The sequence below is a fragment of the Eschrichtius robustus genome, chromosome 16, assembly GCF_028021215.1.
Source record: "Eschrichtius robustus isolate mEscRob2 chromosome 16, mEscRob2.pri, whole genome shotgun sequence".
NCBI classification, from domain to species: domain Eukaryota; kingdom Metazoa; phylum Chordata; class Mammalia; order Artiodactyla; family Eschrichtiidae; genus Eschrichtius; species Eschrichtius robustus.
This window is the reverse complement of record NC_090839.1, coordinates 27,076,560-27,188,970: the sequence shown is the minus strand read 5'-3', so window position 1 is coordinate 27,188,970 and position 112,411 is coordinate 27,076,560. Positions and strand designations below refer to the sequence as shown.

The 112,411-nt window shown below is 45.9% G+C and overlaps 2 protein-coding genes across 3 annotated transcripts; both read left to right on the top strand.

Annotated features, from left to right (window-relative positions):
- The first annotated feature begins 8,681 nt into the window (after nucleotides 1-8,681).
- HCK (HCK proto-oncogene, Src family tyrosine kinase) lies at nucleotides 8,682-34,279 on the top strand. 2 transcript variants are annotated; one of them, XM_068565521.1, is made up of 12 exons: nucleotides 8,682-8,803; nucleotides 11,735-11,777; nucleotides 12,140-12,242; nucleotides 13,070-13,168; nucleotides 16,336-16,439; nucleotides 19,650-19,799; nucleotides 20,266-20,418; nucleotides 22,076-22,255; nucleotides 23,109-23,185; nucleotides 27,928-28,081; nucleotides 29,986-30,117; nucleotides 34,077-34,279. In XM_068565521.1, the coding sequence occupies exons 1-12, from the start codon at nucleotides 8,687-8,689 to the stop codon at nucleotides 34,277-34,279; spliced, it is 1,515 nt and encodes a 504-aa protein (XP_068421622.1). In that variant the 5' UTR covers nucleotides 8,682-8,686. The 2 variants fall into 2 exon arrangements, with proteins under 2 accessions (XP_068421622.1, XP_068421623.1); XM_068565522.1 differs by having other exon boundaries at nucleotides 8,687-8,803; nucleotides 12,143-12,242.
- Nucleotides 34,280-44,311: 10,032 nt separating this feature from the next.
- On the top strand, nucleotides 44,312-99,165 carry TM9SF4 (transmembrane 9 superfamily member 4). The gene is made up of 18 exons (XM_068565378.1): nucleotides 44,312-44,543; nucleotides 66,454-66,567; nucleotides 70,890-70,989; nucleotides 75,747-75,915; nucleotides 76,015-76,144; nucleotides 77,367-77,490; nucleotides 78,991-79,109; nucleotides 79,213-79,324; nucleotides 80,669-80,739; nucleotides 84,867-84,999; nucleotides 86,446-86,527; nucleotides 86,623-86,698; nucleotides 89,498-89,581; nucleotides 91,244-91,419; nucleotides 91,915-91,978; nucleotides 93,153-93,272; nucleotides 94,080-94,169; nucleotides 97,199-99,165. The coding sequence occupies exons 1-18, from the start codon at nucleotides 44,529-44,531 to the stop codon at nucleotides 97,346-97,348; spliced, it is 1,929 nt and encodes a 642-aa protein (XP_068421479.1). The 5' UTR covers nucleotides 44,312-44,528; the 3' UTR covers nucleotides 97,349-99,165.
- Nucleotides 99,166-112,411: the final 13,246 nt, after the last annotated feature.

Genomic DNA, 112,411 nt, shown 5'->3' with positions numbered 1-112,411 from the left:
AATAGGTGTGTTAGTTCAGGTCCTTTGAGAAGCAGACTCTCAGAGAGATTAAATGTGCAAGAAATTGATTAGAGGGAATGCCTGTGGGAGAAGCTAGGAGAGGCTAGGAGAGCCATCAGATAGCAGGCACGTCTGACTCCAAATGAAGGAAGGAGGGAGGAAGGAAGAGAGGCAAGGAAGGGAAGGTGGAAGTGTCTTAGACTGCAGGGAAGTTCTAAGGAAGGTTGGCAAGGCTGTCAAAGAGCCCTTAGCCAAAGTCTCCCATCAGAGGTCCCCCTGGCACGGGCCTGCCTCAGTATCCCCGCCACACTCAGTCCCTGGCTGGGAGCAGCCCATGGCAACAGGGATGTTCTTTAAAGCACAGCAGCTGGGGCCATTTGTCAATTCTGCTCTCGGTAGTTGGAGATCTGAGAGGCCCCTCCTCTTGGCTGCTACGTTAGGTGGTGGTTACAGCCATGAAGAATAGAGCTGGGAAGGGGCCAGAAAGTGATGGGAGTTGGGGGCGGAGTTCCTATCTTAGCCAGGGCGATGAGGGAAGACCCCTCTGAGAAAGTGAGATCTGCAAAGAGATCTGCATGAAGAGAAAGAGGCTTTCTGGGTGACGAACATTCCAGAAAGCAGCATGTGCCATGGTCCTGAGGTGGACACATGGTTGGTGAGTTGAAGAGTAGCAAGAGGCTAGTGTGGCTGAAATGGAAAAATCAAGGGAGGGCTGGAGGAGACAGGACTGTGAAGTTGAGGGGACCCCAGGTCATGGAGCCTTGCCAGCCATGGAGGGGAGTTGGGCTTTTACTCCAAGTGAGATGGCAGCCCCAGGAGGTTCTAAGCAGAGGAGCGACATGACTTGACTTATATTTTTTAAAGGCTCTCTTATCTGTAAGAAGCAGAATGGGGATTCAAACCCAGCTCTTTCTGGCTTCAAATCCCATCCTATGTTTTCCAAACTTCCCTGCCCCCTGCCTACCTTAAAGATAGTATTATTCTAAGGAGACTCACAAGTGCCCTTGAGTTCTGGAGTTGACCAGGTGACCCAGAGGTAACATTGAACATGCTAAAAACTTAACTACATGTTTGGAACAAGTGGATGGAACACATGCATCTCAGAGCCAACCCTCTGGCCAAGTGAGGCAAATGACCAAAGGCCCGAGTTCCTCTTCAGTGTGTTGCTCTGTCACTTGCTTTTGTGTAAACCAGGGCATGACACCCGCCCTCTCTGGGGCTGCTGCTCCCATCTGTAAAACAAAGGTCTCTCCAGTCCCTTCCTGTTTGCAAAGTCAAAGTTTTGAGCTCTTGATCAGAAAGAAGCTGAGGGTCAGAAAAGGGACGAGATGGGGAGACAGGGGTGACCCCTAAATGTCCATTATGGATAACAGTCACTTGGAGGTTTGGCTGGTTCATTCAGAAGACAGTCAGGGAACTCGAGAAGAGGGAGCTGTAGGGCTCTGCACTCCTGAAAACTCTTCAGGGACTTGGTCCCTCATAGTGGAAGGCTTTCTCCCCCACCCCCATGGCTGAGCTATTCCGAGAAGGGAAGTTTCCTCTAACTGGACAGTCTTGAGCCCTGGGCCTCTGGCGGTCTGCCTTCCTAAGCTTCCTGTTTGTGTTACTCCTCCCCCCTCCCCTTTCCCCACTGCAGCTTCTGAGGCTGACCCAGTGGAGGATGAGAGGCAGGAGAGCTGAGTTCTTGCTCTACTTGCCACTGACCACCTGGGGATGCTCTTTGCCGTGGGCCTCCGTTTCCCCATCTGACAGATGGGTTCATAATTCTGGTTCTGCTGACTTCAGCCAAGTATGGTCAGGCCTAGAGAGGGTTGAACACAATATATTCATTCCACAAATATATATGGAGGGCCTAATACACGCCAGGCCCTTTCTAGGCATGGCTTCAGTGCCGTCAGCTTCATGGGGTCCATACTTCACACACCCTCACCTACTCTAATGGGTCTAGTACTCTCTTTACTTTCTTCTATCAAAACTTCCTATCAAGGCAGTCTTTCCCGTAAGCCACTAACACTTGAGTATGAATTGCAATCCCTTGTAAGAATTTCCTTTGCACTGGGCAGGACCCTTTGAGGTTTAAGGGAGCAGAAATTCAACTCAGACTGGCTCAAACAGAAGAAGGAGGTTACTGGAAAGTCCACGAGCACATCAACTTCAGGCAGGGCTGGAGAATCTGTATTTCTTCATTTCTTGGCTCTGCTTTGCAACTGCAAGCCTCTTTTCCAGCCAAACCGATGATTCTCACAGGCCAGGATTGAGTCATATGCCCATCTCTGCTTCTATTACTGCAAGTCTGATTGGCCAGACTTGGTCACAGACCCACCCCTACAACCAGAGGTTGAAGTCAGCTTTACCGCAATCCATGGGTTGAGAATGGGGGAGGGGTGGTTCCCAAAGAAAACTGGGGAGCTGTTGTCAGAAGAAGGAGGAGGAGATGCTACACAGGAAAGAACTACAGCTGTTCCCTTCAGAGAACTTATCACCCAACATCTCACTTCATATTTGGGGAAACTGAGGCCCAGAGAGATGCTGGGACTTGCCGGAGGTCACACAGTGAGTCTGTGGCAGAGGTGGGACCAGACTCCAGGGCTCCTCACCCCCAGCCCTCACAAGCCTCTGCTTGAGCCTAAAAGCTTCTAGAAAACCATTTCCCGCCTGCTCCACAGGCTGCACAGGCAGGACCTGGGCTTGGCTCTGAGAGTTCAGGAGGAGTCTCTGAGGCCTCCATAGCCAGCACGGTGACCATGGGAAGCAGCCAGGCCAAGCAAGCCGAACTTTCTCATTTCCCTTCCATGCAGCACCTGCAGAAGCTGAGGGGACGAGGAGCCGGTTTCAGGTCCCAGGAGATCAGCAGTGACCTGAGGAAGTGTCTTAGCCAGGGATCGGCTGTTCTAAGTTAGTCTGGGGCCAGGCAGGCCACTTCTGCTCTCAGAGCCTGGTTTCGAATCAGATTAGACAAGAAACATGTGTTTTCAGAAATTTTAAAAAGCCTTTCACATCTCTGTCCCACAAGCTTGAGAAGCAAGTGCCTTCTATTATACAGGGAAGGAAATGAGGCTCAGAGAGGGGAAGTGACTTACTCAAGGTTACACAGCCAGTCAGTGGCAGAACTGGGATCCAAACCCAAGTATTCAGACCCCAGGTTTGACCTTCATTCCACTACATTGGTTGGTCTCAAATTTTAGTGTGATAAGAATCTCCTAAAGAATTGTTAGAAATGCAGATTACAGGCCTACATCGCCAGAAACTCTAGTTCATTCAATCCAGACTGTGGCCCAGGAATATGCAAGAATCAGTGAGGACTCTTTGGGTACAAGTGGCAGAAATCCAACTGAAACTGGCTTAGGCAAAATTGAGAATTTACTTGCTCATGAATTAGAAAAATTCTGAGGTTGAAAAGTTTTAGGCATAGCTGGATCCAGGTGTTCAAACATGTCTTCAGGAATCACATTGTCTCCATTGCTCAGCTCTGCTGTTCTTTGCGATGGCTTCACTCAAAGGCAGTCCCTCCCTTCATGATGTCAGGATGGCTCCCAAGAGCTCCAGTTTTCTACATCCATATCTACATCTATACCCACATCTATACCTGCATCCACATCCACATCTACATCTACATCTATAGCTACATCCACATCTATACCTACATCTACATCTACGTCAACATCCACACCTATATCTACACCCATGTCCACATCCACATCTACACCTACATCCACATCCACATCTACACCTACATCCACATCCACATCTACATCTACACCCACATCTACACCTACATCCACATCTATACCTACATCTACATCCACATCTACACCTATATCTACACCCCATCCACATCCACAGCTACATCCACATCTACACCTACATCCACATCCATATCTACACCTGCATCCACATCCATATCTACACCTACATCCACATCCACATCTATAGCTACATCCACATCTATAACTACATCTACACCCACATCCGCATCCACATCCACATCTACACCTACATCTATACCTACATCTACATCTATACCTACATCCACATCCACATTCATACCTACATCTACATCTACATCTATACCTACATCCACATCCACATCCACATCTACATCTACATCTACATCCACATCTACATCTACATCCACATCTATACCTACATCTACATTCACATCCACATCAACGCTCATGGAAAGAGAGTGCCTTTTCCCTAATTTTTCCAACAAAACCCCAGGGCAGACTCTGCCTCGGCTAGGATCACATACATACCTATAACTGAACCAAGCACCATTGGTTGTCGGGAGACATGGAGTTCTCTAATGGGCTGAGCCTGTACCATGTTGTCAATCCCTGAAGGCAAGGGTGGGGTTAGCCCCCTGAAACCCCACTGTGTGGGAGAAGCTGGGTGCCCAAGGAATATCCAGGCACTGTTATCAGAAGAGGGATGGATGCTGAGGAAGCAAGAGCAAAAAATGTTCACTATGCCCGGTTCTCAATTAGAATGATCACGTGAATCACCTGAGCCTTGTTAAAACGCACATTCTGATTTGGGAGGTGGGGCCCGAGATTGCATTTCTAACACCTCCGGTACAATGATGCTGCTGGTCTTCGTGCTGGCCACACTCTGAGTAGCCAGGCACTCTGTTACATTTCTAACTCACTTCAAGCAGCTGTGCAGTCCCCACTCTGCAGAGAAGCCCTGGGACATATAAACCTCTTCCCTCGCCCTCTCCCCACCCCCATCCCATGGTTTCCAAACCCACCCAAACATCAGCGTCATCTATTTGGGAACTACTTGTCAACATATAGCAGACTTTGCTGCCAAATCACTGTTCACTGTGTTCTTCAGTGACCTTTATAGGATGATCCGCATAATAAATTCTCTTTTGAATTTAGTGCTCAAAAAATATTTGTTTCTCTCAGTAAATTGCCATGCTTCCTGGGATTTTATGTTAACAATGTACAAATTCCCATTTTTATCTTGGCTGCTAGGAAACTCAGAGATAAATCTAGTACCCAATGGCAGTAGCAGTAGCACCCTAGGCTTCTGGTTCAATAATCTTTCCTTTCTAAATGGTGTAGCATAACCCTTTTTGAACCTTGAAGTGCTCTGTATGTGGTTTAATATTATAAGCTCCCTCAAATCCTTTTTGAAAGTCAGTGCTTCTTTGGAACATTCTTGAGTTTCCCCAAATCTTTATTGAAATCCTTCCCATTCTTCAAAGCCCAACTCATTATCCTGCTGCTCAATTATTATAAACAGGTTGTTATTCCTGTGAACAAACTAACATACACATGTTAGTGGCAGAACCGGATATATATTCATTTTACAAAATGGCTTGATATTATATCAAGCCATTATATCAAACTTGCAGTTTGCTTTCCTCACTCAATAAGTATTTTAGCAGTCTTTGCATGGCTCTGACTGTCCTTGCCAATCCCTAACAGCTTCTTGGGAATGTAGTTCTGTATGTCCAGCCTCCCCATCCCAACTGGAGCAGGAACCAGGTCCTGATGCTTTTACTTTGGCCTGACTACATAAAGCGTGGGCTCTGGGCATGCATTTACTCACTAACCGTGCATTATGCTCCTACCGTGTGCCAGGGAGGCACTGAGCTAAGCGCTGAGGGACACAGACATGAACAAGACCAGCCTCTGCTGTGCTGTAGAGATAGAAACGTTCTGTATCTGCACTGCTGAGTACAGTAGCTTGAGCCACAGACAGCTCTTGAGCACGTGAAACACGGCGAGTCCTAGCTGAGATGTGCTGTACGTGTAAAACACACCCTGGGATGTGAAGACTCAGCATGAAAAAGAAAATATATGTATAAAGTATCTCAATGATAATTTTATATTGATTACATGTTAATAATTTTGACATATTGGGAAAAATAAATACATCTTAAAATTAATTCCCTTGTTTCTTTTTACCTTGAAAAAATATGGCTGTAGAAAATGTTTAATTATATACATGGCTCATGTTACATTGCTAGGTCTAGTGGTCATGAAAATAAGCATTTCTGAGGCCGCTCCAGACCAGGCAGTAGAATGGTTCTCTTGGCTCAGGGGGAAATCACATTTTATGCAAATTTGACTCCTGCCAGTATATCACTTTAAAAAAAAAAAACTTTATTGTGCAAAAATTGAACTAATGGGAATTCCCTATTTTAAAAAGTTAACTTCTAGAGTATTGTGGTATCTCTAAACTTGTAGGCCAAAGGACTTGCAAACAGTGCTTGCTTTATGCTCCAGGGCAGTGCCACATCTGCTAGTGAATGGAAATGGTTATGGTTGACATTTCTGTCGCGCTCATTGTGTGGCAGACACCTTTACACTTCTCAACTCATCTGTGATTGCAGCCACCCCGGGAGGTAGAACCCCACCATCCATGGATCATGCATGTTCATGCCTTGGGAGACCCATCCCTCAAGACCCTGTGGCCATGCTGAATATGTAAACTGATGATGTAAGGCATACCAAATAGGTGCTCAGAGAGGTGGAGGGAGCTGCTCTACCTCACACGGCCATGCTCTTCCCAGAACACCCTTAAGTTAATCAAAATATACGAAACGTAATATAATGTATGTCATACAAAACCACACAATATGCTGTTTTATTTCCCACAACTGTAAACCATATTTATCGCAAGTCAGAGAGGTATTGGTTTTTGTTTTCAATGCATACAAGTCCATTATAAAGCACTGATTAATTGCAGTAATTTTTCAGAATAATGATCTAGCACTCCAGGAGTCTGGATTAGTTCCTTACTTTATTCACAAAAGGCGAATGAAGCAAAAACCGCTTAAGTCTTGATGTGGTAAACTGTTCCCAGTTCCCACCAGGGCAGACAAAAAACATCCTTGTAAATAAAAAGAATCTTTAAAAAAAAAATAACTCTCGTAAACCTAGGAATTTGGGGTTATTTCTTAAGCCACAAACACGTTTATTTTAACAAGATAAGTATAACTGAGTTCTAACTGCTTCAGAAGAAAATTGTGATTGTGTAGAGATGAGGAAAACAATTACTTCCTTATGCGGCTGCTCACAGCCTATCTTCTCAGCAAATACATGTGCACATTTTGAGAAAAGAAAGAAAAAGTTTCTGCCACTTTAACAATTAAGTTTTGACTCTGATCAGGTAAAAGTGTTTTCTTTAAGTGTCTTTAAATTTGATTAATCCACCAGCAAAGTCTGTCAGCTCTACCTCCAAAATGTCCCCCGAATCTGTCCACTTCTTACCCCCTCAATAGCCACCACCCCGGGCCAGGCCACCATCCTCTCAAGCCTGGACCCCTGCAGTGGACGGGGCTCCCTGCCCTGCTCACTAAAGTCCATACTCCACCGAGCAGCCAGTGGGATTATTTAAAGTACACACTGAACCCCGTCATCCTTCTGCTTGAAACTTTCCATGGTTTCCCATCATCCTTAGAGTCAAATCCAAACTCCTCACAAGCTGGGGCGCCCTCGTCACATGCTATCCTCTCCCTCCTGCCTGTGATCTCCAGTCACACTGGCCTCCTTTCAGTGCCTCCTTTCAGTGCCTGATTCTCTTCAAGCACATTCCTTTGCACTTGCTGTTCCCTCTGCCTGGAACACTGTTCCCTAAGCGTGTTACATAACTGGCTCCTTTGTGTCAGTCAGGCCCCAGGTCCAATATCACCTCCTGAGAGAGGCCTTCCCCAACCGCCCTGTGTAAAGAGGCCCCGCATAGTTGTTCCCGATCACATCCTCTTTTATCGTCCTCACACTTTTCACTAACTGAATTTATCTTGTTATTTATTTGTTACCTGTTTATCGTCTGTGTCTCCCATCCATCTCCAGAGTGAGCTCCATAAGGGCATGAACTTGCTTGTCTTAATCATGGTTTAGAAGAGTGCTCAGTAAATGTTTGCTGAGTAAATGAATGGTTGAATGACCAAATAAATCCATGAGAGAAAGAAGGGAAGGAAGAAAAAAAGAAAAAGAGGTGGGGGGGGGAGGGAGGGAAGAAGGAAGGAAGCTGTTAAAAGGCAATTATAAAATGATATGAGGAATATGGTGACCTTGATTGTTTGAGCCACATTATGTGACCTGACCTTTATCATTTAATATAAAATGTTCACATTATATAATGAGAGTATAGTTTTACTTTACCATTTGCTCTGAGCCTGACTCTGTGTTGAGTATTTCCCCACCCACGTGCTTGCTCATCCTCCCAACACCCGGTGAGTAGGTTGCATTATTATCCCCATTTCGCTGATGAGGAACTGAGACTGGGGAGCAGGGGGAGTGGTAAGTGAGCTGCTAGTCGGGGAGGGAGGGGCCAAGCGTCAGCTCAGGCTTTCTGACCCCAGAGCTGGCAGCTCCCACCCCCCCCCCCCACTCTGCTCTGAGGCTCCATCTGTTGAATTTCAATGATCATCACGATTTATTCTCTGAATAAACTCCCCATCGCAGGGGTCCTTGGTAGCATGACTACGACAGCTTGTCAGCTCTGCGTGGGTGCGGGCCAGACGGGGTGTGGGGAAGCCCAGAGATGACAAGGGCAGAGTGAGCTCCACGTGGCCAGGGTGGGGTGAGGGGGGCAGAGAGGGGGAGGGGAGACAGGGAAGGTGACGGGGTGCCAGCCTGGGAACAGAGGGTCTAGAACCCAGCATCAAAGACTCCCCCGTGTGGGGCTCAGAGCAAGTGGGGCTCATCTCCCTTCTCTCTACCACAGGATGGGGTGTGTGAAGTCCAAGTTCCTCCGGGATGGAGGCAAGGTCTCAAAAACGGAGCCCAACACCAGCCCACACAACCCTTTGTATGTGCCGGATCCCACGGCCTCAGGCAAGCGGGTGAGTGGGGGAAGAAAGGGGAGACTGGTGGCAGCCCGGGGGCTGCCCCAAACTGCCCTCACCGCTTCCTGTTTTCCCAAGGGCGAGCAGGGTGAGTCTGGGGTGAAATGGAGCTGACCGGTCGCTGGCAGCTCCCTGACTCCCCAGGATACACCTGCACCAAGCAGCCAGGGCAGGGATGTCACTGCTCCTTGTCCCACTGCCCAGGCCTTGGCCCATCAGCCTGGATGACCAGGTCCCAGGGGGCATGGCCGGCCTCACACCTAGGAAGTACCATAAGCAGTACTGAGAGTAATGAGTGAGCAGGTTAGTGACAACAGCAGTTGAAGTAATGACAGGAATGATGACAGTATCAGCGTCATGGCAATAACTGTAATAACAATGGTAGCAATAACAGTAACAACAATACTAGTGGGAATATAATAGCAATAGCAGTAGGAACAAAAGCAGAAAGAGTAAATGAGAGAAGTGGTAATACTAGCAGAGGTTATTTGCTTACTTCTCTTACACTTCTACAGAGTTGACGATGAACCAAGCCCTACCTTAAGTGCATTGCTGTTATTAACACCTTTAATCCTCACAGTAGTGCTCTTGTAGGTCACAATTTGTATTATACCCATTTTACAGATGAGACACAGAGAGGTTAAATAACTTGCTGAAGACCACCTGGTTGTAAGGGTTCAAACTTGGGCAGTGCAGGTTCCAATGTCCCAGGGGTAGGTGCAAGAGTAACAGAGCCAAATGCTAGTGTCAGGAACAGTAGTCATGGTGGCAATAGTGGGGGTCGTGGGAGCAGTAGTTGCCACAGAAGTAGCCCCACTAGTAATGGTAGTTGTGATAGTCAGAAGAGCCGTAGCAGTAGTAATAGTGTTGATGACAATAATCGTACTAGTAAGGGGACAACAGTACTAAGAGCAGCAATAACAGTTGTAATAATCATTACTGTTCTTTGAAAACCTACTATGTTCCGGGCACTGGAGTGAGGTATTTCTGTTCATTAATCCTCACCAAACACTGAGGCTGGAGTTACGCTACTTTACAGCCAGGCTGACTGAGGCTCAAAGAGGTTAAATGGCTCCCTGGGCTCATACCTCTGGGAAGCAGCAGAGCTGGGTCTCCCTAAACTCAAGGCTGGGTTCTCTCTCCTCTGGGACCCTTTCGTCCATCCCCTTACCTGAGGCTGTCCAGGAAGGACAGCCTCTGCTCGCTGCCTGCAGAGGCAAGGGTGCACTCCTTCCTGGCGCCCCTTAGAAGGTTCTTCCTTGTATTGAAGGGAGGCATATTACCCCATAACCCTTACTCCTGGATCACATACCTGCCCCTTAGTCCTGCCCCAAACACATGGAAATGGGAGAAGAGTGGAATACTCACCTCCCTCCTTCTGACACTTGACATCTATTAATACAGCCTAAGGTTACACGAGATCCTGAGCTGACATCCTAAACCCTAAGTCACTCCCAGGTCTGCTTCTCACCTGGCCTGCATGGCCCTGGGCCCTTTTTGTGGCCAGGGCTCCAGGTTCTCAGGTTCTCTGAGGCCTTCTGGCTTGTCAGGAGTGCGAAGCAGAGGATTTTCTCCCACCAGTTTTTGGCTGTTCTCTCTGAGCATCAGGTTTAAGGGACACTGTTATCAACCATTCATTGTTCCCCTCATGCAGAGCACTGGTTCAGCAGTCAGTTAGTAACTGAGAAAGGGCTCCCAGGTCAAATCAGTTTGCAAAACACTGGGCCAAACACTCCTTCCCTGTAGGACTCAGAGCCTTTATAAATCTTTGTAATGGGCTTCGTGAATCTCCCCAAAAAAGAATATACTTCTTAGTGTTTCCCAAACCTGTTTCTTTAAATTAATGTTTACTTATGTGTGTAACACACAAATTCATTCTCCTTGAAAATAAAAATCACAGATTTCAGTGAAAGCTACAGTCTCTGCTGACCAATGCCCCCCTCCCTAGAAATACCACACCCTACCTCAGAGGTATCAGCTGTTGTCAGTTTGGCGTGGAACCTTGCAAACCTTTTCCCATGAATTTACACTCACATGTGTACAGTATGTGTCCACAGAAAGTGTTTAGGATGTTTGAGTATGTGTTTTATACCAATGTATCATGTGTACCATTCTGAAGAACTAGCTTTGTTTACTCAACAATATATCTTTGAGGTCTCGTTGTGTCAGGAATGAAGCGGCCTCCGTCTTATAAGGGCTGCTTAGAGCACCACAGTGTAGGCACCAATTCCCCTTTGTACAGACACTTAGGATTGTTTCACATACATAGTGGAGCCTTTATTCATGGGCCATGTTGGTAGACCTAGGGTTTCTTCAAACATAGCTTGGAAAACACTGATCTGGACCAAGCCCCTCACTGTATGTCGAGGGGAAGACACAAGTACGTCCCGCAGTACGTCCAAGGCTGAAGGCAGAGACTGCAACCCAAGAGACCTGTATCCTTGTGCTGGCTGTGCCCCTAACGTGCTGTGTTACCTTGGGCACTTCCCAGCCCTCTCTGGGCCTCCTCCCATGACTCACGGGGCTGGGATATCCTTTTTTTTTTTTTTTAATTTATTTATTATTTATTTATTATTTATTTTTGGCTGTGTTGGGTCCTCATTTCTGTGTGAGGGCTTACTCTAGCTGCGGCGAGCGGGAGCCACTCTTCATTGCGGTGCGCGGGCCTCTCACTATCGCGGCCTCTCCTGTTGCAGAGCACAGGCTCCAGACGCGCAGGCTCAGTAGTTGTGGCACACGGGCCCAGTTGCTCCGCGGCATGTGGGATCTTCCCAGACAGGGGCACGAACCTGTGTCCCCTGCATTGGCAGGCAGACTCTCAACCACTGCGCCACCAGGGAAGCCCTGGGATATCCTTTTTGACACAGACCTTCCATGGCTACACACACACTATTGGATTCATCCCCTTCTCCCATTTCTTCCCCACAGTGGCCTGACAGTAGCAACGGCAACCCACCAGGGTCCACAGAGGGTAAGTAGCTGGCAAGCACATGTAGTGGAGTCGTGTTATGTAGCGGATTAGGTTAGGTTCTCAGTCAGAGCTTGAGGCAAAAATCCCAAACAGTCAGAACCACTCTTGAAAATCCCATAAATTTCCCCCAAAGTACTTAGTACAGGCTATTGTTTTTCTATAATGTTGTTTCATAACATGAACAAAACTCCGTTAGCTTTAAAATCAAGAATCGCACCCGGCATGGCAAGATGCTTACTTATATCACGAGACAGACACATCAAGGGGTCCAGGGCTGGGTGCCAGGTGTTGGGGTGAGAAACACCCAGGACTGCGGGTGTGCTCAGATAAAGCCTCACCATCCCACATGTCTCTCTTCCCAGCAGGTTCTGAGGAGATCACTGTGGTTGCCTTGTATGATTACGAGGCCATTCACCATGAAGACCTCAGTTTCCAGAAGGGGGACCAGATGGTGGTCCTGGAAGAGTGAGTTCCCATTCCACTCGCCTCTAAGACATACCTATCTCCAATACTCAGTTATGCTCTCTTGTGCTTCAGTAAAGGACCTGATAAACTATATTACACTAGGGTGTAAATGACTGATGAGAACCTGATCGTAATAAAGGAAGAAGAGTTTGCTGTTAACCTGGCTTACAGCCACAGTAAAGGGGCTTGCATACTTGCTAATGGCACATCCAGGCAAGGATGGACCGTAGAAAGTGCTTTCTCAGGGAAGCCTTCCTTGGGCTCCTATGATTAAGCTTCAGCCTTACCTATGGACCAGACCCCGCTGAGGTGACTTTGCATTCAGAAATCCATGGATATCTGAGCTTGCTACCTTCCATCTCCTACCATCTTCACCATCAGTGGATGTAGTGTCTAGTATGTCCTGGGGCCCAAGGATGGGAGTGGTTATGCTTGGTCAGATTCCTGAGCCCACTCCTTCTGGCTCTCAGCCCCAACGAGCCACTGTGAGTCTGCCATGGGCATAGGGCCCCACCTTACATATGGCTAATAAGGCCAAGGCCACAAGTCCAGGGAATAAGAGTGAGGCCAAAGACCTAGGACTCTGAATGCAGGGACAGGGCTTGATTCCAGCCCTGGGCGGACCCTCAGAGACACAGTGGGGATTGTTGTAAAGGTATTTACCTTAATCACGGGGTGAAGGCTGGGGGCTGGGACAGTAGTGGCCCTGCCCCTCACGCTACCAGCTTCCTGGGGTTGGGGGCATTCCAGGCCAAGGATGGGGGGCCTAAGAGGACCAGGAGTGGTCCTCCTGCCCTCTGACCCCTTTGCTTCCTCCTGTCCCTCAGATCTGGGGAGTGGTGGAGAGCACGATCCCTGGCTACCCGGAAAGAGGGCTACATCCCAAGCAACTACGTTGCCCGAGTCAACTCTCTGGAGACAGAGGAGTGAGTATTCTATTTCCCTGCCCTCCAGAAGGAAGCATGAACAGAGCCAGCCTTGCTCCGGCCCCAGGGCCTTTGCACTCACTCTCTCCCCTGCCTGGCACACTCTTCCTAGGGCTCTTTGCCTGGCTGGCTCCTTCTCATCTTTCCAGTCTCAGAGAGGCCTTCCCAGTCTCAAGCAGGTCCCCTCTGAGACTCTCTCTCTCTCATGGTAACCTGTTTTACTCCCTTCTAGACACTTCTCACTAGCAAAAATGATCTTGTTTCCTTGGTTGTTCACGGGTTCACTGTCTGCCTCCCGCACTAGAACGAGAGTACGTGAGGGCAGGGACCTTTTCTGTCTGCTGCCGCATCCTCGGCACAGGCTGGCATGCAGTAGGTGCTCAGTGAATATTTGTTGGATGAAGTATACGGCTGTGCCGAGCAGCATCCTCTGAGAGGCAAGCCAGCCCATACCCGGCCGGTCACCCCTCACGTGACTCATCAGCACACATGTGCCTGTGCCTCACCGAGCCCTGTGCCAGGCGGGGGCTGCAGAGTCCATGAGACATCCCCCACTCTCAAGGAGATCCCCGTAACCCATCATTCTTGACTGCAGGCTCTTTGTGTCCTCCTTGACTCTGAAAACATAGACAGTTAGACTTCATCCATCCATCCGTCCACCCAATCATCCCACAGACACTTGTTGAGCACCTACTGTACCCCCAGCCCTATTCCAGGGATACTGGGTGACTCAGGCAGGCTTCCTCCCTGGAGATGTTCACAGTGTGGGTGGTGAGATTGACAAGTAAAAAGATGGCTACACTATAGGGTGGCGATAGATCCAATTCAGAATCAGCCAGTCAAAAAGTTGAAACCTGACAGTCCCCATGGTTTTATCTCCTTTGCCTCCTCCCTCTGGCTAGATGGTATTGAGGGTTTGGGATACTTGTCTGTTAAAAATTAAAATGTTTGGGCTTTCCCCATCTTAAAGTCACCCCTTTCTTAGTGCTCATGAAACTTCTTGGCCCTTTGAAATCTCCCCTCTGTGGCCGTAAGGAAGCCCCCACTCCCACTGCTGACCTTCTGTCCTGGAACTCCCCCAGCACACCCCCTACGTGCTGCAGGGGGTCTTGGCTGCTTCTCTCTCCTTCTCGGCTTTCTGCTGGGGCGTCCGTGCGCTCTCCCCACTCAGGCCTCTGAGCACTTACAGAACCCCTGCGCCACACCTCACCTCGCAGCAGCCTTGGAAGAGGCATGGCTGGTATTACTCCTTAAAGGCAACATAATTGCTAAGCGGAAAAGGCTGGGTGCAGAGGACATCTCTGGTGGGTTATCATTTAGGTGATAACCTAAATGGCTGGTTCTCGAACTTGAGTGCATCAGCAGCACCTAGACGGCTGGTGAAAACACTGGTTTCTGGCCCCCACTCCCCGATTATCTGATTCATAATTTGCATTTCTAACAAGTTCTCAGGTGAGACGGATGCTGTTGGTCCAGGGACCCACCTTGAGAACCACTTACCTAAATACCTATGTGAGTCTTACACTCCTGGGTTCTTGTGTCTGCATCAAGCAACTGCTCACAGAGGCTGCCTCTGGGGAGGGCAGCTGGGGCACTGGAATCAGCGTGGGATGAGATCTTATTTCCTTATCTGCCTTGAAATAGGCAATATTTTCAAATGTTTCAAAATGCAAATGGTGCAGAAGGACATAGAATAAAGAGTGAAAAGTGTTCCTCCCACCCTATCCCCACCCAGCTACTTCCCTTCCAGAAGCAACCAGTTTCTTGTATGTCCTCCCAAATGCTTTATACTTGATTAAGAAAATACATATCTCTCCCTCCATTTTACACAAGTGGTAGATTGAACACACACTGTTCTGCTCCTTTTGTTCAGGTCTTCCGTGCAGCACCTACAGTATTCCTCCTTTTCACAGCTGCAGCATCTGGCACGTAGATGCCCCACTATCCCCTGCCAGTGGTCACTTAAGCTGCTTCCAGTCTTGTGCTGCAGTGAATCTCCTTGTGTATATGTCACTTCTCCCTGTGCAAGATCGGTGGGATAACTTCCTAGGGATGGAATTGCCAGGGAGATAGCTCTTACTCTGTACCCTTTAACATTGCTTGAACATTTTACCATGGCATTAATTACCTTACCAAATGAGAGCAAAGAAGGCAAGTGGGAGGTGTAGAATGGTGACTAAGACCTTGGGCTCTGGAGTTAGACTGCCTGGCTTTGAATCCTGCCCCCACCACTTCCTAGCTATATGACGCCAGGCTAGTTACTTGCTTTCTCTGTTCCTCAGTTTCCTCATCTATAAAGTGGGGATAATAAAGGCAATGATTCCACAGCGTTGTTGGGTGGATAACAAGGACTTGATGAATGTCAGCTGTCTGCCTCCCCAGTTGATAGCAGAGGAAACAGAAGTCCAGAGAGGGAAAGAGACGTGCTCAAAGTCACACAGCAGATTTGTGGCAGGGTCAAGGCCAGCTGACCTCTGGTCTGGGGTTTTTCCATCACAGCACATGAACTACTCCTCAGGGAATGGATTTGGTTGCTGCTGCTTGAATTTTTCCACCCAAGATCCCAAACATCCTGGGAGTATGAAGAAAAGGTCCAAGGATATGGTCCCAAGTATAAAATCATTTGAAATCTCACATTTTAGCTTAGAAATGCATGCCGACTTTATATTCACTCTGTATCCACAGAGGAGGATGAACTGTGGCAGTAACAAAGCTCAGCCCTCACTCACATGGGTCTCCAAGACCCTGAAAAGATGGTCAAATGTTCTTGTGAAATTTGCAAAAGTAAGATTTTTGACCACAGTTGGTAAAGACTGCTGTATTTTTCCACCCAATCTTTCTGTTCATAAGCTTATCCCTCACATTGGGTGGTGCTGGAATGACCACGAGCATTTTGTATTTGTAACGCTGTGTTATTTTTCTTGAAGAAAGCTCCCCAAATTGCCTAAGTTTCAGCCTCAGCAAACTGGATGCACCAGTTTGGTAAAATGTCTGTTTTAATGTTAAAATATTAAAAGAATGGTTGTTTTCCCCAAGAGAATCTGAGTAAAATTGATCCCACAGGAAGCCAGGCCCTCAGAATCCTGGCGCCAGGCAAGAGCGCTGAGAGCCGGCCAGGATTGTCTGCCACGGGTTCACACGCTGCACCCCCCCCCCCTCCCCTCCAGGTGGTTCTTCAAGGGCATCAGCCGGAAGGATGCAGAGCGCCAACTCCTGGCCCCTGGCAATGTGCTGGGCTCCTTCATGATTCGGGACAGCGAGACCACCAAAGGTGATGCAGGCCCTCCCAGCCCTGTGTCCCTGCCCACCTCCCCTACCCCACAGGGAATGCCCTGGGGGATGGGGGCCTGAACAACTCACCCAGCCCACTGTGGCTTCCAAGCTTCCTCCTGCCCTTTGCTCAAGCCTAGTTTGGGCCTTCTCAGCCCCCAGAACTGGCGGCTTAGGCCGATGGAAGTAGGAGGCAGTGACCGCCCCTAAAAACAACATCCTGCTTGTATTCTTTCAAATATTCATCAAAATATATCATGTCCCTAAACCTGATTCCTCCCTCTCTCCGTAAGAAAATGGGTGGGATCAGGCTACAGGAGGAGCCCCCAAGCCAGCCTTCGCTGGGACCCTGCTTAAAATAGCTCCTTTGAGATATTTGGAAGTTTTGATGTTGGTGGCCTGCTTCCTGAAATTTCTGTGCTGTGAGGGTGGCTTTGTGCCGGGTCATTGCACAGGAGGCAAGAGCAGTGCCCCAAAACAGTGCGTAACTCAAACTAGCATCAACTGAGGCCAGTTTTCCCAAAGGAATGAATGTAAGTAGGAGTCTCGTGATTTCGGATTTCACGCACAGAGTGGACCTTTACTACGATGTTTAGACTCAAGACTGCTTGGTTCAAAGAAATCAGTAAATTGCATAAAGTGTGACCTCACAGTACCCTGGGCAAACAGTTTTGGGGCCATCAATCGAAGGCATCTGTGTGACCTTCTATTCACTCCCTAGGTATCTGAACTGGGGAAGCCTGAATGTGGCTAGAACACCACTCAAAATCAGTGTTTTGGGTCAGTGAATATTTAGGCTTTATTTCCTCCCACCCAACAAGCCCCCTTTCAGCCCCCAGAGGAAAAGAAACGGACAAAAAGGTAAAGCCGTACACAGCCCTCGGCTTCTCTTCTCCCGCTGGGCCATCCTGCACACAGGGGCAGACCTACGGGGCAGGAAGGTGAGCTTGGGCCACTGTCACAGCCCTCAGAGATGGGGTCATAGGCAGGTTCGCCGAGTTAATAAAACTTGCAGCACAAGTGCCCCAAATCCTATCCTGCTGCTTCTTGGATTCTGCTCCTCCCCATTCAGCATCAGCCAAACCAGCCTCACCTTGACTGGGCAGAGTGGCTAAGAGTGGGGTCCCAGAGCCTGCTGCCTGGGTTTGACTCCCAGCTCTTCTACTTACAAGCTGTGTGACTGTGGGTGAGTTACTTCACCTCCCTGGACCTCAGTCTCCTCATCTATAAAATTGTGGTGATATAAAACCTCTACCTTGTGGGGTTATTCATTCACTATAATGAATAATATAATTTATCATAATACATATAACTATAATTCATTATAATGAATATTATTCCTATTCATTCATTTTTTCTTTCATTCATTTTTTTATTCAGACAAGGTTCTTAGTGGCTAGCATGTATGGTCAACTGTTATTCATGCAACAGTTTAAACCTCCCCCAAATCCTATGACATGGTGCTACTGTGGTAGAGAAAACTGAGAGACAGAGAGGTTAATAACTTGCCCAAGGACACTCAGCCCACAAATGGCAGAACCGTGGCCATGGACTGAAAGACGTGTGTGTTTCTGGTCTATGTGATGCCATGTGTATTAGGTTCCTATTGCTGTTGTAACAAATTACCACAAGCTTAGTGGCTTAAAGCAAGATAAATTTATGATGTTACAGTTCTGGGGGTCAGAAGTCTGAAATCGGTCTCACTGGGCTCAAGTGAAAGTTTCCGCAGGACTGGTCCCTTCTGGAGGCTTCACAAAAGAATCTGTTTCTTTGCCTTTTTCAGCTTCTAGAGGTCACCATCATTCCTTGGCTCATAGCCTCTTTCTCACATCTCTCCAACCTCAACTTTCCATCTTCATATATCCTACTTTGACCTTCTTACTTCCTCTTATAAGGACCCTTGTGATTACACTGGGCCTACCTGGATAATCCAGGATGACTTCCCCATCTCCAGATCCTTAACTCAATCACATCTGCAAAACCCCTTTTACCATGTAAGGTAATGTATGCACAGGTGTCAGGGATTAGGACACGGACATCTTGGGGGCTGTTACTCAGCCTGCCACAGCATTTAATGGTTACACTTACATTTCAATGTTTATGCTGTAATAATTGAACTGGATATTTTTATGTTTGTTTTATCTTTTTGCTTGTTTGTTTCTAAATAGCGTTTCTACCAAACTGGTGTGGTACCTTGGCTTTTGTGATTGATAGATAGACAGATGATAGGAAGAAAAAGAGATAATAATGAAGATGATGACGGCCAACACTTAATGAGTGTTTACATCTTGAGTACAAGCATTACTTCTTTTTTTTTTTAAATTAATTAATTTATTTTTGGCTGCATTAGGTTTTTTTTTTTTAACATCTTTATTGGAGTAAAATTGCTTTACAATGGTGTGTTAGTTTCTGCTTTATAACAAAGTGAATCAGTTATACATATACATATGTTCCCATATCTCTTCCCTCTTGCATCTCCCTCCCTCCCGCCCTCCCTATCCCACACCTCTAGGTGGTCACAAAGCACAGAGCTGATGTCTCTGTGCTATGCGGTTGCTTCCCACTAGCTATCTATTTTACGTTTGGTAGTGTATATATGTCCATGCCACTCTCTCTCTTTGTCACATCTTACCCTTCCCCCTCCCCATATCCTCAAGTTCATTCTCTAGTAGGTCTGTGTCTTTTTTCCCGTCTTGCCACTAGGTTCTTCATGACCTTTTTTTTTTTTTTTTTCCTTAGATTCCATATATACGTGTTAGCATACTGTATTTGTTTTTCTCTTTCTGACTTACTTCACTCTGTATGACAGACTCTAGTTCCATCCATCTCACTACAAATAACTCCATTTCGTTTCTTTTTATGGCTGAGTAATATTCCATTGTATATATGTGCCACATCTTCTAAGCATTACTTCTTTTAACCATCAGGCAATGGAATGGGGTGAGGAGGTATGACCAATCCCATTTTACAGATGAGGAAACTGAGGCACAGAGAAATGACATGGTCACTTGTCCAAGGTCTCACAGCTGGACATGGAGCAGCCTGACAAGCACCCAGGAAGCCCGACTCCACAGCCCACTGCTACCCTGTACTCCACTGAGCAGGTGCCAGGACGGTGCCTGTAGTGGCCTTACAGAGTGTCAGGTTGCTGACACAAGGTGGCAGGCCTCTGAGAGTCAACTCCTGAGGGGTTTCTCTCTGGCCCATGCAGGGAGCTACTCTTTGTCCGTGCGAGACTACGACCCCCAGCACAGGGACACAGTGAAACATTATAAGATCCGGACCCTGGACAATGGGGGCTTCTACATCTCCCCCCGGAGCACCTTCAGCAGCCTGCAGGAGCTGGTGGCCCACTACAAGAGTGAGTCCTGGGAGTTCCCTGGCGATCCAGTGGTTAAGACTCTGCGCTTTTAATGCAGGGGGTGCAGGTTCGATCCCTGATCAGGAAACTTAAGATCCCACATGCCGTGGGACGCAGCCAAACAACAAAAAGAGAGTAAGTCCTACTGGGGCTGCCTCCCAACCGGGGGCCCAAGTGGGTGGGCCTGTCTCCCAGGAATCCTAGTCAAGTGTGCACTGCAACCTCTGAGGCCTGCTGAGGTTTCCTCCCCAGACAAATAGTTGCTTTGGATTCTCCTGAAGGCCTTTTGAGCAGGAGGGCAGAGGTGGCATCTCACCATGCTCTGTTCTCTTGGGGATGTCCCTGATGGGGGCGACCCTTTGGAACATGGGCCAGATGCAGCGGACCAGGTGGGGCAGCCCCCGAGAGGAAGCCTGTGGCTGGCCTGGAGCTGGCTGCCCTCAGCTGATCAGGGGCTCTGTTCCAGAGGGGAGCGACGGACTCTGCCAGAAGCTGACAGTGCCCTGCATGTCCTCTAAGCCCCAGAAGCCTTGGGAGAAAGATGCCTGGGAGATCCCCCGGGAGTCCCTCAAGCTGGAGAAGAAACTTGGAGCTGGGCAGTTTGGGGAAGTCTGGATGGGTAAGGACCCAGGGCCAGAGTGGGGAGGGGAAGGAGGGAAGAGGGAGGTCCTTGCTTTCAGGAACAGCCTGAGGCAAAGTGGGAATGCCACCCAGGGCAGAGGGGAGATTTGAATAATAACCATAAAGGGCAATTCTTCAGTTCCTCTCTGATAGCAAACCAAATTGTCCGGCCATGCAAACATTGATTTGCCTTTGAGACCAGGCCTGTTGGGGTCAAACACTTTCTTCTGGGAAGCAGGAGCCCTAGATGAGGGATCTGCTCCCTCATAGGGAGCTGGGGCAGTCTACTAGTTGGGTGTTGAGACAACCAGAACATCTCTTAGGATGATGAAAATTAAGAATGGGAAAGAATATAGGACTTCCCTGGTGGTCCAGTGGTTAAGACTCTGTGCTTCCAATGCAGGGGGCACGGGTTTCGATCCCCGGTTGGGGAACTAAGATCCCACATGCCATGCAGCGTGGCGAAAAAAAAAAAAAAAAAAAAGAATGGGAAAGTATAACTTGGAGATTTCCAGGTGAGTTCAGTGTTGGCAGCTGATGAACAAGCTGTTCTGAGCACCTGCCGTGTGCCCAGCGCCATGCTAGGGCATTGTGGGGCACCAAAAAGTCATATTCCACCCCTGCTGTCCTGCCTCTAATAACCTAAGAATAGCAAAGCCTGCTTTGCAGAACTGTGGGTGAGACACGATGCCTGGCCCAGTGCCTGGTGCCCCCTTTGTGTTTATACTCCACCACGTTCCAAATGGGAGGGAAGGCAACTTACAGAGATGCAAACAATTCAGCCAGAAAAAAATAAGTTTAAAATCCACGTATTTTAGCTATATTTATTGAGAGCCTACTATGTGCCAGGCACTGAATAAGAGAATGTGGCAGAGAAAGTATGGAGAGGAAGGTAAGACAGATTGGGCTGATGAGGTTGGAAAACAAAAAATATTATATGAGACCTTAGACTCTTACTACAGGAAGACCTCAACTCTGGATTAGAACTTCCTGGCAACCAAGGCAAACATGGAAACACAAGCAACAATGAGATTTACAAGATCAACAAGATGAAGCAGGGAAGGGGTAGGGTGAGGTGAGGGAACAGCATGTGCAAAGTCCCTGTGGTGGGAGGGGGAGTTGGCTGCTTGAGGGACTGAATGGTACGCAGGCTGATTGGTGCACAAAAGGCAAGGGGGTTGTTGGTGGATGATGAGGCAAGGTGGGCAAGGCCAGATCATGCAGGGCCTTGTGGACCATGATGAAACTGGCATTTATTTTGAGAGCAGTGTTAAGATTAAATAAACCATTTTAAGCAAAGATAATATGTGTATGGATGTCTGACAAAACAAAGGTAGGTGTGTGAGTGAGCGACATAATCTGAGTGATGTTTTAAGGTTATTCTTTAATCCCTGAAAGAGCCTTTGCAGATGAGGAAACCACAGTTCAGAGAGGTTAAGTGACTTGCCCAAGGGCACACAGCTAGGAAGTGGTAAACCGGCCCTCCAACCCACATCTGTCTGAGGCCAAAGCCCATGTCTCCCCTTCTCTCTCTAAGGGCTGAGATGGGCAGGGAAGGTGTCCTGGAGGAGGCAGGTCTGCACCCGGGTCTTCCAGAACTGTGGGGAAAGAGCAGTGGGTCCTGACCACCTTTCCTGCTCCCTGTTCCACTCCAGCCACCTACAACAAGCACACCAAAGTGGCCGTGAAGACAATGAAGCCCGGGAGCATGTCCGTGGAGGCGTTCCTGGCAGAAGCCAACGTGATGAAAACTCTGCAGCATGACAAGCTGGTGAAGCTGCATGCCGTGGTCACGGAGGAGCCCATCTACATCATCACAGAGTTCATGGCCAAAGGTGCCACATGCTGGGAGCTGGGGATGCAGGCTGTGGCTCCTCCTGGTCAATTGCAGAGTCAAAGGTGACTCTGTCAAGGTTCTTGCCTTCAAGATTTCCCCAGTCTGGCCAGGAGCTCTTCTGACACGAACTCACTGATCATCCTCATATCCACCCACCCCACCCTCCTGTTTAAGGGGGTGAAATCATGTTAGGGGGATGCCAGGAGAAGGGGAGCACATGGGCCCCTGGGCGAGCGGGTAGGGCCAGAATCCCTCTGGGTGATAGGAAAAGAGGCTTCTAGGGGTTCACTGTGAGCCCTAGAGCCTGGCGTGACTCCCTAAACCACCCCCCACCCCCCCCCCCCCACCATCAGCCACCTTCCCTAGCTGGACCAATGCTCCAGAAAAGAGAGTCAAAGCATTAAGACCTTTGTCAACCTTAAGAGTTGACAAAGCATCCGTTCCAGGCTGCCCCAACCCTGCCTACACACAATCCAGGACGTCTCAGGGATTTTTTTTTTTAGGCCACCATTTCCCAATCATTTTCAATCCCTGCCCATTTTTCTGTATACAGAAACATCTCACATGACCTCCATTTAGAATGATTCAAAATCTCAAAGCTTTTATCATTTTCTAAACACACAATTATGCCAGCCTTATAAAACCATGCCCCCGGTCATCCAGGCTCAGAAATCTGTCTCAGTCAAGGAACCAGTCTGGCAATCACAAAGTCGTTTTCCAAACGCCCAAATTCTGTTTCTCAAACACTAGGAGCAGTAAATACTTTTATTTAAATCCATTACTATGAACGATCTTAACCACACACTAAAGTCCTGAGAGTAGTAAATGCTGCTTCCCCCTCCCCGACACAGGCAGCCTGCTGGACTTCCTGAAAAGTGAAGAAGGCAGCAAGCAGCCATTGCCAAAACTCATCGACTTCTCAGCCCAGGTGAGAGTCTAATGGGGAAGTTGGGGGAGGGGAACAGGAAGTCAATTATCTCTTCAACAAATGTTTATTGATCACATACTATAGTAATAACAGTAATAATAGCTAACATTTATTGAGTGCTCAGGATTAAAGTATGCTTTTTATATGTGCCTTCTATGTACTAACTCATGTAGTCCTCACATCAACCTGCTAGGGTAAGATTTTTGTTATCTATTCCTTTGTAATCAACCACTCCAAAGCTTAGTAGCTTGAAACAACAATGTATTATTTCCCATGATTCTGTGAGGTTGACTGGGGTTGGCTGGGTGGTTTTTCTGCTCCGCGTGGTGAAACTGAGGTTCCTCTTGTGGATGCATTCTGCTGAGAGCTTGCCTGGGGCTAGAATGTCCGAGATGGTGGCTCACCCTCCAAGTCTCTCTCCAGTGGCCCCACGTCACTCAATAAGCCAACCAGAGCTCCTTTACATCCTGGCAGCGAGGTTCCAAGAGGGAATCTTCTAAGGGACCAAGCCGTAAATGAGCAAGCTCCACTTGCATCGTGCTTACTAATGTCCCCTTGGCCAAAGCAAGTCACGTGCCCAGCCCTCGGTCAGTGTGGGAGGGACTGCACAAGAGCATGAGTCCCAGGAGGCATGGTTGGAAGCCACTGATGTAATAGTCCGGCCACAGATACGTAATTGTCACTCCATTTTACAGAACAGGAAATTGAGGCATAGAGATGCAGTGAAGTACAGATGAGGAAACTAAGGCCCAGTGAGGTGAAGTAGCTTGCCTAAATTACTATGTTACTTTTAGGGGATACAGCAGTGAACAAAATGGAAGGTATTGCTGTCCTCCCAGGGTTTACACTTACTAAACAACTGAATCTCTTAGAGAGCCAGGACCCAAGTGGTCCTGGCTCAGTGCCAAAAGAATGCAGTATCCAGCAAAATTAATAATGTCCATAAATCACAGAAACACTTCTTAAAACCCCATTTTCTTTCTCATCTTCCCTTCACTTTCTACAGCTCTTCTCACCCCCAGCCTGAGTGCTTTTTACTTCTAGCCTCTCATTCTCTCCTATCTGTGGGAAAACAGGGGGGGAAAAGTCTGCTCTGGAAGTACACGGCTGGAGCACTTAGTCCAGTCCAGGAGCAATCTGAGAAGGCTTCCCAGAGGAAGCGGTCTCTAGGCTGGCCCTGAAGGATGAGTAGAAGTTAGGCAGATGAAGAGGAGAGGGAAGGGTATTCTAGGCAGAAGAAGCAGCCTGTGCCAAAGCCCAAAGGGCAAAACAAGAGCTCAGCCTGGTCAGTTGGAGCCTGGGCCTGGCAAAAATGAAGGGGCTGTGGCTTGCAGCCTGGAAGGTGTTAAGGGAGAGGGGCACCTGGGCCTAGGGCTGGGCCTTCTGGAGATGCCTAAGGCAGAGCTCATTTGAGTATGCAAATCCTGGGGGGGGGGGTGGGCAGAGGTATAATAAAAGACTTTACCTTTCAGAGCCTGGAATGCCAGAGGACTATGGAAATCAAGACCTGGCATTTTCCCTTCAGTGGGCGCTGCCCCGGGGAAACAATAGTCTGGCCTGTTGCTAAATTATAACGATCAAACTGGCAGAAACCTTGCTGGGTAGAGGTTCACGGACTGGGGCAAGAACCACTCTCCTCATGGCACAGACAGGAAAACAGAAGCCACAGGAGGGAAAGAGGTTCCAGGCCCTTGTGCATCAAGGAGCAGAGGTACGCTCAGAGCCCAGGGACAGGAAGGCGTCAACCTGGTGGCCTGATCTTCACTTCCAGTCTAGAGAGGCAGGTGGGCACAGTCAGTGGAGGCTGCCCAGCCCTGTCGCCAGCTGGCTGTGGAGCCTCGGATCCGCCCTGGGTCTTGGTCCCTCTATTTGTCAAATGAGGGAATTGGACCATCTCTGTGGTTTTCAAGTTTGAAAGCTTTTTCTTTTTTTTTTTTTAAGCCATAACTCAGTTGGTCAAATGAATCTTATAGAGCAGCTGAATACTTTAAAATAGATCAAAACAGAGCTGCTCTGATTGAAGCAGGTGGCCTTTATTTTGTCCCTCCAACTCCAAGATGACCTTGAGGTATCAATTGGATTCAGTTTGAAGAGCCCTGAGCTGGGATATCCCTACAGGCCCTTCCAGCTGGTTCTTGATTCCCTGATACTCTGAGAAGCAAACCCAGTAACAATGCCTGACATCATGGCAGCCCACTTGGTGGGCATGAAATCTCACCACCTCATCAACCCCCAATTCGTAGACCAACCCTGAACCCAGTCAACCTATCCACTATCTGTTCAGTTGACAAACCCTTGAGAAGAACCACTATATACACATGGGCTTAGGAATCACGTAGAGTTTTGCTATTGACCCCAGCTCTGCCTGTGTAGCTTTGAGCAAATTGCTTAACCTTTCTGAGGGCCACTTTCCTCAACAGGGACCATTATAGCCACTGTTGAAGTGAATAATTATATGCCAGACTCTGTTCTAAGCCCTGATGTAGACTTAGAGTATTAATCCTCACATGACCCCTTGGAAGAAGGTCCTATTGTCCCCATTTTACAGAGAAGAAAATTGAGGCACAGAGGGTTAAAGTAGTTTGCTTGGAGATCACAGAGATGTGGGGCTCAAATTGAGCTGGTCCAACCCCAGAGTCACCTAGGCATTCTCATCTGCTGTCTCCTGAGTGGGGTTAGTCCCACCTGCCCCACTGAGCTCATGTGCTCATGTGCAAATCCATAACATGAGAGTCTGTCCCTAGGTACTGAAAAATGGTAACAACCAGCATTAGTGCCTGCTCTGTGCCAAACATTCAGGTAGAGTAATGGACACAGACCCTGAGCACGGCTGTCAGATTTCCAGTCCTGGTCTCCACTTGGGCCAGTTAATTATTTCTCTGGGATTCAGTTTTCTCACCTGTGAAATAGTGCTGATATCAATAGTACCTCCCCCAAAGCAGAGAGTAAATGCTATTTAAGTTTGTTAAGTATTATCTTATGATTAGCGAATAAGCTACAACGTCCGCCGTTAATGTTACAGCTGTTGTTAACTGTTTGGTCGAGGAACTCCTTATAAATTTTCCACACCCCCAGGTCAAGACTCTGCCTTACCACAAACAAAATCAGAAAGTCTAGTTAAAAATTTAAAAAAAAAAAAAAAAGTCTCACGTCTTTGTTGGAAAGCCTGGAGCCTCAGACCTCAGTTCCAATGGCCACAGGTGCTCCCTGCTGGCCACTTTCCACAAGTGCACCATCCACTTGCCTCAGACTTTGAACAGGCTTGTGTCTCGGTTTGGTCTGGCCCAAAGTCCCACCTCCCCAAATAATCTCACCAGATTGCACCCAGCTGCAGTTCTCCAGAGCACTGGAGTCCTGGGTAACTAGAGGCAGCTTGGGGTACGGGGAGTGGAAATCCACAGACAGGTTTGAGTCAGAATCTCCCTGGTGGTGTGATCTAGAAAATGTGTCCCTCCTCTGTACAACAGAAATGGTGATAACGCCTGCCTCAAGGACATTGAAGGCCAGTTTATGAACTATAAATGCTATTTTCTGAGTTTCTGAGGGTTAGTCATAAGCCTGTTTCTGAGGGTCAGTGCACAAACCCTTGTAAGTGGAAAACGTCTCTAAGGAAAAATCCCACATCTTTCTGTCAGGCTTCCAAGGTCCCACTGTGAATAAGAATCCTCCACACAAGATTGGGATTGACATATATACGTTAATATGTATAAAATGGATAACTAATAAGAACCTGCTGTATAAAAAATTAAATAAAATAAAATTCAAAAATTCAAAAAAAAAACAAAAAGAAGAATCCTCCACACAGTCCATTATGCACTCAGCAGCCATGATGACATTAAAATATATATCAGACCATGTCACTCTCCTGCTCTAAGACTTCTCTCTTCCCTTTATGCTTAGAATACAACCCAACTGCCTCTCCTAACCTACAAGGTTCTTCCCAATCAGCAGCCTCCCTAACAACCTCAACTCCCCCCACTTTCCCTCTGGCAACTTCTGATCAGCCACCTGTTCTATGAATACCCAAGCTCACTCCTACTTCCGGACCTTTGTGCCTGATGTTCTCTCTGCCAGGAATGCTCTTATTTGACACACTTTTATCATCACTCAGATCTTTCCTAAAATTTCACCTCATCAAAGCAGCCTTCCCTGACCATCCAATCCAAAACAGCCCTCTACACTTCGTGTCCTATTACCTGCTTTTTCCTTTCTTTATGGTACTTATTACCACCTGCAGGGACTTTGCCTGGCTCCCCACCTGTTCAAGCAACATATCTGGCACCCATGAGACACTCAGTAGATATTTGTTGAATGAATAAAGGAATTTTCCCTACCCAGGCTTGGGGGTGAAGGAGGCATAAGAGATACAGCAGAATGTTATGTGAGCCTAGGTTGTTCCCAGAAGTGGGGTTGGGGATGAAAGCCTGTCGAAGTATCCTGGTTTGTGTGTGTGTAGGTCCTTGGAGAAATAACACTTTTTCCTCAAAGTGTTCTTGGGAAGTCTTGGAACTCTAGAGAAGCCCCAGACTGGCCCAGGCCCTGAGGATCCCCCCAGCCTGGCTGGGTAGACAGAGAAATGCCAACCTGAGCCCAGGACCCTCCCACAAAAAAAGGGGGGGAGCTGGCGCACATATTTTCCAGCTTTCTCACACTTGGACATTTCTCTTCTGCTTTTGGATGAGACCCACCTTGGGCTGGGCCAGCCAGATCTGAGGGTAAGGGTGTCTCTGTTTTGGGTGGAGATTGCAGAAGGCATGGCCTTCATCGAGCAGAGGAACTACATCCACCGAGACCTCCGAGCCGCCAACATCTTGGTGTCTGCGTCCCTGGTGTGCAAGATTGCTGACTTCGGCCTGGCGCGGATCATAGAGGACAACGAGTACACAGCTCGGGAAGGTAGGGGTTGCTGCCGAGGGCCCCGTGGAGCCCACTTGGGGGGGGGTCGTGACTGTTGACAGTTAACACCTGTGAAAGTGATTGGTAAAAATGCAAAGGTCTGTCCCGGTATCAGCTGTGAGTCATGAAGCTGGACGGACTCCTTCTCGACATAGTGTCTTGGTCTGCAGAGTCTCCCCCAGTGACTGTGATCGGTTGTAGATTGGGTTAGTCAAGTCATGTTGAAATTAAGGGTGGAGCAACGTTATGTGTAGTCGACAAAAACTGGGAAGAACCTAACTGTCCACAAATAGTAGAATGATATTTAAATTGTGGTATGTTCACAGAATATAATATTATGTAACGATGAGAACTTACGAACCAGTGACACACGCAAAAAAATGGATGACTCTCACGGCATAATATCGAAATAAAAGAAATCAGACAAAAAAGTAGATGCTGGATAGTTCCATTTATGTAAAATTCAGAAACAGGCAAACACGTATGTGAAGGTTGACGGCAGCATTATTCTTAAAAGCCCAAAAGTGGAAGCAACCCAAATGTCCATCAACTGATACACAAAATGGGATATAGACATACAATGGAATATCATTTGGCCATAATAAAAGGGATGAAGTACTAATATACCCTAAACATGGATAAACTTTGAAAACATCGTGTTAAGCGAAAGAAGCCAGACACGAAGACTACGTATTATATGATTCCATTTATATGAAATGCCCAGAACAAGCAAATCTACAGACAGAAAGTAGATTAACTCCAGCCTAGGGCTGGGGTGGGGACCTGGAAAGAAATGGATAGTGACTGCTATGGTTTTGGGGGGTATGATGAAAATATTTTAAAACTCACAACTTTGTGAATATACTAAGAACCATTGTACTGTATACTTTAAGTGGGTGAATTATATGGTCTGTGAATGTATCTCAAACAAAAAAAAACAGGCAAAGCTCATTTATGGTGCTAGAGATCAGAATAATAGCTACCTGGATTGGGGGGGTATTGACAGAGAGGGGGCCGGAGGGAACACTTCTGAGAAAGTGTCCTATATATTGATCTGAGTGGTGATTACAAAGGGATATACGTATATAAAATGCATCAAGTTGTGTATGAAAGATTTGTACATTTTATTTCATGTTTATTATGACACAATAAAAAAATGTAAACTTAGGGCAACCACTAAAAGAATAGAGTCTTCTAAACCAAGAGAGGATAAGCAGGAATAAAAAAACTCTCTCAATCCCAAGGAAGGAAGGGATGGGGGAAAAAAAGAAAAAACATAGAGCATTTTCAGAACTTGACTATGTACTAAATCATAAAACAGGTCTCAACAAACTCCAAAGAACATGTATCCTTTACACCACATTCCCCAGCCACAGTGGAATTATGATAGAAATCACTCACCAAAGGTTAACTAAACCCATTCCAGACCAGAGGCAAGGAGGGGAGGACTACAAGGGGAGACACCCAGTGACGGGGGAAACCTCAGAGGCCAAGAGCCGAAATCTTCCCTTCCCCCATTGCGGGGGGTTAGGGGGCGGAGGCATCAGATGTGACCTGGTCTCAAAGTCCCTTGAAGTTCTGCTGTCCCCAAGGATCCTGTGACCTCTAGGACTCCACTCTTCAGGAGCTGTAGTTCACCAGGACATCAGCTGAATCAATGAGGTGGCCCCAGAGAGTGAGTTCCCAGACACACCCCAGGCGCCTCGGCCCAGTCCTCCCCACTTTAGCCATCTGTCCTCAGGATGGATGTTCCTTGCTTCCGTGGAGGCCAGATTGAGGGAAGTCACAGTTCTGCAGGGGGCAGATGTTGGCAGCTGTACCGCTGTCCTGTTCCCTTGCCCAGCAGAGACCCAGCCCTGACTGCTCTCCAGACTCACCCTCACTCTGCTCCGTCCAAACCCCAGGGGCCAAGTTCCCCATCAAGTGGACAGCTCCTGAAGCCATCAACTTTGGCTCCTTCACCATCAAGTCAGACGTCTGGTCCTTTGGTATCCTGCTGATGGAGATCGTCACCTACGGCCGGATCCCTTACCCAGGTAGGAGAGGGAACATCAGCTTGGGGCTGCTTCCAGGGCCCAGCCTGGCTCCCTTCTCTTGTCAATGCGGCCATTCAGACCGAGTTTTTGTTTGTTTGTTTGTTTGTTATCTATTGTTATCAATTTTTTTTTTTTTTTTTTTGGCTGCGTCGGGTCTTCTTTGAGGCACACGGGATCATTCGTTGCAGCGTGCAGGCTCTTCGTTGTGGTGCACGGGCTTCTCTCTAATTGTGGCTTGCGGGTTTTCCCTCTCTAGTTGTGGCACGCGGGTTCCAGAGCGCGTGGGGTCTGTAGTTTGCGGCACGGGGGCTCTCTAGTTGAGGCACACGAGCTCAGTAGTTGTGGCACACAGGCTTAGTTGCCCCACAGCGTGTGGGATCTTAGTTCCCTGACCAGGTATCAAACCCATGTCCCCTGCATTGTAAGGTGGATTCTTTACCACTGGACCACCAGGGAAGTCCCGATTTTTATCAATATTTTTATTGAAGTATAGTTGATTTACAATGTGTTAATTTCTGCTGTACAGCAAAGTGATTCAGTTATACACATTCTTTTTTTTAATATTCTTTTCCATTATGTTTTATCATAGGATATCGAATATAGTTCTCTGTGCTGTACAGTAGGACCTTGTTGTTTATCCATTCTATATATAAAAGCGTCCATCTGCTAACCCCAACCTCCCACTCCATCCCTCCCCCAACCCCTTCCCCCTTGGCAACCACCAGTCTGTTCTCTATGTCAGACTGAGTTCTTGGCCCTCACCCCCAACTTCCCCTCGCCTGCCCCATCTCAGTTAAAGCCTCCATTATCCATCCAGTTTCTTAAGCCTGAAATCTGGGAGCCTGCTTGGCCCTTCCTCTTCTCGCATCCGTTTCCACATCCAAGAAGTCACAGGGTTCTGGCCATTTGACTCCAAAACATCCCAAGTCGGCCCACTTCTAACTCCACAGCCTCCACCAACACCAGGCCAACATCCTCCCTCACCTCGCTGGTGCAGTGGCCTCCTAATCAGTCTCCCATCTCTCTAACAGGCCTTTCTCCACCTGAGACCACAGGGATTTTTCTAAAACTGTGAACCAGATCTTTTCCCTTCTCCACCTCTAACTTTTTAATGGCCTCCCAGCATAATTAGGACAAAATCCCAACTCCTAATTGTGGCCTGCAGGTCCTTCATGATCCAGCCCCTGCCTACTTCTCCCACTTCATTTCATGCTGTACCCCACCGCCCAGCCATCTAAAGCAGCAACCTTTTTGGCACCAGGGACTGGTTTCGCGGAAGACGGTTCTTCCACGGATGGAGGTGGGAGGGTGTTGCAGGTGATAATGTGAGGGATGGGGGGGATGGTTCAGACGGTAATGCGAGGGATGGGGAGCAATGGGGGACAGCAGTTGAAGCTTCGCTTGCTCACCCGCCGCTCACCTCCTGCTGTGCGGCCCAGTTCCTGTACTGGTCCACGCCCCGGTGGTTGGGGACCTCTGATCTAAAGTACCATACATGTCCCTGTGATTCTCATTCACAATACCCTATACTGTTTCATTCACAGCATTCATCACCATTGATAACTATATATTCATTTGATATTTTCTCCATCAGACTCTGAGCTCTGTGAGGCCAGAAATCGTTTCTGTATTCCTCACTGGTGCATCTGCACTGCCTACATTTGTGCTTGGCTCATAGTGGGTGTCTAGTAACTATTCGTCAAATGGATGAATTTATCCCCATGCCTATGGGCAGCACCCTACACTGAGTAGATCATAGGGTATACAAAGATATACCCGACATGTAGATTGCCTGGGACTCAGTAAATAAAGTTGTTCTCTGTTCCTTTTCAGTTGGGATGTATCCTAGGGTATCTGTAGCCAGAACACTGAGGAGAGGAGGCAAGGTGGATATAAAGAGTCCCTGCCTTTTTAAGTAAATAGTCCTGAGTTTTAATCCTGTCCCCATCAACTATTACACGTTGGGAAATCCACTTGACTTCTACCCTAGTTCTTCATCTGTAAAAATTATAGGTAATGATGTCAACTACCTTGCAGAAGTGGTTTTGAAGATTAGAAATAAAAGGTGTAGGGCTTCCCTGGTGGCGCAGTGATTGAGAATCTGCCTGCTAATGCAGGGGACACGGGTTCGAGCCCTGGTCTGGGAAGATCCCACATGCCGCGGAGCAACTGGGCCCGTGAGCCACAACTACTGAGCCTGCACGTCTGGAGCCTGTGCTCCGCAACAACAGAGGCCGCGATAGTGAGAGGCCCGCGCACCGCGATGAAGAGTGGCCCCCACTTGCCACAACTAGAGAAAGCCCTTGCACAGAAACGAAGATCCAACACAGCCAAAAAATAAAAATTAATTAATTAATTAAAAAAATATATTAAAAAAAAAAAAAGAAAGAAAAGGTGTAGACACTTGGTTCACTCATCAGTATTTATCAAATTCCTACTGTGTGTTAGACGTGAAGGATACAGTAAGAGACAAGGTCCCTGCTCAGCAGGAGCTCACGTTCTAGCCTGGAGGAACACACACTAAACAGACACACACTCTCAGTGGAGATCACTGCGGAGAAGAAAATGAAGCAAGGGCGTGGGAGAGGGAGTGGCATGGGGCTCCTGTGGACAGGGAGCTCTGTCAGAGCAGGTCATATTTGAGCGGAAAGCCAGCTGAGTGAAGATCTGGGGAAAGGATTCCAGGTAGAAGGCACTGCCGGCTCTCAGGGCCTGCGGTGTGCCTGAAGAATAGCAAGGAAGCCAGGTAGCTGGAGACAAGGAATGAGAGCAGATGGTACATGAGGGGGTTGGCAGGGGCCCAGTCAGGCAGGATCCATAGTCATGGTGAAGCCTATAGGTGTTAGTCCAAGTGTACAGAAGCTATTGGAGGATTCTAGGCAGGGAAGTGGCATCATCTGATTTCCACATTTAAGTGATGCTTTGGTTTAGCGTGGAGAGTGGATCAGGGCTGGGGAGATGGTGGGAGCTCCATCTCTCCTCCAGCCATGGCACAGGCAGTGGTGACAGTCGTAACAGATATAAGTTGATGAGTTGGTGCTGTGTTTTATAAGAAGAAAGGATGTGACTTACTGATGTGGAAGGTGAGGGAGAGAGAAGAATCAAGGATGAGTCTCCTTGTTTTGATTGAGCAACTGGGTGCATCATGGTCTGGGAATAGAAATTCAAGAATTCTGTTTCAGCCCTGTTAAATTTGAGGTGACTTGTAGACATCCAAGTAAAGATGTTCAAGGAAGCACTTGGATCTATGAATATGTTTGGTGTTCAAGACTGGTAATATAAAATTGGGGATCATAGATGTTTAAATGGTTGTTCTTGAGGATAACTAACATAAACTTTAATTGAACAAAGAAATGTTCCCACTCATAGGGTGACACTGAGTCTAGCTACCTGACTGTTTTATCTTGAGGGTACACCAATAAAAACCAGGCAATGGGTTATGGAATGCTGTATCCATTAGGATGCATTAGGCTGCAAGTAACAAATTATCAGACTAAGACTGGTGGAAACAATAAGTAAGTTATTATTCCCCAGAGTAAGGAGTCTGGCACTGGTGACTGGTCAGTTCAGCTGCTCAAAGGCTCTTAGGACTCTGGGTTGGTTCCTCTGTGATTGTCTTCCCCGTGTGGTCAGATGGCTGCTGCAGCTCCAAAGATCACATTGTGTCAGTGTCCAAAGGAAGGAGGAAGGGTGTGTCCTCCAAAGCCTCTTTTCTCATAAGGGAGAAAAACCTTGCCTGAAAGTTTCCTGGGAGTCTCCCCATCAGCTCCATTGGCCAAAACTGGGCACCAGGCCCCTGCCCTCGCTGCAGGGGTGGCTGGGGAAGGGATACCTGGCTTTCACAGTGGGAGGAGCTCAGCTCCCATGGGGAGGTGGGGAGTGACGGTTGTTGGGGAGGCAACGGTGTCCGCCACCCCAACCCCAATCCCTCCCTTTTCAATTCCATGGCTCCTTCTCAGGGATGTCAAACCCCGAGGTGATCCGGGCACTGGAGCGGGGGTACCGGATGCCTCGACCAGAGCACTGCCCCGAGGAGCTCTACAACATCATGACTCGCTGCTGGAAGAACCGCCCCGAGGAGCGGCCCACCTTCGAATATATCCAGAGTGTGCTGGATGACTTCTACACGGCCACCGAGAGCCAGTACCAACAGCAGCCGTGAGGGGGGGCGGCCAGGCGGGGCCAGGCACTGAGGCCATGCCTGCGCGGTGGCTCCAGCGCCATCTGCCCAGCACCCGCTCACCCTTCCCACTCCCAGACACCCACCCTCTCTCCAGCCACAATTCCTCATCTGTCAAGTGGGTGGGTTGGACTGGACAATCTCTTTTTGAATCTAGCAACCCACAATGTGCCAATGTCAGGACACCTCCGGTTGATATTTCTATTGCCTGGGACAGCTGGATTCCAGTTACAGCTGTGGTTTGGATGGAGAACTTTAAAAATAATGAAATAAATATTTAAATAAAAGATCTGAATGCTAAAGGTTTTACTAACAGGTTGACTTGTCCTGCCAATTTCTGAATATTTGCCTTTTGCTGGATGTCAAGTCAAAGGGGGAAGGACTGGCAAAGAGAAATGGGGTTCAGTGCTCACAGTTTTCTAACTGCCCCCAAATACTTGCTGGCTGTATTAGTTTCCTATGGCTTCTGTAACAAATTAGCACAAACCTGATGGCTTAAAACAAAACAAATTTATTGTCTTACAGTTCCATAGGTCAGAGTCTGAGATGGGTTGGCAGGGCTCTGGGGGACAATTGTGTACTTGCCTTTTCCAGCTTCTAGAAGCTGTCCACATTCCTGGTTCCCTTCTGTGCATCACTCCAAATTCTGCTTCCGTCATCACATCTCCTTCTCTGACTCTGAGGCTCCTGCCTCCCTCTGTTACTTGTAAGAACCCCTGTAATTACATTGGACCCACCTGGATAATCCAGACCAATTTTCCCATCTTCAGTTCCTTAATCACATTTGTAAAGTCCCGTTTGCCACATAAGGTAACATCTTCACAAGTTCCAGGAATTAGGACGTGGATATCTTTTTTTTTTTTTTTTTAAGGGGGAGCATTATTCACCTATCACAGTGGATGGGTTTTTGTCTCCCAGAAGCTGCGTCGGCCAGGATGACAGGAATGATTTTTCATGATCTGGGACACTGACTCTCCTGCCAGGCCACTTTGCTATGCCAGTTGGTTGGTCTGGATCTCCCCCAGGGTTGGGGGCTGCCTGTAGCCCCTGCATTTCCCATGGCCAAGCAGCCATCATGGTTGTTAAGATGGTATCCACCATTGCAGGAGCCCTAGCAGCTGGAGCTATGGCTGCTGAGAGGCATCTGGTACCCTGAGTTGGAAGCTCTCAGTGGAGGGTGGGGGGTGGGGGCAGATGTGGGAAGGAGGCAGAGAAGACGAGGCAGTGGGGCCTTCCTGCACGTTGTCTCAGTTGAAAGTCACTGGTGGTTAGCTTTGTTGTAGGGGGAGCGATGAGAAGAGGTGGACAGTGGGGTGGGGAGCAAATAACACCTTTCTGTATTATTGTATCTCCTGAAGGATCTATATGCTTTTGTGAAGCACCCGCCAGAGTCCCATGGAACGCTATACTGACTTGATTCTGTAGCCCTGAGTAGCACAGTCTAACCTTAGGCACTGGGTATAAGAACAGTGGAAAATAAAGCTAGCAGTGTTTCAACTTACTTAGTTTATAACTGAATTTCTCTCTTGCTTTCTTGTTTGGGAATGTGTCTTTGGCTATCTGAAAGCAGAGCCCAGGGTCCTGTGATAGGAATTTGCATATATGATTTGTGGCATATTAGATTGCTGCTCAGTAATCCATAGGAGGAGTATACTTCCCTGCCCCATTGATGTTGAGCTTGGCCATGGACTTGCTTTCACCAATGGGATGTTAGCAGATATGATGTAAGCAAAGACTAGAAATGTGCTTGTGTGGCTGGGCTTGCCCTCCAGTCTTTTGACCTGAAAAGAACAAGGTCCAAGGAAGATAAGTGACATGTGGAACAGATCTGGACCCAACCTGCAGCTTGGATTTAAACCCAGCTGAGCACAGCCTTGATCAACTGAAATCCAGCCAACCCGTGGACATGTGAGAGAGAAGTAAATGCTTATTATTATAAGCCCTTGAGTTCTGGGGTTGTTTTGTTAACATGTATCTGACAAAGGACTGATATCCAAAATACACAAAGAAGTCTTAAAACTCAACAATAAGAAAACAATTCACTTTAAAAAATGGGCAAAATACATGGACACCTCAAAAAGAAGATATGCAGATGGAAAATAAGTATATGGAAAGATGCTCAACATCATATGTCATTAGAAAAATGCAAATTAAAATAACAATGCAATACCACCACACTCCTATCAGAATGGTTAAAATTCAGAACACTGATACAACCAAATGCTGATGAGGATGTGGAGCAAGAGGGACTCTCACTCGTTGCTGGTGGGAATGCAAAATAGTGCAGGGACTTTAGATGACATTTGGCTGTTTCTTACGAAACAAGCGTACTCTTATCATACAATCCAGCAATTGCACTCCTTGGTATTTACCTGAATGAGTTGAAAACTTATGTCCACACAAAAATCTGCACAGATGTTTGTAGCAGCTTTATTTATAATTGTCAAAACTTGGAAGAAACCAAGATATCCTTCAATAGGTGAATGATAAACAAACTGATACATCCATATAATGGAATATTGTTCAGTGATAAAAAGAAATGAGCTATCAAGACATGAAAGAACCTTAAATGCATAATGCTAAATGAAAGAAGCCAATCTAAAAATGCTACATACTGTATGATTCCAACTATATGACACTGTAGAAAAGGTAAAACTATAGAGACAATGAAAAGCTCAGTGGATGCCAGGGGTTTGTTGGGGAGGGAGGGAGGGATGAAGAGGTGGAACACAGGGGATTTTTAGGGCAGTGAACCTATTCCATATGATTCTCTTCATGGTGGATACATATCACTATAAATATGTCAAAACTCATAGAATGTACAACACAAAGAGTGAACCCTAATGTAAAATATGGACTTTGGTTAATAATGGTGTATCACTATTGGCTCATCAATGGTAACATATGTACCACACTGAGGCAAGATATTAATAATAGGGGAAACTGGGGGCTGGATGAGGGAGTATACGGGAACTCTGTACTTCATACTCATTTTTCTGTGAACATGAAACTGCTTTAAAAAATAAAGTCTATTAAATAAATATGGGGATAGATTTGTGCCACCCATTTTATGGGAAAATGGCATGCACTCCTCCCCGGAAGATGGCAAAGAAGGCATGGGTAAAGTGCCCATTCTAAGATGTTAATGACTTGCTTCAATCTTTTCTCTAGTTATAGCTTTGAGTTTAAATATAGGGAAAGCATTTGTTTCATTCTCTTCCCTGTGACTTGTAAAACTGCCTCCTTATTACCCCCCTGGGCCCTCAATTTTGTCACGTGTCTGTCCTCGTCACAATACGTTCTGACAGAAGGCTATAACAGTTTGCATTCTGTTTGCATCCTTTCCCTTTGGGGGGTTGGCAGTGACTGCTGGTTGTCCCCATATCTATGTTCCCCCTTCTTCTAGAAGTAGAATTCTGAGAAATAGAATTTTTATTAGGGACACATAACTCCCTGGAATGAAGACTACATCTCTCACTCTTGCAGCAAAGTGCGGCCATGTAATTAAGTTCTGATCAATGGGTTGTAAGTGGAAGTGTGGTGTAGTATCTTCCAAATTCCTTTCTTAAAAGACAACTGATGTGGTCTCTTTGCCTCTTATTTTTCATCTCTTCCTCTATCTTTCTGCCTAGAATGTGCATGTGAAGGCTAGAGCTCTAGCTGGCAGCTTGGACCCTGAGGAAAATAAATTAATTCTAGGGATGACAAAGCTGGATGAAGCTTGATTCCCTGAAGATATTTGAGGCACAGTTGCCATATCAGCTAGGACAGTCCTCCCCAGACTTTTTACTTTACAGGGTGTGACATGCACTGTTGGTATCCCTTAAAGTGGACTGGATTTTTAGCTGTCATCTGCATCACTGTGCCTGAGAGCTCTTTTTCTAAAACTGCAAAAAGCTTCAGCTACCAGTGTTCCCAGAAGGCCAAAAGTTCTAAGGAATTAACACCCTGTGGGATCAGTCCTCAACTAATGACTTTTGGGAGGTGGTGTATAAATACCCCAGCTCCCTTGCCCCTTTGGTAGGATAACTCTGAGGTGTGTGTTTTGCATTGTTTCCCAGAGTTTCCCCACAGAATTAAGCTTCAGTTAACCACGATGGTAACTTGCTTGACAACATATGCTTTCCAAGTATAGTTCCAACATGAATGTGGGTTGATAGTTTCATGTATATTCACGAATCAGATGAAAATGAAATAATGAAGGCGTACATCAGAACTTCACTTGTTAGTCAATGATATGAGCAACTTCTTTGCTGAATAAAGTAAGAGTTTCAAATACTATCACATTTTTGTGCTAATCACAATGTAACAGCTACAGACATGATATCCTTAAAGTTTAGTCTGCATAACTGACACTTTCTCCAGCACTTTAAGTCTAGGCTGGGGTTTGGCAAACTACATTTTATTGGAACACAGCCATGCTCATTATTTACTGTTTGTAGCAGCTTTTGTACTACAAGGCGGAGTTGAGTAGTTGTGACACAATCACATGGTCTGCAAAGTCTAAAATATCTACCATCTGGCCCTTTACAGAAAATTTTTGCTAACAAAGCAAAAATTCAAGTCCTGATTTGTAGCATTTGCTGATTTTTGTGGCGTAAATATCTCCACCATGGCCAATTTTAAGCTACCATCCAGAACTGCATTATGGCTTTCATGGGGCTTAGGCAATTTTGCCTTTGTAGGACCCTTCCTTCATAAAATATACATTTTATAAATATCAATATAAATATTTTTATTTATAAATATAAATTGTATTAAATATAAATTGCAGTCAACAGCTGCATTGATATAAAAATGAATACACTGGGAATTCCCTGGCAGTCCAGTGATTAGGACTCGGAGCTCTCACTGTTGGGGCCTGGGTTCAATCCCTGGTCGGGGAACTAAGATCCCATAAACTGCACAGCGTGGCCAATAAATAAATAAATACATACATAAATAAGTAAATAAGCTCTGTTTTTTTTTTTTAAAAATGAGTATGCTAATACTACATATGAAAACTTTTACTTCAACACCAAAGTTCATTTTTGCCTTCTGATTTTAAAAGGAATTAATTTCTTTTAAACATTTCGTGGACCCTAAAAGTATGTTGGGCCTTGGGCACTTTACCTACTGTGTTAATGGATAAACTGGCTCTGCTACTAACCCAAAGTCACTGAATACAGAGCTGGGAAGAAATGTGTAGCAGCACATGAAATAACAGTATTTTTGTCATACACATAAAATAGAGGTAAATAAAATCAAGAGCTTAGCAAATAGTAAAATCTAGTAAAATTATTAGGAAATGAGTTTTGAATATTTCATACTTTTGTTTTTAATACCATTTATTTAATCTTAAATTTATATAATTTAATTTTCAGTAATGCCCATATTCAACAACTGGCTCACAAAATGTCTGGGAATTTAACTATCAGCTCTTGCAAACAGTAGAAGCTGGCTTTTGCACACCATTGCCTTCTGGCATCCCTTTACCTCCCAGATAAAGCACTTTTGCTTGAATCTTTGTCTCAGAGTCAGCTTCTGGAGAAAACCAAACTAAGACAGAGAAAAGTAAGTGTTCATCTTGTTAAGCCACTGTTATTTTGGGGGACGGGGTCTTCGTTGCAGCCGGATCTATTCCCAACTGACAGAGTGAGGCCTGAGATTAATTCATAATGCAAGCATTCAACAAATATTTTTTTGAGCACATACTTAATAGGGACACAGTTGGGAACACCATAGACCCAGTGTAGGCTTTCATGGAAGAAGGACAATAAGAAATAACCAAAGTATCTCTCTCTCTCTCTATGTGTGTGTGTGTGTTCCCAACTGTGTTGGGGGGCAGGGAACATCACTCTGAGGTGACAGTTGAGCTGAGACCTAATCATGAGAAGGAGCTAATCACACAAAATGTTGAGAGAAGAATATTCCAGAGAGAAGGAATTGCAAGTACAAAGGCCCTGAGGTAGAGATGAGTTCGGCAAGTTCCAAGTAGGTCTGTGTGGCTGGAGCCTGGTGAGTAAAGGGGACAGTGTAGGAGTCAAGGCCAGATCATGCAGGCCCTTGCAGGCCATGGTGAGGACTTGGGATTTTATGTTACCGCAGTGGGAATCATTCGAGAGTTTTAAACAGGGAAGGAACTGTTGATTCTTGTCTTTTAAAAGATGACTTTGACGGTTAAATAGATATTAGAGGTGACAAGAGTGGGTGTAGAAAAACCAGGTAGAAGGCCACCCCAGATGCCCAGGTGAGAGAGGGGAGGGTGGCCTAGGCAAGGATTGCGCCACGGATTGTGACAAAATGACCCCCAATGAATCATGCCTCCTTGAACTCGTGCCTGTGTGTGGTCCCCTCCCACTTTGACTCTGGACTGATCTTGTAACTTGTTTTGATCAACAGATTGTGACAGAGCTGATGCTATGGGATTTCTGAAGCTTAGGCCTTAGGAAGTGGCTAGCAGCTTTTGCTCTCACCCTCAGGGACCCCTGAGACCACACTGTGAAGAAGCCTAGGCTGCCCTCGTTGAGGATGAAAGACCATGTGGAGAGAGAGGCCCTTCTGATAGTCAGCACCAACCTCCCAGACATATGAGGCCACCTTGAACCCTCCAGCCCCAGTTGAGCTGTCAGATGAGAGCATATGAAAGATCCCAGTTGAAACCATCAGAATTTCCCAGATGGCCAACTTACACAATCAAGAGAAATAATAAATCATTGTTGTTTTGAGCCACTAAGTTTTAGGGTAGTGCGTTATGTAGCAATAGATAACTGACACCAGTGTGAGAAGGACATAGATTAATACATCCTACCCTTCTCCTTGGAGATATCTAAGGATCGGATTTGCTTCCTCTAAGCCCAGCCCCACCCTCCAATTTTCCTTGGAGAAGCACTTTTGCAGGTGTCTGGAACTACATGCCTCGATGTTCCTATAAGACCCCTCTAGTTTGGGTTTGTTTTTTTCTGTCTGTCTGGATGTACAACGGAGGCATGGACTCGACTCAATGGATTTGAGTCAAGCCTTATCCCCCTTCTGATTTGTTGGGTTACGTTGTCCAAGTTTCTCAACATATCTTTATCTTAATGTTTCCACCATTCCAGAGATAAAAAGCCCAGCCCTACTGACCTCAAAGTAATAATAGCAAACACGTATATAGCACTTACCATGTGACAGGCACTATTCTAATCTTTTGACATATATTAACTTATTCAGCCCACATAACCATCCTATGAGGTAAGGTCTTTTATGATCCATGCTCTACAGATGAGGAAGTTGAGGTTTAGAGAGGTTAAAAAACTTGCCCATCTTCACACCCATTAGCATGGTTATTATTAAATATAACAAAAACAACAGAAAATAACAAGTGTTGGTGAGGATGTGGAGAAATTAGAACCCTTGTGCATAACTGATGGGAATGTAAAATGATACAGCCACTGTGGAAAATAGTATGCCAGTTCCTCAAAAAGTTAAACATAGAATTACCATATGATTCAGCAATTCCACTTCTGTGTGTACACCCAAAAGAAGTGAAAGCAGGGATTTGAACAGATATTTCATAGCAGCATTATTTACAATAGCCAAAAGGTAGAAACCACCCAAATGTCTTAAGGAATAAAATTCTGATACATGCTACAACATGAACGAAACTTGAAAACATTATGCTAAATGAAATAAGCCAGACAGAAAAGGACAAATATTGCATAATTCCATTTATATGAGGTATCTAGAATAGGCAAATTCATAGAGACAGAAAGTAGAATAGTGGTTACCAGGGGCTGAGGGGAAGGTATAATGCAGCGTTAGAGTTTAATGGGTACAGAGTTTCAGTTTGGGATGATGAAAAGTTTCCGGAGATGGAGGGTAGTAATGACTGCACAAGATTGTGAATGTACTTGATACCACTGAATTGTACACTTAAAAGTGATTAAAATGGTAAATTTTATGTGATGTATATTTTACCACAATAAAAAAAAATTAAGGGAAAAACGAAATTTGCCCATACCACGGAGCTGGGGGTTGACAGAGATGGGATCTAAACCCAAGCAGTCTTACTCCAAGATTCTGATGTATGTATGTTACTAAAGGAGACTGGGTCATGAAAGCCCTATGGGAAAAACAGAAAGTATGAGGGGGAAAATGGAAATACTGAGGAATATGGAACTTTGTTCCTTATCAGTCATCCTTCTTCAGGCATCCAGAAATGGTGGGAAACACCCAGGATTCAAGCTCCAGGAGAACTGATTGCAAGTTTGGAACCTATGGCTTACTAGCTATGAAACTCCAGGCAAATTTTCCCCCCTAGTCTCTCAAACTTCTTCCCCTTTGGGGATTTATCTGTTGTGCTCCTCTTCAGGATAGCTGTGTGGGTCACAGGAGTTAATAAGTGTGTGTTTCAATTATCTATTGCTGCAAGAGAAACTAATCCAAAATCTAAAATAACCGGGCTCAGCTGGGCAGTTTTTTTGTTCCATATAGTGTCAGATAAGGTTATGCATGTGGCTGCATTCAGTTGGCAGTTCAGCTAGGGTTAGAATGTCCATGATGACTCCATTTGTATGCCTAGTGCTCAACTAGAATTTCCAGAGTAACTTGAGGAGATGGCTGGGCCTCTCTCCCTCTCCATGTGGCTCTCCAGCTGGGTAGCCAGACATCTTTAGACCCAAGATGATGGAAGCAGAAGCTGCCAAGTCTCTTAAGGCTTAGACCCAGAACTGGCAGAGTCATCTCTACCACATTCTATTGGCTAAAGCAAATGATGTGGCCAGCCAGATTCAAAAGGAGGAGAACAAGAGTCTACCTCTTGGCGGGAGAAACAGCATGCTCATGAAAAGATGGGAAGACTTGTTGGCAGCCTTCTTTGTCTTGCAGTCCACCATAATGGTGCTTGTAGGTGGGCAACAGAGTTCAACTGCCCCCTGCCAAGAAGTAGGATTAGATAAGAGAGTCTTATGAATAGTTTTAGCATAATGTTAAATGCTGCAGCATACAACAAATGTTCAGTAAGTGATTATTATTATTAACCATTATTATTCTTTTGTCTTTTTAAAATTAATTAATTAATTTATTTTTGGCTGTGTTGGGTCTTTGCTGCTGAGCATGGGCTTTCTCTAGTTGCGGCGAGCGGGGGCTGCTCTTCGTTGCGGTGCGCAGGCTTCTCATGTTGCAGAGCACGGGCTCTAGGCGCGCGGGCTTCAGTAGTTGCCACACGCGGCATGTGGGATCTTCCCAGACCAGGGCTCGAACCCGTGTTCCCTGCATTGGCAGGTGGATTCTTAACCACTGCGCCACCAGGGAATTCCCACCATTATTATTCTTTTACAACTTTTCCTGACAGTTGCAGATAGCACTGGTACTGTATCCACCTTACAGTGATACATGGACCAAAAGAACTTTCAGGTCTCTCCCAATTTTAACACCACAACTTTTTGAGTCTCCTTTTCCAGCTACTGGAAACTGAGGCTTAGGAAGGTAGAGTGACTTGCCTCGAGTCACACACTTAGGTAACTAGCACATGGTTAAGTCCACATTCAAAGATGTTTCCCTCCACTAAAGATGCTGCTTTTACTTCATTCATTTAATAAGTAGTGTATTGTGTTGGGCACCTAACATAGGCCAGATGGAGTATACATAAGAGTATAATGACAATTATTTATTGAATAATAGTAACATTATGTCATTGGATCATCATAAACCTATGATGAAGGTATTATAATCATCCCCTCCGCATTTCACAGATGAGAATGAGGCAGAGCGAGGTTAAATAAAAGACAGGCTCCTACCCACATAGGAATTATATTTTATTGGAGAGGATATAGGATAGTCAAGCAAGTAATTAAATATATAATTACAAATTATTCTGCTAATAGAGCCCTGGTACCCATCCCACTCACCCATATCAGGGGCCTCAGGTAACCCTGGCAACGGGTCTTCCTGCCAATAGTAAAAATGGAGTCCACAGAACAAGTGCGTTTACTCACACCTCTATTACCCACAATGCAGTGTCAAGAGTGGGAGGAGCAGGCTCTGCCAGGAGCTAACATGGCTCCCGTAGTTACACCATTCTCTCTTTTCACCTAATCAGCGACCTGACTCCCCAGACCAAGCTACCGATCAGCAGCTAACTCTTCTTTGCCCCTCCACTCACCGCCACGAAACGAGCGACTGAAGGCAGGCAGCACCTTGCGGAGTTAAACTCCGTAACCAGGGAAACCCTACTTCCGCTGACGTCATTACGGCGACACGTGGATCCAAGATGGCGGCTGTGATGGTGAGTGAAGGACGCTCCGGGAGCCAGAGACAGAGCGGGGCCCTCCGGGGGATCCCAGGACTTTCCGGCGTCCCATGCCTGGCCCGAGCCACCTCAGGGACCCCTAGTGCAGGCCTGAGGGACATCCCTGACAGGGCTCGACTCCCCCAAACTCCCCCTCCCCGGCCTTTGCCCCGCACTCAGTCTTGTCAAGGCCCGAAGTTTTGGGGGAGGCACTGGGTCGGAGGAAAGGTCTCAGCCACCGCCTCCGTCGGTTCCTATTCTGGCTTTGGTCTCCGCATCCTGTGATTCCCATTTCCCAGTTTTCACTTTCCAGCCCTGATCTCTCTGAAGAGCCCCCAGTTATTGCCACCTTCGCTCCTCCCTCTCACGTCCAGACCCTGCTCTCTCCGCCTCCCCACTGTCTTGACCAGTCCGCGGATGCGTTCTCACCTCTGACCAACCTCCCAGCCCAAATCCTGTGTCAGATCTTTTCCAGAGCCCTGTCTTCACCTCTACCCTCAGCTGTTCCCACCGCGCACTTGTCTTGACTGCCGATACCCGGAAGCATGCCTTTGCCCCCCCCTCCCCCCCCACCCCGCGCCATCCTCCATCCCCAGATTCTTCCCTAATCATTTCTCTTGTCTTCTCTCAACTCTGCCTCTCTCATAGGGAGCTTTTATCCCACTGGTTTTCAAACTTAACTGTGCATAAGACTCGGGGTGTGTGCGGGGAGGCTTGTTAAAAATGCAGTTTCCAAAGATTCTAATTCCTTAGGGCTAGATGATGCCCAGGAATCTGCACTTTTATTAGCACTCTAGTGATTATGATCGAGGTGGTCTGTAACTACGTTTTGAAAAACACTGTACCAGCCCCGCCTGGCCCCCTCCCCTTCCTATGCCCCTACAGGGCCACACAGCTCTTTAGGATGAAGCCTGTGTGTGAATAAGGGTATGTGGATAAGCTGTGCCTGGAAAGTGGGTCAGAACTTGCTAGCTTCTGGTAGAGAACGCTGGAGGTAGATCTATGAAGGGCTGGCCCTTTCTTCTTCCAGAAGCTCGGCTCACATTCTACTTGTCAAGAGACCAGAACCAAAATTGAAGTCACTTAGTCCAGAGTGATTGTCTAGGTGTTCCTGTATGTTGCTTCCTCAGCAGATAATTGCATCCTGGGAGTGCACGCAAAGGACGTTTGACTTTAGTGAAGGAAAAACTGTTGTTTAAATTCTTTGGTGTTGATTTTCTCCAAACAAGGGTAGGTTATTGGCTGATAACAAATTTTCCTCCTTCTGTTAACCAACTGATAAATTATCCTTTTTGTTTAATAAAGGGATTCCTTGTTTAGAACCTCAGAGGTCAGGTAAAAGTCATCACAGTCTTGCCTGATTTTTGTGGTCTGAGACCACAGAAGAAAATCCCAAAAGTGGTATGTTGAAACCCATTCTTTTTCTGGACCACATTCAGAACAAGGATGGCGTAAGAACTTAACAGGAAAAGTCACACCCTCTTTTGCCAAAGGGAAAAGTTCAATAAAGTGGCATTTATAGCATTGTACTGGGAACTTCCTGCCCTGTTCTGAGGTTTTTAAGAGGTAATAAGTTAACATATTTCTGGTACACATTTATTTAATCAACAAATATGAGGACCTGCTCTGTGCCAAGACCTAGGGATGTTCTGGTGAATTAGAGGGTCAAGGTCCCTACCCTCGTGGAGCCTTTCTAGTCTGAGGAGACAGGCAGTGAGTAAGTAAACAAATACATGAACAAGGTAATGTCAGTTAGTAGTAAGTGCTATGAAGGCAGCAAGGTGAAGTGGTAGTGATTGGGGTTGACAGGGTGATGCACCTGCTTTGCATTAAGTGGTCAGAGAAGTCTTCTCAGAGAAAGTGACATGAGTTGAGACCTGATTGACAAGAAGGAACTAGCAATGCAAAGAGTGTTCCAGGTAAAGGAGATGGCAAGCGTAAAGGGCCAAGGTGGGAAAGAGTATGTTTGAGGAACACAGAAGGCTGGAGAGACTGAAATGTGGTGAGGAGTCAGGGTGTGGTGCAGAGAATGATACAAGATGAAATGGGAGAGAGGCAGGAAGAGCTGTGTTTCTAGAAGCATGCCTATTGTTGTGGTGGGTTGTAGTCTACAGTTTGTAGTCTGTGGACTGCGTTTTGAAAGACTGTTCTGTTAGGTGCTTCCCCTTCCCATCCTCTCCAGAACGTTACATTAAGGGAGCGGGCTTGTTCTCAGTCTGCAGAGAAACAATGGAAAGGAGTTTGGATTTTATTCTAAGCACAGTGGAAAGCGCAGTGATTTCGTGTTTGTTGTGTCACCTGGGAGTGTCGTCCTGTGCTTTCATGGTGAATACCGTAACTGGTTTCAAGAAACTGAGGATGTAATGTATACAGTGACCCACAGAGGCCATTTTAAAGAGTGCACATGAGAAACTTCACGTTTGATGCAATAGTGAAAAGGCATGGAAGCAAGTTTATTACAGGGAGATATGTGTGACAGGCAGAGTGGGCAGATGGACTTGAGCTTGGTCTGTGTTAAGCACTTTATTACACGGAAGTCAGAACAGTCCCCACACCCTCGTACACATAGGTTGTTGCACAGCTGTTGGGAATGGAAGTGTGTGGATCTGCTTTGGGGTATCTGGGTTTTGAGGCAAGTCATACAACGAAAGAGGAAGTGAGCTAATAGATTCAGTGACCGTGGGAACATGCTGGGTTTTGGTTTATTCTTTTGTTTTGAAAGTTAGGGTTGTGGACGCAAGTTTCAAGTGGTATTTCTGTGTTTTTCCCCCTTCCCCTCCTTAGTGATTGGTTCTTCTTCCCCGGGGGTTGGCTGCCACCTCCCAGGTCTGTGTTAGCACAATGGGTGTTTCCTGAACTTCCTGCAGCGTAGGAGTAGATGGCTGGTGTAAACTGAAGTTCTCTCTAGTTTTCCTGCCTTCCTCCTGCCCTGGATTTAGATGACTCTATAAAGTTACAGGATACTGAGTTGATCTAGCTGGGTCTGAGGTGAGAAGCAGGCTCATATCTCACTCCTTATGGAACTCTTGAGCATATGGAATATGCTTTGGGGAATATTATTTTCATGGAACTTGGGAAATGTCCATTGAGTGCATTTCTAGGCATCTCAGGAGTCTAGAAACCTCCATTTGGAGAATAAAACTCTGTGTATTTCTCTCACATAATCATTGTTTATACTGTTTTGGGTTTTATCTTTCTCCCTTTTTATTGGATTATAATTCATATACCATAAAATTCACCCTTTTAAAGTTTATAGTTCAGTGGTTTTTAGTATATTGACAAAGTTGTGCAACCTTCACTGCTATCTACTTCCAGAACATTTTCATCACCCCATAAAGAAACCCATTAGCAGCCACTTCCCACTCCCCCCTTCCCCCCAGTCCCTGGCAACCACTAATATACTTTCTGTCTGTAGAGATTTTTCTTTTCTGGACATTTCATATAAATGGAATCAAACAATATGTGGTGTTTTGTATCTGACTTTTTTTTTTTTTTAACATGGCATAATGTTTTCAAACGTCATCCATGTTGTAGCATGTATCAATATTTCATTCCTTTTTATGGTCAAGTAATATTCCATTGTATGGATAGACCTCGTTTTGTTTATCCTTTCATCTGTTGATGGACTTTGGGATCGTTTCCACTTTTTGGCTGTTACGAATAACGCTGGTATGAACATTTTGTGTACAAGTTTTTGCGTGAACATAGGTTCTCAGTTTTCTTGGGTATATATCTAGGAGTGGAATTGCCGGGTCAGTTCTCACTGTTTGAGGTTACTTGGGTTTGATCCAGTCCAGAGGCAGAGGAATGGCCTGAATGACCTCAGGGTTCCTTTGAGCAGATGGAAGCAGTGCTAGCCAGTTCCCCCCCCGCCCCCCGTTCCGCCCCGCACCGACCCCCCAACCCAGTCAGAAGCACAGGAACCGTTTTTAGTGATGGAATCTGGATGATAGAGGCCTGGAACAAGAGGCAGGAGGCCCGGACTCTGCTAGCAGTCCTGTGTGTGGCAAGTTGCTGTCTCCCCGGGGCCTCACATGTGGCTGGGCATCAGCCCATTGAGGAAGGAGCACTGGAGCAGGAGTCAGCAGCCGGAGCTTAGTCCCAGCACTGCCACTGATCGACCGTGTAGCCTGGGGCAGATTATTTTGGCTTTATTGGTTTGTTTCAACACATGTCATATGTGAAATTTAGAGTTAGACTTGAGGATTTCTAAATTCTTGGTTGAAAATTTTGTGGTTTACAGTACTTGTATTTCAGGTGATTTTTGCTGATATGCCTATAAAATCGGATTGATTTTTTTTTTCATGACCATAATCCCTGCGGTCTTCCCAAGCGGCTGTCTGTTGGTTGTGTTGTCTGATCTCTCGAGTTGCTCCACCTGGCACATGTTCTGCAGGAGTCACTACGTCCTTGGAGCTGAGGCGCCAACACCAGGCCTTGGTACAAATGTGTTTCTCTGAGGAATCCCTTTAAAGGAGTGCCCTTAATCCCCTCAGGAAGTCCAGAGAAGCCAGAGATGGCATTAAGTTGCCTCTTGGTTTCTCTTTTACAACTTGGACAAAAGTTCCCCTTTGATCTCAGCATTAAAGAAGCAGGTCACAGAATGTTGGAGAAGGTTGAGTTTTGATCTCTGGGCACTGGCAGGAAGGTGGGAAGGACCCAGGATGAACAGGGCCATCTGGCCGTAGACGAATGTTAGGAGCCACCTACCACCCCAAACCTGCTTTGATCCCTGAACCATTTGCTGACACTGGTATTTCCCAAGTGGGGCACGGCTGGGGACACCCGCGACTTCTTGGTTCCGTCTCATTCCTCTTCATTGCTTCCTTCTCTGCCCCCTACCATGATTTCTCACCTATGCCCGAGCATTAAACTGACAGACCTCCCAGGGTTTGAAGCCTGAAGGTTTTGTATTCAGAGGGTATGCTAAATGCTACTAGCAGTTCTTAAAAAACAAAATCAAATCACAAATTGGAGCTGAATTCGTAAGCCAGTTTAGAAGGGAGTCTGGGTGCCCTGGCAAGTCACTTAACGTCTTTGGGCCTCAGTTTCTAATGAAGTAGATCAGATGCTATAAATTGACAGTTTATGGACCGCATCTTCACATGGATTTGACTGGGGTGGTGGGGGTGGAGGACGGAGATTGGCAGGCACAGGCCTTTAAATTTTTTCTAATTAGTTGCCAATATTTAATAGGGAGATTTCACATTACAAAAACTCTCAATTTTCATTTTTTCTTGAAAATTTGGGCCCAAGTTCCCCGTCAGGAGCATTCCCCATGCAGGACCCGGTTCGTCATTTTCTCTTCCACTCCCTCGTGTCCATGCAGGACCCGGTTCGTCATTTTCTCTTCCACCCCCTCGTGTCCTGTTCCCCCACAGCTTCCCCGTTTAGGTGACTTGCCTGGCCCTTCTAGGCGGTTGAACTTGCAACCCCTGGATGAGGTGGTCTCTATAAAATTTTTCCTATTTTGACATTCTGATTCAAAAGCAATATTAAAAGGTTGTGGTAGTCCCCTATGTTACCTAACTTTGAGGGGGAAATTTCTGCTCACAAGATACATTTCAGTTGATAAGCCATAGGCTCATCCATTATTCCGTCTAATCCTTACAAAAGCCCATTTTACAAATGAAGAAACCAAGGCTTGGTCTAAGGACCTGGGCTAGAATCTGACACTCTGATTTGTTTTATGACTTTGGGCAAACTATTTGCTTCTTTAAACCTGTTACTTTAAAAACATTTTTTTTTAATTGTGGTAAAATAGACATAACATAAAATTTATCATTTTAGCTATTTTAAGTGTACAGTGGCATTAAGTACGTTCACATTATTGTGCAACTATCACCACCATCCATCTTCAAAACTTTTTCATCTGAATCGGTTTCCTTATTTTTAAAATGAGGATGATACTCTCCTCAAAGGATTGTTGTGATGATTAAGTGAAATATGAGATGAACATGCGTAGTGCAAAGAGAGCTCTCTGTAACTTTCCTACTCCAAGGTTTGAAGTCTTTAGGAGATGAACCATCTAAGCCTATTGCTTGGGCTAACTGAGAGTCCTTTTACAAATACCCAGGGGGAGAGAGAAGGTCAGTGCATTTTTTATGTTTTATTTCCGCCCTTGCTAGCCTCAAGGTTTGGGTCTGGTTGTCTTTTGCTTGGTGAGGGTAGTTACTAGTTTCACCTGGACTTCCACAGCCTGCTGTGGATTGTTCCCTACCCCCAAAGAACAGTTTTGAGTCTTTTTGTGTGTCTCTGCTCAACAGCTATTCTGTGTCTTTGGGCTCTGAAATAAAGGCTACATTTCAGTCTCCTGTGGCTAATTTGGTTCTGGTTTGGTTTTTTTGCTTGTGTGATTGTTTTGGTTCATTTGTGTGTTTGTTTTTCTTCCTGAGGTCTTTAGCTCCATGGTGGCTGCTTGGTAAGTGGTCTTTGGCTGTCATTAGCTGTCCTTCATGAGTGGTTGCATTCTTACGGAGCTTTAACTCATTAGGTAACTGATTTCAGTTAACTGTTGGCAAACTGTGCCCCAAAGCCTTTTTCTTTTTCTTTTTCTTTGTTCTTTGAAGCCCTGGGGAGCAGTTACTGAGTGATGTTAAAATGGTGACTGTGTCTTTGAAAAGGAAAAAGAAGAATCTAGCTTACTCTTAAGGGAAGGTGCTGCTTTTGCAGCAGGAAAGGCACGGAATAGAAACCAGGAAGGCTGTTCAGATTGGCCAGACTATCGCTAGGTGATGCTGTCTATGGGAAAGACGACTGTAAGGCAGAGGGCTCCAGAAAACAAAAGGTTAACTTCTGCCCACAGAGAAATATGAGTGAATGAAATAATTTTCAGTTCTCAGGGGAAACTTCCTATTTTCTTTGGAAGAAGTTAATTGTTCATACCTTTCAAACTGGGTGGTGCAAATTTGGGCGGGGGGTGAGGGGTAATTTTTGGTCCTAGTAGTCCTTCATTGGGCTGTTGTTTAGGTGAATATTTTCTGCGTGCCCAGCCCCCAAGAATAAAGTAGATAGGGAGGGCAAGACCTTGATTCTTAGGCCTCTCGAGCTTTATAACTTTTCAGGTCACCCATATCTTTGCCAGTGATAGGGTGTTATATTACAGCACAAGGGCTTCTAGATTGCCATCACCTTGTTCCTTGACATGCTGCCTTTGCAGTCTTGTGACTTGGAAACCAAGTAAAGCAAAACAACGTTGAATGGACTGGTTCACCTCTCCTAGGACTCTGCTCCTTTCATGGCTCTGAACGTGCAGCAGATGTTTCCTAAATACTTAATTGGCTTTTCAAACTGAACCTCATGTGAGAGTTTCTGTGGTGATCAATTAAAAATTAAAAGAAGATACAAAGGAATTTCCCAAGAAGCAGGTACTTTGCTTCTCCCTAATTTCCTTACAGAAATGAAATATGGGTCAAACATCCTCTATGAGGCTGTCAGGGCTACAGAGGTAATTAAGTCAGATAATCACAAAAGTTGGAATGGGATCCAGTACAGGGGTCTTTATCAAGGGCCCGTGAACTTCTAGGTCCTTTGATCCTCTTGGAATCATACGTCAGATTCTGCATTTTGGAGTTTTTTTCTGGGAGCAGCGTCTATAGCTTTTTTAAGATTCTTAGGGGGATTTGCAACACTTCCCCAAGATTAAGAATTACTGATCTGGTCTGGTTACCCACACACCTGGCTCCAGAATCTCCTCTGCATCATTCTTAACCTTGTAGCTCCCATTTTCTGCACATCTTCGGGGGAACTTGCCCAAGTATTTTCAGAGGCAGCCTTCCCCTTCTTAAAGTGTCAATGTATTTATTTTGAATATAGGTAATCCATATACGTGGGAAAAAGTATGAAAGCTATAAATGAAAAGAAAGTCACTCAGCTACCCCACCATCCATTCATCAGGTATAGTCTTTGATTTTTAAAAAAATGTTTCTCCAGAACATCTTTATGCACATAAAACATCTATTTTTAAAAACCTTTTGTTATAAAATTTTTCCAACATACACAAAAGTAGAAGAAATAGTATAAAGAACCTCTATAACCCATTACCCAACTTCAACAATTACTATTATATCGCCAAACTTGTTTTGTCTATACCTCCCCCAGCTGATTTTTTTTTTTCCTTCAGGTTTATGAAGGTATCATTTAACACCATAAAATTACCCATTTTAAGTGTACAGTTCAGTAATTTTTCATATAGACTTATACAACCATCTTCATAATGACACAAAGTTTTAGACATTTCTGTCACCCCAACAAATTCCCTTACAGTCAAGGGATTGACACTTGCAGCCAATAATCCCTGTTCCCACAGCCAGCCAACCACTGATCTGCTTTCTGTCTCTATAGATTTGCGTTTTCTGTCTCTATAGATTTGCCTTTTCTGGGCATCTCATGTAAGTGAAATCATGTAGTACATAGACTTTCACATCTGGCTTCTAACTAGCATAATGTTTTTGAGGTTCATCCATGTTGTAACATGAATTGGTAGTTTTTATTGCTGAATGGTATTCCATTGTACAGCTATACTACATTTTGTTTATCCATTCACCAATTGATGGGTGTTTGGGTTGTTTCCAATTTTGGACTATTGTGATCAAAGCTGTTAGGAACGTTCATGTGCAAGTCATTGTATGGACATATGTTTCCTTTTCTTTTGGGTAAATGCCTAGGATTGGAATTACTGGATAGTATGGTAAGTTTATGTTTAACTATTTAAAGATACTGCCAAACTTTATGTATTCTGGATGCAAGTCCCCTATCAGATATGTGATTTACAAAGGTTTTTCCCTAGTCTGTGGCCTGTTTTTCATTTTCTTAATGATATCTTTTGAAGTATAAAAGTCTTAGATTTAGATGAAATTCAATTTACCAATTTTTTAAAATATAGATTGTGCTTTTGGTGTTGTATCTAAGACACCTTTGCCTAACCCAGGGGCACAGAGATTTTCTCCTAGAAGTTTTATCATTTTAGCTTTTCTATTTAGGTCTATGATCTATTTTTAGTTAATTTTTGTATATGATGTGAGGTTCCTTTTGCACTGTCCAGGTACCATTTGTTGAAAGGACTATCCTTTCCCTATTGAATTGCTTTAGCAACTTTGTTGAGAGTCAATTTACTGTAAATGCAAAGATTTATCTCTAGACTTTTAATTTTGTTCCATTGGGGGGTTTTTTTTGTTTTGTTTTGTTTATTTATTTATTTAATTTATTTATTTTATTTTTGGCTGTGTTGGGTCTTCGTCGCTGTGCACAGGCTTTCTCTAGTTGCGGGGAGCAGGGGCTACTCTTTGTTGCGGTGCACGGGCTTCTCATTGCAGTAGCTTCTCTTGTTGTGGAGCACAGGCTCTAGGCACGTGGGCTTCAGTAGTTGTGGCTCGCGGGCTCTAGAGCACAGGCTCAGTAGTTGTGGCGCATGGGCTTAGTTACTTCGCGCCATGTGGGATCTTCCTGGACGAGGGCTCAAACCAGTGTCCCCTGCATTGGCAGGCGGATTCTTAACCACTGCACCACCAGGGAAGTCCATGTTCCATTGGGTTTTATGCTTATCCTTACCACACTGTCTTGATTACTGTAGCTTTATAATTGCTTAGAAATTGTTAGTATAAATCCTCTAGTTTTGTTCTTTTTTGAAGTTGTTTTGGATATTCTGGGTCCTTTGTGCTTCCAGGTAAATTTTAGGGTCAACTTGTCAGTTTCAACAAAAAAGCCTACTGGGATTTTGATAGGGATTGCACTGAATCTATAGATTAGTCCGGGGAGAATTGCCATCCTAACAATATTGTCTTCCAATCCAGTATGGAATGTCTCTCCAATTGTTTAGATCTTCTTTTGTTTTTCTTAGCAATGTTGTGTAATTTTCAGTGTACAAGTCCTTTTTGAAAACTTATTTCTAAATATTTTATTCTTTTTGAAGCTACTGTAGATGGAGCTATTTTCTTTTCTTTTTTTTCTTTTTTTTCTTTTTTTTGGCCGCACCGTGCAGCATGTGGGATCTTAGTTCCCTGACCAGGGATCAAACCTGGTCCAGTAGTTAAGACTGCCAGGGAAATCCCTGGAATATTTTCTTAATTTTATTTTTGGATTGTTCGTTGTTAGTGTCTAAAAATACAATTAATTTTTATGTATTGATCTTGTAGTCTGTAACCTGGCTCAACTTGTTTATTAGTTGTAGTTGTTGTTTTGTGGATTTCTTAGGATTTTCTAGATACAAGATATGTGATCTGCAAATAAAAGCACTTTTACTTTTTCCTTTTAATCTGGATGACTTTAATTATTAGCTTTAGTGCACATTATTTGCATTTATAGAACAATGTTGAATAGAAATGGCAAAAGTGGACATCCTTGCCTTGTTCCCCTTCTTAGGGGGAAGCATTCAGTCTTTCATCATCAAGTATGATGTTGGCCGTGGGTTTTTCAAAGCTACCATTTATCTGATTGAGGAAGTTCTTTTTTATTCCTCGTTTGTTGAGAGTTTTTATCACGAATGTGTGTTGGATTTTGTCAAGTGCATTTTCTGCATCAGTTGTGATTATTGTATAGTTTTTGTCCTTTATTCCATTTATATGGTGTATTACATTATTTGATTTTCAGATGTTAAGCCTACCTTGCATTCCTGGGCTAAACCCCACTTGGCCATGATGTGTAAACCTTTTTATATGTTGCTGGATTCAATTTACTAATATTTTGTGAAGGATTTTTCTGTCTGTGTTCCTGAGGAATATTTGTAGTTTCCTTTTCTTGTGATGTCTTTGGCTTTGGTACATTCTTTTAAAAAATTTATTTAGACAAATGAGATTATGCTATACATACACTGCTGTGCATCTTACTTTTTTTTTCTACTTAATATCTTATGTTAGCAGTCTTTCAATAATAATTCTACCTTCCATTTAAGTATATATTGTGCTAAATTGCCCTCCCCAAATTTACCTATATCTAGTGTATTCAGATTTTTTTTAAACTTTGTGACTCTGAAAGGTAAAAAAGATGTCATTATTTTCATTTACAGTTTTTAGATTATGAATGATGTTGAGCATCTTTTTGTGTCTGACCATTTGAACCTTTTTCTTTTTAACTGCCCATTCTTATCCTTGTGGGTTATTTGTCCTTTATTGGTTTGTAAGAGCTCTTGGTGTATTGAAGAAATTAGTCCTTTGTCAGGTGTGTGGGAAATATTTTTATTCAAATTGTCTTTTTCTTTTTCTATGGTGATATTTTTTTCATTTTCTTCCTTCTTCCTTTATATTCTTTTTCTTAATAGCTTCTGGATTTTGTTTTCTTCTTAGAAAACTTTCCATGTCAAGATTGTTTAAAAGTATAGCTATATTTTCTTCTAATACTGCTCCTATTTCAGTTTGTACGTTGAAGTCTTTTCTGTCTTCTCCAATACCAGTTTGGATAGCTCTGTATTTTAATATTTAGTAGAACTAGTATGCCTTCATTATTTTTCTTTTCAAAATAATCCTGAAGTAAAGGGTAAGTGTGAAACTGACTAGAGTGATTTGTTTATTGGTAGAAAAGCACTGAATTGGGGGAGGGACAAGGAAGACAAAGTATTGGAGAGGAAAAGAATTAGAGAGGGAGGCTAAAGGGAGACAAAAAGCAATTAATCTGTGCCATCAGGTTCTTTGGATACCTCGAATCATGACCTAAAATTATCTCTGAGTATGGCTCCCACAGTGGGGACAAACTTCTGATCACTCAGCTCTGCCAGGTCTGGGACAGCTGGACTTCCTTTACTCTGCTGATAATTTGCTGTATGAACACGTCACTTCCCCTCTCTGGCCTCCTGGATTACTTGACCCTGAGGTTCTTCAAAAGATGTCTTTTTTTAAAATAAATAAATTTATATATTTATTTATTTTTGGCCGCGTTGGGTCTTCGGTGCTGCACGGGCTTTCTCTAGTTGTGGTGAGCGGGGGCTACTCTTCGTGGCGGTGCATGGGCTTCTCATTGCGGTGGCTTCTCTTGTTGCAGAGCACGGGCTCTAGGCACACAGGCTTCAGTAATTGTGGCACGTGGGCTCAGTCATTGTGGCTCGTGGGCTCTAGAGCGCAGGCTCAGTAGTTGTGGCGCACGGGCTTAGTTGCTCTGTGGCATGTGGGGTCCTCCCGGACTAGGGCTTGAACCCATGTCCCCTCCATTGGCAGGCAGATTCTTAACCACTGCGCCACCAGGGAAGTCCCAAAAGATGTCTTTATGGAACCCAACTCTGGGTGGAACTTTGCCTTGTTTTGTTCAACCTTTAGGTTGCTTGGGTTGATGGAATGCCCCATATTTTCAAGGGAATCATGAATTTCTTGAGTTTCACGGGAGGTAATAAGGCTTCTGGTTCACTCTCCTCACTAGGGTAGGGATATCCCCTTTCACCTCCTTCCTTGGTCACCTCCTTCTCTCTGATTTGCTCATGGTTATGGCCATTTCCTTAGCTAGATAACTCTCTTGTTGGAAGTTTCCTTAGATTGAGCATACATCTCCCTCCTTGCAGCGTACTCATTGCTCCTGCCTTCCAGTGCAACCCAGAGCAAAGCCACTCTGCCTTATCAAGCACACACTATGTGTACTTTACTTAATCCTTACCACCATCATCACTCAACCGCCCTGCCATGAGTTTAGTATTATTTTACTATTTTCTTATTACAAATAAGAAACCAGAGACTCAAAGAGTTTAAAAAACTTGCCCAAAGTCACACAGCTAGGAAGTGGTGGGTCAGGGCTTCGAATTCATATCTGTATGGCCCCACAAAGCCTGTGCTTTTTCCACTACACCAGTGGTTCTCAAAGTGTGATCCCAAGACAAGGCCAGCAGTACCAGCATCTCCTGTGAACTTGTTAGAAGTGCAGATTCTCAGGCCCTGCTCCAGAGCTACTGAAAGAGACATTCTGGGGGGTTAGACCAGGAATCTGTTTTAATAATCCCTCCTGGTGATTTCCTTGCCTGTTCAAGTTTCAGAACCACTGCCTCCCATTCTGCTTCCCCACCTGGCTGCTGCTTCTGTTCATATCTGACCAAGAATTTATAGGTGACTTCTCTAGGGCTGGATATTACTATGTCTCTGGAGCAGAAATGTGCTGCACACACACACCTTTCCCCCGAACACATACGCACACGTACTCGGTAACCAGAGTCATTTTTAAAACTGCAGATATGATGTATCTCTTTCCTACTTAAAGTTCTTTAGTGTCTCCCCAATGCACTAAGGAGAAAGCCCAAACTCCTCAGTGTGGCTTTTGTGTGATGTATCCCTTACCCGTTTTCCAGTCTCCTGTCTACACAGACCTATTCATGCTTGCGACTCACATGAACTAGAAATGTTGTCATCACCTGGGAGCTTGTTAGAAATACAGAATCTCAGGCCCCACCCCAGACCTGCTGAATCAGACTCTGCATTTTAATAAGCCCTCCAGGTGATCTGTATGCACATTAAAGTTTGAGAAGCACCAGCCTACACCTCACCTGCCATAAACTCCTTATGGTTGCCCCCAGGCCCTTGTGCCTGTGTTTTGCTCTTTCTGGAACACTTCTCTCTTCCCTCTCCTTTCCCTTCAGGCCCTGGAGTAGGCTTGAGTTCTTAGATCTGCACCCCATCCCTCTAAGACTGGGCTTGTTGCTGCTCCTTTGTACTTCTTAGCCTCTTAACTGATAGGTTAAGAGACTAGGCCCTCCCTAGCATCTGGGACCTAGTGTTGCCATTGGCTGATGACTTGTCTCTGTCCGCCAGCTGGCTGAAAGCTCCTCGTGGGTGTGCATTCTGTGAGGTTGGCACAGTGCCTGACATATAGTAGGTGTTCAATGTAGTGAGCTGATTTCTGTCCTGGTTAGAGCATGGGCCTTGGAGTCAGACTGCTTGGGTATAAATTCTGACTCAGCTAGTGTTATACCGCCTCTCTGAGCCTCAATTTCCTCATCTCTGAAATGAGAATAGTAAGAGTCTCTACCTCATAGGATTGTTGTCAAGATTAATTGGGTTATTGCATGAAAAGAACCTAGAAGTGTGCCTGGCACGTAATCAGTATCCAGTAAATGTTAGCTGCCATTGTTATCGATATCACCATTACATGCTTATCATCTTTTAATGCAACTCACCTGCCTGAAAAGAGCATACCTGTTCCTGTACATTCTGATCTTGGGCAAGTTATATAATCTCAGGGTCTCAGGTTAATTGGCAATCATCTGGGAAATGGTGATAGAAATCCCCAGGTAGTTGTAGTTGCCTGAATCGTGTTTGTAAAGTGCTTAGCACAAAGCAGGGACTTGGTAAATGGAAGGAAGGGACTGTTTGTGCCACAGTGCCTTGTACTTACTTTTAGGTGCTCAGTGACTCTGTGGCTTCTTGTTACTTTTTAATGTTGTTTTCCGCCAGGGTGAGTATTTTCTTTGTTGTTATGTCTTTTTTTTTTTTTTTTTTTTTTTTTTGGCTGTGCTGGGTCTTCGTTTCTGTGTGAGGGCTTTCTCTAGTTGTGGCGAGCGGGGGCCACTCTTCATCACGGTGCGCGCGCGGGCCTCTCACTATCGTGGCCTCTCTTGTTGCGGAGCACAGGCTCCACACGCGCAGGCTCAGTAGCTGTGGCTCACAGGCCCAGTTGCTCCGCGGCATATGGGATCTTCCCAGACCAGGGCTCGAACTCGTGTTCCCTGCATTGGCAGGCAGATTCTCAACCACTGCGCCACCAGGGAAGCCCTGTTATGTCTTTTTGTTTGTTTGTTTTTTGTGTCTACTTGCTCCATTGGTTTGAGACTTTGGAACAAACGGGTATTGAAGTCTTTCAGGATTTGCTTTTCATTCCTCTGCAACCTGAGTTCTCATGGAGCCCTTGAGTTCCCCAGGGCAGTGTCTCTCTGCTAAGATTGGAGGATTCTGTTTCAAAAGAACTGGAGTAACTTCTTAGATTTAATTGTCTTGATAACCATAAAAGATTGTAATCCTCTGCCCTGGCTTCACATCACATATCAGATAAGGCAAAAAAGTCTGGACTCTGGCTTCCTAGGAAGGGAAATTTAGAACACACATATATTTAAAAAAATTTTATTGAAGTATAGTTGATTTACAATGTGTTAATATCTGCTGTACAGCAAAGTGATTCAGTTATACATATATATATATTCTTTTTCATATTCTTTTCCATTATGGTTTAACACAGGATATTGAATATAGTTTCCTGTGCTATACAGTAGGACCTTGTTGTTTATTCATCATATATATAATACTTTGCACCTGCTAATCCCAACCTCCCAATCCTTCCCTCCCCCACCCTGCCTCCCCCTTGGCAACCACAAGTCTGTTCTCTATATCTGTGTGGAGTCTGCTTCTGTTTTGTAGATAAGTTCATTTGTGTCGTATTTTAGATTCCACATATAAGTGATATCATACAGTATATGTCTTTCTCTTTTTGACTTACTTTGCTTAGTATGATAATCTCTAGATCCATCCATGTTGCTGCAAATGGCATTATTTCATTCTTTTTTATGGCTGGGTAATATTCCATTGTATATATGTGTGTGTGTGTTTGTGTACACAGACACACACACACGTATGTATTTACCACATCTTCTTTATCCATTCATTAGTCAATGGACATTTAGGTTGTTTCCATGTCTTGGCTATTGTAAATAGTGCTGCTGTGAACCTAGGGGTGCATGGATCTTTTCAAATTATAGTTTCGTCTGGATATATGCCCAGGAGTGGGATTGATGGATCATATGGCAACTCTACTTTTAGTTTTGTGAGGAACCTCCATACTGTTTTCCATAGTGGCTGCACCAGTTTTCATTCCCACCAGCAGTGTAGGAGGTAGAACACATATATTTTTGATAAGCAAGAAATACTGATGTTAACTGTGGGCTTTTCATTCGTGGCCTTTATTGCATTGAGGTAAGTTCCTTTTATACTTTTTTTTTTTGAGAATTTAAATCATGAATGGATTTTTTTTTTTTTTTTTGCCTGCATTGGGCCTTCGTTGTGCGCAGGCTTTCTCTAGTTGCGGCGAGCGGGGGATACTCTTCATTGCGGTGTGCGGGCTTCTCATAGCAGCTGCTTCTCTTGTTGTGGAGCACGGGCTCTAGGCGTGTGGGCTTCAGTAGTTGTGGAGCGTGGGCTCAGTAGTTGTGGCTCGCAGGCTGTAGAGCACAGGCTCAGGAGTTGTGGCACATGGGCTTAGTTGCTCCGTGGCACGTGGGATCTTCATGGACCAGGGCTCAAACCCGTGTTCCCTGCATTGGCAGGTGGATTCTTAATCACTGCTCCACCAGGGAAGTCCATGAATGGATGTTGAACTTTGTTAAATGCTTTTTCTGTGTCTATTGAAAAGATTATGTGATTTTTTCTTTCGTTTTGTTAATGTAGTTTATCACATTGATTGATTTGCATTTGTTGAACCATCCTTGTATCACAGGGATAAATCCCACTTGATCTTGGTGTATGCTCCTTTTAGCAAGATGTTAAATTCAATTTGCTGGTATTTTATTGAGGATTTTTGCATCTGTGTTCATCAAGGATATTCGCCTATAGTTTTCTTGTGGTATCTTTGTCTGATTTTGGTATCAGGGTGATGCTGGCCTCATAAAATGAGTTTGGAAGTGTTCCCTCTTGTATTTTTGGAAGAGTTTAAGGATTGGTATTAACTCTTCTTTGAATGTTTGTTAGAATTTACCTTTAAAGCCATCTAGTCCTGGACTTTTCTTTGTTGGGAGGTTTTTGATTACTGATTCAGTCTCCTTTTTATTCAATTTGATGACCTATAATTGTTCACAATAGACCCTTATGATCCTTTTTGTTTCTTAGGCATCTGTTGTAATGTCTGCTCTTTTATTTCTGATTTTATTTATTTGAGTCTTTTTCTCCTTAGGGTTGCTAAGGGCTTGTCAGTATTTTCAAAAAACCAACACAGTTCTGGGTTTTTTCCCCTATTTTTTAACATTCTCTTTTCAATTTATTTCTGCTCTAATCTTATTATTTCCTTACTTCTGCTAACTTGGGCTTAGTTTGTTCTTTTTCTGGTCCCTTGAGATGTAAGGTTGGGTTGTTTGTTTGAGGTTTTTTTTTTTTTAATGTAGGCCTTTATCACTATAAACTTCCTTCTTAGTACTGCTTTTGTTGCATTTTGTAAATTTTGGCATTTTGTATTTTTATTTTCTTTTGTTTAAGGTACCTTTAAAATTCTTGTTCAACTTCCTCTTTGATCTAAGAGGGTGTTGTTTAGTTTTCACCTGTTTGCAGATTTTCCCATTTTCTGCTGTCATTGAGTTCTAGTTTCATTCCTTTGTGGTCAGAAAAGATACATGGAAAGATTTCACTCTTTTCAAATTTGTTAAGACTTGTTTTGTGACCTAACATGTAGTCTGTCCTGGGGAATGTTTCATGTGCACCTGAGTAGATGTGTATTCTTCTGCTGTTGGGTGGAAGGTTCTATATATGTCTGTTAGGTCCATTTGGTCTGTAGTGTTGTTCAAGTCAGCTGTTTAACAGTTTTCTATCTGGATGTTCTATCCAGTATTGTAATTGGGATATTAAAGTCCCCTACTATTATTGCATTGCTGTCAATTTCTCCCTTCAGATCTGTCAATACTTGCTTTATGTATTTAGGTGCTCTGATGTTGGGTGCATATATATTTATAATTATTTTATCTTCCTATTGAATTAACCCTTTTGTCATCATATAATGACCTTCTTTGTCTCTAGGCACAGCTTTTGACTGAAAGTCTATTTTGTCTGATATAAGTATAGCTACTCCTGCTTTCTTCTGGTTATTGTTTACATGGAACATCTTTTTCTGTCCTTTCACTTTCATTGTGTGTGTCTTTAGATGTGTCTCTTGCAGGCGGCATATCACTGGATCTTGTTTTTTTATCCAGTCAGCCACTCTGTGTCTTTTGATTGGGAATTTAATCCATTTACTCCCCAGGTTATTCTAATGTGCATCAGGGTTGAGAACCAGTATCCTAGATGTACAGATAGGGTACAGAGGAAATAGATGTCTCAGGGATTCTCACAGTAGGTCCTTGTACAGCTGGAAAGGTGGGAGGTGTCAAGAACTCCTTAAATTTGAGGATTTGAAAAAAATCAGTTATCAAGGGGATATAGCAAAGATTAAGAACCGTAGTATTCAACCTGTATGTGAATGGATGATTTTATATTTTTATAGATCAGAGGTTAGTTGATGCTTATTGTTAGCCTGTTTGATAAGGATTTGTTGAGTACTCACATCAACAAAGCCAGACAAGTGATTAGTGCAGGTGGAGAGATGGCAGATACTTAAACCATAATACAACATGAAAAGTGCTGTAGTAGGGCCTTAAACAAGTACAGATTTAAATACTTGTCAAATAACGTAAGCAGCAGTCTTTGAACATGTATAGATGTGAAAGTTCATTTGGGTGTTGGGTAGTTTCCAATTTCTTGCCTCTAGTGTCATCATAGGGATATTTGCCAAGTGCCTTGAAAAATAAGGAGGAAAGAGGATAATTCCTCCTGTGGGGATCTGAGGGCTTCTTGAAGGAAGCAACATTTCAACTGGACCTCCAAGTGTAGGTAGGACTTGAATTAGGTAAGGGCAAGTGTCAGAAACAGCCTGAGCAAAGGCCTTGAAGGCAGCCTCACCTGGGCAAGTCTGCTTGCCAAGGGCAGAGACAAACTTGGGGTCTTCCTGAAGTCTTAGAAAGAAAAGGTGGGAGGTGCTGATGGAAAGGCATCTTGGGGCCAGCAGGTAGAGTTCATTCCATACCAAGCTAGAATTGCTCTAACCTAGGCGTTCAGAACAGTGATGTTTTCTTTTGCCTAATTTATTTTATTATTTTTCTTAAGTGGTATAAATAGGTATAATCCCCAAAGAAAAACTAGAAAATACAGATATGCAAAAAAGGAAAACATCACTTCATTTTCTCAAGCATAACTTTAAAAAAGAGGGGCATATCTTGCTGAGCAGGGTTCTATCCCCTGCTTTTTCTACATAAATCTAAAGCTTGAATATTCCTACTCAAGAAGTATATCATCATGTTTAATGACTACATAAAAGGATAAGTGGTTACACCATAATTTAACCCATTCCACTAATATTGGACATTTTACTATTGTAAGTTGTGAACTATTTCACTATTTTAAATAACCCTGTGGTGAACATCCTTTTATGTACATTTTGGCATATTTGTCATATTTTTCTTAACATGTCTAGAAGTAGAATTGCAGGGTCAAAGAGTATGCACTTCTGGGGGACTTTTTTGAGGGGAGGATTTTGATAGTGTCAAATTGCCCCCCAGAAATGTTTCAGTTTATAATCCCTCCAGCCATATGAAAATATCGAAACAGTGACATTTTAATATCTAAAACTAACAGTATCATCTTGGTATAGTCATTAATTCTAAACTGAACTTCTGAATTGCTTTTGGTTGCCAACTTATATTATTCAAAGATTCTAGCATATTGTGGAAATAATTCTTGGCCATGTTTCATCTGTTGGTCCTTCCTCTAAGATAAATTGATTTGTGATTTGTTGATAGTGTCTATGTGTGAGGATTGTCTGTTTTCTGCATCATTTTTCAAAAATTTAGAGCTGGGTTATTATTTTTAAATGACTTTTGGCTGACATTTGATGTCAGTAATAGAGGGTTTGTCTTCCTTGCATTTAGTTAACTGGAATTCAGGTTCAAAGAGGAATTTGAGGAAAACAAAGGACAGGATTTATTTCTCTCACACAAAGCACTCAATCTAAGGACTGCCCAGTGAGGCCTAGCAAAGAGGGAGGGCTAGAATCTTCTGATGACTGGTCAAGTGGAGGAAATCCTCCACTTGATGGAGAGGAAATCAGAAGCTGTAACCAGCCCACAGTCAGTAGGCTTTCTCTCACAGAAGGAAAGAATAAAAATCTGTTTGTTGTTGCTGTATCAAGGCAAACCCATGCTACTAAAGGCTTCCCTTTGTACGTGCATGGAATATCTCCAGAGGGATTTTCAAGGAACTGGTGCTAGCAGTTGTCTGTGGGGAGCTGAAGAGGGAGGAAGATTTATTTTTCATGGTTATACCCATTTGTACTGTTTGAATTACTGGATTGGCCAAAAAGTTTGTTCGGGTTTTTCCATAATCTTCGCGAATATTTACTGTATATGTTTTGCTTTTTCAAAACTTTTTTAAGCTAGTTATTTTTTTAAAAGCCTCTCTTACCCGTGGTTATGTAATATGTTAACATTAGAGGAAAGTGGGTGAAGAGTATATGGGAACTCTCATAGTATATTCTGTAAACCTAAATTTATTTAAAAATAAAAAGTTAAAAAAAAATGATAGAAGCGGGGAACATACTGACTTCCTATACAGAATCCTACCCCATGAGACATTTTTCACCTTTTTGTCTTGTCATTTCTTTTAAAGATCTTGCTTTCACCCCTAATTCTGCTGACCTTGTGATTACCAGATTCAATACAACTGTCTTAGCCATTTTTCACTGTTTTTGTTGGGGTCAGACTATTATTTCATATTTCATAATGCACATCAGCTGACAGATACTTATAAACATCACAGCAGATCAGAGGAAAGCACTCTATGAATATATTGCTTTTAAGAGTTTGACCAGGCTCTGTATCTAAACTAGTGCACAAGCTCAGAACCTTAAACTTTGAAAGCCAGTTTTCCTCAACTTGTGCTCCTGGTAAAAATACAGATGAGTCTACACTTTTGGCAAGCCCCCTGAGTGAGTGATTCTGATTCCCTATAACACTGAGTTCCAGAAAGAATCGTCTGAGAGGGTGTGTGTGTGTGTGTGTGTGTGTGGTGGTGATGGTGACTTGAAGGATGCGGGGACAAGGTGATCAGGAGGCTGTGGCCAGTGTCCGATGGGAGGAAATGAGGGTCTGAAATGCCACAGCGGTAAAAGGGGTGGAGAGAGAAGGTAGATGCAGCCACGCAATTGAGTTGGTGATCCAGGTGCGTGGACGACAAAGTTCCTTGTTCAAGCCAGGCCAGAGGGAAAGAAGCTCTTCTAGTACCTTGAGGGGGCGAAGCATATTAATGAAGGGAAAGAGATGCTTTTATGGGGTACTTCTTGAGGTGGGTAATTGATCTTTCTTGCCTTTGATTACCAGGTGCCAGGCACTGGGGACACAGTCCCTGCTCCCACAGAGATTACATTCGAGTGAAGGGAGACAGATAATACACAAGTAAACAGATACATATGTCCATGTCAATTAGCTAAGTCCACGAAGAGAAGTGGAGTAAGGGGTTGGAGAATGGGTAATAGGAGCCCTGAGGAGGCCATTTCAGACGGGCTAGTCAGTGGAGGCTTCTCTGAGGAAGTGGCATTTGAGAGAGACCTGAATGAAATAAGGGATGAGACATGAGCCAGGCAGGCACCTGTGGGAAGGGCATTCTGACGGAGGGAGCAGTGAAGGTGATGGCCCTGAGGGGGTGGAGAAGGACTTGCTGTCAGGAGACAACAAGAAGGCTGGTGTAAACGGAGCTGAGGAGGCAGAGGATGGGAGGCGGTGGGGTCAGGACAATTTTGGAGACGGTTTGTAGGAAAAGGTATTGGTAACATAGGAGCTTTCTGACAAAGCAAGCCTGTTGCTATGTAGAGAAATGGGAATTCATGGGACACCATGGAGCTTTGTTTCCTGCTGGCCCAACAAGGCAGTGATACATGTGACATGATGAAAGGAACGTTGCTCGAAGAGTGGGGAGCCGTGGCTCCTGTATTAGTCTGCCCTTTGCCCTGCTGTTAATTACTGCACTCAATCTGTGGCTCGTTTCTGGAAGTGCAGGATCAGTGCCTCATCGCACCCTTGGGGGCATTTAGAGGGTAGCCCTTGGGGGGCCTCAGGCTTCTCAGCGTGGGGATGAGACTGCGTCAGTTAAAGCAGATGTGACAGTGCCCCAGAGGGTTGTTCACCTCTTTCCCCCATTCCGACTGCCACCTCTCTTCTTCCAAGCAGGATTGGTTGCCGTGGCCCCTGCTGCTTCTCTCTCTCACGTGTGATACAGGGGCCTTCTATGTTCCTGGGGTCGCACCAATCAACTTCCACCAGAACGACCCTGTAGAAATCAAGGTAAGTGCGTTCCTGGTCTGTGGGAGCCTCTGTGCTGGGCAACCTGGCCAGAGGACTGTGGTGAGCTGGTCACGTCCCTCCTGTGGTTGCAGAGAACCCAGGCCAGTGCTGCTTAGCCTGGGAGGAAGAGGATTCACTGCGCACGGCTGGGGCGGAAGTGGTGTCCCTCGGGCCCCGCAGTGCCGGGATCTCCGCCTCTCCTCTCTCTCTGCCTCTGGCTGTCTCTGCATCTCTGCCTGTATGAGTGCATTCTCTCTCTCTCTGTCCCTCTCTCTCTTTCTCTTTGGCTCTGGCTCTGTTTCTGGTTCTTCTTGTGTCTTTGTTTCTCTCTCACTTTCACTCGCTTCTGTGTCCATCTCTTTCTGTGTCTCCATCTCTCTCAACCTGCGTCCTTCTCTGTGACATCTCTGCCTCTCTCCATCCTCCTCTCTGTTACCGGCTTTCTCTGCATAACTCATATCATCTGTGTATACGCAGCCTATTATGGCCTTTTTTTTAAATTTTAGCTTCTGCCAGGATTCTCCAGTTCAGTATTTCCAAACGGTGCACTGCATATCTGAGTGGTGGTATATGAGATGATTTTAAGTGGCTGACACGTATGTTTTATTTTAATAGCTGTTTTCTTTTAATAATACTAGAAAATATAGCCATTACTTCAACTCATGATTTCATGGCTGTCGTTGGTTTTCCATTTTTAATAGTGTTAAAATGTTTGCTTCTTAAATAAAGGTATTTACCTGAAAATGAATCATATCCAAGAAAATAGCAGAATAAGTGGTAAGTAGATAGGGCAAGTTGGTACATGAGTGATTAGGATTTGAAAGCGTTGCCCTAAATCAGAGTCCAGAAGAACATCCAACTGGGCCACCTCACCTTTTCAGCCTAGATGCCCACCTGTGGGTCAGTCACCTGTGACAGGGTTATGGGAGAGTCCTTTAAAATATGGTTGATCAGGGCAGTGGGCAGACTGGCACGTTGATTAATGACTCGGACTCTTGCTGGCATTCTCAGAGCCCTAAACACGGCTGAGGGTTGGTGGTGGATCTTCTTGGATCTCATTTCCCAGGAAACAAACTCTAAGGTGGAGATTTGGTGCAAGAGATTTATTGACTAGGCGCTCAGGGTCGGCAATTGGGAGGGAGTAAGGGAAGCAGGACTGGGCAGAGGGAGATATTAAGCTGTGATACAACAGAGTCCTGTGGAAGGCTCTGGAACTGGAGTGGCCAGCTGCAGAGTTCTCCCACATTGAGGCGAGAGGACTGGCCACCAGACAAGGGGTGTGACCTTGTACCAGAGCTCCCAGCTATAGGAACTCCTCTCTACCATCACCCGAATATAACCACCCTTAATACTTTGGGTTATTTTTCTTAGTCTTTTTTTCTGTGCAGTGTTTACAGTGTAGGGTACTCGGCATTCTCACACTTCCATAAACCCCCAGCTTCTTGACTACCACATTGGTCCCCCATAGGCAAAATAACGTACAGTTGAAGTTTTTAAGTAGTCCTTCAAATCCTTAGTGATTCTGTACAAAGGACTAGCAAAACTTATAAAGTAATGAAAATAAATTCTGCTCCTAAAATGTACATTTCTTGTTGATGGGAACCACATCTTTACTGGTCTGTGCAAAAGCAAAGCAGTGAGATTGTGTGAAAATAAAGTTTTTATCCTGTCCTAAGCATCACAGTGTTCAAAAGGGGGAACAGAAGCCCAGAAAATCACAAAGGGCCATCCACCTGACATGCTGTCATGTGCCTTTGTTTGCCACCACATTTTGGGCATTTACAAAATTACCAATTGCTACATGTCATGCTTATTTGGGGCATTAGATGCAAGCAACTTTTCATTATCCAGGGGGAGTTAACCAGTTTAGAGGTTAAAAATATAATACATTTGTGGAAAAACGAAAACTACCACGAATCAAGTTCTACAAGGGCTGGGATATTATCTTTCTCGGATACTGCTGCGTCACCAGCTCCTAGTACATAGCCTGGTAGGGTGGATACATACATATGATCAATGACTATTAGAAAGTGTCTGCATTTAGAACTGTGTAGCAGTAACAAGCAAATGCGCCATTCCACGTGTTGCATTACTGTGAGCATCCCTCTTCCTTGGAAGTCAGACTTGTAATTTTCGGGAACAATAATTAAAGTCACCTTTATTGAGGATTATTTACATGCCAGGCATTACGCATGGCTTAGCTCAAGATGCCCCCCAAGAGCCCTGTGAGGCAGATACTGTATGTTTTAGGGATTTACTGAACATTTTACAGTTATGGAAACTGAGGCCCGAGGAAGTGAACCAACTTGCCCAAGGTCACATTGTGAGGGAGACATAGGGTTAGTTCAGAGCCCGGCTCTTAACCACCGCAGTACCCTTCCTCCCAGTGCCTCTGCCAGAAGCCCCCTCCAGAGCAAAGCTTGTGGCATGGGGAGGACAGGGTAGTTCTGGCTTCAGTCCTGCCAAGCGGGGCATGTGAGAGCGTACACCTTGCGTGGGAAGGGAGAGGGCAGGAGGGGACATAAAGGTGAGACTCAGTTTCTTTGTAATGTGGATTCTTCTTTGATTGTCCAGAAGGAGAGAAAGCTAAGAAGTGCAAAATAACAGGCTGTTACAACAGACAATAACTTTTTGGTCATTTTGCCTCAAGCAGTTCATGAAATGCTTAATAGAGGTCCCCCGTCCTTCAGTCCAACATCTAAAAGCTCTGAAACTTAGAGTTTTTCTAAACTCATCGTAGGCGAGACCTGACCTGAACTGCTTATTAACTTTATTTTTCCCACTTAGTATGAACATTTTTGCATTTCCTTGTCATCGAATGCGGGGTACTGCTCCAGACCCAGCTGGGGGGTGTTATAAAACCCATGGTTTTATAATATACCACATTGCTCTTTTAAAATTAGAAAAATTCCTAATTCCAAAGCAAGAGTTTTAAGTAAGGATTGTGGACCTGGATTCTAAAAAGTATTTATACTTTCAGATGGTGTATGAGGAATGGTTAATAGTTTTTAAATAGCAAAGATAATTTTAGTTGCATTTAAGCTAAAATTTGGGACTTCCCTGGCTGTCCAGTGGTTAAGACTTCGCCTTCCAATGCAGGGGGTGCGGGTTTGATCCCTGGTCAGGGAGCTCAGATCCCACATGCCTCGCCGCCAAAAAACCAAAACATAAGACAGAAGCAGTATTGTAACAAATTCAATAAAGACTTTAAAAATGGTCTACATCAAAAAAATCTTTAAAAAAAAAAAAAAAGGTCCACATCAAAAAAAAAAAACTTTAAAATAATTAATTAAATTTTTTTTTTAATTTTTTTTTTTAATTTTTTTTTTTTTTTGCAACATTTTGATTGGTTCTATTTTATCCATGTTTTAGGGAGTTGTCTGTGGCTGTCACTGTTTCCAGAGCTGCATTCTGTGTGCTTGCATCACTTCCTAAATGTTCTTCTTCATGGTCTTCTTAAACTTCGTCTTTGATGGTTGCATAATATTTAATTGAACGAATATATTGTGGTTTATTGACCAATTTCCCATTATGGGGCTTTTAGCTGTTTTTCCATTTTTTTCTCTCTTTTTTCATTGTGCAAACATTTATTGAGCATGTACTGTGTACCTAGATCTGTAGGCACGGTGGTTACATAGGTAAGCGAGACACATATGGTCCTTGCCCTCATGGAGCTTAATCTTAAATTCTAGTAGGGGAGACTGATTTCTCTGGAAAACAAAAACAAAAACATAAAATAATTACATTTTATCAGACGTGCTACAAAGATAACTAGAAGTGTTGAAATACAGAAGATGAGGGAATTCCTTTGATAAGATGATTAGGAAAGGACTCGAAGGTGAGGGGATTTAAGCTGAGACCAAATGTGAGAAGCAGGCAGCGAGTCGGGCAGAGAGGAGCAGGTTGAAAGCCTGAAGCAGGAGAGGGCTGGCCGGGCTCAGGGAACTAGAGGCAAAAGACCACTGTGGTTAGGAATGAGGAGGGAGCTCTTTGTTCCTGAAGTTTCTTGCCTTATTTGGAGTTATTTCCTTAGGAAAGATGCCCAGAAGTGAAATTATAGGGTCAAAGGATATCAGCATGTTAAGGACTCTGAGTATATATTGGATTTGGTTCTGATTTTAAACAAAATCTATAATGTAATCTAAAACTAGTGAACTGTGAAATAATTGTATAGTATACCAGAGTTGTGTCTGCTGTGGTTAGTTTGCTTATTAGGTAATAATGCCGAGTATACTAAAGATGAGTGGGTACCAGGGAGGATTACTGGGAACAGTCATCTTGATTTCTGGGTTGAGGAATAATGGCCTCTCTTCTCCCACTAGGCTGTGAAGCTCACCAGCTCTCGCACCCAGCTGCCTTATGAATACTACTCACTGCCCTTCTGCCAGCCCAGCAAAATAACCTACAAGGCAGAGAATCTGGGTAAGTTCTTCTCTCACACTGCTGTCACGCTATCCCAAAGAGGAACCCAGATCTTTTCATAATGTTAATAGCAGTTAACCCTTATATAGCACCTACCGTGTGCTGCACAACATTCTACATAGTTTATATACAGATTAGCTTATTTAATCCTCATAACATCCTGAAGGAGGTAGTTGTGGTGTTTATTCCCATTTTACAGGGTAAGTGACTTGCCTCTGGTTATACTGTTAATGGCTAAACTGGGCTTGGAATCCATGTAGTCAGGCTTCAGAGCTGGAGCCCTTAGCTACTGCTCCAACTGGCTCTCCTTGATTTCTAGATATCCACTTCTGTTTCTTGCGGCTTCTGTAACCTGCTCTGCTTTTAATTAAAAGAATGAGTGATTATCTCTGGCCCTAATGGAAGCAGGGACATCACCATAGTTCTTGCTAAGCTGTGCAGGCCTTGCCTCAAATAATGTGTGAAGCACCCAGTGCAGTGTCTGGCGTGTGTGTTCATAAATAGCAGCCATTTTATTTTAATTCAGATAATTCTTTGCTGGAATTTCAGGCTTAAAGGAAAAGACATTTGGTGGCCTCTATTGAGGACATGATTATTAGTACATACTCTGCCATCTCAGTGTTAAGTCCTGGAGATAAAAACTTGGAAGGATGCCCTCCCTGACTTCAAGGAACTTAAGAGACTTTCCTGTTCTCTTACAGCTTAGGGAGGGGAAAGGAGAGAACTGGCTCTTGAGCAGTCCCCTGAAAGGGCTGCCTTCTCCATCGGGGCTACCCATGGCTCAGATGTTTCCAGAACCCCTAGCCAACAGGTGTACCTACTGCCAGGTATTGGATGTCCCAGACCAGCTGGGGCAGGCCTCGACCAAAAGCAGGCAGCACCGCCAGTCCCGAAGTCTCGCCTTGTGCAGTTGGATGGAGGTCGGTCTCGGGGCCTGGACTGCTCCTGCTGCCTGCCGCTTACCCTTCTTTTCTCTCCACACCATGCCGTGCCCCGGCCACCTTGCCGCTGCTGGGAAGCCTGACTTGCTGTGTCCTCCAGACCCCTCACAGCAGCTCCTCCCTTCCCCTGTGAGCTGGTGTGGCTTCATCTACAGCCCAAGGCTGAGCAGTTGGGCACACCTCAGTGTGATGCTGCGTGACCTTAACCTCCGTGAAGCTGGGGAATGTTCCTGCCTCATAGAAATGGAAACTTCCGTGTACAAAAGTTATCCTGCCACAGTGTATCTCATTCCACCTTTGTGTGGTGCCTCCCTCTGTGGCCTAGGGGCTCTTTGAGCAGCGGGATCATGTCTTACATGTCTCTCTCTGCCACTTCTGACCCAGTGTCTGACACATAGTTGTCATTCAGTAAAAGTTATTGTCCTCCCTGAGTGGAGCAGAAACAGCCTTGATTGAGTGCCTGTTGGGTCGCAAGCCTTGTACTCTACGTCCTCATCATCATCACTGTTAATACTTAAAGGGCTCTAACAGTGAGCCGGGCATTGTTCTAAGCACGTCTGTGCTTACCTTAGTTAATTCTCACAACAGCCCTCTGAGGTAGCTACTCTTACTATCCCCTTATCACAGATAAGGGAAGTGAGGCACAGGAGGTGAAGTCACTTGCTACAGGTCACTCACCGAGTTGGTGGCAGAGCCCAGGAACTCCGGCTTCAGGGTCCATAGCCTTAAGCAGTACACTCTGCGCACTGTCTTACTTGGTTCCGACTGTAACTCAGCAAAGCCAGGTATGATGGCCCCCATGCCATAGTAGAGGGCACAGTAGCTTCAGAGGTTTGAAAAACTTGCTTGTGGTCACATGGTCAATGGGTAGAGAAATTGAGATCTTAACCCAGGTTTTTTAACTCTAAAAACAGAATTCTTTCTGTTGTCCAGACTGCCTTTTCCAGAAAGGTTCATTTGGGCTGTCCAAGGGCTGTGCTCCTGATTATCATGTTGGTGGAGATTCATATCGTGGCGGGGGGGGGGGGGGGCATGTCTGCGGCAGAAGTACTGGAATATAACATCAGACTCGCTTAGAGGGTCCACTCAGCTTGTTGCTCGTTTAGTGTGGCTGGCTGTCTGCTCCCAGCTTTAAAAATTAGAATGAATACTTCCGTATTAGAAGTGAGCTGTTCCAGGCCAGTATGTCCTCTTTCTTAGTTTAAATGTATCAATAATTTCTAAATATCAAGAAATGATACCCACCTTACTTGATCTTCAGCCCTGTTCCTCTCTCTGTATGTTCTTTCTTTCCTCAAGTGAGTTCCTTATTGACCTTACTGAAAAGAAGTGAGTGGTAGGGCATGGTGTAGAGGAAAGAGCCCAGGGGCTTAGCACTACCACAGTCACTGTCATAGGCTAGTCACTATCTGGGTCTGGTTCTCAGCATTGTCATCTGTAAAATGGCAGAGGATGACCCAGATCATTTCAGCAGTGGACCATGCAGATATCTTATTGGTGTTCTTGCCCTCCCACTGGCCAGTCCATCCCTGGGTTTTGCATACTCACCTGCATAACTAGCCTTCTAAAGGAGGGGGAAAGTGGGGGAGAGGTGTAGAGACCTTCATCCAGGCCCCTTTTTACCCTCCCCCCTCTCCTGAGTGGCCTCATCCACACTTGTCAGAGTGCTACTTTGCACAGCTGAGTGGTTCTCCCCACTGTGGTAAAGCCTGTGGCCCTGCCACTTACCATCTGTATCCCAGCAACTCACAGCTTCTATCTATAGATAGCCCTGACCTTTCCTCTGACCCTCATATTTGGATATCTGACTGCCTGCTTGACATAGCCACTTGACATATCCAAACTGAAAAAATGCCTTCAGTCTAAATTTGCTGTTTTTCCCATTTTCCCCCCAACTGGAACTTGGTTGTAGAAGCCTCATAGTCTTCCTGATATGCACCACTCCTCACTCATCCTTTGTGTCAGCCAGCACCAACCCCCCTAGATTTCACCTCCTCAGTAGCTCCTGAATCTGTGTACTTGTTTCCACCCTCACTGTATCCTCTAATCCAGCCACCATCACCGCCCACTTGCATAGCTGACTGCCATCGCCCCCAGCCAGTTCCGTGCATCTTTGATATTTTCTTCACAAAACAGCCAGAGTGATCTGTAACCAGAACTGGATAATGTCTTCTGCCGCCCCTGTTAGAAACCCTTTATTGGTTTTTGTGGCTCTCTCGATAGAGATCAAACTTCCCGTTGGCCCACAGGCCCCCTGAGGTCCAGCTCCGGCCCGTCTCTCCAGCGCGCCTCAAGTCACCCTTGCTGTGTGCACTACAGCTGCACAGGCCTCTTACGTTTACCACGTCGTCCCCCTGCCTTCCCCCCGCCCCCCAACCAGGCAGGGAGCCTTTGTGCGTGCTGTTCCCTTCTGTCTAGCATAGTCTTCCCCTATCTCTTTGCCTAGTTAAGGCTCTCTTCCTTTAGAGCTCACTTCAAGCATTACTTCCTCAGAGAAGCTGTCCTAGACCTACTCCCCCACATCTAGAGCAAGTTCCTCATATTGTACTGTATCTTCTCATTATCCTGATTAATCAATCTGTCTTTTCACTAGACCATAAGCTCCATATGTCTGTTCAACGTTATTTCTCCAGAGCCCAGCACATAACCAATATCCAGTGGATGTTTGGGAAGGAATGAATGAATGAACGAATGAATGACTAGGCCAAGAGTCCCACATCAAGCGGGTCCCCACTGGTAGGCAGCTGTTAGACCAGGCGTGTGTGGGCATTAGTGCCGCCTGTGGGCTTTGGTAGGTCTCCTTCGGCTTGCGCCAGTTCCACCTCATCCCAGTAGAAGTGTTAGAATGGCTCAGAATGAAATCACCGTTGGGTTTAGTTGACAGGCCCTAACTGCTCGGTGCCTGCTCTTGGGACGTCTGGCAGCAGGTTTCTCTGAGGCAGTAGGCATGCAAGGGGTGTGCCAGTTCGTTAAGTTAAAAAGACGTTTTGGCTGAAAAATCTCAGGTGCTGGATTTTACCCTACCTCCCTTCCTCCCTGAACCAGGATCTGAAGATGGAGAAATAAATAGGAAACATTATCTGCCCTTAAAGAGCTCATAATGAGGTATGAGGACAAAAACTTAACCCATCAACATATTGTACAAAGTCACATCACTGACATATGAAAAGGTGCAGAAGTGATGCTGGTGATAAAGATAGTATTTGTTGTCTTCCCACTCTGTGCCTGGTACTTTATTTCTCACTGTAACCCTGTGAGATGGGTACTATTATCCCCATTTTACAGATGAGGAAATTGAGGCTCATTGAGGTTAAGGTACTTACCAAGACTGCTAAGCTAGTCAGTGGCAGAGCCAGGGTTCAGTAGCCCTCTCTTCACCACTGTACGATGCTGCCTCTGTGCAGAGGGCAATCCGAGGAGGGAGTGACGAACTCAGTCCTGAGGAGGTCAGGAAGGGCTTCCCGGAGAGTGGAATAGAAGCTGAGCTTGAAGGGTGAGGAAGAGTTTCCCAGGAACGTGGGGCAGGGAATGGCACTCCAGGCAAAGGAAACGACATGAGGCCCAGAGGCACAGAATGACGTGGCATGTTTGACGTGCTCTGAAGAGTCTGGTGGTGCTAGAGCACAGAGGGAGAGGAGGGACAACAAGGGGGCGTCAGGTGGGCAAGCCTGGCCTGAACAGGCAGGGTAATGCATTGAGTGCCAGGCTGCAGGACGGCTGAAGGCCCTGCAGGTGGGCCCTGTGTCTCCGTGGCTCTGCTGACCTCAGCAACCTCAGGGCTGAAGCTCTGAGCTCCATCTATCTCTCTTATGGCAGGAGAGGTGCTGAGAGGGGACCGGATTGTCAACACCCCTTTCCAGGTTCTCATGAACAGCGAAAAGAAGTGTGAGGTTCTGTGCAGCCAGTCCAACAAGCCGGTGATCCTGACCGTGGAACAGAGCCGGCTCGTGGCTGAGCGGATCTCCGAGGACTACTATGTCCACCTGTGAGTTGTCCTCTGCTCCCTGCCAGCGTCGAGTTCGCACAGGGGAGGGCGCTGAGGGAGAGGCGGTCTGAGGGACTGAGCGGGGCCTTGGGTTTCCAGCATTGCAGACAACCTGCCTGTGGCCACCCGGCTGGAACTCTACTCCAACCGCGACGGCGACGACAAGAAGAAAGAGAAAGACGTGCAGTTTGAACACGGCTACCGGCTCGGCTTCACGGATGTCAACAAGGTAGAGTGTCTTGATGTGCTCAGAGGGCTGGGGGAGCCACTCCCCAAAGTCACGAGCACTTGGGGCCACAGGGGAGGGGGAGACATGTAGCTCTAGGCTTAGAAAAGATGGGGATAGCCAAGACAAGTTCCTCCTGGTGCCCCCGGCCATGGCCTGTCAGAAGTCTGAGTGCTGTGGGCAGGGCTCTGGCGGATGCTACACAGGAGGTGGAAGGCACAGTGCCTAAAGACTCAGATTCCACATGATTATATGGATTATAAGATTAAACCCCCCCCCCCAAAAAAAAGAAGTCTGGAATTTCATCAGTATGTACGAGAGAGAGCCCAGGAGTGGTCAAGAGCATGCGGGTTCCCTGGGTTTTGAATCCTGCCTTCACCACTTACTAGTTGGTGAGTGACCTTAAGCCTACCTCTTTCACCTCTCTAAGCCTTGGGTTCCTTATCTGTAAAATGTATGTTATAGCCATACCTGCCTTTTGGGGTTGTCATGCAGAGTAAATCAGATAATCTGTGTAAGCACTTCATAGCACAGCCGCTGAGAAATATGCTAATGGCATTGATTGTAACAGTGATCCTCTTATATTTGTCATTTTCTAAACTGAACACATATTACTTAGGGAATAAAGAACAAAAGCGTTTCTTTTGAGGCACAATCCCTGTCCTCCAAGGGCTTCTTTCATAACTAGGAAGAGAACTGACAGTGTCATATCCTGGATCTTAAGTCCCAATCCTGACCAGGCCAGTGCTTTGACGGTCAATGCCAGAGGAGTTCAGAGGGAGCTAATGTGCGTTCAGGTTGTCACGGAGGAGGTGGGCCTTGAAAAATAGGTAGGCTTGAGCTGAGTGAAGTTGGGATGGCATTCTAGTTAAGTGAATCCCGTGAACGGAGTTCAGGGTGGGGACTGTTCACGGGGCAGGGAGGGACCCAGGGAGACCAGGCAAACTAACATGTCTGAGAGGGTGACGACAGCTGGGTATGTTAGGGTGACAGAAGGCCTTGAACACCAGCCTAAGGGGTCTGAACTTGTACCTAGTAAGCCCCACAGAGCCCTGGAGGGTTCATGAGTAACAGGTTGCTATAAGAGCAGTGTTTTTGGAACATTGGTACAGTTGGGTCTGCTAGATGAGGGAAGGGACCTAATACCTGGTTGGTCACCCTGTGTGATTTTTCTGGTGGTTTCTTGGCTCCTAGCTGTTTTGTTCTCTTTGTTGCTCTGTTTTAGATCTACCTGCACAATCACCTCTCGTTCATCCTTTACTACCACCGGGAGGACCTGGAAGAGGACCAGGAGCACACATACCGCGTCGTCCGCTTCGAGGTGATTCCCCAGAGCATCAGGCTGGAGGGTGAGTGGGGAGGTGTGACCAGAGGGGCAGGGCTGGACGGGCCTGGGCTTCCACACCCAGGGTCTTTGCACCCTTGATTCCTGAAATGGCTGATAGGCCCCAGTGTGGCATATGGGCCCAGCGAAGGTAGGGTCACTACATTCCTATTAGAGAAGGTGAGGGGCAATGGGAGAGCTGACATGTTGTCTCCTGGCCTGGCACAGCACCTTACCAGTTTACCACCTCCCAGCCACCCCGGGAGGTATGTGCTGATTATGATAGGAACCAGAGGCTCAGAGAGGTCAGTGACGTGGCCAAGACCAAACAGCAGTTTGGGGCTTTGCTGGGCCTATCATAAGAACCAGCCAGCTCAAGAGCAAAGGGTTGAAGAACAAGGGGCAGGGGTACCGACAGAGCTGTTGGGCAGCAGGTTTCTGTGTTTCTGCTCCTCTGTGTGGGTGATTGGCGTAGACTAAACTTGGCCCCGGGTCAACAGTTGTGCAGGAATTTGAGAGCCCAGGCCCAGCCCTGTGGGCCTGACAGGATCTGGTCGGCCTCACCTTGCCTGGCAGCCCTAGCTCACCACAGGGTGCACTTCCATTTAGCATGCCTGGCCTTTTGTCCACAGTGGTGGTGAGTTTCTGGAGTTTTTTTAAGCTGTGGAAGCTCGTAGTCAAACAAAGTCATATGCGGAAGTCTTATGTAAAACATAGACCTTGCACTTTTGGGGCATCATACTGCCTCTCCTCCCGTCTGTGTCATGGTTACAGCTTGACATTTACTGTGTGAGTGTTTGACAGCAGCTGCTACCCCACTGGCTCTTCGAAGTTAGAGACCCTGTCTCCTTTTCTCACCACTTTCTCTCCAGCACAGTACCTGGCACATAGTAGGTGCTTATTTATTGTATGTTTGTTGGCTGAATGAATGGACAGATAGCAAGATGAACAAATGTGTAAATGAAGGAAGGAAGCATCTGAGTGATTGAATTACTAAAGTGCCAGGACTCTGGGGACTAAATGAGTGAGTGAACGTATGAGAGAGTGAGTCAGTGTTGTTTTTGCCTGTTGAATGGGACGGATTGAATGAGCAAATGAATGTTTGAATTGAGTGAAGGAAGAATTCGTTTGACTAAATAGGGACTCAGACCCCTCCCCACAAACACCTCTCTGCAGCCCCTGAGGCCCTTTGGAAAGTCAGGGCTCTGGGAAGCACAGTTTTTTGTTTCTTTTTTGTTTTTGTTTTTTCATCTTTATTGGAGTATAATTGGTTTACAATGCTGTGTTAGTTTCTGCTGTACAACAAAGTGAATCAGCTCTATGTATACCTATGTCCCCTCCCTCTTGGGGCTCCCTCCCACCCTCCCCATCCCACCCAAGGGAGCACAGTTTTAAAGCTCTAGTTGCCATCTGTTCTCTCAGCCACTGCTCCGCAGCACGCTGCCTCTTGAGGGCACCCGCAGAACAGTCCCTGGGTAGTGGCACCAGCCCTTGCAGGAACAGACTGAGTCTCTGTCTCTCACAGACCTCAAAACAGACGAGAAGAGCTCATGCACCCTGCCTGAGGGTACCAACTCCTCCCCCCAAGAAATTGACCCTACCAAGGAGAATCAGCTGTACTTCACTTACTCTGTGCACTGGGAGGTGAGAAGGGGCTGGAGCCCACGGCAGGGGAGGAGGGCTCTGGTCCGGGCAGGAGTTGTCAAGGTGGAGGCCTGACTCTCAAGTGCTTCCTCCCCACCGCCAGGAGAGTGACATCAAATGGGCCTCTCGCTGGGACACCTACCTGACCATGAGTGATGTACAGATCCACTGGTTTTCTATCATTAACTCCGTCGTGGTGGTCTTCTTCCTGTCAGGTGAGAGAGCTGTGGGTTGGAGGGTGGAGAGGACAAGGGGGTGAGGGATGAGGGGCTGCGGTGTCACATCACTCCCAGGGGACTTCTAGGGTGTCCTTGGAGCCAAGCATAGGTCAAAAGCAGACATTAGGGCTCTGTGCAAGGCATCAGTACACAGAGGTAAACAAGATTCACCCTCTACTCTGGAGAGCTCCCTAGGGGAAGACTGCGCCGCCTCTTCGTGCACACCTTCATTGACTCATTCAACAGTGTTTCGTCGTTGCTCGTCCTGTTCGGGCCCCATGCCGCATGCTAGATGTGGTGTTGAGCAAGCCCAACCCAGTCTCTGCCCTCACCGTCTGTATTCTGCGGGCAGGAGAGAGACAGGAGAGCACAGAAGTAGTGGGGTTCCAGATAGTGCTAAGTGCTGTGAAGCATGTGCATGGCTGTTGAGGAAAGGGTGAAGGCTGCTTTAGAGAAGACCTCTCTGAACGAGGAGCCACCATTCAGAGACCTAGGGAAAGACGGTTCCAGCAAGGGTCACGGCCCTGCAGTGCGCCAGGCTTGGTGAGAAGCCAGAAGGCAAGAGGGCAGTGAGCAGGGTGAGGGTGGTTGTCAGAGGCAGAATGAAACTGATCGTTTCAGTATCAGGAGAAGTAAAGATAATGCTGTCTTTATTAAACATTTACCCAGGGGCCAGCTGCTGTGCTAATAAACACTTTACACGCATCCCCATCCTCGCAGCCCCGTGAGCTAAGCCAAAAAGCATTAAGTTAGCTCAAGGTCCTACAACCCATTGTCTTAACCACTACACTGTGCTGCCTAGATAGGTAAACAGGGTGCTGTGCAAGTACAAACGGGGGTGCCTCTGAACTGTGGGGTGTTGAGAGGAGAAGATGTCTTGAAGTGTGAGTAGGAGTTAGGACAGAGTGGGGCATTCGGGTAAAGGGAACAGCCTGGGTTACAGGCACGCAGGTGAGAGAGAGATGGGGCTGTGACCTGATAACTAAAAGCAACAAATAACCAGAGGCAAGTGAGAGGCGAGCCTGGGAGGAGGTGAGGCTGGAGAGGCTGGAAGGACCAAGCCCTGGAGGAGCTGGGATGCTGTTCTCCCTGGAATACAAGCGGTGTCCTGTGACTGCCTCCGCCCATCCCAGCAGCTCATTCTTCCCCCTCCTTGGGGGGTGACCCTCTGTTTCCCCTGCCCTGTAGCTGGGGTGGAGCTATGCCCAGGAGAGGACCTGGGGCGGCTGCATAGCCAGTTCCCTCTAGAGGAAGCCACGCGTGCCCAGAGGGCAAGCAGCACGGAAGACTCCTTTGGCCGTGCTGACGACTCCTCTTCTTCCCCGCCCCTGTTTGTTTCAGGCATCCTGAGTATGATTATCATTCGGACCCTCCGGAAGGACATCGCCAACTATAATAAGGAGGATGACATTGTACGAGGTCTTGGCTGGGGAGGGATGGACTTGCAGAGGGAGGGCAGTCTAGCAGTGGGGCTCTGGACCTACCAGACCAGGACGCGCACATGCGCGTGCGCACGCACATGCCTCTGTGTGTGTGTGTTATCATTCATAGCATAAACCAAGTATTGAAAAGGAAAACAAAATGTTTAATGACCCAAAGTGATGGGGCTAAGGCTTTCTAATTTCTAAGCGTAAAAACAATGGAAGAAATCACAGAAAGAAAACTGGTTTAATTTGACCTTAATCCTGCATGTTAAGATATATAAACAACAGAAAAGTGAAATGGCAAAATAATATATGCAACAAATTTTTTAAAAGATGATAGTTAAAAGAACTGGTATAAAATCTCTAAAAAAAAAAACCACTAAAATCTCTAATGTGATAATGAACAAAAAATTTACAGACAAGGAACCATACATGGCCAGTAAACATGTGAGAAACTGTTTTTACCTCAGGGATAAGCCCCCAACGTGCAGTGTCAAACAGTCATGAGAAGACAGTTTTGGACCTTCAAATTAGCACAGATTCGTATATATAGTACTAATTGCCGGCAAGGTTAATGTGAGATAAGCACCTTTTCATGCCACCCATGCAAGTGTAAACTGGTAGATTTCTGAAAAGTTATTAATTGGCAGTACATATCATGAACTGCCAAATAGTTAACTTGTTTGTTTGTTTTGTTTTTAACTTTTGGCTGCACTTTTAACTTTTGGTGCGGCCTGTGGGATCTTAGTTCCTCAACCAGGTATCGAACCCGCACCCCCTGCAGTGGGAGCGCAGAGTCTTAACCACTGGACCACCGGGGAAGTCCTAGTTAACTTGTTTTGATCCACTATCTTCTAGAATTTTCCTAAGGAAAGCATTAAAGCCACAAAAATTTGGTCTAGAAATATTTATTGCAGCCTATTTTATAATTTAAATAAACTGGAAATTGCCTGATATTCCATAATAATGGATTGGTTATATTATGGTACAGCCATACAATGAAAAATTGTACAGACATTAAAATAGTAATTGTAGAGAGTGTTTACTGACATAAGGAAATGCTCATGATCATACATCAGCTTAAAATAACAAAGTATTGTTACACAGTAAATACAATATTTTATTGTTAAAAATTTTATATGCACATGTACATACATAAAGGACTAAAGGAAATATGTCAAAACAGTGGTATTATTAAGTATATAAATCATTTTCTCTATCTTTCTGGTTTATTTTTTAATCTATGAATGTTTTTGAGTTTTATATTTTTTGTTCAGTCTTTCTGGAGTTTTAAAAAATTGTCTACAATACTCATTTACTACTTTTTGTTCATTTGAATATCATGCCATATATCAAAAAAATTTTTTTACTTTTCTTATTACACAAGTAAGAGCACATACAGACATACCTCCGAGATATTGCGGGCTCAGTTCCAGACCATCACAATAAAGTGATTATCACAGTAAAGGGAGTCAAACAAATTTTTTGGTTTCCCAGTGCATATAAAAGTTATGTTTATACTATACTGCAGTCTATTAAATGTGCAGTAACAGTATGTCTAAAGAAATACCTTAATTTAAAAATACTTTAGTGCTAAAAATGCTAACCATCATCTGAGCCTTCAGCAAGTCCTAATCTTTTTTGCTGGTGGAGGGTCTCACCTCAGTGTTGATGCTGCTGACTGATCAGGGTGTTTGGCTGCTGTAGGTTGGGGTGGCTGTGGCGATTTCTTAAAATAAGACAGCAGTGAAATTTGCCAAATCAAGTGACTCTTCCTTTCATGGACAATTTCTCTGTAAACATGCAATGCTGTTTGATAGCATTTTACCCACAGCAGAATTTCTTTCAAAATTGGAGTCAGTCCTCTGAAACGCTGCCTCTGCTTTATCAACCAAGTTTATGTAATATTCTAAATTCTATGTTGTCATTTCAACAGTCTTCACAGTATCTTCACCAGGAGTAGATTCCATCTCAAGAATCCACTTTCTTTGCTTATCTGTAAGAAATAACTCCTTATCCGTTGAAGTTTTTTCATGAGATGGCAGCAATTCAGTCCCATCTTTAGGCTCCACTTCTAATTCTAGTTCTCTTGCTGTTTCCACTGCATCTGCAATTACTTCTTCCTCTGAAGTCTTGAACCCCACAATTCCATCCATGAGGGTTGGAATCAGCTTCTTCAAAACTCCTATTAATGTTGATATTTTGACCTCTTCCTATGAATTACAAATGTTCTTAATGGCATCTAGAATGGTGAATCCTTTCCAGAAGGTTTTCAGTTTACTTTGCCCAGATCCATCGGAGGAATCACACTCTACGGCAGCTATAGCTTTATGAAACGTATTTCTTAAATAATAAGACTGCAAAGTCAAAATGACTCCTTGATCCATGGGCTGCAGGATGGATCTGTGTTAGCAAGCATGAAAATAACAGTAATCTCATTGTACATCTCCAGCAGAACTCTTGGATGACCAGGCGCATTGTCAATGAGCAGTGATATTTTGAAAGGAATCTTTCTGAGCAGTAGGTCTCAACAGTGGATTTAAAGTATTCAGTAAACCATGTTGTAAACAGATGTGCTATCATCCAGGCTTGTTGTCCCATTTCTAGAGCACAGGCAGAGTAGATTTAGCATAATTCTTTAGGGCCCCAGGATTTTCGGAATGGTAAATGAGCATCGGCTTCAACTTAAAGTCACCAGCTGCATTAGCCTCTAATGAGAGTCAGCCTGTCCTTTGAAGCTTTTAAGCCAGGCATTGACTTCTCCTTTCTAGCTATGGAAGTCCTAGATGGCATCTTCTTCCAATCGAAGGCTGTTTCGTCTACATGGAATATCTGATGTTTAGTGTAGCCACCTTCTACATCAGCACTTGCTGCTTTACCTTGCGCTTTTATGTTATGGAGACGGGCTTCTCTCCTTAAACCTCATGAACCAACCTCTCCTAGCTTCAGACTTTTCTTCTGCCGCTTCCTCACCTCTCTCAGCCTTCATAGAATTGAAGAGGGTTAGGCCTTGCTCTGGATGAGGCTTTGGCTTAAGGGAATGTTGTGGCTGCTTTGATCTTCTCTCCAGACCACTCAGACTTTCTCCGTAACAGCAGTAAGGCTGCTTTGCTTTCTTACTATCATTCCTGTATTCACTGGAGTAGCACTTTTAATTTCTTTCAAGAACTTCTCTTTTGCATTCACAACTTGGCTAATTATTTGGTGCAAGAGGTCTAGTTTTCAGGAATCTCAGCCTTTGACACATGTTCCTTGCTAAGCTTAATCATTTCTAGCTTTTGATTTAACGTGAGAGACAGGCAACTCTTCCTTTCACTTACACACTTAGAGGCCACTGTAGGGTTATTGGCCTAATTTCAATATTGTTCTGTCTCAGGGAATAGGGAGGCTGGAGGAGAGGGAGAGAGATGGGGGAACAACTGGTTGGTAGAGCAATCAGAACACGTTTACTGATTAAGTTTGCCATCTTATATGGGCACAGGTCATGGCACCCCAAAACAATTGCACTAGTAACGTCAGAGATCACTGATAACGGATCACTATAACAGATATAATAATAATGAAAAATTTTGAAATGTTGTGAGAATTACTAAAATGTGACTCAGAGACACAAAGTGAGGAAATGCTATTGGAAAAATGGTGCCAATAGACTTGCTTGATGCAGGTTGCCACAGACCTTCAATTTGTAAAAAATACAATATCTACAAAGTGCTGTGAAATGAAGCACAATAAAATAAGGTGTGCCTATTTTACTTTTATAATCAGTTAAAAAAATAATAAGTTGCTTCTAAAGACACCACTCAAAAACTATCACAGTTAACATTTTAGTGTGCTGGTTTACATTATTTTTTCATGCATTTGGTTTGTGGAATGTGGGGAGGAGATTTTCCTTGTATATAGCTGTAAGCCGACGTTTGTGCCCTCCTTTTTCCGTGTGACAGTTCTCTGGGAAATACGTTCTCATGTCACTTACACTCCTGTGTCAGAGTGGAGCTGGTTGACACCTGAGGGACCCTCAGCCCTGGTCAGGGATGTGGGTCCTTGGGGGTGGTCCCTGCAGGAGCTGCCTTCTCCGGAGCCCAAGAAGAGCCTCGCTTTCTGGCCCTTTGCTGCAGGAAGACACGATGGAAGAGTCCGGGTGGAAGCTGGTGCACGGCGACGTCTTCAGGCCCCCCCAGTACCCCATGATCCTCAGCTCCCTGCTGGGCTCAGGCATTCAGCTCTTCTGTATGATCCTCATCGTCATCTGTGAGTAAGCCCGGCAGGGGTGGAGGTGGGGTGAGGGTTTGGGGAGGGGGAGCTGTGGTCACCAGAGCAGCACAGGCCTGAGTCTGAGAAAAGGGTGGGCTTCCCTTCCTGGGGCAGGGGGGCATGTCAACATCTCTGGGCCAGACAGAGCCATCCATCCCAGCAAGAGGGCTGGTCCTCTCAGCCACAGGCCCTGGTGATTTGCTCCTCCTCAGATCTTTCCAGCACCATCGATAGCCCCCGACATCCACACCACCAATGAAGCCACATATCAGCACTCTGAGGTTGGCCTCCTTTTGCAGTCAGGCATTAAGTGACTTACCCATTTCAGCACCAGGATTAGGACTGGAATCAGGTCTTTTTTCTCAGAAAACACCCCCAAAATGAATATATAGTAGTTACAGGCAGTTCTGAAGTCAATCTGCCTAAATTTTTTTTTTTTTTTTACGATTTTAACTTCTTTTTTTTTTTTTTTTTTTTGCTGACATATTACACTGTATTAGTTTAAGGTATATAAAATAATGATTTGATATTATATGTATATATTGCAAAATGATTACCATAGTGAGTTTAGTTAATATCCATCACCTCGCATAGTTACAAATTTTTTTTTTCTTGTGATGAGAACTTTCAAAATCTAATCTCTTAACGACTAATCTGCCTAAATTTCTATCTCAGCCTCATGCCTCCAAGCTTTGTGACCTTGGACAAGTCATTTAACTTCTGTGAGCCTCTCATTTAACCTCGTGAGCCGCAGCTTCCTCATCTGAGGAATGTGGGAACTAACCTCCACCTCAGAGGGTTGATGAGGTAGATTCAGTGAGCTGGCATTCGTAATGCTCTCAGCTCAGTGCCTGGTTGGTTGCAAGTGCTCTGTGGGCTGGCCATTACCATTAAGATGCATGGGGCTTCCCTGGTGGTACAGTGGTTAAGAATACGCCTGCCAACGCAGGGGACACGGGTTCAAGCCCTGGTCCAGGAAATTCCCACATGCCGCGGAGCAACTAAGCCCCTATGCCACAACTACTGAGACTGCGCTCTAGAGCCCTCGGGCCACAACTACTGAAGCTCGCGCACCTAGAGCCCGTGCTGCGCAACAAGAGAAGCCACCGCAATGAGAAGCCCGAGCACTGCAATGAAGAGTAGCCCCCACTCACCGCAACTAGAGAAAGCCTGCGCGCAGCAACAAAGACCCAATGCATCCATAAATAAATAAAAATAAAATAAATTAAAAAAAAAAAAGAAAAAGATGCAGCCAGCCGTGGCCCAGCAACTGCTGCACCCCTCTGAACCCCAGCTAAGACCCAGTCTTCTCCAGTAGGGTAGGGAGAGGGAGTAGGGAGCCTCATCTAGCCTCACCTGCCCTGGGGCCCTGTGAGCCAGCCCGCGACTAGGCCTTGGGGCCTAGAGACCCTGACTTTCCCTCTCTTGCCCCTCCCTCCTCAGTTGTGGCCATGCTTGGGATGCTGTCACCCTCCAGCCGGGGAGCTCTCATGACCACGGCCTGCTTCCTCTTCATGTTCATGGGGTACGTGTGCATGAGTGGGGTCCCAGGGCTGGCGCAGACCGCCTGCACTGCAACTAACAGGTCCCCTTGTGTGGATCCCTTCCGTTTCCCCACAGGGTGTTCGGTGGATTTTCCGCCGGCCGTCTGTACCGCACTCTAAAAGGCCATCGGTGGAAGAAAGGAGCCTTCTGTGTAAGTGTCCTAAACCTCCTCCCTGTGTTCTTGGGGAGCCAGGAAGCTTCCTCCTGGGCTCCTCGGGAGCAGCGTAGGCAGGCTCTGGTGGGGGGTTAGGGCCAGGTGCTGAGCAGCAGCCCGATGGGGTGGGAGGAGCACACCCGAGGGCCAGGAGTGCTGGGCTCTCACCCACGGGTGCTTCCCTCTGAGGCCTTAGTAGCCGCATCCATGAAAAGAGGGAATTGAACTTAGGTGATTTTTAGCCTACATTGTCCCATGGCTCAAGCACAAGAAGAAATAGGGGATTCAGAATAACAGGAGTTACACACCATCCCAGGTGTCAAAGTTTAAGGTCAAAACCTGATCAGCAGGGCAGCTGTGAGAACACTTTCCTGCCGGGGCGGGAGAAGCCAGGCCCCACGTCACCGTCAGCCTGTTTTCCAGACTCCGGTGCCTCTGCTCCTCTTCAGTAAGGTCCGCTTCTGATGTTCACTGTCCTGCTGGCGGTGAGGAGAGTTCTTGGCAGCAGAAAAGACCACAGAAACCGGAGGACGCCTGGGAGTTGACCCTGCCTCCCAGGGAGCCCTGAGCCCCTTCTCCCAGAGCAAGTGAGCCCTTAGAGGACCAGGGAAACCCCTGGTGCCAAATTCAGAGAAGCCTCTAGACCCAAGCCTTCTGAAACCATTCTCACAGCTATCAAAAGCGCAGGGGAACTCAGGCTATCCCAGCTCTGGCAAATACCCCTGGCAATTAATAAGCCCTCAGTATAGAAGAGCTGTGACAGCGGTTCTGGAAAGATCAAAAAGAGTTTCCTAAATTCTTGATGCATCAGGTGTTTTTCTCAGGCTACTGTGTGCCGAGACCCAGGGATCTTCAGAGCTGTAAAACCCAGCCCTCTCCTCCCCTGGTGAGACTTCCCTGATGAGGTCTCCCACCAGATACCCTCCAAGTCTCCCTGTACTGGTCCCCCGGCAAACCCCGTCTCTCTGCCCCAAACCTGCTCCCTGCATCCGGTGGCACCATCATCCTGCCGGGCCCCCAAGGCAGTCAGCAGGGTGGCTCCCTTTCTTCCTCCGACTCACTAGCACCCCTGCCTCCTCTCATACATCAAGTGTGGACAGTTCTCCTGCCAGATAGTCCACGAATTCCTTCCCATCTCCATCCCCAGGACTCCTGCCCAGGTTCAGGCATCTTTGCCTCCTGCCTGGGCCCTTGGCCGTCCTAGGCCTCCTCAGTTTCCCTGCAAGATTCTGACCCTCCCCTGGTGTGGAGCTCTGCCTTGCTCCACAGGTGGGCCTCTGCTGCAGCCACAGCTGTGCAGGTGTACACCTGCTCTTCTCTCCTCCAGCCCTGCGTGGGCAGCTAAGTCTTAGCTCCGGGGTCACTCTTCCTCCCCCACCAATTCTAACTTCAGGGTCCTCCTTGGCACCCCAGAGGGGCCTGGGCAGAGCCTTGTGCCTATGAGTGCCACTTATGTTGTTCTCCATTTATGGGTCTGAACATTTTTCCTGTTCTTCCTGGTATCTAGCACAGTGCCCAGTCCATAAATTTCAGCCAGGAGGACAGACGAGGAATTCCCTGCTACACAGCAGAGTAAAGCAGGAACACACAGGAAGGGGGGAAATGACGTTTGAGCTGGGCCTCAGAGAGGAGGGTTTCAGCTGGATGGAAGCAGCCAGCAAGGAGGCCTCAGGTTCTGGAACCTCCTGGATCCCAGTCCTGACTCTGTTATCTCCTTGGTTGGTAACCTTGACCAGCCCTCTGAGCCTTGGTTTCCCCACCTCTCCACTGGGGGCTGGTTGCACCTGCGTCTCAGGTCGTCGTGTGGTTGGAAGGAGACTGTATACAGAAGGCCACTGGTCCAGCACTGGCACTCAGACGGCGGATACCTGAGATGCTGATGACTACCTCACAAAGGCCCGGGGCCAGGGGCGTGGAGGAGCAGTGGCCAGTTAGTGGGTGTGGGAGGCTACAGGCTAAAGGTAAATAAAACTGGCCGTGAGGCTGAGCACCAGATTGCAGGGAGCCTCAGGCATCACGGTCAGACCCTCTTGGATGCTCAGGCAGCCGCAGGAGTAAAGGAGGCTCCACTGTAGGTCTAGGGCTTTGGTTCCCAGTGCCTGAGCCCCAGCCCCAGAGGTCTTGACTGGATAGAATACACCGCAGGGCGTCAGGAGCAGGGCCTCTGGAGTCAGACTGCCTGGGTTTGAACCTCTGCTCCACCCTTAACTGACTGTGTGAAGTTGGGGTGTTGGGTATTTAACGTTCCTGGGCCTCAGTGTCCTCTTCTTGAAAAGGGATAGTGACAGTCCTTCCCATCTAGGCCTGTAGTGAGGATGGGGTGAGATGATTGATGAACGTGGAGGCGAGCACCCGCCGCCCCTAAGACTCAATTAAAGCTTACCCACCACTCTGGACAGTTTGGGTTGAGGCCCAGACCTACGTGTTGAGTAAAACTTGTGTTTGGTCATTCCTGTTCAACAAATGCTTATTGAACACTACTGTGCTCTGAGTGCTCGGAGCACGTCAGTGAGCAGACGTGATCCTCCCAAGAGCTTATGTCTGTGGGGGTAACAACAGCGCATGATTATGAACTCGGATGAGGGCAAGGACAGTGCGGTTCAGGGATCTAAAGGGACAGAGAGCAGGAGGCTTGCCTAGTCTGGGGGTCAAGGAGTGCTTTCTGGAAGGGTTTATCCTTGCGCTGAGTCCTACAGGACAGGGAGGGCTTGAGAACCTCTAGTCGGGGAGCCCTGATGGGGCAGGCGGGAACTCTCCCTAGATGCAGCTCCCCAGCCTGGTCTCTCTTGCTTCCAGACGGCGACATTGTACCCTGGCGTGGTTTTTGGCATCTGCTTCGTATTGAATTGCTTCATCTGGGGAAAGCACTCATCAGGGGCGGTAAGTGCCCTTCCCGGCAAGGGAGGGCCAGCTGTGCTCAGGCCCATTCCTGCAGGTCACTTCCTGCTGCTTCCTTCCCTTTTCTAAGTCCCCTGGGGGCTGAGGGCTGACCAGGGTTTCTCCAGCCCTATGCATCCATCTGTCCTGCCCTTCCCATGGGCTCTTTCAGACAGCTGACCAAAGCTCACTTCTCTAAAGGGAGATTTCCACACTCCAGGGGCCAACTGGGGAATTTCCCTTGTCTCAACCAAGGGAAAGCTGCTTGGTACGACTTGACGAGGTCAGTCTCCCAAAACAAGGCTCTCCTCCTAGTGTCCCTGCCCCGAGCTCAGCACCAGCCCCACTACGAGGATTGTGGACTCAGTTGGGGGTGGGGAGATGGTCTTGATGGATTAGCTGCGGGAGAGGTGGGGCAGGTGTTTGCCATCCCAGCCTCAGCAGAGAGAGCCGCCCCCCCTCCACTGGCAGGTGCCCACAGAAGGTCCTTGGGTGAGGCTTGCAGTCCGGGCTGCGGGAGGACTGGTCCTTCCCAGCGGTCCAGGGAGCTGCCCTCAGGAAAGACAGGGTCGTGCTCTTCCTCTCACTTCCTCTTTTTTTATACCTGTCTCCCTTCTGTCTCTCAACATTTTTCTCCCAGTTACCAGCTGCTCACTATAAACACTCATTGCAGAAATTTTAGAAAGGAAAGTACAGAAAAGTTAATGTAGATCTTTAGTATGTTTTGGCAGTCTTTTTTTTTTTTGGCTGGGCCGCACCACGCAGCTTGCAGGATCTTAGTTCCCCGACCAGGGATCAAACCCGTGCCCCCTGCAATGGAAGCGCAGAGTCCCAACCACTGGACTGCCAGGGAATTCCCTGTTTTTGCAGTCTTTTAACTTCTTTTTAGATATATTTAAAATGGAATAATGTAATCTTAAAATTATAAAATAATAGCAAACATATATTATATAGTGCTTACTTTGGAATAAGTATTGTTCTGAACACTTTACAAATATTAATTCATTTCTTCCATTTTGTGTGAGTTGTAAAAACCTAAGACTGTGCAGAGGGGAATTAAAAAAAAAATGAAAAGTCAATTCCAAAGCCCCATACCCCATCTGAGGAAGTGCTGTTAACTTTTTGGTGTAGGCCTCTCCAGGCACGTATGCATATAAGTATTGGGGTGTTTTTATTAAAACGGAGTTCTCTACATACAGTTTTATATCCTGCTTTTTTCACTTAGTGGTATATTGTGGTGTTTTCATTGAGTGAAATTGGGAACACACTATTTGTGCACTTCTGTTTTTTCCCCTTTGTTTTCACTTAACAGACCACACGTAATTTCCCTTCATTCCAGCCCTTCCTCTCCCCTTCATGCTGTCAGTCCCTCCTTCCTTGTTCTTTCCCCACGTCCTCCCTGGTGACAAGCTCCTGTAGGATGCCGTGGTTCCTTCACTTCATGGCTCAACTGGCCCTCCATCTGCCCTCTGCTTTTCCCAGGGCTGGGGTCAGCCCCAGGACAGTCTGGCCAGGAGCCCTGTGGGGGGCGTGTCTGCAGGAGCTTCCCCACCATGGTGGCCCTGCTGTGCCCTTCCTGCCTGGGACCCAGAAGGTCCATCTCCCCCTGCACGGCCCCAGCCTGGGCTTCAGGGCTTGTGGAGCCTCACGGTGCTGTGCCCACAGGTGCCCTTCCCCACCATGGTGGCCCTGCTATGCATGTGGTTCGGGATCTCCCTGCCCCTTGTCTACCTGGGTTACTACTTCGGCTTCCGCAAGCAGCCATATGACAACCCTGTGCGCACCAACCAGATTCCCCGGCAGATCCCTGAGCAGCGGTGGTACATGAACCGATTTGTGGGGTGAGTCTCCGACAAGGGCCAGGCGGGGGCTTCTGGAGTAGGCAAGGCCAACGTTCCCCTGAGCCATCTCCTTGGAAAGACATGGACAGGGGTACCCTCCCACTGTGGGGGCTATGACAGGTGCTCCTGCAGCCCCGGCTGGCTCTAGTAGACTTCCTGAAAGCTTAGCTTCACTCCAAGATAGAGAGGACCAAGTTGTAGCCAGACTCGGTGTTGGCCAGGGAAGGGGTGGAGTGGAAAGGTGCAGGGTGACAGGTAAAGACTACCTTGGACCTTGGGCAAGTCACGCCACCTCTCTGTACCTCAGTTTTCCCATCTACAAAATGGGGAGAATGATGCCCACCTCTTGAGAGGCTATAATGGTACAAAAGCATGCCGAAAGATTTAGACCCACCAAGCAGTGTATGCATTCTCATTCTTGCTGGCTCAGGAGGGAGCCTGAAGCTTCCAGTGGCCCAGGTCTCCCAGCAGTGTTAACCCTCCCATTCTCCGCAGCATTCTCATGGCTGGGATCCTGCCCTTCGGCGCCATGTTCATCGAGCTCTTCTTCATCTTCAGTGTGAGTACCGCTACTTGCTCCCCACCCCTCACCTTCACCCACACTAGCCTAGTCCCTACCCCTCCACTTAGGTGCTCTGCCTCTTACCGCCTATGAAATTTCAGACAGACCTTTTAGCCTCTCAGAGCCCCCATTCTTTGCCCTAAAATAGGGTAACAGTCCTGCCTCTCAGGACAGCTTGGAAGGTTATGTGAGATGTGCCATATGTACGGGGTCTGGTGTGGGAAGGGCTCAGTAAATAGAAGCTGCTTTGGCTGCTTTTGCAATATTGCAGTCAGTCACCACCATTATTAATATCATTGTTGTGTCTGCTTTGATTTCTGGGTCCCTACGTGTCTTTACCTAAGTTACTCGAAACTCCTAGGAAAGTGTGGGGGATGATGCCTAATTCTCAGGATCGTCATGAGGCTGGAACGTGATAATGTCTATAAAAGGCACAGTGCTTGGCATTCAGGAAATGCTTGTTAACTTGTAGCTGCTGTTGTAATGATGATTACTCCTCTGCCAGGCATGCCAAGATGAAAGTTGGCAGAACGGTTCTTCAGAGCCATCTAAGTCCAGCTGACCCGGCTCAGCGCCTAGCATGGAGAGAGGGTCTTGCACTAAGTCAGTGCTGGACGAGCATCCACTCCTCTGGAGTGGCCCAGCCCGTCCCTGCTGAGACCCCCTCGCCCACCCAGCCCTGCCTAGGACAGGTTGGCTGCCTGGGCAGGGAGACTACATCTGTTCTGTTTGTGTGACACTGGGCCAATCACCAGCCTCTCTGAACCTTGACTTCTTTCACTGTAAAATGCCATGCTTTCATAGGCTGACATGTGGTGTTGTACGTAAAGCACGTAGCATTGTGCCTGGCACATGGTGAGCTGCCCCAGGTAGTGGTGGCTGCTGTGTAATTTTGATCGGAGTGGGATTCATTATTTTCCACAAGCTGCTGAGTTCAGGCGGGGGCCACCCATCTCAGGATCAGCCATGCCCCGGCCCCTCCCTAGGAACCCTTTGCTCCAGGGAGGAGAGACCAGTCAGCCATGAGCCAGGCCCACAGGCCCCAGTGGTGTCATGATGGTGTCTCCATTTCTGCCAGTCCTGAGTAAGGGATGGAGTCCCCGAGCACAAGCAGGGAATGCCAGGGGAGTGGGGGCAGGCTAGCTGAAGGCCGGCTGTGGTGTATCCGCAGGCAATCTGGGAGAATCAGTTCTATTACCTTTTCGGCTTCCTGTTCCTCGTCTTCATCATCCTGGTGGTGTCCTGTTCACAAATCAGCATCGTCATGGTATACTTCCAGCTGTGTGCAGAGGTGAGGGGAATGGGGCCCACAGTTTGGGGTGGGGGCAGCTGGGTCCAGTATTGAATTGGGTCAGTGAGGCTGTCTGGGTTTCTCACGTGGTCCTGCCTCTTCTGGCCATGAGGTCTTGGGCAAGTACATCACTTCCCCTTGCCGAGCCTCCATTTGTTCAGCTGTAGACTAGAGTTAATGATCCCTACCTCACTGCATAGTCTTGCGGGGAAGTCACCACGACCTAATGACAGTAGACTCATCAGTACTGAGTCCGCTCCAGTAGTGGTTTCTTCAACAGCTGATGCAGTTTGGGTGACCTGCCCTCCATCTGGGGACTAGCTCTTGGCAGGCAAAACAAGGGCTCTGGGACAGACAGCCTGAGCTGAAACCCTGGCTCCTCTGTTAGTAGCTCTGGATCTTGGGCAGTTGTTTAACCTCCGTGTGCCTTCCGGGCCTAACTCAGAGGGCTGCTGCAGAGACTCAATGAGCTGATTCACACAGAGCACTTAGAACAGTATGTGGCACATGGTGAGCGTTTGCTCAAGAAATGCTAATGTTGTTAATAATGTTCTTTTGTTGTTGCTGATTTTTTTAAATTGAGATATAATTTATAAACAGTAAAGTTCAGCCTTTTTAATCTACAGTTCTGTAAATTTTTAGAAATGCATACAGTTGTGTAACCACCATCACAGTCAAGGTATAAAAGCTTCGCATCACCCCAAATACTACAGTCCTTACCCAGGGTCTTTAGTTCCTCAGGCAGCTCTGAAACTTGGGGAAGAGGTTCTGCCTGGAGACAGCGATGTTTCTCTGTTTCCTCCTCAGGATTACCGCTGGTGGTGGAGGAATTTCCTAGTCTCCGGGGGATCTGCATTCTATGTCCTGGTCTATGCCATCTTTTATTTTGTTAACAAGGTACCACCCTGCATGAGGGAGCCCCCTAGCCCTTTCGGGGCAGGATTGTGGGGGGGAGGGTGCTGGGGAAAAACCCCAAGTGTCTAAGTCTTACTTTTCTGCCAAGAATGAGGAGGACCAAAGTCATCCTAGAACTGTTCCTGCTCTTAGAACATAATCTTTTTAGGAAAGAGAGTATGTTTGGGTGACAAAAGCCTTCAGGATAAATGACAGTGAGAATGTTGTATGCAAAACCTGTGAGATACAACCAAAGCAGAACTTAAAGGGAGTATATCACCTTACAGTGCTTTTAAGAGGAAGTAAGAGAGACTAATACAGTGTTCACCACAAGAAGACAGAAGAAAAAAAAAAAAAAAGAACAGTAACTTGAAAGAATGAAAGTAAATGAGAAGCGTTAATAAAGGTAAAAGCAGAAACTGCTGAAATAGCCTTTAGCACTCAGATGTAGGAACTCGGCTATACTCACAGAGCTCACTGTCCCCAAAGAGTGGCATAAGACTAAGAATACAGACAGATCCCCACAGCAGGTTTATTAGATTTGTGTGTAACACATAAACCAGATGGGCCATGGAGAGGAGTCTGGGGTCGCTCTGGTGGACCCCATGTTACCTCTGGAGCTTACTCTGAAGACAGTTTTACCCGCTGTACTTTGGGTATCCAGAACCCCAAACCGAGAAGTCCTCTGCTTAGAACCAGGGTGTATTCCCAAACTAGAGGCATAGGTCAGCTGGGCGAAGCTTGGAATTCCCTTTCCCGAAAATGTCAGGTTGGAAAGGACTGTCCAGATATTTGAGTGCGGTGCTCCACCCCTGCTTCCAGTTTGCTGACTGCCCTCTTCTCCAGCGATCCCAACAAGTGATCATCTAGCTCAGGGGTCAGCCAAACTGTAGCCCATGGGCCAGGAGGCCTGCTTCTGTAAACAAAGTTTTATTGGCACACAGCCATGCTTGTTCATTTACATATTGTCAAGGCTGTTTTTACACTACAATGGCAGAGTGGAGTAGTTTTGACAGAGGCCACATGGCCTAAACTATTTATAATCTGGTCCTTTAAGAAAAAGCTTGCTGACCCCTGCTCTAGCACATCCAGCAACAGAAGACACTCCCTCCTGATGCTTCCATTCTCTGGATAGCTCCTGTCATTATCAAGGCCTTCCTTAAGTCACACTGAAATCTGCCTCCCTGTAAATTCCATCTTCAGACCATAGTCTTGTTCCTGGAACGCTGCAGAACAAATCTAATTTTCCTTCTCTACAGCCCATATTAATCAGAACTATTTTGAATGGAAGGTGACCAAAACCAGTTCCAACTGGCTTAAGCAAAAAAGAGAATGTTTTGGCTGATGTAAGTTTAATAAGTAGTTGGAGTTCTAGCTTCAGGCTTCGTTAGATCCAGCAGCTCAAATGGTGTCAGGGCTCTGTGTTTATTCCTCAGCTCTGTGTGTGTTTTCTTGGCTTCAATCTGCAGGCAGGATCTTTCCACAAAGTAGAAGAGTGACCAATAGCAGCCCTAGAGTCTCCTTTTCTCAGCTTTGCAGCTCTAGAACTAAAAGAACATCTTTCCTCTATCATTATGTTATAAATCCCAGGGAAGACACTCATTGGCCCAGGCTACATGCCATCCCTCACTGTTCCTCATGTCCAGTAGGATGGCATACTCTGATTGACTAGCTTAGGTTTTGTATTAGGACCGACAGCCCCAGTAGGACCACAAAGTAGGGAGTGGGTACCCGAGACACCAGGAAGAAGGAAGACAGGAGCCAGTGTCGGGCAAGCAAAACCTGCTACCATAGCCGCCTACACAAGGGTCACGTCTCAGCCTCCTGCCCTTCCTGCCTCTGGCCCAGGCTTTCTTCTCTGCTCTGAAAACCTCCTCCAGCCCCAGAGCCCTGTCTGTAAAATGGTGGCCTTGGCCTGTCTGAACTCTAAGGAACTTTCCAGCGCTGCCTTTTTGCCTCATCCGTTTCCTGGTTTTACCACTGGATTTACCACTGCCCTGTTTCGCCCCTCACCTTCGCCCCATCTTCAGCCATAAGAAAGCTCATAAAAGGAGACATAGGCAGTTGAGCTGGAAAACATGGCCTTCACCCCTAGTTTGAGGATATTTGACTTCAGGGAGACGGTCTCAAATAGTGACCCTTATTATTTTCTTCTGGGCTCCTGGCATTTTGTGACCATGTGTCTGCCCATGAGCCCTAGAACAGGCCCCACTCAGGCCCCGGTGGGCTGGGCAGGTCTTGATACCAAGGTCCTAGATTAGTTCCACTTGGCCCAGCAAACCCCACCACACCCCAGATTCCCTAGCATTCCTGACCAGGCCTCAGAACTCTGCAAAGGAGTTCAAATGCTCCAAGATAAAAATCCCCGTGAGAGGGTAACGAAAGTGACAGAGCGCACTCAGGTGGAGAGGACTGTAGGCTGAGACAGGCTCATGGTGGCTCTCTGTTCCTAAAGCCAGGAGCCCTGGACGCCTCTCTCCTGCCCCCACTTCCTGTGCTCCAGCATCCAGGAGTCTCACTGTACTGTTCTGGGGACTGTGGAGAGTGAAGAAGTGACAGCTATGGCCATTGCTGCCTTTGTCATTCTGGCACTGGCCCCTGAGGTCAGCCCCATCTCCCAGCGAGCTCCCAGGCCCTTCCCCAGGAAGACTCCCACTCCCTCCTACCCCCACAAGAAATGTCCTGAGTCAGTGGATTTGGGCCTTAGGCTCTTAGCCCTCTAGCCCCAGGTTCAAATCCCAGCTCCTTCTGTTTCCCAGCTGTGTAACTCTGCCCCATCTGTAAAGTGAGTTAGTAACCTACCATAGTGGTTGTGAGCATCCAAGGCGGTGCACGGGCCCTGGTACTGATGAAGGTTCACCATGACTGTGAGACCCACCTGCCCCTCGCTGCCCACCTGGGGCAGGCCCCTTCCCCTTGCTAGGCTTCAGCTTCACCACGAGATCAGTGAGAAGGTAGGGGGACACCCAGGTGGCTACGGCAGGCTGGCACTAAGCGTGTCCCCTCTCTTCTCTCCCCTGCTTGTGGCCCAGCTGGACATCGTCGAGTTCATTCCCTCTCTCCTCTACTTTGGCTACACGGCCCTCATGGTCCTGTCCTTCTGGCTTCTCACGGGCACCATCGGCTTCTATGCAGCCTACATGTTTGTCCGCAAGATCTACGCTGCTGTGAAGATAGACTGATGGGGGTGGGCCGTGGCCTGGCCCACTCCATCCACGGACAGGAAGCCACCCCACGTGGGGAACTGCAGGCACGTAAAATAAAATAACTCCTGCTCGTTTGGAATGTAACTCCTGGCACAGTGTTCCTGGATCCTGGGGCTGCATAGGGGGCGGGAGGGCCTATAGATGAATCTTGCATTTTTCTTCATCATCTTATTCCAGTTCTGTGGGGGATGAGTTTTTTGTGGGTTGTTTTTCTTCAGTGCTAAGAAAGATCCCTCCAGCAGGAACTCTCAGACCTGTTTATTCAGGTTTATTTTTGGTTTGGAGTTTTTTCCTTAGTTTTTTTAACAAATGGATCCAGGATGGATAAACCCATCAAGACACTGGGTTCTGGTCACTGTCTCCACCTCAGTTCGTCAGGGCTGTTGGCCACCCCACGACTGACCGGAAGAGGAAACGCTGGGCCTTCCAGGGCTTCAGTGAGATTTCTGAGCCTCTCGCTGCCCGTCCTCGCCACTGATGCCGCGACAAAGCACAGCTCAGCCTGGGCACGCATCCTCAGTGCCAACCAGCCTCTTCCAGCCCCTTTTCCTCCCTCTTCTCTCCTCCCCAGCCTCCTCCCAGGGCTGCTCGAGGCGGGGCTTCCCGCCAGGCCTCAGGTCATCTTGTCACTGGGAGCAAGCCCAGGTCTTGGTTGCTACAAGGAAATCCCCTGGAAGTACTGGGCACCAAATGCCCCAGGACAGCAGGAGTTGCCCCTGCTCAGAGCAGTGAGAGTTTGCTGGACCAGAGGAGAGACTTGCAATGAACTGTCTTTGTGCCAAGAAACCCTGGATCCAGGGCCAAGTGTTTCCAGAGCCAAACCAAGCATCCGTGTGTCTGTGTCTGGGCTGAGGGTCCTCACCCCGCAGGATGCTCCTCAGCCCCTTCCTTGTGGGGGTCGCTGCTCTTTGCAGAGTGTGCTAGGGGGGGGCCCTCTCCTCCATTTCCAGGGCGGGACAAGGCCTGGAGACCGCAGATCCCCTCCTTCAGGTGGCTGGGAAGAGGCGCTCTCCCTGACATCCCCCAGCCTTAGTGCCCACGCACAGCTCTTCTAGCCAGACCCCTCCCCTCCACCTCCTGTCTGAGTTCTCGCCTCCTTTGAGGAACACCCAGAACACTGGTTGCGAGAAGGAAGATGGAAAGTAAGTTCTGTCATTCCTTCCCCAAGTCCCAGGAATAGGCAAGGAGCCTAAGTTAGAAAGCGGAGCTGACGTGCAGGCCTGGCTTCCCTGTCAGCGCCCACTCCTCCTAACCCCCCGCCCCTGCCCCCGTGCGTGTCACAGACGTTTGCTCTTAAGCTGCAAGAGACCAAACCCACCCTGGGGTTGGGGTTTAAGTAGCAGCCACTCGCCCTTGCTGCAGGCCCTTGAGGAAGCCCACCACAAGACAAAGCTCAGGATGCTGGCTGAGCTAGGAACACACCACCCTCACCGCCGGCCCTCCCCCCGCACTCCCCCAGCAGCCCTCACCAGCTCCACCAGTCAAACCGGTGATCTTCTCAACCTTGCCTCACAGCGACTCCGCAGTGCCAAGCGGCGTCCACCAAGAATCAGGTTGGAGGAAAGGGAACCCAAGCAGTAGAGTATGATAATGGAGTCTTGTTCATTCGAATCTTGGATTTTTCCCTAAGAAATTCTCTTTTGGGGGGAGTGGGGAAACGGACTCCTCGTAAAGAGTTCAAACAGCATCGATTTTTCTGACTTTTCAAATCATCATCATCATTATTTTTAATTAAAAGATGCCTGTATGCCTTTTTTTGGTCCAGTTGTAAATAAATATGTCATTGTCCTGTTGTCATGTCTCTTGAATCTCTTCAAGGGTTACAGGTATGAGGTGAGACAGATTCCCCGAGTGTGTTGAGCTGAGTGGTTTCCCTCAAAGCTCAGTCTCATGTCAGGCTTTCTAGGGCCCAGGCCACTGCTCTTCCCCTGCCTGGTGCTTGTTCACAGCCTCTGCCATCTGCTTAGCCCCTCGATACTGAATCACTAAGCATGCCCCTCTGGTCCCACAAGTAGGAGATGGTAATCATGTGTGAGCTTTGGTAGCAGTGAGACCTGGTTTTTAAATGATTCCCAGCTCCAATATTTTGCTGCTAACTCACTTCACCTCTCTGTCATGTAAGACACCTTCAGTTGCAGGCAGTGGAAATGGGTCACACAGCCTAAAGCCCCAAGGAGGATTGACTAGCTCATAAGTCAGCAAGGAAAGGAGTGATTTGGCTTCAGGTCTGGACAGATCCAGGCGCACAAAGGATAGCCTTAAGATTCTCCCTGTCTCCACTGTGCTTTTCTCTGTACCATTTGTCCCATTGTCAACAGTCTCCTTTCCTATGGGGGAGGCAGGGAGAGCATGGCACAGATCACTCTAGGCTTAAATTAGCCAGTTTGGAAAGCCCAGAAGAAAAAGAAAGACATCTCCTTATGTCAGGATACTCAATATAGATAAATCCTAGGAAAGGTCTCTGATGGGCCTGGCTTGGGTTACTGCTCATACATCTTGGACCAATCACTACATCCTGGGGGATAGAGTCCTATTACAGGCTGCATACCCCAAGTGTACTGGATACTGTGAATTTCAGCCCACCAGAGTCACGTGGAATGGGTGATGAAAGAACAGTTAACCACTGTAGGGTATGCACAGCAAACAAAAGCAACATTTGCCTGTTAGACCCACCCACTCCAATGCCAAACCTCAGTGAGAAAGGTGCTGGTTGCCATTCATGGGATACTTCCTGTGTTCCAGACACTGTTACAAACACTTTCCATGTGTTAGCCCATTTAATCTTGAATATGATCCTCTGAGGCATGTTCCGTTATTAGCCTCCTTTTACAGAGGAGGTAACAGGCACCAGTAGTTCAGGTAGCCTGCTGGGGGGTCCCATGGCAAGTGAGTGCTGGAGTAGTACTCAACTGAAGCAGCCAGACTCCGAGACCTGTTCTTCCAACCACTACTATAGCTGCTTTTTTAAAAGAATGTGTATTTTAAAAAAGAGAATGTGTATTTATGTTTATATTTTTAATATAAATTATAATTGACAGAAACTACACAATTTGATATGTTCTGATGTATGTGTGTATGTGTGTGTGTATACAATTTATTTATTTATTTTTTGGCTGTGCCGTGCAGCATGTGGGATCTTAGTTCCCCAACCAGAGGTCAAACCCGCAACCCCTGCAGTGGAAGCGTGGAGTCTTAACCACTGGACCACCAGGGAAGTCCCATGTTTTGACATATATATATATATATCATGAAACCATCACCACAATCAAGATAGTGAACATATTCATCGACCCAAGTTTCCTCATGTCCTTTGTAATCCTGGCCTCTAGCCTCTCACCATTCCTGTTTTCTGTCACTATAGATTAGTTTACCTTTCCTAGGGCTTTATATAAATGAAATCATATGTATGCTTTTTTTGTCTTTTTTCATTCAGCATAACTATTTTGAGATTAATCCACATTGTTATGTATATCAGTAGTTCATTCCTCTATATTTCAGAGTATATGAAATCCCATTGTATGGCTATACCATCATTTGTTTATCTACTTATATATTGACAGACATTTGTGTCTCAAGTTTTTGGCTATTACAAATAAAGTTGCTGTGAATAAGTGAAGCAGTGAAATGGCTGGATCATATGATGGTGGTAATGTTTAAACTGCCAAGCTCTTTTCCAAGGTGGTTGTATCTATAATTTCACATTCCCATCAGCAGTATATAAGAGTTCCAGTTGCTCCACGTTCTGACACTTCCTGTGGTTAATCTTTTTAATTTCAGCCATTCGAACAGGTGCAAAATAATGTCTCACTGTGATTTCAATTTACATATCCCTAGTGACAACTTTTATTGAGCATCTTTTCATGTGCTTATCTGTCATCCATATATCTTCTTTGATGAAATGTCTGTTCAAATCCTTTGCCCATTTTTTAATGAGTTGCTTGTTTTTTTAAATTAAGTTTTGAGAGTTCTTTATGTATTCTGCATACAAGTCCGTTATCAGATATATGCTTTGCAAAGATTTTCTCCTAGTTTGTGGCTAGTGTTTTCCTTCTCTTAATAGTGTCTTTTAAAGAGCAGAAATTTTTAATTTTGAAAGAGTCCAATTATCAATTCGTTCTTTCATGGATTTGGGTTAGGGTGTCATATCTAAGACATCTTTGCCTAACTCAAGGTTACAGTGATTTTTCTCCTATGTTTTCTTTTAGAAGTTTCATAGTTTTAGGTTTTGTGTTTAGATCTGTGATCCATTTTGAGGCAATTTTAGTATAGGTGCAACATATGGATCCAAGTTTTTTGTTTTTTTTTTTACCATTTCTTGAAAAGCTTATCTTTTCTCTTTGTGTCTTTGACAAAAATCAGTTGCCCACCTGTGTGTGGATTTATTTCTGGAATTTCCATTCTGTTCCATTGTTCTGTCCATCTTTATGCCAATGCCACACTTTTTATTACTGTAGCTTTATAATAATTCTTAGAATCAGGTGTTGTTAGCCCTCCAATTTTGTTCTTTTTCAGCATTTCGAGGCCCTTTGATTTCCATATGAATTTTAAAATCATCTTGTCAATTTCCACAAAAACACCTGCTGTAATTTCTTTTTTAAAAAAATTATTTATTTATTTAGGCTGCACTGGGTCTTAGCTGCAGCTCACAGGATCTTTGTTTAGTTGTGGCATGCGGACTCTTAGCTGCAGCATGCATGCGGGATCTAGTTCCCTGACCAGGGATCGAACCCAGGCCCCCTGTACTGGGAGCTCGGAGTCTTACCCACGGGACCACCAGGGAAGTCCACACTTGCTGTAATTTCAATTGAGATTCTGTTAAATCTATAGATCAATTTGGGAAGAATTGACATCTTAACGTTGAGTCTTCTGACCTGTGAACAACTTATATCTCTCCATTTAATTTCTCTCAACCATATTTTGCAGTCTTCAGTGTATAAGTCTTTCACAGCTTTTTGTCAGATTTATTCCTATTTCATACTTTTGATGCCATTAAAAATGGTGTTTTTTAATTTCTAATTTTTTCATTGCTAGCAATAGAAATATAATTGAGTTTATTTTTTTTTGGCTGCACTGGGTCTTTGTTGCTGTGTGCGGGCTTTCTCTAGTTGTGGTAAGCAGGGACTACTCTTTGTTGTGGTGCGCGGGCTTCTCATGGTGTCTTCTCTTGTGGAGCAAGGGCTCTAGGCGTATGGGCTCAGTAGTTGTGGCTCGCAGGCTGTAGAGCGCAGGCTCAGTAGTTGCGGCGCATGGGCTTAGTTGCTCCGCGGCATGTGGGATCTTCCCGGACCGGGGCTCGAACCCGTGTCCCCTGCATTGGCAGGCGGATTCTTAACCACTGTGCCACCAGGGAAGCCCCACAACTGAGTTTTATATATTGATCTTATATCCTAAAACCTTGCTAAATTCACGTATTAGTTCTTGTAGCTGTTTTTGGGGGGGTTTTTGTTTGTTTTGTTTTTTTTGTCTTTTGTATATTCCTTCAGAATTCAACATAGATGATCATGTTGTCTTGCACTGGCTACAGCCTCGAATACAGTGCTGAATGGTGCGAGTGGACATCTCTCTTTAATTTGCTCTCTTCTAGTTTCTTAAGGTGGAAGCTGAGGTCATTTATTTGAGGTCTTTTTTTTTTCTAAAATAGGTGTTCATAAATTTCTTCCTAAATACTACTTTAGCAAGATCCCAGAAATACTGATATGTTGTGTGTTCATTGTCATTCAGTCCAAGATACTTCCTAATTTCCATTTGATTACTTGTTTGATTCATGTGTTATTTAGAAGTATGTTATTTAGTGTCCAAATATTGGGGGATTTTTTTTCAAGGATATTTCTGTTATTGATTTCTAATTTAATTCTATTGTGGACAGAGACCATAATGGACAGAGACTTTGTATGACTTGAATTCTTTTGAATTTATTGAGACTTGTTTTATGGCCCAAAATATGGTCTGTCTTGGTAAATATTCCATGTACACTTGAAGAGAATGAGTATTCAGCTGTTTTTGAGTGGAGTGTTATATAAATGTCAATTAGGTCAAGTTGATTGATAGTGTTGTTCAAGTCTATGATGTGCTTGCTTATTTTCTGCCTGCTTGTTTTACCAGTGATTGAGAGAGGAGTATTGAAATCTCTAACTGTAATTGTAGATTTGTATATTTCTCCTTGCAGTTCTGTTTTTGCTATATGTATTTTGAAACTCTGTTAGGTTCATATTGTTCTTTGGATGAATTCATCCCCAGAAATCTACTTTGGTATTAATACAGCCAATCCCACTTCTTTCTTTTAACTAATGTTAGCACAGTATGTCTTTTTCCATTCTTTTACTTTTAGCCTATTTGTATTTTTATATTTAAAGTGTGTTTCTTATAGGCAGCATATAGTTTGGTTTTGCTTTTTATCCAGTCTTACAATCTCTGCTTTTTAATTGGAGTGTTTAAATCATTTACATTTAATATGATTCTTTCGTCTTTTCTTTCTTTCTTTCTTGCTTGCTTGCTTGCTGTGTTGGGTCTTTGTTGCTGCGCACAGGCTTTCTCTAGTTGTGGCAAACAGGGGATACTCTTTGTTGAGGCACACGGGCTTCTCATTGCGGTGGCTTCTCTTGTTGTGGAACACAGGCTCTAGGTGTGTGGGCTTCAGGAGTTGTGGCACAGGGGCTCAGTAGTTGTGGCTCGCAGGCTCTAGAGCACAGGCTCAGGGTTGTGGCACACGGGCTTCGTTGCTCCGCGGCATGTGGGTTCTTCCCAGAGTAGGGCTCGAACCTGTGTCCCCTCCATTGGCAGGCGGATTCTTAACCACTGCACCACCAGGGAAGTCCCTAATACGATTCTTGATTTGGCTAAGTTTAAGTCCATCATCTTGCCATTTGTTTGCTATTTTCCCCATTTGTTGTTTCTTTTTTTCCTCTTTTTCTGCCTTCTTTTGGACAAATTAAGTATGCTTTGCATTTTAATTTCCTTCATGGGCTTATTGACTGTAACTTTTTTGTTTGATATTTCAGTAATTAGGGTTTCTAGTGTATATCTTTAACTTATCACAGTCTACCTTCAAGTGATATTATACCACTTCACATACAGTATAAGAACCATACAATAGTATACTTCCATTTCTCCATTACCAGCCTTTATATTTTGATTGTCACTCCTTTTTTTACTTTTACATATGTTATAAACCCCACAATATACTGTTGCTATTTTTATTTAAACAGTTGTCATTTTTTTTTAAACAGTTGTCTTTTGAGAGCTTAAGTAATAAAAAATCTTACCTATGTACCCAGGTAGTTATTATTTCCAGTGGTCTTCATTGCTTTGTGTAGACCCAAATTTCCATCTGGTATGACTTTCCATCTGCCTAAAAGACATCTTTTAATATCCTTTAATATTTCTTGTAGTGAGGATCTGCTGATGATGAATTCTTTCAGCTTTTTTTTTTTTTTTTTTTGCCACATGGCATGCAGGACCTTAGTTCCCCAACCAGGGATCAAGCCTATGCCCCCTGCAGTGGAAGCATGGAGTCTTAACCACTAGACCACCAGGGAAGTCCCCTTTCAGTTTTTGTATGTCCAAAATGTTTCAATTTTAGCTTTGTTATTGAAAGATATTTTTGCTGGGTATAGAATTCTAGGTTGACAAGTTTTTTTGTTTCCTAGTACTTTAAAGATGTTAGTCTACTGTCTTACTGCTTGCGTTGCTTCCAATAACAGAGTTGATATCCTTCTCTTTGTCCCCTCTGTATGTAACAAGTCTTTCCTCTATGACTGCTTTTACTATGTCAGTGGTTTTTGAGCTATTTGATTATGGATGCCTTGGTATAGTTTTCTTCATATTTCTTCTGTTTAGGGTACATTGAGCTTCTTAGAACTGTGTGTTTACAGTAAGATTGGAAAGTTTTTAGGTCACTATTTCTTCAAATATTTTTTCTCCCCCCCCCCCACTTTCCTCTGTGACTCTGATTACCCATAGGTTAGACTACTTGAAGTTGTTTCACCACTGATGTCCCATCCACTGATGCTCATTTCATTAATTCTTTTTTCTGTGTTTCACTTTGGACAGTTTCTATTACTGTTCCTTTAAATTCACTGATCTTCTACCATGTCTACTCTGCCACTAATCCACTGGTTTTCATCTCAGATGTTGTCTTTTTCACCTCTAGCAATTTGATTTAGGTCTTTTTTTTAATATATATTCCATATTTCTACCTAACTTTTTATTGTGTAAAGTATACGTAAAATTTACCATTTTAACTGTTTTAAAGTGTACAATTCAGAAGCATTAACTAGACTCACAAATTGTGCAACATAATTTGTGCAACAAATGTGTGGTCACCAGCCATCTCCAGAACTTTTTCATCATCCCAAACTGAAACTCTGTTTATGCATTAAACACTAACTCCCTGTTCTTTTCTCCCCGCAGCCCCTGGTAACCACTATTCTAGTTTCTGCTTCTATGAACTTGACTACTCTAGTGGGATCAGACGTATTTGTCCTTTTGTGTCTGGCTTACTTACTGTGTCTTCAAGGTTCATTCACATTGTAGCATATGTCAGAATTTCACTCCTTTAAGGTTTAATATCCCATTATATGTATATACTACGTTTTGCTTATCCATTCACCCACCAGTGAACATTTGGGTTGTTTTTACCTTTTGGCTATTGTGGATAATGCTGCTGTAAACATTGGTGTACAAATATCTGTTCAAGTCCCTGCTTTCAGTTATTTTGGGTATATACCTAGGAGTGGAATTGCTGGATCTTATGGTAATTTTATGTTTAATTTTTTTTGAGAAGCCACCATCCTGTTATCCACAGTGGCTGTATCATTTACATTCCCACCAGCTATGCATGAAAATTTCAGTTTCTTTACATCCTCACCAATACTTGTTATTTTCTGTTTTTTGAAAATACCCACCCTGGGACTTCCCTGGTGGCGCAGTGGTTAAGAATCCGCCTGCCAATGCAGGGGACACAGGTTCGAGCCCTGGTCTGGGAAGATCCCACATGCCATGGAGCAACTAAGCCCGTGTGCCACAACTACTGAGCCTGCGCTCTAGAGCCCACAAGCCACAACTACTGAGCCCATGTGCCACAACTACTGAAGCCCGTGCACCTAGAGCCTGTGCTCTGCAACAAGTCATCGCAATGAGAAGTCCGTGCACCACAACAAAGAGTAGCCCCCACTTGCTGCAACTAGAGAAAGCCCGCGCACAACAGAGACCCAATGCAACCAAAAATAAATAAATAAATTTATTTTAAAAAAAGAAAATACCCACTAATCCTAGTGAATGTGAAGTGGTATCTCATGTTTTTGATTTGCATTTACCTAATAATTTGTGATGTTGAGCATCTTTTCAGTGCTTATTGGCTATTTGTATATCTTCTTTGGAGAAATGTCTATTTAGGTCCTTTACCCATTTAAAAAATTTTTTTAATTTTTTTTATTATTTAAAAATATTTATTTATTTTGGCTGCACTAGGTCTTAGTTGTGGCTTGTGTTAGGTTATGGTTAACTCTGAACCCGTGTCCCCTGTATTGGCAGGTGGATTCTTAACCACTGCACCACGAGGGAAGCCCCTCTCTACTCATTTTAACATCTATTTCAGTTGTGGGTTGGTTTTGCTTGCTTATTTTCCTCATTGTGGATCATATTGCCTGCCACTTTATAGGCTTGATGGTCTTTGATTGAATGCCAGATGTTGTGAGTTTCACCTTGTTAAGGGCTGGATATTTTTGTAATCCTGTAAATCCTCTTGAGCTGTGTTCTGGGACAGTTAAGTTACTTGGAAACAGTTTAATCCTTTTGGGTCTTACTCATAGATTTTTTTAGGCAATTCCAGAGCAGTGCTTTATCTAGGGCTAATTATTGGCCACTATCGAGGCAAGACCTTTCTGAGTATTCTCCCGTATATACCATGACATTCTCCCCAGTGCCATGGCTGGTGGGAATAGACACTATTCCCCACTCATGTGAGCACTAAGGACTATTCCCTTTCATTCTTCCTGTTGGTTCTTTACTTGGCCTCAGGTAGTTTCCTCACACATTTGTGCTGATCAGTATGCTAATGAGTACCTCAGGGGACCCTATGCAGATCTCCAGGGGTTTCTCCTTGTGCAGCTCTCTCTGGCTCTCGGGTATTCTCTCTGACGAACTCTCTCTCTCTCTCGTCCCCCCTCCCCTTCTCTCCTCCTTTTTCTTTTTACCTTTTAATCCCCTTTACCCATTTCTCCCACCCCCTGCACCTCTGGCAACCACCAATCTGTTCTCTGTATTTATGAGTTTGTTTTTCTTTTTTTAGATTCCACCTACAAGAGAGATCATATGGTATTTGTCTTTCTCTGACTTATTTCACTTAGCATAATGTCCTCAGTGTCCAACCATATTGCTGCAAATGGTGAGATTTCATTTTTTATGGCTGGATAATATTCCATTGTGTTTATATACCACAATTTCTTCATCTCTTCATCCATCGATGGACACTTAGGTTGTTTCCATATCTTGGCTATTGTAAATAATGCTGCAGGGAACATAGGGGTGCATCTTTTTGAGTTAGTGTTTTCATTTTCTTTGGATAAAATACCCAGAAGCAGAACTGCTGGATCATATGGTAGTTCTATTTTTCATTTTTTGAGGAAACCTCCATATTGTTTTCCATAGAGGCTGCACCAATTTACATTCCTACCAACAGTGCACAAAGTTTCCCTTTTCTCCACGTCCTCACCAATACTTCTTGTCTTTTTGATAATAGCCATTCTAACAGGTGTGAAGTGGTATCTCATCGTGGTTTTTGACTTGCATTTTCCTGATGATTAATGATATTGAGCATCTTTTCATGTATCTGTTGGCCATCTGTTTGTCTTCTTTGGAAAAATGTCCATTCAGGTCTTTTGGCCATTTCTGAACTCTTGTTACGTTGGTCTCCAGACTCTCAGCACCATCTCAGGGAGTGCACTCGGCTCTACTTCAGTCCCCCTCCTTATGCTGCAGCCTGAAAACTCTCTCAAGGCAGTGAGCTAGGCAGTCACAGGCCTTACTTCACTTGTTTCCCATCTGTCTGGGATTACTGTCCTTTATTGATCAATGTCCAAAGCCTTGTAAACCACTGTTTCATGTATTTTGTTTAGTTTTTCTGGTAGTTTCAGGTGGGAGGATAAATCTTACCTGTTATTTCATCTTGGCTAAAAACAGAAGTCTCTGCTGCTCCCTTTTTTAACCTGTAAGATCACGGGGTCTCTGTGAAGGGCTGTGTGAGTCCTGTTACATGAATGGATCACTCACGGTAGCTGCTCAATCAGTTACTCCCTCCTCACCCACGAATGGTGAGTCTAAAGGGCCTAATTCCTAGCAATCTAAGTTTGGCAGTGACTTGGCTGCACCTAAGAACGCTCTAGGCCCAGAAACTGTGCAATTGAACTTGTGCTAGCCCAGAAGTGAGCCCCCTCTAACCCTGAGGGCCACTGCAGGGTGAAAGTGCCATCTAGGAGGTCCCACAGGAGAGCTGAATTATAACTGTAGCTCCTAGAGATGACGACAGTCTTAACCATCCCACTGGACATTGTGGACAGACATCCATTTTACCCCTGATGTTTGGTCCAAGCAAGTCACGGTACCATGCTCCCCCTCACCAATAACTGATTCAAGAGCAGACATGTTACCCAGTTCTAGCCGATTAGATGCAGAACCCAGAAAGTCTAAAGTGGCTTCTGGGAAAGTTTTCTTCCATTTTAAGCAAGTCATGGGAAGACACAATCTGCCTTCTCTGGAGTTGCCATATCCCAAAGTTACCCTTGGAACTACTGCTACCATCTTGGTACCAACCCGAGAATGGAACCAACAGGAAGGATGGCAGATCAGAGAAGGAGGCCCAAGTCTTTGCAGACATCATTGAGCTGCTGAATCAAACAGCCCCAAAGCCCATCTGACCTCTGGATGTTCACGTAAGGGGAAAAAATCTCGTTTAAGTCAATTAGAGTTTCTGTTAGATGCAACCAAAAGCATTGTCACTGAGCTGGCCACCTGGAGGGCTGGAGGCTTATGGGGAGGGGGAGACACCTGAAGGGACTTTTTCCTCCCGCTAAAGAATTTCTAAGTTTTCCTTTAGGTGAGAAACTGGGGCTGAGAGCCATGAAAAGATGTGTCCAAGGCCACACAGCGGGGAATCAAGAGCATGCCGGCCTATCAGCCTTCTGGCTACTGCCTGCTCCACCCCAGCCCCTGCCCTTGAGGTCCTGAGTCAGCTCTGATGGTGGGAGCCTCAAAGTTCACTGTGAGGTGGGAGCCTCAAAGTTCACTGGCCCAAGTTAGCATTTAGTTCTCCTGCTAAGCAAGGGCAAGCGGATATCAGAGATACTTGAATTTCTGTGCTGAAATCATGTCCTTGGAAGGAAATATCAAAGTCCCCTAAGCTGTAATCAGGGCGGTTATAGGTAACAACTAATTGCTATAGTTTCTAGACAGATTCTTTCTGATTGAAAAGAACTTGTCCAAAGTTCCTTCCCAGGACAACAGAACAGGGCAGACCTCTGAGAGCACAGGCTCGTGTCTGTCACACCAGAGCAGGAAGACCCTCCTTGCCCTGAACTCCTTCCTCCACCCTTGGAGCATGTGTAAGCCAGGCGGCCATATCTCTGTAGGAGGGACCAGGAATGGGCCCAGAGACATCACCTCAACTCCAGAGAGTGCCTGGAAAATGGCTGCCTCGGGCCACACAGAGTTCCTATCCTTAGAGATCGTCTTCCCCTTGCCCACCTGTGAGAGCCTCCTGAACCTCGAGGGTGTGAAGCTTTCATTCGTCAAAGAGTTCCTGAGCCCCCAACTGTGCCAGGTGCTATTCTAGGTGAGGGGTATTCAGCAGTGAATAAGACAAAGTCCCCATGAGTGCAGAGGAAACGGCAGATCAATAAATCAATATGCAATCTAACGTAAGGGGTTGTCAGTGCTATAACAAAATCCAAATCAGAGAACCGGGAGGAAGAGTGTCAGGGTGTTTTTCGGAAAGGGTGGTCACAGACGGCCTCCCTCAGGAGGTGAAACTGTAACAGATGAGCTGAGAAACCTTAATGAATCGAGGAGTCAGCCGTGCAGGTATCAGGAGAAGAAGGTTCCAGGTGAGGGAAGTGCACGCAAAGTTTTGAGCCAGGTTTGAAGACTAACAGGAGTTTGGTGTCACTGAAAAGCGATCTGGAGGGACAGGTGTAGGAGATGAAGTTGGAGAGGTGATAAGGTCAGATCTTGAGGGTCTTGCAGGCCACGAGGAGCACGGTGGCTTTCCCTCTTGTGTGCGATTGGAGCCGTTGGAGGGTTTGGAGCAGAGGAAAGACATGACCCGACAGAGGTTTAAAGAACCACTCTGGCTGCTGTATCCATGTGAGCTCCCTGTACACAGTAGGTGTTCACTAAATGTCAGGGGTTATTATCACTGTTTTCAGGCTCTTGAGCTCAGAGGGCAGAAACCTGAATAGAGTCATCTTGCGCCCCCAATGCCCAGTACAGAGGACGCTAAGAGGTGTGGATAAACAAATGACTCAGGACCTGAATAAATGAGCAAGCAGGAGTGGGTTCTGAGGACGAGACTCAGGCCCCAGAAGAGCGCCAAGACCCACAGTTGCCAAGGCCCCTCGCCGAGGCCAGTCACGGCATGAAGGAAGTGTGCCGTTGGCCATGCAGCAGAAAGATCAAGTGAGCACGTCCGGGTAAGCACCACTGTCGAAGGCCTAAGGACGTGTAGGATGCAGCTGGGCCCCAATTTGGGCTGCAGGAGCCAAAGTGCACCTGCCAAACACCAGGCGCAGGGCAGGCAAACCACATGGGGCACTGGCTTCCAGAATCGCCAGGCTGCCTCCACTTCAGGCTCACCCTGATGCCCCTGGGAGCATCTGGGACAGGTGTTTAGCACAAAAGAGAACCCCAGAGGGTGCAGCCCAGCCAGGCACTGGTGTGCCAATTTTGGGTTCTCAGTCTACTTGGGAGGTGGCAGAGATTGTTGTGGGCTAGGGCAATCATGGAGGGCTTCCTGGAAGAGCTGCAGCCTGGACAGATGGAAAAGGTTCAAACTGAAGGTACTGGAGAGCGGGAGTTGCAGACACTGACCCCTGCCTTGCCTCCAGCTGCCCCATGAGCTCTCCCACCTCTGAACCACATCTGATACCCCTCGCCACTATCCACAGGACAGTGCTTTGGCTTTGCAGTCAGAGGTCCTATTTCCAGAAAATGGCCTGAACCTACCCATCTAGCCTTGCCTCTTCCAAGCAGCCACACGCAGGGCACATGTTGTGCCCTAAACACATCATGCATTTTCTATCCCAGCGCCTCTGGTCACACTGTTTGCTCTGCCAGGAATTTCCTTTTTCAGGCCCACTTTCTAAACTACCGCCCATTTTTTCAAAGCCCAGCTCCAGCGTCCTGGCTTCAGAGAAGTCTCCACCCTCTGATCCCACATCATACACAGCTGGGAAGAGCTGTATGCCAAGCTGGACTTAGCTGGGTTCTGTCTCTTTGGGGTGACTGTTATGTACCAGTTAGGCCTCTTGTCCTGGTGTAATTATTAGTAGCGTCCCTTTCACTCCCAGATGTGTTCTAGCTAAAGACAAATTACATGGTCACCCTTCATTGTCCCCACGCTTCTCTGCCCAACTGAAATCCTTTGGGCAGCAACCATGTTGGCAGGGCAGAGCACAATACTCTGACACATTTGGCTAAAGTCATTCATTTTACACAAGTAATTTTTGAGGCACACGTGGGGCAAAGCAGCAGACTGAGAGGTCCCTGTCCTCCTGACACATGTTAGATGGGAGAGGAAAAGAAGAAAACGAAGATCACTTCAGAGTTACACGTGCCATGGAGGCAATCAGGAAGAGAAGGGGAGAAGCAATGCCGAGGGGCAGAGAATGACTTTAGACAGGCTGGCCAGGAAGGGCCTCGGGAGAAGCGTTTGGGGGCCAGAAAAGCAAGTGCGAAAGCCCCAAGGTCGGAATGTGCTTAGTGTGTTTAAGGAGCAGCTTAGAGGCGAGCATGGGGGAAGTGAAGGGAGATCGAGGGGAGATGTTGGCA

Bases quoted from the DNA above. Each gene is read 5' to 3' on its own strand.
- HCK (XM_068565521.1), top strand. From the start codon at position 8,687: ATGGGGTGTGTGAAGTCCAAGTTCCTCCGGGATGGAGGCAAGGTCTCA. The intron at 8,804-11,734 runs GTGAGTGGGGGA...TCTTCCCCACAG, and splicing joins CCACGGCCTCAGGCAAGCGG to TGGCCTGACAGTAGCAACGG. The intron at 16,440-19,649 runs GTGATGCAGGCC...TGGCCCATGCAG, and splicing joins GGACAGCGAGACCACCAAAG to GGAGCTACTCTTTGTCCGTG.
- TM9SF4 (XM_068565378.1), top strand. The intron at 91,420-91,914 runs GTGAGTCTCCGA...CATTCTCCGCAG, and splicing joins TACATGAACCGATTTGTGGG to CATTCTCATGGCTGGGATCC. The intron at 93,273-94,079 runs GTGAGGGGAATG...TTTCCTCCTCAG, and splicing joins ACTTCCAGCTGTGTGCAGAG to GATTACCGCTGGTGGTGGAG.